The sequence below is a fragment of the Phascolarctos cinereus genome, unplaced genomic scaffold (genome assembly GCF_003287225.1).
Source record: "Phascolarctos cinereus isolate Bilbo 61053 unplaced genomic scaffold, phaCin_HiC Scaffold_4;HRSCAF=312, whole genome shotgun sequence".
Lineage (NCBI taxonomy): Eukaryota > Metazoa > Chordata > Mammalia > Diprotodontia > Phascolarctidae > Phascolarctos > Phascolarctos cinereus.
Window position 1 is genome coordinate 480,688,130 of NW_027555847.1, and position 144,179 is coordinate 480,832,308.

Consider the following 144,179-nt stretch of genomic DNA (forward strand, 5'->3'; position numbering starts at 1 on the left):
TTTCTTTGGATGTGGACAGCATTTTCCATCATGAGACCTTTGGAGATGCCTTAGATCCTTGCATTGCTGAGAAGGGATAAGTTTATCAACGTTAGCCATTGCACAACGTGGCTGTTATTGTGTACAACATTCTCCTGGTTCTGCTCACTTCACTCAGCATCAGACCATACAAGTCTTTCCAGGTTTTTCTGAAGTCAGCCTGTTCATCATTTCTTACAGCACAATAATATTCCATTACATTCATATACCACAACTTGTTCAGCCATTCCCCAATTGATGGGCATCCTCTCAATTTCCAATTCTTTGCCACCACAAAAAGAGCTGCTATGAATATTTTTGTACATGTGGGTCTTTTTCCCATTTGTATGATCTCTTTGGGATATAGCCCTAGAAATGCTATTGCTGGGTCAAAGGGTATGTACATTTTTGTAGCCCTTTGGGCATAGTTCCAAATTGGTCTCCAAAATGGTTGGATAATTTCACAACTCCACCAACAATGCATTAGTGTTCCAATTTTCTCACATCTTTTCCTGTTTTGTCATGTTGGGCAATCTGATAGGTGTGATGTACCTCAGAGTTGTTTTGATTTGCATTTCTCTAATCAATGGTGATTTAGAGTATTTTTCGTATGACTATAGATGGCTTAATTTCTTTATCTGAGAACTGCCTGTTCATAACCTTTGACCATTTATCAATTGGAGAATGACTTATATTATATATTTGACTTAATTCTCTATATATTTTAGAAATGAGGCTCTTATCAGAGAGACTGGTTGTAAAAATTCTTTCCCAATTTTCTACCTTCCTTCTAATCTTAGTTGTACTGGCTTTGTTTGTGCAAAAACTTTTCAATTTAATGTAATCAACGTTATCCATTTTGCTTTTCCTAATGTTCTCTATCTCCTGTTTGGTCATGAATTCTTCTTTCTCCATAAATCTGATAGGTAAACTATTCCTTGCTCGCTTAGCTTGAACAATTAATTTTTCAAAGTGAAGCTATCATCAACAATTTGAAAAAATGCTCTAAATGATTAAGGAAATGCAAATTAAAGCCAACTTTAATGTTCCACCTCACAATCTTCTAACTGGCAAAGATGACAAAAAAGAAAAGAAATATTGGAGGGATGGAAAGAAAACAGGTACACACCACTACACTAGTGGTGGAGCTGTGAACTGATCCATCCATTCTGGAAAGCAATCTGGAATTATGTTCAGAAAATTAGGAAACAGTGCATAACCTTCGATCCAACTAGACTATATCCCTAAACAATCAAAGAAAGAGGAAAGGGATTGATCCATATATACAAAAATATTTAAAGCAGCTTTTCTTTGTGGTAGCCAAAAACTGTAAACTATTAGGGAATGTTTAAACAAATTGTGTTATATGAATGTAATGGAATATTACTATGTGATAATAAATGGACAATTTCTTTTTTTTTTTCTTTTGGTTAGGCAATGGCGTTAAGTGACTTGCCCAGGGTCACACAGCTAGTAAGTGCTATGTGTCTGAGGCTGGATTTGAATTCAGGTCCTCCTGAATCCAGGGCCAGTGTTCTATCCACTGCGCCACCTAGCTGCCCCATAAATGAACAATTTCATTGGAAATCACAGACCTCTATGAATTGACAGTAAAAGGAATAGAACTAGAAGAACAATTTATACACTGACAATGTAATAGAGAAAAACAACTTTGAAAGAATTTACAACTTTCATCAACAAAATGATAAACCAGGAGTCTAAAAGAATGAAGACTAAATGTGTCTCTTACCTCCTGGGAAACAAGTATTGAGCTTAAAATGCAGAAAGACAGAATAATTTGGGATTGTGTTTGCCACACAGTTATGTATGGTGGGCTTTTTATTTTTTTGCTCAGTTGGGGGAAAGGAAGAGGGATGTGTGGTGAGGCAAATTATTTTTTTTAAAAGAACATTTATGCTATGATATACCATATTTACTTCAAAATAACTTATTGCTCTGCATTGGTGTTGCTCTGAATTAAGATTCAGGCACCAAACCCCACTGACAATGGACTGACAGTGTATATACTCTGTATTATCTTGCAACTAAGAAAAAAATGTATTTCAATGCACTGCTGTGTGGACCTGCTATTGATATTATTGTTATCAATATTGAACGGGAAGTATTTATTTTTTAAATGTATTATGTGCATAGGATTTAAAATGGACACCATTTGTATTTTAAATTATTGTATTGTTTAGACATACAAAGACATGTATCCAAGGAAGATTTAAGGGAGGAATAGAACAACCAACCAAAAAAAAGGTTAAAGAATGCTTTAAAAAGCCAGGACATGTATTTATATACTGTCTTCATGTAGTGTCTCCTTCTGCAAAGCCTAAATTTGTTTTAAGTATTTTGGTACTTTGACTGGGCATGCTGGATTTTGCCCAGACTTTTATGTTTGGTCTGAAGAGCTGCCAGTGAGGCTCCCCACAAATGGGTGGGGCTGATGGTGGGATGAGTAAGAAAAGGACTTGCCTAAACCGACTTGTCTAGGGAAATTCTTAACTCCACTCCTGTCCTAACACTTTAAACCTTGAAATGAAGGGACAGGGCTCAAAGGACATGGGTTCAAACATCAGATCCCTTTTTCCATTTTCAAATTAGAAAATTTTTAAAAATTATGGTCCTATGTGGAAACTCCGTCCAATGCCAACAACCTATCTTTATGGAGTTGCTAGAGTATTGAGAGATTGTGTCTTGCTTACAGGAACATGAAGAATAAGTATGTATGCAAAGCAGATATTGAATCAGGTCTTCTGAACTCCAAGACTATCCCTCCATCCGCATTGCCATGGCCTCTCATAATACTCATCCCCGGTATTAATCATTATTTATCTGAAGAAACACAGGTGTACTGACTTATCTGTGCAAATAATGTAAACAATGCCTCATTCATTTTTTGATTCAGTCAGCCTCTGCCAGCTGCTTAAAAACCACCACACCCAAACTTTATTTAGTAACTGAGTCAAAAACAAATCAGGTCAGTTGGCTTGGTTGTCAACAAAACACCCCAGTTATTTTCATAACTTTTGTTTAACCAGCTTGCTAACAATAGTTAATTAATAGTTAATTATTATGTGCTAGGCACTATCCTAAGATACAAAAAGAGGCAGAAAACAATCCTTGCCCTCAGAGTTCATAATCTAATGGGGAAGAAAACAAGCAAACAAATATGTACAAACAAGCTGTTGTTGGGGCAGCTAGGTGATGCAGTGGGCGGGGTGCCAAGCCTGGAGGCAGGAAGACTCATCTTCCTGAGTTCAAATCTGTCCTCAGATTCTTACTAGCTGTGTGACCCTGGGCAAGTCATTTAACAGTGCTTGACTTACTTCCTTCATCTATAAAATTAGCTGGAGAAGGAAATGGCAAACCACTCTAGTATCTCTGCCAAGAAAACTCTAAATAGGGTCACGAAGAGTTGGACACAACTGAAAAATGACTGGTATAAGGTATGCAGAATAAACAGAAAATAAATGAGAAAAGGCACTAGAAAATGACCTGAGCTGAGAGTTTTTGGAAAAGTCAGAAGACCACTATCACTGATTAAATTTAAAGAAGTGTAACAAGACTGGAAAGGTAAGAGGGTGCTAAGTTATGAAGGACTTTGAATGCCAAACACAGCATTTTATATTTTATTCTGGAGGCAACAGGAAGCCACTGGAATTTAGTGCTCTGCATGTAGTATATAATTCAGTGCTCTGCATGTAGTACATAGTAGGTGCTTAATAAATGTTTCATGAATCAATAAATGATTGCTATAATGCTATGAATGCTGCTCACCTTCAAGAGCTCCCAAATTCCAGACAAACTAGATTTATAGAAAGAGTCAGGAGATCTGGGTTCTATAACTGACTCTGCCGTTAACCTTGGGCAAAATCTCCTAACCCACGGAAGGTATGTGGGTATTATAAATGAAGACATTTAGGCCCAGAGAAGTTGTAATTAATTCTTCCTAATATCATATGACAATAAAAGTGACAAAGTTAGAACTAGAATCCAATTCTCTTCACTGCCTGTCTAGTGTTATTTCTACCACTCCATAGTAAAGGCTTTATCTGTGAGAAGCTAATGTTAAAAGAAAAATTTTTGTCACATTCAAGGTAATCTATAAATTCCAACTCTTACCTTTGTTTCTGGGTAGGGGTCTTTGAAGGTATTGACTAAATAAATATAGTTTGTAATTTGAAGCATTTGCTACTAGCAGTGGAAAGTCCTTTTAAATAAATGGCTTCTTTTAAGGTTAAACTACCCCCTAATTTCTTATTAACATTAAACTTTCATGTCATAGTACAATGGCCAGAGCAATATATGAAGAGCCATAGGTTCATTCAGTTGTTCATCTGTTTCAGTCCTGTCCAATTCTACATGACCCCATTTTGGGTTATCTTGGCAAAAATACTTAAGCGTTTGTGATTTCTTTCTCCAATTCATTTTACAGATGAGGAACAAATAGAATTAAGTGAATTGCCCAGGGTCACATAGCTATTAAGTGTCTGAGGCTGGATTTGAACTCAAAGATGAGTCTTCCTGATTCTGAGCCCAGTACTCTATCCACTGAGCAAGAACTCGAGTGCAAATTCCATCACTGCCATTCAAACCCTGTATTACTGTAAGCAAGTCATTTAAATTCTTTTGGCCTCAATTTTCTATAAATTGAAGAGGTTGGACCAAATAACCTTCAAGGTCCCTTCCAACTCTAAATTTTTAACACAATGAAGAACCATCTTCACATACTTCAAAGATTAATTCGTGTAGTGATGATTAAATGGTCATAGACACTGAGTTAATTAGAATTCTAATTCTTCCTAATTTTTTTTTCTCTAACTCCCTAATGTTTTACTAGTAGCTAAAACTCTGAACCCATAGGGTTTAGCAGAAAAAGCTTCTGAGCATTTTCCTTTTGACCAGACTCTTTTTAATTAGGCACAATCATTCCATTAGTCAACAGGGGTTTGTGGATGTCTTCAGCACTGTATATATGACAGAAAGAATAAATAGTACTTTCTTAATGTTTCATGAATCAATTAATGGTTGCTATAAGATTGCAATCACAGAGACAAGTATATTCTGAAAGGTTTGCTTTCAGAAACTGTTCCCACAGTTTTCTAGAGATACTTTTAGGAAGAACTGCCAGATCTCCAGAACATTTCAAGGTGATTTACAAGGTAGCATGTTAAAATATCAAACTTTTTTAATTTTCTGAGTAGAATCATTTTCTAAAATTTACTGAAAGTTTGTTTTCTTTGGTCTGTGTGAAAATTATTCTTGTTTTTGAACGTGTTTGTTGTAAATGAAAATGCACTATTGGCTCTGGAGCCAAGGAACTAACTGGCTTGATGTCCTAGTTCTATCATTTACTGTATGTAGCAATCGTGAGCCATTTAACTTCTTTGAACCTGCTTTCCCATCTGCAAAATGAGTATTCAAATACTTGCTCTACTGACCTCATCAGACTGTGAGGAGAGCACTGGGCTATAGAAAAAAAAGAATTATATAAATAAATTGTTATACTTCTGTTAAAAGGTCATACTTCTAAACTTACCTATATCTCCAATTTCTATTAGGAATGCTTAAACTTTCATCAATTTAGTGCTATATGCATAATTCCTCATCATTTTGTAGAATATTGTAAACCTGTCTGACTGAATAGTCAGTATTTCATGATTGAAAAATGGGTGAAAATTCAAGGGAGTTAATACTGAACACTGTTGTTGTTGCTCCTTCATTCTTTTTTTTTTAAATTCATTTATTTTGATTTATCAACAATCACTTTCATATGCTTTTGAGTTTAAAATTTTTCTCCCCCTTCCTCCCCACCACCCTCTCCAAGATGGTGCACAATCTGATATAAGCTATAATATATACATTATTATTAAGCATTTTCAGATTAGTGATGTTCTAAGTAAATGCTCCTTCATTCTTGAAGAGGCCCAATACCATTATGAGAGCAGTTTTGACTTTAGTGTGAATTGGCTATGAACTCCGAGATGGAAATGTTGAGTGAAAAAAAGTTGTTTCAAATTCAGCAATTCTTTGGGAGATTCCTAACTTTATAACTACATTTGAGTACTTGATTTATGCTGTCAAACTGTCTCTTAATAATCAGTTTTGGTTTCATATCAATATCCTAGCAATCTCTTCAGAAAATATACTCTAGAGTCTCCAGTTCTGCATGTTACTACCTCCCTCCTGCTTTACTAAGAAGATTGTCGTCTCTTAAGCTATGTATCTATGCTTACTGGCTCTTAAACATTTCTCTTCAGAGGAAGATGTATCCTTCCATTTAAAAATCAACCATTCCACACATGTATCTCTGAGGATACTAGCTCCCAAACTAGTCCTCCTAATAGATTAGCACTGGGAAGGATCTTATAGACATCAGATAGTCCAACTTTTGTAGACTGCTTCCCATTTTAGAAGTGAGGAAACTAAGAGGTAACTACTCAGAGGTAAAGAAACTTGTTGAGATGATATTTAACATACACCAATTACATACATATTTTATATACCTACACATGTATGGACATAACTACAATTTTAGCACAATCATTCCTCGCTAAGTACTCAATCTTCATTCTGACCATACCCTCCTTTCCACTTCCTGCCCTCATGCTCTTTTTTTAAAAGTACCTTATCTCAATTATGTCCACATTGTTAGCTACTGTCATCATTCTGGAGTGGGGAAGGAGGAGGCTAATAGACTATTGGAATACGAATGATACAATGAAAGTGTGTAGAAGGGCAGTGGAAACGAAAAGAAAAAGGACAGGTGAAAGGTGTTTTGGTACAGTGGAAAGAGGCCTTTGAAGCCAGGTTCACATCACCCTCCTGCTCCTTACTACCTGTGTGACTTTGGACAATTCACCCTGGATGGACACCCTTTTCCTCTTCTAAAATGACGGGTTCAGACTAGGAGACCTCTAATGAGCGTCAGGAGAATGACCTTGGGATGTACTCCTCAGGGTAAGGCTCCAAGGCCTTATAAAGAAAGGCACTTATGATTTTCTCTCTAGGGATTCTAAATATGAATGCTAACTCAGATTCTATTGGGAAGGGAGAATAAATTTCCAATACATAAAGATCCCTGAAAAGGAAAAAACATCTTCCTAATTAGAGCCGCTTATAAATGTATGCACAAATGTAGTAAGCAGTATCAATTTACTTATAGTTCTTAATGTGAGGAAAGATATTTCAGTTACTAACTTCTGAATAAGCAAACACATCCTTATACATAAAAGGGTAACAGGAACCATATAAGGGACATTATAAAATGAATTAAAGTACAGAAAAATGGACCCAAGGTCTACACAATATCTCAAAAGATAAGTGATTGCTGAATTGAATTGTAAAGACTTAAAGGAAGGCATCCAGTGAGTTGTATAGAAGCCCTCTGGATGATATGGGAGAAGAAAAAATAATAAGATGAGAAGGCATGGATAGATTATGGAAGGGAATATTCTCACAGATAGTCATAGATTTCTTAAAGTACTATATTTGAAGGGTTTTTTTTAAAGTAAACATTTTTCTTAATTTTTAACGTGTATGTTTCATCCCTGTTAGATAGTAAGGCATGGCATGAGTATACTTAACCACACCCAGATTCCCAACCCTGCAAAGAAAGGAGGAAACCACATTTTCTCATTTCTTCTTCAGGGAAAAGTGTAGCCATTGTAATTACATACATTCTTCAGTTTTGATTTTTTTTTAAATTTCTATTAACATTGCTATGAAAACTCAGAGCCTTACTCTGAAGAGTACATCCTAAGTTCTGCATATGGACTTCTTTGTGTTCTATGTTATTCCTTATTAAAATAAAATTGTTATTGAGATCTTGTTTTTACAACTCCCTAAAGCATACTTCTCTCTCCCTCCCAGTCATCTCTTACAAGCATAAAGAGAAAAAAAAATTTAGCAAAACTAACTTAGCAAATTACTACAACACATGCAATGTTGCACCCATTGTCACCCATCTCTGCAAAAAGGCAGGGAAAAGTGGCTTTTCTTATCTTTTCCTGGGGACCAAGTCATCCCAAAAGTTGTTTATAATAGCAGTTTTTATTTTGTTATTTTCACTTACATTTTTATAGTCATGTTTATTACCTTCCTAACACATTACTTCACTTTGCATCTTCAGTTCATACATTTAGGTATGGGATCTTTCAGTCAAAGGGTATGGAAAATTTAGTCACTTTCTTACCATATAATTCCCATTTTTTTTTCCAGAATGGCTGGAACAATTCATAGCTTCACCAACAGTGCATTAGTGTACCCACTTTTCCACACTCCCTTCACCATTGACTATTTGCCTCTATCTTTGGCAATGTGCTGGTGTAAGTTGAAACCTTGAGTTGCTTTGAATTCCATTTCTATTATTAGTGACTTCTTGCCATCTAATGTGATTACTACTGAAATTTGCAATTATTTTGAGAAAATGGTTATGGTTTGATAGTTTATCCTTTGTAGAATGGTTCTTGGTCTTAAATGCTTAATGTCAATTACTTATAAATCTTTACTAGCAATGCTATTTGGTTCAAATATTCTGCACCCCCCCCCCCAATTTTCTCTTATTCTAACCTCTTTATTTTTTTGGTAAAAGCAATAAAAATTGTCAGTTTGGTCCTTTAATTTTTTATTACAAACTAGAAAATCATGAGCAAATATACATATTTCCACACACAAAGGCCAGAAAATGGAGATTGTACTTAAAACTAGTGCATGTACTACATACAGCTTGTCCCTTTAAATATACATTAAACAAAACATGGTGGTACCAGTATTGGCCTGTTTGTCTATATTCCCCTCGAAATCCCACTCTGGCCTCCTATATAAGATGTTTCAACGATCTTCTCCTCCCCCCTTTCCTTTTCTTACATAACTATTATTATACTCTCACATTCTCTCCCCCACCCCTTTGTCATAAAGGCCGTCTCCTGGTAGGTAGGTATGTACAATCATGCATGAGTGGCCCAAGGTTGGGAGAGAAAGAAAAGGAATGGGAAGTTTACTCCTACTGGTGCTTCTTTCTACTGGGTTAACCCCATGGGGTCAGGGAAGGAGGGAAGGGAATAAAAGGAGCCTTCTATAGTATTAAGAAAGTTTGGAGAGAAAAATAATGTCTAACAAGTTGACTTTGAGATGTCTCTGGGGTGTTCTGTTTGAAATATCCAATAGGTATTTGGTGATGGGGGACTGAAACTCTGAGAATGGGACCTGATATACAGACCTGTAGAAAAAACGATAATGAAATCCATGAGGTCACCAAGAGAAAGCAGAGTTAAGAGGAGCCTGTCACAGAGCTCGGGAGAACACACACTTAGGAGACATGAAACAGATAAACGATAAGTTGACAAAGGAGGCAGAGGAGTGGTCAACCAGGCAGGAGACCTAGGAAAGAGTATCAAGGAAGAGAAGGTGGTCAACAATTGTTAAATGCAGTACAGATGTTAAGGATCACATTTTGAAAAACGAAATCATTAGCAACTTTGAAGAGTACAGTATCACTTAAGTGAGGCTGAAAGCTAGATCGCAAAGAGTTGAGGAGTAGAAACAGGAAATGAACACAATGGGTATAGACAACTTTTTTTTAATCTGGAACACAAAGTGGGCTTTTGAGTTAACATAAAATATTTCTGATCTTCCTACAAAGTACCATTAACTTATTAATTCCTACATCTCCAAGGTTTCTACATGTCACGTTGTAGGAAGAGAAATACCTGTTATATAAGCTAGGCTAGTTTCTTCTAGGATTGTTGTTTGTCCTTCATTCTTGACATCAGGAAGGTGATGTCATGACTTGTAAGTGAATTGGATTTAAGTGAGGTAGGGCTGTGCAATTCTCCTTCTGAGCCAAATGGGTCCAGTGGCAAGATATAGATTAGGACAACTAGAGATAGACTTGGATGCAGTGGGAGAACTTGGTCTTTTTAAGGGAAGGTCATTCTCAAGTCTCAGTTTGTCTCAGGCAACACCCATTCAGTGATTAAGGCTAGGTAACAAATGAGGCAAAAAAAACGGCCTCTTTTACCTAGTCGTCCCCCACTCCCCCCAAAAAAAAATTGTTTCTGGCCAAAATGGAAACAACTGCTATTTATATTCACTCAGCCATAAGAACCCAAACAGTGACCACAATAGGCTTGGCCTGGAACCTATTGTTGGCCAATCAGTGAGAGTCAGAATTTGTTTAAGGAATCTCAGAAGAGTGACTACAGTTGGCTGGAAAAGACAGAAAAAGAGCACAGCTTCTATCTTCAAGGAACTTATGAAGGGTGGGAAAGGGAGGTTATAGAATAAAATCTGTAGATACATAAGTGTAGGATGATAGATTTGGAACTGGAAGAGACTTTAAAGCCCATCTAGACTGGATGAAGAAAAAGGTTCAAAGAGAACTACTTACCTATTTCTGTAGGGTGAATAAGTATTTTCTCCTGCTCCAAGTACATTATAGTTTCCACTAAACATTATCTACTTACAGTCAAGAACCAACATCAATGCTATCCTTAAACAAGTCACAATATGTCTATGTCTAGTTTCCTCATTTATAAAATGAGTTACTTGAAGCAGATAGATTTATAAAGTTCCTTCCAGCTCTAATAATCACTGATACTGCTGAAATACTAATGATGATCATTTCCTTAGAAAATAAATTTAATGTAGTCATTGGTTTATGCAGTCCTAAAAGGGCTGTACTCATTTTTATTACAAGCACAATGTTCTATAAAAAACATAATTTATCATCCCTACTGACCTTGCTTATTAGGGCTGTTTTCAGCATGAGCTTGTAATGTCTTTTAGAATTCACTTCATATATGGGCTTTCTAGTTATGTATTTTATATAAACTTAACCTTGAAAGTAGTCATAATTCCCCTAAACGCAATGGAATTTTTAAAAGGATGACACTGCTATAGAAAAGATTGATTCAGTACCAACACACTTGACAAATTTAATAGAGCATTTTAAAATAGTTTATCTTTATTAGATTTAAAAATACTGAAGGCATCTCTCAACTCTGCTAACCATCATTATGCAAACATATAAAGACATGTACACCTCCAAATTTCAAGGCAGTATTTCACTTATCCAATCAAGTACTTGAAATCAACAAATAAATGTAGTGGGGTGGGTTGTATATTCATTACATTTTTCAACCAACTGTGTGATGGCTTGACCTACTGTGGACTATCTCTGAAAGGGTGCCTAATACCTTCATCAAAGATGCTTTGATACATGTGTAGATTATACCTATAAAAAAAGTCACAAGGGGGGCAACTAGGTGGTAAAGTGGATAAGCACTAGCCCTGAAGTCAGGAAGACCCGAGTTCAAATCCAGCCTCAGCCCAAATACTTGACACTTACTAGCTGTGTGACTCTAGGCACATCACTGAACTCCAATTGACTTTAAAAAAAAAAGTCATACATATGGGGAAATAGGCATATTTATTATTGAGCTTCTACCTCACCTATAACTAATGATTTGAAATGTTTAAGATCCAATTGTGGTGGTTTTACTTTCTACAAAAATCTTTGCAGATGTGGGAAAACTTGTAAAAAGAAACAAATCAAAAAAAGGTACAATAACTATGATAATGTAAATATAAAGAAGTATAAAATGAAACTGAACACTGTAATTATTACAACCAAGCTAGGTCCCAGAAAAAAGTTGAGAATATGCACCTTTTCCTGACTCCATTGCAGAGGTAGGGGGCTATGAGTGTGGAATACGGAATACATGTACTGAATGTACTGACAGGTTAGAATGTTGGTTGGTTAACTGACTCACTATTTTTGAAACAAAGTATTCTAAAAGGCTCAGGTGAGGAAGGCATACTTTCCAGGCATGAAGGTCAGATTGTGTGAAGACATGGAGGCAAGAGACACACATAATATGTGCGTCTGCTGTGGGTGGAATAGCAGAGTATAGAGGAGTAAAGTACTATAACAAGATTGGAAAGGTAGGTTGGAGCCAGGTTGTGAAAGGCTTTAAAAGTGAAGCCAAGTACTATACCTTCTACTTCTTTTGTATCCTTCAGTATCCATAATAACGCTATGTGCATAACAGTATCTAAGAAATATGAATGAAACAGAATTGGCACTTTCTTCGTGATGCTTTTTAATGTCTTCAAGAAAAAATTATAAAATGTATAAATAGTTTTTGGAGTACTAGCAAAGGCTGGAGAAGGGATGGGTTCTTTTGGTTAGAGTAAAATTTGATAAAGAAAAATTAAAAATGAGGAGTTTTAAGCATTGTTATGTATTAAAAATTGCAAATGTATAGGAATTGATGATCTATAAATAAGAAGGAAACTGATGTTAAGCATTTACAAACAGTAATGCTTTCACACCTGATTTATGAAGATCCAATTCTTAAGTCTTAAAAAAGGCTAATATAAAGTTAAGCTTTTTCTGCTTATAATTATTCCTGTTAAGTGTCCATATTATTTCAGCAAAGGAAATAGTACGTGTTTATAAAACAGACAAAGACAATACAATTAAATGAAAGTCAGATTTTTAAAAATCAAAATACCAAGAATAGAAGCTAAACAGGTTGAGGGAAAGTAATGATTATAAACTCAGGGGGAAAAAATTACTGTTTGAACCACAGTCCTGTTAGAATGCAAGTACAGATGTTAGTACAAAACTACACTAAATCTCATACTAACACTTCAAAAATTAGGAGGAAATATACCAAAAAAATTAAAGCCTCAATTTGTATTTGTTAAAAAGACTTACTGAGTCTTCATTGTGTTGAGTCCTGTATTAGACACTAGAGTAGTATGTCAAAGAAATAGAACAGCTTACATTTTTATAGTATTTTAAAGTTTTCAAAGTGTGTATGTCCATAATCTTATTTGATCCTTAAAGCAATATCTTGAGATAGGACAGATATTAGATATCCCAGGACACATATCCTGAAAGGATCTGACTTTCTGGAAAGTACTTGATAATACATTATTTGAACTAAAGCAAAATTTTACAAGGCATTTTTAGTATTGAAAAAACATTTCAGTGATAGAACTATGACTACAACCCTCAGTTTATATGTCTGCACTGTTAACTGTATCTACTACTTCATTACTTTTATTAATTTTTAACACCAGTGGCTCCTTACTACTTCCAAGCTGTAATACAAAATCCTCTGTTTGGTATTTAAGGATTTAATTTCTAGTCTTAAGAGTTTACCCCTTTCCATTCTCTGCAGTTCTGCATTACTGGCCTATTTGCTTTTCCTCAAAGCACACATCTCCAGTTTGAGCACCATCAAACGTGCTGTCCTCCATGCTTAGAATGCTTTCCTTCCTCATCTAAATGTTTAGACAGTTCTGGCTCTCTTCAAGGCTCAACTCATATTCCATCTTCAACAGGAAATCTTGGTCATCCTACTTGGCCTCTTGAACCTTCAGTTTTAAAATTGCCCTCCTTCTACTTGTGTATATTGTGTATAGATTTTTATCATATATCCTATAGAAACTGTATTGGTCATTGCATTTAGGCTAAGTTCAGCTGTCTTTTAATGGATACCACATTTTAGGAAGGATATTGCTGAGCTGAAGAATGTCCACAGGAGGGTGATTAGGATGTTCAAGGGCCTAAAGATCATTCTATGTGAGGATGGAATGAAGGAACTGGTGATGCTTATCACGGAGAAGGGAAGGATTAAGGTGTACACAAATAGTTTTCTTCAGGTATTTGAAAACATATCATATCAAAGAGATTCAAATTTTTTGCTCAGCCTCAGAGAGCAGAACTAGAAACAATGGATAGAAATTGTAGAGATGGTTGTTTCTAATTAGAGCTATCCAAAAGTAGATTTGGCTACTTCAGGAAATGTACATTTTCCCTCAATAGAAGTCATAAAGCAAAATACTTGCCTGTTGTTGGTGTTGTAGAAATTTTTATTCAGTTTCATGATGTCCCTGTCCTTCTAAGGTCCCTGTCAACTCTGAGATCCTGTGACTTCTATGAGCCATGAATTTCAATACATTTTGTTTCATGTAAACACTTTGAATAGTTCAGGAAAAAAGTTTGTTCTTGGTGCAAAATATTTAAATGATGCTCCTGAAAATGTCAACTTTGCTAAAAAATCAATTTCAATTAATTAAATGCTTTGACACATTTATTCAAAACTATACGGGTTAGAATTTTTCCAGGAGAGGTAATTGTTTTCATAAAAGCTAAATGAATTCCTTTGTTACAGGATAAGAATACATATTCATTCATCTAGGCTAGCACTAAAAAAAATCTATTAAAAAAATCCAGCCAGCAAAATGATTTTCTAGTCATGTCACTCACCTCCCAGCATATGTCCCCACCCCTCTCTAAGTAAACTCTAGTGGCTTCCTATTGCCTCTAGGAACAAATAAAAATGCTCTGTTTGGCATTCAAATCCTTTCATAACCTACTCCCCTCCTATTTTTTCTAGTCTTTTTACACCATGACACTGACCTACTGGCTGCTCCATGAATAAGACAACTCCATCTCATGGCTCTGAGCATTTTCTCCCCACATCTGGAATGCTTGCCCTGTTCTGCTCCAATTACTTACCTTCCTGACGTCCTTTTAGGTCCCAACCAAAAACTCACCTTCAGGAGGAGCTTTCCTACCCCTCTTAATTCTAGTGCCTTCTTTCTCTTATTGCCAAATATTTATCCTGCATATAACTTGCTCTGTGTGCGCACACAGAGCGTGCATGCACACCTGGGTTTTTGTTTGTGGTTGGTTTTTCTTTTTGGCATGTTGTCTCCCCCATTAGAATGTAAGCTCCTTGAGGGCAGGAACTGTCTTTAGCCTCTTTTTTGCTCTCTGGAGCTTGGCACATAGTAAGCACTTGAAAAATGTATATAATTTTAAACCATATTCATGCTTTGTTATTGTTTACAAATATTAAGGAGACCTAGAGTAAGGAGTTGATCAAAATGGAGAATAAGGCTATAGTGGAATATCACTGAGGTCTAGAAGGAAATAAATTTTTTTTTTGCACTGCCACCAATATAAGTGGATTAAAAGGAATAAGTAGTAGTAACAGAAATAAAGCTAGCCTGGTATACAAAAAGAATGCTGAATTTGGAGACAATAAAGACTTAGGTTTGATGCTACCTGTCTCTCACTAGGTAGCACAAAGAGGTATACTGTGCCATATTTAGAGCTGTAAGAACTTTATTAAGTCATCAGGTTCAAACCCCCATTTTACATGTAAAGAAAGTGAGTCACACTGAGGTTGTGACTAGCTTAGGATCACACACCTATTATCTGAAGTGGTATTTGAACTCTACCTCCAAGGATTTTCACTGGCTGTACCCCATGCCTGGAATGGTCTCCCTCATCTCTGCCTCCTGCCTTTTTTTAAGACCCAGCTAAAATCCCCTCTACAAGTACCCATTCCTGATCCTCCTTAATTCTAGTGCTTTCCTTCTGCTTATTACCTCTAATTTATCTTGTATATAGCTTGTTTGTACAAAGTTGTTTGCATATTGTCAGAACAATCAAGGATTATTCTTTGACTTTCTTTGTATCCCTAGCACTTCAGCATAGTACCTGGCAAATAGTAAGCCCTAATGAACTCTTCCTGATGCCAAGTCCAGTGCCCCAGGCCACAATGCTCATTCTCAAGGCATAGTTGTGAATGAGAAAGACTAGGGTTAGGGGAGAGAATTCTGGGAAGATGGTAGAGTAGGTCAGAAAATTACAAGCTCTTCAGATTTCTTCCACAAACAAAACAAAATAGTGCCTTAGGGTCAATGTAGACCTCAAAAATAAACAAGAGTTGGGGCAGAACAGTAGTCCTCCTGGGACAACTAAAGAAGATTTGAAGAAAGTTCCCAGGAAGGAGGTTCGGCCCAAGTGAAGTGTAAATATCTCCAGGATAGCTCTGCTAAAACTGCAAGGATGAGCCCTGGGGGCAGCTGGGTTGGGAGGTGGCCTCAACTTAGGCCACAGGAATTTTCACTTTCCGGACAGTGTGGGGAGTCAGGCATCTGAGCGGGGTAGATTGAGGAAACCTCTCCTGACAATGGCTGCCAGGCCCAGCTGTGCTGCCCATAAGCAGTCCTGGGCAAGAAGGAACCAGCACACGTGCAGTGAGTGCAGAAGCAGTGGGGTGGGGATGTTGCAGGCTGTGGGCACTTAAGACAGGAGAGCTGAGGTTCTTGGTATTGGTTCTAGGCCAGAGGAGAGAACTGGAGGGTTTTCAGGGAGCAAGAACATTTCTAGCATAGTGTGCCCTAGCTGTGGTTTGGAGGAGGAAAGAAGTACAGAAGTTGGGTCCAGGATAAAACTCAAAAAATAACAGTTAAGAAGGGCCTGAGGCCAGAGGCACCATTCCCCACACCCCAGGATTAGAGATTTTTATAATAAAAAACTGCTAAAAAAGGTTTTTAAAATGAGCAGGCAAAGGAGAAAGAATCCAACCATAGACAATTGCTATGGGAAGAGAGAAGACCAGGGTTTGTCTCTAGAGGAGGATACTGAAGTAAAAAAGCCTATCTTACTCCAAAGAGTAAAGTCAAATGGTCAGCTGCCCAAAAAGAATTCATAGAAGAACTCACAAAAGACTTCAAAAATCAAGAGAGACTGAAGAATGTTTTTTAAAAAGTAAGAACAATACAAGAAAAACAAGATTATGAGAAGAAAGTCAACCAACTAGAAAAGGAGATCCAGAATCTTAAGGAAGAAAATGACTCCTTGAAAATTAGAATTGGGCAAGGGGAAGCCAGTGAAGTTATAAGAGACCAAGAAATAATTTTTAAAAATATATGAAGAATGAAAAAATAGAAGAGAATGTGGAACATCTTATAAGAAAAACAACTGATCTGGAGAACAGATAAGAGAAAACACAAGGATAATCAGACTATCTGAAAACTACAAACAGAAAAACAATCTTGATACAATAATACAGAAATAAAGAAAATTTTCCTGAAGTAAGAAGAGGGAAAAGGAGAAATTAAAAAAAAAATCCACCAATCACCACCTGAAAGAGATCCTTGGAGGAAAACCTACAGGAATATCATTAGCCAAATTCCAAAACCCCCAGGTTAAGGAGAAAATCTTATGAGTAACAAGAAAACAATTTGAAAATGGTGGAGCCACAATTAGAATTACATAAGACCTAGCAGCGGCTACATTAAAAGACCACAGGTCTTGAAACACTATATAACGAAGAGCAAAGAACCGGGGTTACGTCTGAAAATATATCCAGCAAAGTTAAGTATAATCCTGAATGAAATGTATTGAATGTCAATGAATTGATAGGCTTTTGGGATTTTATTGCAAGAAGACCAGAACTAAATAGAAAATTTGACATACAAGATACAATATAAGGCAAACATCAAAGACTAATGACAAGAGACTCAATAAGGACAAATTGTTTACTTTTTCTATGTGGAAATGTAAACTGTATGTCTAAGACTGTCATCAGTAATTGGGTAGTTTGAAAGAAAGAGTGGGGTAAAGCGGAGTATTGATGTGATTCTAAGAAGCAAAAACATGTAGGAAAAGGCATAAAGAGTAATTATCTTATACAAATGAAGTGCGAGAGGAAGAAGTAATACAGAGGAATCAGACCTGGAGAGGAAGGAGGATAGTTCTGGAACCCTACTCACATAGAGAATGGGTTAAAGATGGAACAATACATATCTATCTAAAAGGATAAATTCAGAAAGAAATAAGACAATAAGGGGATAGAGTGGAGGAAGATGATATAGAAAGGATTCTTGTAGGGGGGTTAGGTTAAGGAATAGGAGGGCAAGGTAATGGATAAAAGTTAAGTAGAGGAGTGAGGAGGGTTTGCAATAGGGTGGGAAGGACAGTGACGAAAATAGGAAGGAGGAAGATGTACAATAAGTAATTATAGTTTAGAATGTTAATGGGATTAATTTACCCATAAAATGGAAACTGATAGGAGATTAAAAATTTGAATTGAATAATATGTTGCTTTTAGGAAAAGCTATAAAAATGAGATATGAACATAAAAGTCAGGAGTAGAATTTATTGTGTAAAAAAGCAGGGATAGTAATCATGATCTCAGTGAAAGCTAAAATCAGATTTAATCAAGAGAAAAATAGGGAAACTACACTGTGTCAGCCATATAAAGTTTTAGGCCATATAAAATAGCTAGACAATATTAAAAAATATTAGCTATATAAAATAACTAGGCAGTATTGAAAAAAATATTAGAGTATACCTGCCAAAACAGACATGGGAACTGTATGAACGTAAACACAAAACACCTTTTATACAAATTAAGTCAGATCTAAATAGCTGAAGTAATATTTATCATGCATGGATAAGTAAAGCTAATATAATTTTTAACACGACAATTTTACCTAACTAATCTATTTATGTAACACCATCTCAATTAAATTACTAAAAAATTATCTTACTGAGTTAGAAAAAAATAATATAAATAGGGTTCATTTGGAAGAGCACAGGGTCTGGAATTTCAAGAAAACGAGGAGCAAAAGAAGTGACAGAACTAGATTCAGCAGTATCAGACCTTAAACCATATTATAAGGTGAAAGTAGTGTTGAAGTGTAAAATGGATAATTGTTATTATTTTTCCTGTATAAATAAAACTTATGTAGCCTAGAGGGAATACAGAAAAATTGGGGAAAAAATTCTCATAGACAAATCTCCCAGACAGAATGTGACTGGGTTAGAATATTGTTGTGGCATAGGAAATGATGAGCTGGTAGATTCAGAAAAATATGGAAAGACTTCGACATATAAAGGAAGATGCTATCCACCTACAGGGAAACAGATGACAAGAGGAAATAAGCATAATGAGGTCTTATGTATATATGTTAGTGTATATGTGTATATGTGTTTCTGGATAATTGTGTATATGTCTATATGTACATATATAAATATACCTGCACTTAATTGTAGTCTTCTAGGTGGGGGGAAGAAGGGGAAAAAATAAAGTAAAAAGAGCACAACAGAGGACAAAAGAAAACATACAAGGAAGCAAAGATGGACAGATTTGAAAATAATGTGTAGTATTTATTATATAGGTTTTCTTGAAATGGAAACTTATTACTTTAAGTTGAATCCTTTTTTATGTTCTGTGTACATGGCAATGTTATTTTGTATATAAGTTTAAAATAAATTCAAATATAATGGGAAAAAAAGACTAGGGTTAGAATACCAACCTCACGTACAATAAAAACCCTATTTGCATTATAGAACCCCTCAGCTTGCTTTTCTCTATAAAATAGGTATATCTACACTATTCAACTTACAAAGCTGTTAAAAGGATGACATGCAAACATTTAACAAACCTTAAAGCACATACCAGTAGAATAATCTCTTGACCTTGTTTCCTCATCTGTTTAAACCTGTAGCACCTACCTCACTGGTTTGTTGTGATAAGAGATAATATATACATACATACATATATACACACACACACACACACGTATATATATGTGTATATATAATACATATATATATAGTGTAAATCTTGAAGTGCTTAATTGATATAAGCTGTCACTATAATTAGCTATCATTGCAAATAAAGCAGGAACTAATAAAGGCCACCATAAGATAACCAATTAGTCTGAAGGCAGCAGGGTGGCACAGTGGATAGAGCACCAGGCCTGGAGTTAGGAAGACCTGAGTTCATATCTGGTTCCAGACACTTACTAGCTGTGTGACCCTGGGCAAGTCACTTAACCCTGTTTGCCTCAGTTTCTTCATCTGTAAAATGAGCTGGAGAAGGAAACAGCAAACCACTCCAGTATCTCCGACAAGAAAACATCAAATGGGGTCACAGAGAGTCAGACACAACTGAAAAATGACTGAGCAGAAACAAACCAAAAAACCCTGAAGGTAGAACCATAAATCTGTCTCTAGGAGGCAAAAGGAAGTTTTACATGCCCTGATATTAAGCACTCTCATAGATAAAAAAGAGTGAAATGCCACTTCCTAATGTGATAAAGTATCAGGAAAAAAAATAAAAAGGAATAAACATTTATACAGGGCTTAGTATGTGTCAGGCACTGTGCTAAGAACTTTTTTTTTGACACAACTATTATCACACTTGATCCTCACAACCACCTTGACAGGTAGATTGTTGCTGTGATTATCCTCATTTTAAGTTGTGGAAACTGAGGAAAGTTAAGTAATTTGTCTACTTATGTGTCAACACAATTACTAAGTACCTGAGGCAGAATTTGAACTCAGGTCTTCCTAAAGGCACCACCAATTATCAGAGGAAACTGAGAAATAGGGCTTACATGATTGTTGGTATGGATAATTTTGCCAGATACCAAGTATTTTGTTCAGTGATCTCAGATTATTTAACCACAGGCTGAAAAAATTTCAGGGCTTTGGTGCCTCCTCACCACCTTTCTTAATTTATGAATCACCTTTCTGTTTTAGGGCTACCAAGTATTTGGACTCAGATTAGAGATGTTTTTATGATTTAAAAATCATGTATACACGTCAGCTTTATATAAAGTGCTTGTTTAAACAAGGCATCAACATTTATCACATTTATGGTATGCCTTAACTATGTGCAGAGTTCTAAGTGCTATGTAGGATATATAAAAGAGGATAAAATTCCTTTGAGTTAACAATTTAATCAGAAAAATGCTTAAACAGCTATCCACTATAATTATGCCATAATGTTAGTGTATAAACCTGACAACTCTATATCTCGTTTTTTGAGGGTTGTAGCTTTTTTTTTGAAGTAATGTAACCTAGGTAACATGGTCTTAAAAATATCAAAATGAAAACATGTATGTTTGTTCTGTCTTTAGTTTTGGCATTTACAAAATTAATCCTGCTGATTCTGTACAGAAGTGTTCTTCTGTTTTTCAAGAAGTTAAAAAAAAAGGGGACAGCTAGATGGCACAGTGGATAGAGCTTTGGCCTTGGAGTCAGAAGGACCTGAGCTCAAATCTGACCTCAGACATTTGACACTAGCTGTGTGACCCTGGGCAAGTCCCTTAACCCCATTGCCTAGCCAAAAAGCAACAAACAAAAACAAAACGCATTGCATAAACAATTCTTGAACAATAAACTGCTTGGAATTTAGCATTCATTGGCAACTCACTGGTATCTGTATCTATGAATATGTACCATATAAATGTCCAAGAAATAATTTTAAAACCTTATTTAAAAATTTTTACATGCTAAAAATTTCCCCCATATCCCTCCCCAATTATCTCAGAAAGCCATTCCATATAACAAGTACTATTATAATTAAAAGAAAAAAAAAGAGGAGAGGGGGAGAAATCAGTAAACGTGATCAATACATTGAAAAAATATCTGAGAATGTATATAATCTACATTCATGGTTTGCCTATCTCTGCAAAGGAGAAGGAGGTGTCTTCTCATTTCTCTTTGGGGCCCTGTGTGTTCTTTGTTCACTTCTGATTGTTTCATGGTTGTTCTTTTACATTACTGTAATCACTGTGTATATTGTTTTCTTGGCTCTGCTTACTTTTAACATTAATTCATGTAAAGCCTTTCCATGTTTTTTCTGTAATCTTCCTACCTGTTTCTTACAGCACCTTAATATCCCATTTCATTAATATACCACAACTGTTTAACCCATTTCTTTGATAGATGAGCACTTAACTATGTTTCACAGAACTTTGTTCCACAAAAACAATATGTGAAAGACAATAATGATGAAATAAGGTACTGAAATTTCCAGGATGCAGTTAGTATAATTCTCAGGGGGGGAAATGTATCCCTAAAACCATGCTTTAACAAAATTAGACAAGGAGATTAATAAATTATTTGTATATTTAAAACAATTAAAAACCCAACAGACAAACATGGGAGGAGATACTGAACATTAGGGGAAAGATAATGATTGTGAAATGTTCAAATGGCAAGCTAAGGCATTTATATTTTATCTTCTAGGCAAGTGAGAGTCACTTAACTGAAGGTTTTTGAACAAGTAGGGACATGGCCCAACCTGTATTTTGAGAAGGTTATTTTGGCTGCTATGCAGAGGATGGGTTGGGGTGAGAAAAGTCTAGAAACTGGGATCAATTAGGAGTCTATTTCAGTATACAACAGAAAGAGTAATGAAGATCAGAACTAGAGTGGCGGCTATAAGAGGGGAAAGTGAGGCAACTGTAAGGGATATTGTGAATGCAGATGCAATAAGATTCGACAATTGAGTCGATATGTGGGATGAAGGAGAAAGAATAAAAAGGTGGAATGAAGTTAAGAACCTGGGTGACTAAGGAGATTACCTGGTACCTTTGAAAGAAAAAAAGGAAAGTCTGGAGTTGGGGTAGACTTAAATTATATTTTGAAAGCTTTTATTATTATTCAAAATATCTTCATTTTTATGTTTCTTCTGTCATCTTCCCATAAATTTTATATTCATCCCTCCAAACTGTATTAAACTTGGTGGATGGGAAAATATAGTTCAGCCCTTAGTTTACTTAAATCAATACAAGATCAGATATTCTCAAGGCAGCTGAGAAGTTCTCATACTCATTTTGGAGTTCTCTGGCTTAGTAATACATGCCTTTTATAACTATATACACATAATTATACAGTTTAATACACTTCAAACAAGATCAGAAGTTTTTTTGAAAAATTATTTTTCAATCTAACAGTGACAAATTTTCTAAAAATCCTTTCTTACTTGAAAAAACAATATTTTCATTAATCTTGTTATAACATTAGTATTCTTATTTAGTGGCAGGGCAAGGACAAGAACCTGAACCCAAGTCTTCAGATACATTATGTATTATTGTCTTTGCCTCTGTGGCACAGGGGATAGAGTGCTGGGATCTCAGACACTAATTAACCTTGTAAAATGGAGATAATAATAGCACCTACCTCCCAGGGTTGTTGTGAGGATCAAATGAGATATTTGTATGTCACTTATCACAGTACTTGGCACATAGCAGGCTCTATAAATCCTAGCTCTTATTATCATAAAATACATGTATTACTGTGGACAATTTAATGAGTCCCATTTAGGGGAGCCAAATATTCTTTACTATATAGAGTATGATCATATCTATCCACTCTTAAGAGTACTATATAGTGTTAAGTCTGCTGAAGGGGGATTTTTTTTTTGTGCTACAAAGAATTACTTCTTGGGAACATATCTTATTAAAAGGTTTAGTGATAAAAAACATGTTGTATGAAATTAACAGATTGCAAAAAATTAAATATGTAATAATAGTATATCTTCCTTTTACTTCTTCCAATGAATAAGCGAGAACACCAAAAAAGGACACATGGTATCTCAGTTTACTAGTTAAAATCTTTTAGGAGATTAGTCAACCCAACAATTTTCTTTTTGATAGTGTGACTCTGGAAACAGTGTTGCTTCTTAGCTCAACAGATTCTTTAATACTTTTAATGAGCTTTGAAAATAGTCATTTGTAAGTTGTTATCGTTAATTATAGCTATATATGGCATATATTATGCCAACAAAGTATGGTAGTTGGAAGCTCTGAAACTATTAGCTTAGTGATTTCATTAATGCCATATAGCAACCTCTAAATGACAAGACTACATTTAACAACTTAAAATAGCTGTGAACATTAAAATAGTCACAATACAGCTTTTCTTTCCTAGGAAAAATAAGGAATTTTTATTGATTCTTTGAAGACATATTTATATGACGTGTATTGTTTAAGGATTAGGATAGGAACAGTAAGAAAACTTAAAGATTCTAAGACTGAATGCATATGTCGAAGGAAAGTTCAAACCCAGCAATTGTGCAATTATAGATTGTTTTTTAACATGGTATCCTTATCCTGGGTTTGAAAGGACAAATCTGGCACACTGTATTATTATAATGTTTTGGTTTGCATGAAAATTGCTTATCACTAAATATTAAGTATTAGATTTCACTACTGTGTAATTTTAACACATTGTGTTAAAATTATAACTAAACTTTCTCTCTTTTTTTGGGGGGGGGTGAGACAGTTGGGGTTAAGTGACTTGCCCAGAGTCATACAGCTAGTTAAGTGTTATGTGTCTGAGGCCATATTTGAACTAAAGTACTCCAGGGCCAGTGTTCTATCCATCGCAACATCTAGCTGCCGCTTTCTCTTTTCTTTAAAAACTACAATGGTACTCTTCACACAGTAGGTGCTTAATATTTACTGAATTGAACCATATAATGACACATAATGGTAGAGTATTAGTAAATGTTCACTGGCTTTCCATTATCAGGTTGAAGACTGATCACGTATATAATTCAGCTTGATCCAAGTGTGAATACTGAAGTCAAAGATGTTCCATCACAGTTACTGGGCACTTGTGGAAGGGTTTTGGATGGATCATAGCCCTTGAAAGTACAACACATTTCACAATATACAAAGTGTGCCAGGTCCCAGTATGTCCTTCCCCATTCCCCCCCAAAAGAGCCATCTCTTATAAGAAAAACTAAAAGAGAAAAAAACAGCAAAACTAAGCAACATATCAAGTTTGACATTCTAGACTATGTTCCATATCTAGGCTCTCCCACCTTTGCAAAGAAGGAAGGTGCATTTTTATCTCTTCTTTGGGGCTAAGCTCATTTATGATACTTTCTCAGCATCCAGTTTTGATTGTTTTGCTATTATTTGGAAGCATTATACTGTTACAAGTAAGGCTCAGGAAAAACTATTCCTTAGTGTGGGATGGATAACTTTGTGTCATAATAATCACTGCCACATATAACATTTTAAGGTTTGCACTTTACACACATTATTTAAGCCTCACAATAATTCTGGGAGGGAGGTATTATACCTATTTTATAGGCATGTAAACTGAAACTTAGAAGACAATGAGCCTCTACGGGGGTGGGGTGGGGTGTGTGTGTGTGTGTATACTACATTTTTACTGAATAGGTGCTACTTCAAAGTACTAGTGATCTTCTGCTTACCATTACCATCTCTATCCAGACAACAAGACTTGGTCTGAGTGGTCTGCCACCTATTTCTAAGAAAAATCTCTATTTTCTTCAGATTCTGAGCTAAAGCTTTCTTTTTAATCCTAACCTTCATTTCCAGGTATAGTCTTTTGTAATCTTTCCTTTCTATCTTTTCTTCTGCTTCCAACTGTGCTCTTCTTGACATGTTTGTAGGCACATGACATCTGGAGGCTTTAGTGGCTAGACTGCTAGATCTCAAGTTAGGAAGACCTGAGCTCAAATCCTGCTTGACATTTACTTAGCTGGGGGACTTTGAGCAAATCACTTAACCTGCTTGTAAAAATGGAATAATAGCACCTACAAGGTGTTGTGAGAATTAACCTAGATAATATATGCAAAAAAAATTATATACATACATATATGTATGTCTACATCATAGATGCATATACATTCATAAATATGTATATCTTGCTAGCCAGTGCTAGCTATTATTTGTTATGTAGCTTCACTGATTCACCCAGCTTAATAGTTTTGAACATTATCTCATTTATGAGCGATCTGAAGATGACTATTGATGATAAATACAGACAAATCTTCACTCACTGGGCTTTCCCCTTTTTTGAATTTGATCAGGTAGTCACTTATTTCTATCAAATTAAACATAAAAATTGTTCATTATTGACCTTTCATCCAATGCCTTTTTAAGATACTGGTATAAATTCTCCAACTCCTCACTTGCGTCTTCTTGAGCCTGCCTATTCCTCTGTATATTTCATACACTGCAATAATTTGCAACATCTTCCTTGATGTCTGTTTTATAATTAGCATTGCAATTAAAAGAGAAAAATATCAACTTTTGATAAGGCACATCCCTATCCAGGATCTCTGATTATGTCCTTTGAGAAAGTACAAGTCTACTCTGACATGAGACCAGCTATTTTTAGTAATTCACACACAATGAGAACTAAGTATGAAGGTTATATATAATTGCCTTTAATCATTTTCTGTTATGTTAGTGAGGCTTCAAGAGGTTGAGACATGAGGGTTGGAGACCAGGTTTTTATCTATCAATTTATCAATTAATAGCAGATCAGGTACTTGTCTTGGCCCTGAGAAAGTTATTAAAATAGTTTAAAAAAAAACACCCAAAGCCAAAAAAAGTCATAGCTGAAAATTCTTGCTTTAAAAGCTTGCAGACCCGAAGTTTTGAACTCCAACTTGGACAATCCTAACACTCTGGTGGAAATGAGATACAAGGTAGCTTGTGGAAGCCTAAAATATGTCCCTTTCCACCTACCATTACTGGTTAAGAATAAATGTTTATTAGCTACAAATTTTCTGGAAGATGATCACTATCTTCTACACTTATCAAACCTATATGCCCTACAATTAAATATAAATGCTGCTGGATCACAGAAACACAAACGTAAGAGCTAGAAGATACCTTAATTTTGTTGTACAACCCTCCCACCTTAACAGGTGAGAGAGTTGAGGGCTGGACAAGTTAAAGGACTTATCCAAAGACACACTGGTACTAAATAGAAAAATCTTGGATTGGAACCTAGGTCATCTGATTCTAAATCTGGCTGTTTTTTCCTCTATACCAATACTTATACACGAACCTTGACTGGGTTTTTCTACAAAAGCTGCTCTCCTTGTAGCCAAGCGAACATCTCCACTTGGAGATCACCTTTAAGACAGGACATACTGGGGCAACTAGGTTGTGCAGTGGATAGAGCACAGGCCCTAGAGTCAGGAGGAGCTGAGTTCAAATCCGCCTCAGACACTTGACACTTACTAGCTGTGTGACCCTGGACAAGTCACTTAACCCCATTGCCTAGCCAAAAAAAAAAAAAGACAGGCCATACCTACGTGAGATTAGTACCCTCTTTCAAAAATCCTTCACTTAGCATAGCACCTTAATACTATTTAATAAATGAACTGGAAAGGAACTACTAACAATAAAATTACTTCCTTTAGTTTGAAATAGAATATCCTTAATACCCAATGGATAAAGGTAGTTCATTCACCATTTAATTCATTCATCATTCATCAAGCATTTTATATGTGCAGGGCATTAAGTCTCTCACAAACTCTCTCTCTTTTAAGGTAATAATTAGAACTGCTCCTCTGTAGCCAAGTGAACATCTCCACCTGGAGATCACCATTAAGACAGGTGACACTTAGATGACGTTACCCTATTTCAAAAAGTCTTCGTTTAGTGCTTAGCCTAGCATTTAATTACATTTAATAAGTCAGAAATGAATTTGTCTAAGGATGACTTCGAAAAATAAATTAATTTCCTTTGGTGAAATAGAATATCCCTACAATGCCAAAGAAATAATTATATTTATTCAATAATTATTAATTCTTCAAGCTTTAAACGTGTGCAAGGCAATAAGTAACACACACACACTTTTTAGTCTCCTAACTTCAAGGACTGCTCCACACACATCTCAGTAGCAGTTTTCCCCTTCCCCTCAGCTCCTCAGGCCCGGGCCTTCCTCTCCCCAAGATGCCAAGGATTAGAGGCTTCCCAGGTTAGTCTCAGTCCCGGGCGCTGGAGCTCAGGGAAGGGGCTGCCGGCTGGCAGGGAGGCCGGCAGAGTGATGGGCAGGGAGGCGGAGATCCACGAGTGGGGATCTCTCCCTCACCTAGGGCTGATGCCAAAGCCCGAGGGAACAGGCCCAGACGTCCGTCCCCACCGTGAAGGTCAAATGCACCTGGTAGAAGAGCGACCCCGCCATAGGCGTGGCTCCGGCCCCAGCCGCGAGTCCCAGCGGCAGCGCCCAGGAGGTTGGGGGTGAGGGGAAACCAGCCGCGGCCCGAGCTGCTACGGGCGTTGGGAGGCGGAGTCACCCGGTTTGCGTCAGCTCCGTCGCCTTCCGTCCATGCGCGGTGACACCTCTAACCTCTCTGGGTTTCCGATGCCCGTCTCTATGGTGTTACTCACAACCCCCCTCCCCCTCTCTTAGCCCGATCAGCCCTTTCCCAGCTTGCACCGCGGCGGAAGAGACAGACTCGACAATAACAAACCGAACCCCGGCTGTGGCGGCGACCAGGGCCCTGCGCTGCCGCCGACCCGAGAAGCCGCCTCAGCCGCGGGGCTCGGTGGAGCCCCGACTGCGCTGTCTTTCCGTCGCGCTCGTTCCCGACGAGGAGCCGGGGGGCCTGGCAGCGCACCGCAGGCTGTCCTCAGTGGCCTGAACCCCTCCCCGCCCGGAGCCCGGCGGCGCCGGGAGGGGAGCCGCGGCCGCTCGTGTCGGTTAGCAGTACCGAATGGGCGGTTTGGAGCCGCCGCCGAAGCACTAGGCGGCGGCGGAAGATGGTTCCGGGGGCCGCCGGGGTTGCCCGCGGAGGAGGAGGCGCTGCCGCCGGGTAAGAGGGCGCCTGTGCCGCCGACCGCCTTCCTCCCTTAGCGGGGTAACTGCTGCTGCCGCCGCCGCCGCCGCCGGCGGGGCTGCTGGTCCCTGAAGCGGAGCACGCCGGGGGCCGGGGGAGGGGGCGCACTGGGGCCTCGGGGTCCTCGCCGTGGAGCCCCCCAGGGGGCCAGGATCCCTGGGGCAAGGAGCGGGGGTGCTGCTTGGATCCTCATCTGGCCGATAGGCTTGGGCACCCCGGCCGGGCACTGGCCGCCTTGGAGACAAAAGAGGACAAGTCGTGAATTTGGGAGGAGTTGGGGTTGTCTGATGCCGTGCGGGACAGAGCTGACATTTGGGTTCTCCAAGCTGCCTCGGCTGGGGACTCCCCACCCCCCAACCCTGCCGCTCGGGAGGAGGCAGGCAAAGTTATGGGGAAAAGGAACCGATGGCAGGGGAGACCCTCCCTGGTAGAAGGACCTCCCTCCCCTTCCTCCCTGGGCGGGGAGCGGAGGGAATGGTGTTGTCATCCTGTAGGAAAAGCTAAGTTGATGGGTCCGGGCTGAACGTAGCCCCGGTTGGGCTGTTGGAGAGACAGCCGTGCCTTTGTCCCTTGGAGTGAGAGGGTCGGTATAAAGTTACTTCTAGGAATGACTCAGCCTCTCCGCACATTTCCACCTGCCCCTTCTACTACTGTTTTTCTTTTGAGGGGTGGGGGGAGCTTGGACGGGGTATTAGGTGTTTTCACAACTTGTCTGTTAGATGCAAAGTGTTAAATATGAGAAATGACAGTCTTTTGGGGGTGAAGAATCTCCTTTATTCCAGTTTGCCTATGCAATGTTTGCAGTTTTAAAATTTCGTAATCCGTGTTATTTCCCTTCATGACTCTTACGAGTGCAGTTATGTCATACGAAGTCGGGTAGGCCTAGGTGTCAAAGGAGTAATGAGCCAGCTCTTGATTGTCATGCTGCTTCTCCATAAGCTGCGAATGGGAATGTTTTGTTCAACTTGACTGTCTAGCGTGTGCAGTGATTTCACATGAAAAAGTGGCTGGCTGTCAATAAGTGCTGCTCCTATTTCCTCTTTTCTAGGTTTTTCACCTGTAGCTAACCTTCACATTTTACTTTCATAAGTAGGTACAGAAGACTGATTAATATTGAGATTTAGAAAGTTTTTTAAAATGTAAATTATTCTAAACTTAAAATTGTTAAATGATCAGGAATTTGATAACTGAAACAAGCATTCTAAAAATGACAAGAATCATTTTTGGTGATGCACCAATCCAATAAATGAACCTTTTCCTAAGGATTAGAGACTTTTCCCTCCGCATGTTGTAATGGAATAAACACGAATGGGCAAGTTCTCTTTGTACCATTCCTTTTCTGTATAAACTGATTATTTAAATGGATTTTTTTGGGGGGGGCTTTTGTGTATAATGGAATAGGCTAGGTTTCTCTTAATAAAGATCTTGAGCAAAGCATATAATCAATTCTTGGTTGATTTTTATTAAACATATTAGGGGAAAACAGGATTATGTACTTTCTATTTTAGAGATGTTTGGAATTCAGTATTTGGGGTATTGACTTGAAGACTCCATTTTCAGTAATTTTAGCCAATCTATATTTTAAAATCTACAATAGAATTCATTGTGTTTGGCCCTCCAACTATGTATGTTTAAGCAGTATTTTTTAAAATGTAGCGTGGAGAAAGCTATGTACTACTTTTCTTAGTTGTAAGGCAAACATATTTAAGGGCTTTGCTAAGAAACAAGAGGTCAGAATGCATGACAGCATTTTGAACTTTTGAATCTGATTTTCTAAAAGGGCAAGAAACACAAAACCTGTGTTCCTGAATCCCTAATCCATATCCTAACATGCAAGCTTTGCATAAAGAGCTGGATTTGAAGTCAGGATCCTTACTAGAATTCCCATCCTGACACTTCCAAAGTACCTTTTTGGGCCTCAGTTTCCTTATCTGTAAAATGAGATGGCCCTAAGATTCCTTTTAGGTCTAAATCTCTGATCTTATGAACTTTAACTTGGACTTTTAAAATTTTGCTACAGGAATAAAATAATACTAGCTAGCATTTATATAGTGCTTTAAGGTTGGAAAACACTTATCTCATTCTATCCTCCCAACAACTGTGGGCAGTAGGTGCTATTATTGCCCCCATTTAACAGATAGGGAAACTTAGGCAGGTGGAAGTTAACTGACTTGCCCAGGATCATGAAGCCAATTAGTATCTGAAGTGTGATTTGATCTGGTTCTTTTTCACTCAAGTCTAGTGCTATCTATCCACTGTGCTCCTAGTTCCCTCTATTTAGAAATTTTAATTTTTAGATTGTAACATTTTTTTATTAAAGATTGTCATCTTGGAAGCTTTATTAAAAAAAGTGTAAAAGTTGACCATTCTCAATCATAAATTTTGTTGATTTATAGCAACAAAAGTACTATATGAAAATAAATGGATGGACAAACATTTAGTAAGGGCATACTGTTTGCCAGGCACTTTACTTTTTAGTAAAAACAGCCCCTGCCTTCAAGAAATTTAACTTCTGATGGGGAAGATAATATGTATATAACTAGGTACATAGAAGATGGACTGTAACATTAGGGAGAATGGCAGCTGGGGTGGGGGACGCCGACTGGGAAAGACTTCCTGTATAAAGTGGGATTTGAGCTTTGAAGAAATTAGGAAACCTAAACCAGAAGAGTCAAGGAAGAAGAGCATTTCAGGCATGTTAGAGTTTCCGTGTCTTCAGAAATAGCCCTCCCTACTCCTGATTGTTGCTGTTGCTGTTCAGTTATGTCGAATTCTTAGTTGACCCCATTTGGGATTTTCTTGGCAGAAATACTGTAGTGGTTTGCCATTTCCTTTTCCAGTTCATTTTACAAATGAGGAAACTGAGGCAGACAGGGTTAAATTAAGTGACTTGCCCAGCTAGTAAGTGCTTGAAGCCAGATTTGAACTCAGGAAGATGAGTCTTCCTGACTCTAGGCCTTGTCACTCTGTCCACTGTGCCACCTATTTGCTCATTTCAGGCATAGTCAGTGTAAAGGCAGGGAGATGGCTTATCTGGGAAAATAAGTGTAAATGGATTGTAGAATTCGTGGAGTGAAGAGTAAGGTTTAAGAAGACTGGAAAGGAAGGAAGAGTCCAGTTTGTGAAGAGGAGTTTATGAAAATGAACCTTCAGGTAATAGGGAGCAACTAAGACCCAAAAGTTTTTACAACAATCATTTTGGGCAGCTTAATGAGGGAGGTTAGGGATTGAATTGGGAATAGACTTGAGACAGGGAGACTGACTCATCAGAAGGCTTTTTCCTAGTCCAGCTGGGAAGTTGGCCTGAACTAGGATGGTGGCTACTTGAATTGAGAGTCGGGAACCTATTGAAGAGATTCTGTGAAGGTAGAAACGACAAGGTCTCATAAGTGTGGAGACAATGAGATGTGCTTGGGAGAATGGTAATGCCCTGGGAACTTGAGGGATCTGTTTGGGGTAACAGTTTTGTTTGAGTTTGAGATGCTTTACACATCCTCTTGGTGATTTAGGACTGGAGCTCAGGTGAGATGAGGTCAAGATATTCTAAATAAACTTTTGACACACATTGAGGGGATTGTAGAGTTAAACTGTCAATATTGAAGATTTGCTATGTGCAAGGCAGTTTAGAATTTCCAGAGTTATTTAAGATTAGCTCCATGCCATCCAATAACTTATAATCTAGTAGGGGAATCGACAAAAAATGCTTATTGAGCACCTGTTGCATGCATAGCCCTGTGCTAGGTACTGTAGGAAAGACTAAAGAAGCCCCCCTCCACACTTTGAAGAGGCTGACAAGTTTAATTGGAGAGAAAATCAATTAAATAACCAAAAGTGTTGTTAGAATACAAAAGGATCTCACAATCTGTTGAGGGAGTCAAAAAAGAATATATACAAATAGGTTATATGCAGAATAAGTAGGAAATAATTAGCAAAGGGAAGGCACTAGACTTATGAGGGGCTGGGATAGACTTCCTATTAAAAAATGGGGATTTTAGTTGGGACTTAAAGGAAGCCAGGGAAAACAGTAGATGAAGATGAGGATTGAGCATTTTAGGCATGGAGGACAGCCAGAGAAAATTCCCAGCAAGGAGGCTTTTGAAGAGTACTTGTAAAGGCAGTAAGGTGTAAGAAGATTGGAAGGATAGGAGAGGGTTAGGTTATGAAGGGCCTTGAATTATTATGGGAATTTTTTATTTGTTTTTTGATTATTTGAGACCTAGGGCCATCCTCCTGACCAAAACCTTTCCCATGGGACATGAAAATTTAGAGACTTAAATATTCCTTAGATAAGAAGGCAGAGGAAGAATCTCAGAAGCCCCTGACTCTTTGGCAGTATGTAAAACCTCCTTCTCCACTAGCCTGTTTTCAAGTCTTCTAATGTGTTTTAATCTGTAACTTGACTTAGTTTATCTAAAGAGGTTTTTTGACTAGGTTTGTTTCCTTAGGGGGGATGTGGGAAATTATGACTGTTAAAGTTGGTTCAGCTTTCATTGAAGGAAGTATGGATTATAGATCTATCTTTTCTTTAATTTTTATGGCCTAAGAGGAATATACGAGATTGCAATATGTAAATGAATTATTTCTGTCAGTGACATAATTTTGCCTATAAGAAATCTTGTTAGAATCATAAGATCAGGTTTTCTCTGAGGCCTGAACCTATGCGTGAATATAATAATAAAATAATAAATAATAATAAAACCTATGTTTTCACCTCCACAATTTGTGGTAAATTTAAATAAATTATTTGTTGTGATAAATATATATTTGGCAGCAAGTTAACCATCCATGACCTCAGAGAGAGGGTTCTCCCATAAAAAAATGCTAAGCCTGTGGTTTGGTATTTGATGCTAGACACAATGGGGAGCCACTGGAGTTTTGTTTGTTTCTTTTTGGGGGGTGGGTGAGGACTGGACGGAAGGTGTCCTGACTGGACCTGTGCTTTAGGAAAGTTATTTTAGTAGTTGAGTAGATGATGGATTGGAGTGGGGAGAGATTTGAGGCAGGCTATTAAAATAATCAATATATGAGGTGAGGATCTACACTGGAGTGGTAGCAGTGTCGGGGAAAAAAGGGAGCTTATTTGAGAGATGCTGCAAAGGTGAAACAGGATTTGGTAACAACTTGTATAGGGGAGGGAGTGGTGAGAGACGGTGAAGATTTGAGGTTGACACTCTTTGCATTGTGAGCCTGAGGGACTGGGAGGATGGTGTTGTTCTCTACAGTAATAGGGAAGGTAGGAGAGGGGGGAAGTTTAGGGGGAAATGAGGTCAATTTTGGACATATTGAATTTAAGATATCTACTGGACATCCAGTTTGAGATAAAGGCAGTTGGAGATATGAGATTGGAGGTCAGCCTACAGTTTGTGGCAGGATAGATAGATAATCCTAATCTTTTTGTTTAATTAACCTAAGAAAACAAGTCATTAGAATGAGCATAAGGCATTATGTGATAAATACCTTAATGTTTGAAGTGCTGTTGGATTGCCTTTGAGGGAATTAGGGAAGCTTCGTTTGTGGCCCCTGAGCTATGACTTGAAGAATGGGTTGAATTTTGATTGAGAAGCAGTTATAGAGGACATTGAGATTGAAAGGAATACCACTTTTAAACCCCTTGAGGCTCCTACTCTGGGCAAAACAATGTGTTAGGTGCTGAGGGAGATAAGTTTAAAACCGAATCTCTTCCCTCAGTCTTCTAGGAAGCAGCGCGACTAGAGAGTAATCTAACCTAGTTAGAGCACCAGGTATGTATTGTTGGAAAGGTAGATTGGGGTTCTGTTGCAAGAGGGCCTTGAATGTTAGATTGAGCTCTTTTCTACTTCATCCCAAGGATCAAGTAGTACATTAAAAATATCAAATTGATCTGGGTCAGAGTAAACAGTGATCCCGATTTAATTATTTTAAAATAATTTTTATTTTGTTTTCATGGCACCTACCTACCCAGAAAGACACCCCTTGTACTAAAGAGAGATAGAAAGGAAAAAAAGGAAAACTAACCAAAAAGTCTGATTATATTCAGGGTTTGTCACCTCTGCTCTGAAGGTTGGGTTAGGGTTTGTGGAATGATTTTATCTTCAGGTCAGGCTGGTCATTTATAATTTACAGCACTAAGCTTTTATTGTTTTATTAGTAAAGTCTTGGTTCTTCAATTTTGCATCAGTTCATCTGTCTTTCCATGCTTCTTTGTATTAATCATTCATAATTTTTTACTGTGTATTTGCTTATACTTTGTTTAGCCATTTCCTAATTGATGGGTATATGCTCAAATGAGATAGCCATAAGTTGTTCATTTTTCAGTTGGGTCTGATTTGCTTCTCTTCTAATATTTGTTGTGTGATCTTTATAATATTAAGATTACACATTCATTTGGAACTATTGTGGAATATAGTATTATCTGGGTGCATCTCTATAGGCAGAATACTGAGTATTCTAGACAGCTGTGCTCCAGGGCTTTGATTCCCTTTGATGACTGCCCTGCTTTAAAAGATGTGGGTAAGGAAGTTCAATTAAGTTTTTTTTCAATCATGTCCAACTCTTTGATTTGGGATTTTCTGAGTAAAGATACTGGAATAATTTGCCAATACCTTCTCCAGCCATTTTACAGACAAGGAAACTGAGGCAAAGAGGGTTAAGTTACTTGCCCAGGGTCACACCAGATTTGAACTCAGGGAGATGAGTCTTCCTGATTCCAGGCCAGGCACTCTATTAACTGGGCCACCTAGCTGCCCATATACTATACTGTGTACAATACAGTACAAATTGTGCCAAGTACTGAACTAACCCCTTTTTGAGTTAAACCCTAGGGCTACAAATAAGAAAAAGAAAAACTGAAAAGGGAAAAAGAGGTAATAGATGGTATCGGGGAAGGGGCATGATAATGGTGGACTCAGAAGAGAATCCAAAGAATGCAGCTGGTAAGAAGAAAAGAATTGGCAAGCTTCTGAGCCCTCTTTAAATGGAAGCTTTGGGAGGAGTTTTGTGCTCTGCCCTCTAGCTCTCCAATCAGAGGACCACAGGCACTGTGGGTTCTGATAAGATGAGAGTACCAAAGCTGATCTTAGTATGTTGATGGCAGAATCCAGAGTGAAACTGGTAGGAAATGAAGAGTTGAATGGGCTTCTGAGTCCTTTTAAAATATTAACTATTTCTAGCTTCTATCATTGTTATTATTGTTATTATTTCTATTTATCTGCTACCACAAAAAGCATTTATCTAAATACTTTTGGGTATATAGGGATCTCTTTTTGTCATTGACCTCTTTGAGGTCTATACTAGTAGCAGTGGATTTTCTGGAGCAAGAGTATGGGTAGACTTTTGTCATTCTCTTTGCATAATATTGAATAGCTTTCCAGAATGGTTGGATCAATTTATAATTGCTTCAATGATTCGTTAGTGTGTCTGTCTTTCCAAAACTTATTTTTCCCATTTTATTTGTCATCTTTCCCAATTTGGTGGTTGTAAGATGAAACCTCAGGGTTTGTTTTGATTTTTATTTCTTTTATTATTAGTAACTTGGAGTATTCTTTCCTTTGGGTGCCAGTAGTTCACAAATCTTTTGTGAGCTGGTCATATTGTTTTTTTCATTTAGCAAAAAATCACCTCATCACTACCACCCCTAGCCCCAACTCCTCATCTCTCCCATTCATTTAAGAAAGAAAGAAAAAACAACATCTGGTTTCAAACATAGTCATGCAAAAAAAAAATTCCTCATTGCCCATATTAAAAAAAATATGGTTAGTCATGTTTTTCAAGTCTTTCACATTTATTTGTCTTTATAGTATTATTCTCAATATTACTTATTCTGCTTACTTTACTCCCATACAGATCTTCCCAGGTTTCTCTGAAACACCATCATGTCTTACAGCATAATAGTATTATGTACATCATATGCCCTAACTTATTCATCCATTTCTTAATTAATAGGTACCCCCTCACTTAACAATTCTTTTGCTGATGCAAAAAAGAGTTTTAAATATTTTTGTACAGCCTTAGAGTTTGTTTTACTTAGGACCAATTACTCCTTACCCCTAGTTAAGTCACCTGATGTAGGTGCAAATTAAATAAATGGTCATTCTTAAGTACTGTTTATATCCTAAACGTTAAATTTCTGCAAATCTAATGAAGGATGTAGCTTAAAAAGCAGGAACAACTTTAGGTTTGAAGTACAGACATTACAAGTTAAATACTGACTTAAATACTTAAGTGAATTGGTAAATCATTTAACCTCTCTGAACTACAGTTTCTTCTAAGGTGATTGTAAATCTCAAAGAATTGAAGCTACACAGCTACACAAATCTCTTCGGAGATAGAGTAGGGTAAAGAAGGAATGATGAATTTAGCATCGAAGGATCTTAGTTTGAATTTTGACTCTGCTGTCTTAGACCATGAAAAAAATCTTCAGACTTCCCCTAAACCTTAATTTGAAGGAGTTGCATAGCTCTCTAATGCCCTTGCTAGCTTTAAATCCTTTGAGCTAACAATGAAGATTGATGCCATGTCATCAATGCCCTGGTTATCAAAATTATAGGATGACAAGTTATTCTTAGTGATAGCCAACTTAAGCAATTGACCTGTGAGAACTATTTAGTCTGATATTTTTGTGTATTAAGCTTTTTATACCTTTTCCAACCATTATAAAATATAGTCAGAAATTAGTTCCTCAGAATATCACAAATGTTATAGGAATCAAATCAGTACATTTATCTTTAAAAAAAATAAATTTATTTTTAGGTCTTGAACTTAATAAATGCCAAAGAAATGACCATTTACATACATACAAAGAGGATTGTATATGAAACTGAATATTTCATACCACTTCCTTTTTTTAGAAGTATATAAAAATTCAACAAGTTACTTTGAAAATCATTTTGTTTGAACTTACTATAAAAAAATTTTAATGACTCTCCTTTTTTCTTTTCCTTAATTCCCCCTTTCACCTAGTCAGGTCACACAGATCCACTTAGTGGTCAAAGTTTTAAGTCTAAAAATTTTCATTCATTACCTTGTTTCCTATTTAGTTGTGTTTGAATTTGATACTAAGTACTGTTCTATACATCCTGGGGTTATTTGCTTTGCCACTTCTACCATCTTTGAGGTATAGATGCTTTTGCAAGGGAGTCTTTTGCTCTTGTTGCCTGTAGATACAGAATCTTGAAGCCCTGCAGTCTCTGGCGTATCTATTTAACTGCTGTCTTGTTTGCCTGAATTGGTCCTGTTTTTTCTGCCAGGGCCCCTGACTGACTAATTTTCGGTTCTTGGTTACAAGAAGTCACTTAACTGCAGTTTTTGGATTTTATTATTATTATTCAGCTTAGCTATTTTTTTCCCCTAATGGTTTTTTTGGGAGTAGTTGTGTGGCTGAAGATCTTTAAGTTAGACTAGTTTGGAATATGGAATGCATGAATGGAGTATAATGTGGAATAAATCTGGAAATATATGCCAAAAGTAGATTGTGTAGGGCTTACAAGTTTTCCAGTAGGGTAGTATGAACAGGTCACATTATGTCAGGTCAGGGGAGGCATCCTCCTTGACATGTTCAGGGCCTCCTCTACTCTGGGTCCGTTGTTTCTGGAAAATATGGCAGCTCAGAAAGATAAGTTCAAGGGACTCCTTAATAGTACCCTCAACATTAGTGATATTGTCTGAGCCATGCTTCAAAAATAGATTTTTATTGACTTTTTTTTAACAATTTTATTGTTTTTGTATCACTTGCAAAACCATCCCTTAGTAACAAAGTTTTTGAAGTTTTTTGTTGTTGTTGTTTTAAGAGAAGAGGGGAAAAAGAAAACATGGAAAGTTTTTTTAACATTAATTTTTTTTTTGTATTAAATGTTCCACACCCATAGATTCCAAACTTTGCAAAGGAATGTGGAGAAGTGTCTTCTCATATCTCTTTAGATCATGGTTCCATTTTGCCCTTTTCCTCTCTGTGTGACCTGGAGTAAGTCACTTAAAACTCCCTAGGTTCAATTTCTTCCTTCTTAATATGTTAGGGGTTATAGACTAGATGATCTAAATACCCTTGGAACTATCTGTGATTCGGTGATCCTAAGAAATTTAAGTTGGTCTTGGCTTTGGAAAGGATTCAGGACTGCCTTGGTTATGCTCCCCCCCCCCCCAGTGGAATGTAACATAAACAAAGATTCACAAAAAGGAACTAGGCATATTTGAAAAGTAGATTGGCTTTTGATTGTGAAGGTCAAGAGGTGGGACTTTATCCAGTAAGAACCTTGGAGAGGTGACTGACATTACGAATGGTGAAATTAAATCTGACAGTGATGTTCCAGATGACCTGCATAGGGGAGAGATAGAGTCAGGAAGACGGGAAGGTGATTTTTATTATCTAGACCTGAGTTCATAAAGCCCTGAATTAATATGGCATGGGGAAAGGAAGGAATGGATTTATAAAGGGCAGTTTTATAGGATTTGGTTAGGTGATTTCATGTTTTGAACATTGGGTAATACGGAAAATCCTGGTACCACTGACAAGTCATGAAGTATATGTGGGAGCTTTTGGGGGTAATTTTAATAATAGTTTACTTTAAACAGAGTACTTTCCTATCCATTATCTTGTTGGGTTTTACAACAGAACTCAGGTTTTAGGGCTTTGGGCATGTCCTTAAAAAATCTTTTTTATTATGAATTTAACAAACACCAACAAATAAACATTTCCATATACAAAGAACAGAAAGTGTTGTATATGAAACCACAGATCTATAATGTAAAGCGTATTTTAAAGATTACATTTGAGATTGTTGAGCAACATTGCCCTGCTTAAATGTATTCCCTTTTCAGTGTTCTGTTCATTTAAGAAATGTTTCTTTGACGTTCTCTTATTTTTGTGTCACTGACTACCCCTCCCTCCTAGTGTCTGCTGGTGGCTCGGTGGATGGAGCCCTGGGCTCAGATATTTACTAGATATTTGACTCTGGGCAATTCACTTAATCTCTCTTTGCTTCAGCTTCCTCATCTTCAAAGTGAGAGCACCTAGCTCAAAGAATTGCTATGGGGATCAAATGAAATAATTGTAAAAAGCACTTAGCACAGTACTTGGCACATAATAGGTTCTATATAAATGCTTATTTAACCCTTCCCCTCCTTTCCCTTCCCCTTACAAATAAAAACCCTTCCTTCAGACAAGCAGAATAAATTCATACATTGGCTGTATCTGAAAATAATTTCTTTTTGGTGTCTTGCAATTCAGTACAATTCACCAAGGATTTTTCAGCATCAGTTGGAAGGACCTTAATTGCCAGCTAGTCCTACTTGTACCTTCAAACATGTATTTTCAAACAAACATGAACATTTCAATATACAGAAAATAAAAAATGGATTATTTTGTTAATTTTAATTTGAGTGGTTTGTATCCTCAGTGTTTATGTGTCTTATAGAAATAACATTAGCCCTAACACCTTCTTTTAATTTTGTAAATTTTTATTTCCTCTTAGTTGTGAATGCATCTTGTTCCTTTTTTTGTTTCCGGTTTTGGTAAGAGTAAGTTTGCTTTCTAAGGACAGCCTAATAAAGTTGACTATTTGGTGATGGAACTCTGGCCATGACAACTCATGAAACAAAGAAGAACGTGTAGTACATTTCTATATTTGATTTGCAGTGATAGTTGTAGAATAATGGAAAGGGCATAGAAGGTGATACATAGTTTCTGTACTCTCTATAAACTTTAACTTAGATAAATGTGAGATCTTGTTCTGTCTTGTCTGACACTTAGACCCTATTTGCGGTTTTCTTGGCAAAGATATGGAAGTGGTTTGCCATTTCCTTCTCCAGCTCATGTTACAGATGAGGAAACTGAGGCAAACAAGGTTAAGTGACTTGCCCAGGGTCACAGTGACTCAGGCCAAATTTAAACTCAGGAAGAAGCATCTTCTTTTTTTTTTTTTTTGGCAAGGCAATTGGAGTTGTGACTTGCCCAGAGTCACACAGCTAGTAATTGTTACATGTCTGAAGCTGGATTTGAACTCAGGCCCTCCTGACTCCAGGGCCAGTGCCACCTAGCTGCCCCAAGATGCACCTTCCTGACCTCACACTCCATACACTGTGCAACCTAGCTTTCTTTAGGGAATCTTTATCCATTGACTGATGTGGACATAATGCTGCCATAGGAACTGAATCCTATCAAGCTTGAAAGTCTTAACTCTAAATGAAACTAGAAGAAAAAAGGGATTTACAGCAAAGTGGAACGGTGACACAGATTCTCCTTGGGGTAAAAAAGAGAAAAAGTAAGGTTTTGTGATATTCCATAGTAAACCAAATCTTTGCTATCACAATTGACTTTAGAGAATACAAAGTTCAACTGTTTGTCTTCAAATTTTTCTTCCATGAAGGTATCTTTTTTGTATAAGTCAAAGTTGGTATTTTATCATGTTGATTATGAGGAATTAATGTGAGCAATGTTGAATGGTGAAAACAATAAAACCCAGCAACTGTTTGTCTCTGGGAAGTGAATGAAAAGGAAGAGAATGACTCCTAGGTTAAGAACCTGGGTAATTGGAAGAATGGTCACACCTTGGAGGAAATAAGGAAATTAGGAAAAGGGATGAGTGGGGGGTGGGGAGGAGGAGATACTGAATTGTTTGGATATGTTAAGTTTGAGTTGCCTGTGGGTCACCCAGATAGAGAAGTCTAGGAGGTAGTTGGACTTGTGGGTCTCTAGTTCCGGTGAAGAATGAGGATTTTATATAGAAATCATGGTTGTTGTTGATATCGCAAGGAGAGTGTTTAGGGAAACAGAAGGGCCCAGGACAGAATCCACCTATACATAGGTGATGGGGACAGGGGTGATTAACCTGCAATGGTTGTGCCCAACATGATGGAAATAAACCATGACAGGAGAAACTGAAAATGTGACCTTCCACTGAGCACAGAGTACCTCATCATATTTTTGAAGACCATAATTGACTGCATTGGTAGTTAATTGATGTCTTTCAGTAGTCTTTTGGTTTTTGTTGTTATATCAATACTCCTGTTGATTTTTCTTTTTCATTCTTTGGTTCTCTCCTTTAATTATCATGAAAAATTGATATTTGGGTTCCTTTAAGGTTGTTTTAACCTTAAATTTCTTCACTGAATTCCTAAATGAGTATAGCTTTTCTTGATTTCCTCATCTTAAGTGTCAATTCCATTTCCTTCTTTTGGGGTTAAATAAAAATTAGGTGAAGCCGTGATAGAACCAATGTGATAGTTCTGCTGTTATGTATAATAGAGGAAAATGCTCTTGAAAAGCTGGCAGATTGGTTCCATGTTGTGTTTGTTTGTTGTCTTTCGAGTTTCATACGTAAAGGATCTTGGAGTTATCAGAATTAGCTGATCATGCCAAAGTAAAGTCTCATTTTCCCATCTACTGCTTTTAGCCATGAGGTATTATACTATTTTTTATCTCTGTGTTTTCATTCCTCAAGAAAAAGCACAGCCAGGGTGGTTGTGTACAGTCTTTATCATTGCTGACCTTATTTGCACTTCTATTAGTTTATTCTGAATTTGTGCTCTGTCAGTTTTATGAGACATAAAACATGTCCTTTTCCCAAAAATATCATAAAAGGTAAATTCTAAGAAAGAGTCTATACTTTATTTGATATTTTATGCCTTAGAAATAGTAGTGATACTTGTTTGGACTTTGAATTGAATAAATCACAGTAAGGACAGAAAAATAATTCAGGCCAATACTCGTGGTCCTGTCATGTAGCAAAAATGAGGGACAACAACAAATGGACAACTTAGATACTACAGTGGGGCTGAGAAAATGTTAAAAAAATATATAGCAGAAGAATGTTATGGAAGTTTTATAAAAGAACATGAACAGGAATTGCACAGGATAAGAAATGACACCTAGGTTGTTATCTGATCCATAAAAAAAATATAAGGATCATGAATCCTTGGAAGAATTGAAGTAAATGATTAAGATTACAGAGTTTTATTTATGTTATCTGCATATTGGTTGATAAGAACTTCAGTCTTGAAACCTTGCCAGATTAATAAAAAAGAAGAAAATTAGATAATTGAAAATAGTTCTTTAAGAATAAGCCAGAATATGAATTATGTCTGTTACTGATTAATAAAAAATAATAGCTTGCTGAAGTACGAATGGGGAGGGAAAATGCAAGAGAATTTACAGAAGAGAGCCTATCTATTGTTAGCAGAAAATGCTTCTGACACGAGGGTCAGCTATTTGATGAAGGATTTTAAGAATTCTTAAGACGGAACTAACTAAAAGTGCCATAGGCTGAGGAGGCTGTGGTAAGACAGAGGCTAAGATTTAGAGCAGGCGGGCACAACCTGAGGCCGGTTGTGGCAAAGCAAAGGATTTCTGGTGGCCAAATGTAGAGGAAAACATCCTTTGTATGTAGAGGAAATCTCTTGGCTTGCTGCTAGCAGCCATGCAGGCCTGATTTAAAGGATAATCCTCTCACCCCTACCTCCTGCTGCTGTTAAGGGGTCCTCTGAACTTGTTTTTTTAGTTGCCATATTTTCCAGAAACACTGGACCCAGAGCATGCAGGAGTCACGTGGCCCTGTTGGTCCTCAAGTGTGGCCCTTTGACCAAATCCAAGCTTCTGCGAATTTTGGCTGAACTTGAAGACTTCAACTTTAGGCTGCAGGTTCCCCACCCTGCTCTAGAGGTTCCCAAGGGAAAAGAATGCTGCTTTTGTCATCTCCTTGCTCCTCCCCTTCAGGAGGGGGTTACTACATTTTTCCCTTCTTATACAGTGCCCCTTTCTGTTTTCTCCTTTTGTTGTACTGTCATAAATATGCGAGCTTCTGTTAGGACTCTGAACTCATTGGGTTCCACATGCATGTTCGTTTCTCTTGTAATAAATCTGGTTTTCACTTAAGTCTCCATGCTATGACTTCCTGTTGACACACCTCCCAGTGGGGCTTTGAAATGCACATTCTGCAAAGAAATCACTGTAATTTTGCAGATTCCCCTTCCCAATTCAGGGATCCATGGATGGACCCCCCAGGGTCTTACAGAGACCCTGGGATAGATTAGGTAGAAATTGAAGCACAGGCAACCTTGGGGCTTTTCAGGGGGTCCAGCAGGATAGGAGAAATGACCTAGACAAAGCAGCAAGGGAAGATTACCTCAGGCAGAACCTAAAGTACAGGAGATCTTTAGTTGTGGCTAAAGAGAGACCTCAGGCTCAGCCCAGCAGTCACTTGAAGGAAGACCTAGTCTAGACCATTATATTCTGGACTAGTCAGTCCCCGCCCATGCCATTCAGTTGCAGAGATTAACTAAATCTCTGCTTTTTGTCACCCTCTTTTCTCCTTGTTGTAACCTTAATACTCTGGTGAATGAAATGAGGAAACAGAAAACTCTGTACCTTGAGGAAATACTTCCATTTGAAAGAAGCCCAGAGGGTAAACCTGGAGGATAGTGACTGCAAGTCCTGAAATCTTTGGGGGTAAAAAAATGCCCTGGCCACTGGGATTTGTAGGCGTACCTGGAACAGATGGAAAAAAAAAAGTGAATAATGAAAAAGCTAAGGAGGAAAGAGTGGCAAAGAAAATTGACATCTGAAAACAGACTATGAAAAGCCTTACCAAGAATCAATGACTTGAAAATTAAAATGGACCACTCTCCCTCCACAAAAGAGGTCCTAGATATCAAATTTCTTTTTCATTTTTGGAGGCAGTCAGGGTTAAGTGACTTGCCCAGGTTCACACAATTAAATATCATATTTGAAGAAATCATGAAAGAAAACTATCTGGGCATATTAGAACATTTGAGCAAAGTGAACATATAATCTACTAAACACATCCTGAAAGAAACTTCCACAATGAAAATTCTTAGGAAGTTAGTATATGAATCCAGAGCTTTTATGTTAAAAAAAGAATACTGCAAGCAGCAAGAAAGAAAAAATTCAAGTACCAAGGATTTACATAAAACTTAGGAGCCAAAATGTTAATGTAGAGAACTTGGAATACAATATTTCAAAAGGAGAGTTAAAAGTTTACAAGCAAGGATAACCTACGTGACAAAATTAAATATCATAGATGGAAAGGGTGTGGGGGAGTAGAAATGGATATTTAATGGAGTAGAGGATTTCCAAACATTCCTGTTTAAAAGGCCAGATATTTTGAAAGAATTGTAGGCATCAAGAGAAACACAGAAAGGTTCACATAATCATTTAATTGAAAAAGAACGGGGATAGCTTGTTTACAAATTAATGGCATTCCAGCGGGGAAATAGGTCTTTTCCGAACCCTAATATCTTTGACTCAGGTAAAGCTAAAAATAAGTGTGAGGATGGCTTTTGTTGTGTTTTAATGGTTTTAGAAGAAGATAAAATGGGAGGGGCAAGAGACTGTGTTGTGGAAGGAGAGGAACAGAAATGACTAATAATAGAGGTTCCTATGATGAAGAATATAAAATCATAGGGGAAGGGGGGGGTTGTGTCCGCCATGTTCCTCACTGTCACCTGACTTGGAAAAAGGAAAACTGAACATACTTACTTCCCACCTTCTACCCCCTCAAAGATAGATTTTAATATAGCAATATATCAAAATTGAAAAGGAAATGAGAGGACAAGGGAGGAATAGAGGGGAGAGATTCTAACAGAGAGGACAAGATAAGTAGGGGAATAATTGTAACCAAAGCAAACTCAGAACTTGGAGAGAGTAATTAGGGTGAGGATGAGAGAAAAATAACACAGAAGATTGCTTACCTAGTACTGATCTAATTCGAATATTTAGAGGCAGCTAGGTGGCACAGTGGATAGAGTGCCTGGTCTGGAATCAGGAAGACCCTGAGTTCAACTCTGGCCTCAGATGCTTAGTCACTTAACTTCTTTCCCTCAATTTCCTTATCTGTAAAATGCATTGGAGAAGGAAATGTCAAATTATTCCAATATATTTGCCAAGAACACCCCAAATGTGGTCCTGGAGAGTCAGACGTGACTGTATGAAGGATAAGAAATGTTTATTAACCACCTACTATGTCCCAGGCACTGTGTTAAGCCCTGGAGATACAATTAAGAATGGAGGAAGAAAATTCACAAAAGGAAGCTTAAAAGCTGAGGGGTGAGGTACCCATTAGGATGTATCGTTTTTCCCTTGAGTTCAAACCAAGCAGAGGTGAAGATGGAAAGTGGAGAGTTATCTGGAGAGTCCAGATTCAGCCCTCTATGAAGGAGAGCTTTAGGAGGAGTTCTCCATCCCTCCAGAGAGGAGAGGAGGCTGAGGCAGTTGGGAAAGTATTTAGTATATCCATAGCAGAGTTAAACAACATGATGATGAGATTTCAGATGATCCGCTTATCCTGAGTTCAAACCAAGCAGAGCTGTAGATGGAAAGTGGAGAGTTAAATTTTTATTGAAATTCCCTTTCTTTTACCACTTCTTTTTAAGGGTGGGGATAAAAGAGAAAAAAGTACAGGAGGATAGGATGGAGGAAAATTCATAGTCATAACTGTATGTTAATGGGATGAATTCATACATTATTAAATAGAAGAGGGTAGCAGAATGTATTAAAAAGAAGAATCCAACAATCCATTTATAAGAAACAAATGAACAAAGATTCAAATAAATTTATTAAGCATTTGATAATTTAGATAAGAGCATTAATGGGGAGCATTAATATATCCTCTTTAAAATCTAGACAAATCTAAGCAAAAGACGAACAACAAAGAAGTTAAGAACCTGAATTTAACAACGTTAGAGATGATAACTCTAATTACTGAATGAGAATAAAAAGCCCATCCCCTCTCAGCCATGCATGGCACTTTTATGAAAACAGACCATATGTGAGGGGCTAAAAGATCTCATGAAAAAGTAGAAAAGCAAAAATACTAATTACATTTCTTGATCACAGTGCAATAAAATTGTATAACTTGTTTTTTGATCCATGCTACTTAGCCTTCAATTACTTTATTTCTTTAAGGGCATTTTATTGAAGGCAGTTAGGTGGCATAGAGGATAGAGAAATAGACTTGAAGTCAGGAAGACCCGAGTTCAAATTCTACCACAGATACTCACTAGCTGTGGTACCTTGCTCTTCTCTCAGCCCTAGTTTCCACATATGTAAAATGGAGATGATAATAGCCTGAGGTTGTTAAGGATCAAGAGATAATATTTGTCAAGTTCCCTGCAAAATAATGAGTAAAATAAAAATAGCTAATCTGATTTTAAAAAGAAAACCAAATTGCTTCAAAGATTAAAAAACCTCACAATATTTGGAGAGGAAATAAAGAACATTATTAGAAACTCTTTTGCCCAATTATGTTAACAAAACTGATACCTTAGAGGAAGTAGATGAATACTTTTTTTTTGTTCATCCCATTTACATTGCCATGTGTTGTATATATGTTATTTTCTTTGCTTTGTAATTGGTCCATTTAAACCTTCTCAGTGTTCATCATAATTGTCATTTCTTATGGTATTACAATGTTCTATTTCATTCAAGTATCACAATTTGTTTATACATTCTCCAGTCAATGGATTTCTACTTTATTTTCATTTCTTTGCTACCACAAAAATTGTTGTTCTATAAATATTTTTGTATTTGAAGCCTTTCTATTTGGAAAAGTCATTTAACCACTGCTTCAGCTTTCTGGAATATAAAATGGGTTTCATAACACCTACCTCCCAGAACTGTTGTGAGGATCAAATGAGATAATATTTGTAAAGTGGTATATCTACATAAAATGCTAGCTTCTGTTGTGGTTGTTATTATTAATGACAGACCAGATCACTTTGGCAGCTGAGTGATGGAGGGACTAAAGTGGGGAGAGACTTGTGCCAGGGAGACCAACTAGCAAGCAAGCTTTTATAATAGTCCCAAGTGTGAGGTGATGACCTGTATCAGGGAGGTGACAGTGTCAGAGGAAAGAGAGAATTATGCTACAGATGTTATGAAGGTAAAATTGACAGGCTTTGGCAGCATATTAGAAACGGAGGTGCAGGGGTATGGTCTGAGTAAGGAGACTGGGGTAATGGTGTGAACATCAAAGAATATCAAAGATGTTAATGAGTGATAGTGATATAAAAGGAGAGTCTAGAGGTGGCAGATTGGAATCAAGTAGTATTCTTACTACCCCAGAACCATTGTAGTCAAAGGGATATGAGTTCTGAAAAAGGTGACTAGAGATACTGTGTCTTTAGGTGGAGCCAGTGTTACTAAGAACTAGAAGATGGGACGAGTGGACAGGTTTTTTTTGTATTATTTCTTGCATTAGGGTGTTCATATTTTGGGAGACCTATAATTCTTATATTGCTAATGCAGCCTGTCTTCAAGATTAATATGTATGCTTGCATAGAAATCATATTTTTTAAAATTATTTTTTGCTTCTCATTTAGTATTACCCCTCACTTTTGTGTATTTGCAATTCCAGTCACTTGTTCTTTCCCCCCCCCCCCCCCTTTGAAGAGATTTGCCACTGTGGACTCAAGTTTTTCTCTTTATGCTGTGCATGCCATGAATTCTGCTTCGGTTCTCTGCATCATCAGGTGTTGATTTATTTTTATAATATTTATTCAGATGTTTGGACTCATGTAATTGGTCTGAAGTTAGTATTGCCTTTTATTATTATGGTCTTCCCTATTGTTTTATCAACTTGTGCTCAAGATTTTTCACTTGAGTTTTCTTCCTCCTGAGAACTTTGGTAATTAAACTCTTTCCCCTTTTTTCCTTTATTTTTCCCGTGTTACTCATTTTCTCACTTTTTCTTTGATGATGGCTCTCCTGTGTTGAACTAAGAAGCTGTCTCAAATGCCACTAGTGATAGAGAATTCACTTTTCACCTGCCTAGTCTCTTCCCCAAGTGACTTCTGGGAGGACAGAACGGGTCTCAGCTGGATTCTGGTCCCCTTTCCTTCAGGCTTGGTGGAGCTACATACATACATACCTTTCCCCAGTTGCCTCTGTTTCTTAGGTGTCTGACAGAAGACTGCTTGTAGAGTAGCACACTTGTTGCCTCCAGGGAGAACATACTTCTTTTGCTTTCCTATACTTCTGCATCCTCATGGTAAAAAGGGTTGAGCAGAGTTGAGTTCTGTTACTTGTTGCCAGAGGATAGTGGGGTGAGAGCAAGAGTAGCAGATTTGCTAACATAGACTATATAGCAGCAGCAAAGAAATTGGTGAATGAATTCCAGAAATTGCCCTACTCTGCCAGAGGGTGGCAGCTTATTGTTGATCGGGTGCTGAGTGATTGCATTAGGGCTTATTGAGTTCTTGCCTCATTAAGGTTCTTGGTGTCTTAGACTATGGATATAGTTGCAATTGCTTAACTCTTGCCCATAGAGATGTTTGAGAGGTCATGAGGGTCAGAGAAAATGTTTAGTCTTCCTTGTTTGTCATGTGACTTGGAAGGCTCTGGTGACTTACAGGTATTGTAGGTGTCTTTGCCTAAAATAGTAACTGGAAGATTCTTAAAAACTGATTTACATTAAGGAACTACGATGATTAACCTGCCCCCTAGAATCTTCTCCAAAGATATGGGCTTTGGGCATATGTGGTATTTCTTAATAAATGAACCAAAAATATTTTCATTTCTAGGTCACCAGATTTCATTTTGAACAGTAATGTCGTTCTGTTGCCAATATCAAGCAAAGGAAGCATATACCAGTTTTTAGTCTCTTACAGTTAAGAAAAGTGGTAGCCCCTTTAACAGTGCCTGAAGGTAAGTCTAAATCTTACTTTTAAACAGTATAGTGTTTGGTTGGCATATAAATAAATTTTTGTTTATCTTGACTTGGAAACCTTTATGATAGACTAATTCAATGAGGGCAGGAACTGCTTTTAACAGCTACAAGAAAACTTTATTTTTTTAAAAATAAATATTTGTGGAAATCTTTAGATTTTACCTTGACCTACATTTCCCACTGTTATGCCCCTTTATTTCCTCTTGAAACCCAAGGGGATGACAAAAACTGATCTATATACTTCAATCAGTCAGCATGTGTTTACTAAGCACTTAATATGTGCCAATGAAAATACTAAATTCTGGGGATATTTTTAAAAAATGGTAGTTAAACACAGTTCCTTCCCTCAAGGAGCTTATGTTCAAATTGGGGAGACCACATGTAAATAACCTGATAAATACAAGATCTATGCAGAGTAATTGGCAGTCTTTGAAAAGACACTAGCAATAGGATGTGAGAGGGTAGACTTTTGTAACATATGGGACTCGAACGATGATTTGAAGGGACACCAGGAGATCGAAGTGAGGAAACAGCATTCCAGAGAAGGGAAAATGAACAGAGACCTATGTGGTATCCCAATATGGGCACTGCAGGTAGGCCAGTGCAGTAGTATCACAGAATGTTTGGAGGAAAGATGGGAAGGGTTAAGGTTATAAGGAGCTTTAAATGCCAGAGTGATGAGATTTTATTTGATCATAAAGGTAATAGACAACTACTAGAGCCCACTGAACAGGAGTGTTTGTGTATGTGTTATGTAGTGACTTTTGTCTTTCTTAAAGTGAAAAATCTGGCTAATGTGACATGTGACAGTTTGCCTCTCTGACTACATGAGTGATATGTTCTAAACATTTGTGTCATCTTCTATATGAAAGCTGACTACCTAGGTGTGTGTAGGTGTGCTCTAATAATAAGATGATTTTTCTTAATGAATGTGCTATATATTAAAAATTGTTCCATTTCTGAATTCTTTTTAGTTCTTAAATGACCATATCAGAGTGAGAGACATAAACTCCCAGAATCCAGAGAAATCATCATGAAGTTATATGTATTTTTGGTCAACACTGGAACTACCCTAACATTTGACACTGAACTTGCAGTGCAAACGTGAGAATATTTTATTGACAGAAGTGTGTACGCGCATGTGTGTGTGTGTGTGTGTGTGTGTGTATGTAAAGAAAATGCATCTTGTTACAGGAGTTTATATATAAATGCTTATTTGCTTCTTTTTCCTTTCCCTCAAATCTTTTGTCCCCACCCTGTTCTTAAGTAAGATTGTGCTTTGCAGATATGAAACTATTCCCTTTTTTTACCCAAATATGTTCAGCAAATCACATTTTGGTCAAGTATGATAAGTTTTGCTTATGATTTGTGAATACTTTATTTTAATTCTTCAAAAATTGTAATTTAATTACAATCCTCAAAACTTTAGAAGACAGCTTCATGAGTTGCTGCAATGGCCAAAAATTTTTTAGCAGCTGCTTCCCAACATTGTGGTCATTAGTGTACTGTATCTAACTAGCATAGTCTTTGTAAAGTTGGTGTTCAGTTTATTATTGGGCCCATGTACAGTTTCTATCTTGGGCAGATCTATAAGTGCCTGTTTGTAGGTACTTCAAGAACTCATTGCCACAATGATTCCAAAAAGAGTTGAGTTCACTAAAAGGAAAGATATGATCCAGTAGCCCAAAATTCTATGGAGGAAGTTAGTGCAGGAGGAATGTCACCAGAAGGAAATTCTGAAGACACTAGAAGAAGTTTCTGGTGAGGAAAAAGGAGAGAGTTGTATCAAGAGACTATTGTGGAGGGTCAGCTAGGTGGTACAGTGGATAGAACACTAGCCCTGGAGTCAGGAGGACCTGAGTTCAAATGTGACCTCAGAGACTTGATACTTTACTAGTGTGTGACCCTGGGCAAGTCACTTAACCCCAGTTGCCTTGGTCAAAAAAAAAAATTAAAAGGAGCCTCTTGTGGATATATAGGAAACCAACCAACTTAAATTTTAAAAAGAGTCGTACTGAAGGTAGAAATAGTAGTAGGCATTGGAAGATGAGTACAAAAAGTGAAATGGTCCTAATGGTCAGAACTGTGAGACGAGCTGATGATGACAAGGAAAGCTAAGAGACTGCCAAAGCATTTTTTAAAAGCTGTACTAGGAGAACTAGGAGGACCAGAGAAGGATTGAAATTGAGATGTCTGGGACAGTCAAAGGGTCCATACAGAGCAGAGCTACTCAATAGTTAAACTATCCTAATTTGAATTCTGGCATAAACATCTTTAAATTTTGTGTATTTTATCTGTGAAAAATAAACCTCTCATTGAGGCAACTATGAAATAATGTAGTTATCTTTTCTCTTAGTGTGGCAGACCTTAAGCATGCAATCCAAAGCAAATATAAGATTGCAATTCACCAGCAGGTACTGGTAGTAAATGGAGGAGAATGTATGGCCTCAGATCGAAGAGTATGCACTTACAGTGCTGGGACAGTAAGTATACACCTGTGTTTTATTATACATTTTAGCTGAGGAGGGAACACATTAGAAACTCAAAATTCTCAGGCTTACATCCTAGATTATTTAGAAAACAGAAGGTTTTGTTTTGGTTTTGGGGTCTTGTTTTTTTTTTTCATTTTGTTTTGTTTTTGTGGCAGTGAAGTAAGTTTGGAAGAAGTATAAATAACCAAAAGAAATATTTTATGGAGTATCCATATGCTAGTAAACTATTTTGTTATTAGTCATACAATCCTAATTTTTGAAGTTGGGAAGGACTGTGAATAATGTATAATTTAATTTTAAAATTATAATTCTTTTAAATACAGGACACAAATCCAATTTTTCTGTTTAACAAAGAAATGATCTTATGTGATCGACCACCTGCTATTCCCAAAACGACATTTTCAGCAGAAAACGACATGGAATTAAAAGTTGAAGAATCTCTTATGATGCCTGCAGTTTTTCATACTGTAGCTTCAAGGACACAGCTTGCTGTGGTAAGTTGTACACAAATGACTTTTGAGCTTCCCAAATAATTTTTACTTCTTGTATCCAGTAAAATTTTTTTTTGAAGTATCATTAAAATATTTTGTTTCTACATCACTCAGATTTCTCCCTATACCTTTGTCCCTCTTATAGAGCCATCCCATTTAACAAAGATTTTTGTTTAAGAAAAGAAAAAAGAAGGAAAAAATCAGCAAAACTGATCAATACACCAAAAAAACCTGAAAATACATGCAGTGTTCCACACTCATGTACCTCCTACCTCTGCAGAAAAGTAGGCCCCAAGTTTCTCTTATCTCCTTTTTGGGGCCATACTTATCCTTTGCAGTTTTACATCATTTGCTTTTGATTGTTTTGTAGTAGTTGTTTTCATGTGTATTATTGTAGTCATTATGTATATATAGATTTCTTGTTATGCTTCATTTTGCATCAGTTCTTTCTTTCCATGCTTCTCTGTATTTATCATATATTCATCTTTTTTTTATAGCCCAGTAATATTCTATTACATTCATGTAACATAATTAGTCATTCCCTAATTAATGGACACTGCCTTGTTTCTAGTTCTTTTGCTACCACAAAAAGTGCTGCTATAAATGTAATAATGGATATGAGTATTTTCTTTTTATCCCAGTCACTTGTTCTCTGTTTTGGATGGATTTGCTACAGAAAGAGTCAAGACTTCGTTTGCTGATAATTATTTCTGCTGTGCAGGACAAATTCTACTATTTTGTCCCCTTTTAACTTCTTTTGGGATTTTGATTTCTTTCTTAAACCATTTGGGAAAATTTGCTGATATTCAGTTCTCTCTTGAGAATCAGAAGGGTTCTCTGTTTCATCAGAAGTGGGTTTAATTTCCTTTATTTTGCATTTTTTATTTAGAGATGTTTGCAGTCATTTAAATGTCTTGGGAGCCATTTTCACTTATGTTTTAATATTTTCCCTGTTGATTTTATCTCTTTGTGCTCTAGGTTTTTAACAGAGCTGTCTTCATGAGATCTTTGGTTTGTTTTGGTCTTTTTTTTTTTTTTGTGAGTCAGTTGGGGTTAAGTGACTTGCCCAGGGTCACACAGTTAGTAAGTGTCTGAGGCCGGATTTTGGTTTAGGCTTTTTTCCCTTATATTCCCCTATTTTTCTTTCCTAACTCCTTTCTCTTTGATGGAGGGTCCCCCAAAAGTTGTACTAGACATGTGTCTGATCATTCTCCCACATTGGGTATATATTTTGTACCAGCCTCAGTCTGTGCCCCAAGTGTCTCCTAGGGGAATAGGACTAGCTTCATCTCAGTTTTAAGTCAGTTCTTTTTCCTTTATGCTTAGTACACAGTGGTGTCTTGACCTAGTTCTCTTTGTTCATAATTGCTGGCTAAGCACTGCTGCTGCAGGCAGAACATGCTTTTGCCTTCTACTACCTCCCCCTCTTCTGAAAGTGGGTGGTAGAGTTCAGATCTACTGTGTCTTGTCATAGAATGGTAGAGTGAGGGCAGAGACAGATTTGTGCTGGCAGGGCCTATAGCAGGCAGGAAAATTAGTGAGTATATCCCAGAGCATAAGCTGGTGGGTCAGGTTATACATCTTGCCAGAGTATGTGGGCTCATGACATCACCACTGTAGGCTTTTGGTATTTTGACCTGTAAAGATAGTTGCAATTGCTCATAAATTGCAAAATTTTTTCTTTGGGGAGTTTTTAAGAATTAATTTGAGAATTGTAAAAGATATCTAATGTTACATCTTATTTGTCTTGTAGACTTTCTTTTTCATCAACAACTTTCTTGGGGTATATGCCTGTACTAAGTCAAAGGGTGTAGTCATTTTAGCCACTTTACTTGAATAACTACAAATTGCTTCCCCAAGTAGTTGAACCAGTTCACAGCTCCACCAACAATGCATTTGTGCCTGTGTCTCCACAACTCCTCAAACACTGATTATTCTTATCTTTTGTCATTTTTGTCAGCTTCTTGGTATGAAGTGAAATCTCAGTGTTCTTTTGATTTGCATTTTTCTTTACAACTTTCCCCACTTCTTTGTACAAACTTATAAACTTGATTTCTTCCATTTCTAATGATACATTGCAACTACTGAAAACCTTTTATCTGCCAGCTCTTTTAGGTAGGCCTTAAAAACGTCATTCTTTTTTTTTTTTTTTTTTTGGCTAGGCAATGGGGTTAAGTGACTTGCTCAGGGTCATACAGCTACTAAGTGTTAAGTGTCTGAGGCCAGATTTGAACTCAGGTCTTCCTGAATCCAGGGCACATGCCCTATCTACTACACCACTTAGCTGCCCCTAAAAACCTCATTTTTGCTTGTCATTAAAGTTGATGTCTAGGAGTCTTCTTGACTATCCTCATTATAACCTTTACATCCAAATCATACATCCAAACTGTTATGTTTTGTTTATCCTTTAGTATAATTGTATTCCGTTGTTGATAGTAACCACAGATAAATTATAATGCCATTGTAGACCACAAACAGGCACACACATATCCTCTCTTTCCAACACACGCACAGCAGCCCTCATGTCACAGTGACTGAAGGGGAAGCTTTGTAGTTATGAATATCTGGGTATAAGTCCTGACTCTGACACACATTAGCTTTGTGAATAAGAACAAATAAGCTGAAATGCCACAGTGGTTAAAACATAGGGCTGGAAATCAGAAAATCCTGAGTTCAGATCTTGCCTAAGATAGTTAATTACTGACTATGTGATCTCATGAAGGCAGTTAACTTCTATCAGCCTCGATTTCCTTATCTATAAAATAGAGATAAAACAGCACCTACCTCAAGATATGACAGTATTTGTAAAGAACTTTGCAAACCTTAAAGCATGATATAAGTGTTATTTATTATTCTTGCATAGCTATTATTAAATCAGTTAACTGCTAATTAACCCAGACCACTGTCCTAGGAGTAAAATATAGAATTTTGTTCTACTAGATAAAGGGCTGAATTTAGACCTTGGTTCATAGCACTGTTCTGCCACTTACTGCCTTGTATAAGTCACTTAACATTTCTAGGCCATAGTTGCTTAACTGTAAAATGAGGGGGCTGAACTAGTTGACCTCTAAGGTTAACATCAAATCCCTAATTATCTGATACTGTAAGTTAGAGAGTCTTAACCTGGGATTTTGCTTTTTAATAATTTGATAATTGTATTTCAATATAATTTGTTTGCTTTGTAATCTTATGTGTTTTATCTTAAGTATTTAAAAATATTTTTTTTCTGAGAAAGACTCCATGGGCTTCACCAAACTACCAAAAGGGATCTGTGATACAAAAGGAGCTAAGAATACCTATTAAAAGTTGCCAAACTATTTATATTGAAAGAAGTTTTTACACCTGGAGTTCCTTTCACTGATGAAATGAAATCACAGGTCCAAAGCCTTATCTCTCATTCTCGTATGTATGTATGTATGTATGTATGTATGTATGTATGTATGTATGTATGTATGTATGTATGTATGTATGTATGTATGTATATGCATATGCATATGTATGTGCATGTGTATATATGTTTATGTATGTATATGTAAATGTATCTATATATACAGAGATACACATACGTATACATAAGCATACACATGGCCCTTATGCTTCAGTATATTAATAGTTTCTCATGTGGGCTCATAGTAATTTTTAAATGAAGATAATTTGTGAAGAATTATAGTTAATGTTAATCTATGCAAACATGCTTTACTAAAAGAAAAATAATTACAATGAATATGGTATTTTGCTTTTGTGGATCTGGAGTTACTTGCTTTTTGTAGTCCTGAGGGCTAAGACAGTATTCTAGGATTGTGAAATGTATGAATGAGTGAAGCATTAGTAAGCTCTTAACTGTGTGCAAAGTGCTGTTTTCAGTGCTAAGGATACAAATAGAAAGGTAAGACAGTCTTTGTTTTTAAGGAGCTCACATTCTAATAAGGCAAGTAGCACTTGGAAGGTTTCAGAGGTAAGTCATAGGGAAAAGTCCTTTGGTCGTCTGTAGGATATACTAGTAAAGCAGATATTAATGCCTCACATCATTTCTACTGATAAAATGATAACAGTTTGTGGTGTTGAACCATTTGACAGTGCCAGGGACTTTGGTAAAAAGTTGTTGTATCTTCAGTAGCTGTGGCTGTATCACCTGCACCAACAATTGCCAGGCTGAATATCTATAGGGTTTTAATGACTGAAGGCACTAGGCTAAACGTATTGCTATTCTTAAGGTGGATTCAGATTACTAAGCTGTCTTCATCAGAATCCTAGGGTTCACATATCTAGAGAAGGAAGGAACATCAGAGGCCATAGAGGCCCAACACTCTCCTTTTACAGTTGTGGAAACTGAGACCCAGGGAAGTTAAATGACTTACCCAAGATGGCACAAGTAGCAAACGTTAAAGGTGAAATTTGAGTTTATCTCCTATGACTCCTGACGCTAGTGCTCTTTCCAAAACTGTAATGACATTTAGCTTCAGTGTATATTTTTTGTTGCAGCTGTCTTTTAAAAATTTTTATCTTTTTTTTTTTATAAAGAATTACAGCTTTTAAGAAGTTTGTTTTAACTTACCTTAGCCATTCTGAAATCTCAAGAGAAACATATTCACAACTCATGTTGTAGTTGCCATAAGGGAAATGACGACCATTGATTCTTGCCTCCATTTCCTTATGTGCTTGGATAGTTTTAGGTCATTTCTAAATCCGATTTGATGGAATATTTTTATTCATTTTTTTTCCATGTAGGAAATGCATGAGGTTGCCAAGAAGCTTTGTTCTTTTTGTGAAGGTCTGGTCCATGATGAACATCTTCAACATCAAGGCTGGGCTGCAATAATGGCCAATTTAGAGGATTGTACATTATCCTACCAAAAACTGCTTTCCAAGTTTGAAAGTGCTTATTCAAATTATCTACAGTCCATAGAAGATATCAAGTTGAAGCTTACACAGTATGTCTACTACTAATACCTGTAGAATTGAACTAAAATAGAGTTTTTGTCTTATAATTTTTATAGTTAAATTTAATTACTGAATTCGTTCTTGAATTGTCAGTTCTTGTAACAAGTAAAGTTTCTTGGGTCATTAAATATCTAGATGGTCTTTTTTTGGATTTTAAGGAACATATACTACAGACATCCTGAGAAATAAAAATACAATAATTGAATAATATGTACATTTAAAAAGTTGATGATTACTTATATGTGTCACATACTTCTTTTCCTTTCCATTTTCCCTGTCAACTGAAAGGAAGAAAAAGCTTAATAAAAAGAAGCACTTCTTCCCCATTGATTCTTCAGTATGTAGAAATATATCAAAATTTTAAGTTAAAATTTTCCTGATAGTTTAAAAAGCAAGATTTTTTTTCCCCTCTAAGTAGTTCTACCACAAGAAAATTTGAAGCCTGATAATAACACGTCAATAGCATATTAGTCTGTGCTATATCAACACATAATAGTCTGTACTACATACGTAATTATATGGCAGTTTTATGTAAGTAGAAATTTTCCAAGTGAAATAATATTTTACTTTTCTTTTCTTTTTTTTTTTTGGCTAGGCAGTGGGGTTAAGTGACTTGTCCAGGGTCACACAGCTAGTAACTGTTATGTGTCTGAGGCTGGATTTGAACTCAGGTCCTCCTGAATCCAGGGCCAGTGCTCCATCCACTTTGCCACCTAGCTGCCCGAAATAGTATTTTAAATAGCTTGAAGAGGCTGCTACTTAAGAGATTCTGTAGTGAATCTTATCTAAAATAACTCCTGGGCAGACTAGGTGGCACAGTGAATGGAGCTCTGACCTTGGAGTCAGGAGTATCGGAGTCCAAATCTAGTTGTGACACTTACTAGCTGTGTGACCCAAGGCAAGTCACTTAACCCCTATTGCCTCACCAAAAAAAAAAAAGGAAATAAAAAAATAAAATAACTCCTACTTTATTTTTTGGATGGGTTGTTAATCTGGATTTTTATACAATAGATTTTCTTAATATCAGATTTACTTAGTGTGGTACACAGATAATAAGAACCCACATTTGTATAATATTTTAACATTAGCAGGATCTTTTTACCACTTCGGCTCGTTGCAGATTGCATAATATTTGTGCGTGTTATTATTATCCCCATTTTACAGATGAGCAAATTATCACGTGATTGTACAACTTAGGTAGTGTTATAACTTGAACAAAAATTAAGTCAAAACCAAGTTGTGACTTCAAATCTACTGTTGTTTCTACTTTACCATATTGTACTGATTATTTTTCCATTTACCGAATCAGAATGTCTATTGCATAGATGTATGTGACTTTAAAGTCATCTGTAATACATATTTTTTAGTGTATTCACTTAGGAGTTCTCCCCAGTTACTTTGAATTAGTGCATTTTTGTGTATTTTCTTGTTACTGACAGTTCACTTATATTTTAAGTTTAGGAACTGCGGTTTCAGTAATGGCCAAGATTCCACTTTTGGAGTGCCTAACAAGACATAGCTACAGGGAATGTTTGGGAAGACTTGATTCTTCTCCTGAACATGAAGGGAAAGAAACAGAGAACAATGAGACTGAAAAATCAGAATTGGTGCTTTATCCTGATATGCCTCAGATGACTAACAAATCATTGTTAGCCTCATATTGCAAATCAGTGGAACATTCAGCCCTGGACAACACAGATCCTGAAAGTGGCAAAGAAATTAGGGAATCTCGTCAGAGCACTATCCAGGAGGAAGAAATTGCAGAACCTAAAGAGAGTGATTTGCCTTCTTTCAATGTTTCTTTGTTAGACTGGATAAATGTTCAAGATAGACCTAATGATGTGGAATCTTTGGTTAGGAAGTGCTTTGATTCTATGAACAGGGTAAGTAATCATTTTGTTGACTGTGCGTAGTAAAATTGTTGTTGCTAATTGAAATCCTACTGCTTGGTTCCAAATATTCCAAATAAATGAACACAGTTGCATCAAGTGAGGAAAGCTTATTTGGACAGTCCAGATATGTTTGGTTTTTTTACGTTGTGATTGGTGCTAATGTGAATTAGTGGGTTGGATCGGCTAGCCTTCCTGTGGTTTGTTTAATCTATGACTGTCGATATGGATTTTTGTCTAGAATGCTGAACCTGTAGTCAGAACTAATTTAAATCTTTGCTGTAATAATTTATTAATTATTTGGCCTTTTAGTAGTTACTTAGCCTCTTTGAGCATCAATTTACTTATTTGTAAAATTGTTATCGTAATGATTGTATGGGGAACATAATTTTGTAAAGTTCAACGCACCAGGGTACTGGCTGTTAACAATGAATATTGTTTTACTTTGTTTGGAGGGAGAATCGTCAGACCACTGCTCTCATACTGATGTCACACTCTTGTCTTCAAAAGACTATGGAGAGTTGAAACTCTAATCAAATGGCTCTTTCCCCATCCTATGACTGGTAAATTCTCATTTTCTGCTTCTCTTATCCCTGTGATAAGAGTAGTGAGGCAAAACTCCCACTTGCTATCTTCCGGTACTCTCATTCTTATTCTCAGTCGTTCTCCACAGTACAACTTTTTCCATCCTCTTTATCCGTTCTGTTTCTTGATTCCCCCTCCTCTATTGTTAACAGAATCCCCTTCAATCTTTGTCTTATATCTTTTCCGTCTTCTTAGCACTTGTGGAAACTTTGATCTCTCTTGGAATTATAAATACCCTTTGGTTACCCTAATACACACAGTAGGTCAGGAAGAGGTTTTGGCTGGCTGTTTCTTACTTACTCCCACTTACAAACCTCTTCTCCCTTTAAGTTCACTTACATCTTTTTGTATTATCTCTTCCAGATCCTTTTGGCTATAATATATTCATCTACAGTTTACCTTTCCTGCTTTCTCGAAGTTAAGTAATTGGTTCACAGTTTTCCTCTCTGTCTCGTCTCTTTCTTGAATCCCTTTCCCTCAACACACACTGGCATCAGCGTTGACATCCTGTCATTTCCAGAAGATTGATTTACTCTTCTGCCTGCCCCCTACCCATTGCTTCTACTCCTTTGTTGTTGAATACCACTGATGAAAATTTCTTTTTTTTTTTTAATTTTTAAATTTTTTAAAAAAATGTTTAGGCAATTGGGGTTAAGTGACTTGCCCAGGGTCACACAGCTAGTAAGTGTCAAGTGTTTGGTGTGAGACCAGATTTGAACTCAAGTCCTCCTGACTTCAGCGCTGGTGCTCTATCCACTGCGCTACCTGGCTGCCCCTACTGATGAAGATTTCTCACCTGGACACATGTTGCATGGTGGTTATTTTATTCCTCACAGATTGACTGGTTACCATATTCCCCAAAAGAATCATTCCAAAATGTTTCTCTCTCCATGCCTACCAGGCTTTGCCTTATGCTCTCTACTGCCTCCTCAACTTATAAATTCACCTCTTACTTTATTGAGAAAGTCAAAGTCATTGAACTTCCCTCCCTCCTACTTCTTCCCTCGAATTTACACCCCCTGCCTTCCAATTTTAGAATCACAATCAAATCAGTACTGCCATTGGTGCTTGAAAGAGTGTGTCTAGACTCATTATCCCCATGGTTTCCCAAGTCATAATTTCCTTGCCAGGCCATAAATATTTCATCTTTCCCATTTAAACTTCTTGAGCATAGAAATTGTTTCACTTTGTAACTTAGGTACTTTACAGGTAGCAGGCATTTAAATGTCTTTTCATTCAGTTCATTCAGCACCATATGACAAGAAATGTAAAGAATTGGGGCAGCTAGGTGGTGCCGTGGAAAGAAGACTGACCCTGGAGACAGGAGGAGCTGAGTTCAAATGTGGCCTTAGACACATAACACTCACTAGCTGTGTGACTCTGGGCAAATCACTTAACCCCAAGTGCCTCACCAAAAAAAGGAAAAGAAAAGTAAAGAATGAAAAATTTTTTAAAACTTACTTTGAGCAAAAAGAGAATCGAAAAGGGATAGGATCTCTGAATATGGTGAATGTAGTGATGAAGGCTGACAACTGAGGGAAGATAGAAGTACTTTTTTTCTCTATGAATTCCCTGTTCCCAGACCATTTGGCAAAGGACCTGAGTCATTTGTTGTGACTTACTTCTTATCCCCTACTTTTCTTTTTTTAATCCCCTACTCTTTAAGAATTCCACTGATATTCCCTGAAGCGACTGACCACTGACCACTTTCTCCTTGGACCTTCACATTATGCCCACTGTGCAAGTCAGCTGCTACTTCCATGTCCCACTAATAGAGGGCTGTCTTGAGTGCTGTCATTGCTCCTTTGTGCCAGGGCAGGCAACTCTCAGTAATGGGGCTTGGGCTGTACTCTCTTGTGCTGGGCAAAGCATTGACCCTTCTATACCTGATTCTGCTCCTCTGTGTAGAATGCTTCTGCTGCCCTGTTCTGTCACTGTCTCCTGTGCTTGTCAGCAGCACTTGGATACTGCTCCTGCCGTGGCTAGACTCTGCCCTTCTGTGCTAGGAGCCAGAATGGTGAAATCCATAGAATCACTGTCTCTGCCTGGTCCATCATATAGTTAAAGAGGTCAAGAACTGCCATGTAGAATGGTTCATACCAGAGTTTGTATTCCCATTGATATCAGTGGTTATCTTCTTCAATGCGAGATATTCTTACTGCCAATTGACACCTACTAGATGGACCCAGAAACTCCTGGAATGTCAAACTCACAAAGCTGCTACTAAGACTAGAAATGTCCAGATTTGTAATCTCTCATCCTTCACCTTAAAAATAATTGATATATTTTATTTTTACATCACAGAAATTTCTCCCAGTATTTCTTCTCTCTCCCATAACTATGCCATATAGCAACAACAAAAAAAGTTTTAAAAAGAAAAGGTTAAAAAGAAAAAGAAAGAAGAAATTCAACAAATCTGACCACTGCCTTGAAAAAGTCTAAAAATTTATAGCCTGTTCTATACCTGTGGTCCTCCCCCCTCTGCAAAGGAGTGGGTGGGGCAACTCTGTCTTTCTAGTCATTGTCAATTCTACCTTTGAGAGAGAGAGAGACACACACACACACACATATACACATACACATGCTCACACACACACATATACATACATATCTATTCGACTCTACCTCCTTTCTTTGTGCAATCCACAGAACTTTCAAAATGTTATTCGTGTCCTTTATCATGTCGTCTTTCTCCTTAATAAACTCCATTGGCTTTTTATTACTTCTAGGACCAAATACAAACTCTTCTGCCATTTAAAAGCACTTGTTGTTCTTTACATGTTCGTTTATCACTTCCATGCTTTTGTACCATCTCTTCCTTATGCTCAGAATGTGTTCCTGTGTTGTTATATTTCTTTGAAGGCTTAGTTCCTTTCAGATTGCAGCTTTAGTGTCACCACCTATATGAGACTTTTTCTTGTTTGCCTCTACCCTGATAACACCTTGCATTTAATTTGTATTTTTTTTTTTTGCCTATCTCCTACCAACCCCAACTCCCACCCCATTTGAAAGACTGTTGAAAAGAAGGAAAGTACCTCAGACCTAGAGATGGGCAAATCTCTCCTTAAGAAAGGGAAGAGATGGAATCTACAGACTCTAAACCAATGAGCTTGACTTCTGATTACTGGCAAAAAAGTTTTAAAATTTATTGAAGAAATGGTTAATAAGTACGTAGAAAAGGAAGCAGTGATCACTAAGAGCCAACATGTCATTCTTAACAATTCATCATGACCAACGAAGCTCATTTCACTTTTTGACAACCATTCTAAATTGGAGAAATTCTGTACATAAGTTTTCCTATACTTTAGCAAAGCATTTAATAAAGTATTTTTTTGCCATCTTTTATGGTAGAAAAAGAATAGATATTGGCCAGAAAATGATGATTTGGAACTGGATAAATGGCTATATTCATAAATTGTTTATCAGTTTGGAGGAGGTATCCTGTAGGTGTCTGTTTAGCCACGTTTTGGTTGAATGTTTTTGTCAGTGATTTAGATAGAGCCACTGGTTGCGTGCTTAATTAAATTTGTAGATGATGTTAAGAGGTAGAACTAGATGACAAGATTCAGAAAGATTTAGGATACAATGTTCTGTTGAGTCTAACAAGATGGAATTGAATAGATTTAGTTGTGAAGTCTTAGATTTAGTTGTGAAGTCTTAAACTTGGGTTGAAAAAAATCTACTTCCCAGGTATAAGGTAGCAGAGGTATAGTCAATAAATTGTCTGAAAAAGAGTTTATTATTTTAGTTCCCTGAAAGCTCAATACAAGTTCACTGTGTGTTACAGCAGCCTAAAAGGCCAGTGCTGTCTTGAGCAAGATTAAGAGAAAGAGAGTAGTTTACACAAGGACTTTACGGCCCCCTTTCACACTATAGTTGTCTAACAATACTTGAAGCATTGTTTGATTCTTGATATCATGATTGAGCAAGGATATCGACAGGCTTCCTGGTTATGTTTAAAGCTGCCCTTTGGCAGCCTGTGTCCCCCACCAATATGCTTGTAGTATCCAGGATAAATGGGGGGAAAAAAGCCTTTCCTCACCCTTTTCTCACCCTCGCTCCCCTCCATATTGGGTACATCCCCTATGGTTACCTTATATTATGAGACGACAGTGCTTAGATAGGTTGCATTTCGTATCTTTGAAAGTAATATACACATTAAGGGCATCACAAGTCTCTGAGTATTTGAATAAGGAAAACTTTCTTAAAGTTATCTTAAAGTTAAATGTTTCTATCCAGGACATTATCATCCACTCAGTGACTCAGGTTTGGAATATTAAAGTCATTTTTGACTACTCACTTTCTACCCCACATAGCCAATCAGTTGCTAGATTTTGTATATCCTACTAGGGTCTTGGAGTTTCTAGTTGGCTTAGTGGATAAGGTACTGGACTTGGAGTCGGTAAGACCAGAGTTCAGATCCAGCCTCAGACACTTAGATGTGTGACCCTGGGAAAGTTACTTAATCTCTGTCTGGCTAAGTTTTCTCATCTGTAAAATGGAGATAATAATAGCACCTACTTCCCAGAGTTGTATCAAGTAGAAAATGAGATATTTGTAAAGTGTCTTGCAAACTTAGAGGTGCTATATAATAACTGATACCATTATTATCAACATCATTCATCCATTTCTTTCCACTCATGACTAAATCTTTGTTCAAGCCCTTATCACTTCTCATCTGTGCTATTGCAGTTGCCTCCTAATTGGTCTTCCTGCCACAAATCTCTCCCCTCTCCAATCCATTCTGTACAAGCTACTTATGTGGTTTTTTTAAAGCATTGTCCTGCCCATATTACTTCCCTGTTCAATATGTTCTAGTGTCTCCTTAATACCTTTAGAATCAAATACAATCTCTAATTGGCGTTTTATTTCATTAACATTTTGTTAACATTTAAAAATGAACATTTATTTTCTCTTCTTCCGTCCTCTCCCTTATTAAAAAACCTTATGACAAATATCTGTAGTCAAGCAAAACAAATTCTCACATTGGCCATGTCCAAAAATCTGTGCCTCATTTTGCAGATTGAGTACATCTACCTTTCTGTCAGAGAGTGGGTAGCATTTCTCATCATCTGTCCAGTGAAATCAGTTGATTACTAAGTTGATAAGTTACTTCATCATGGATAGTGAACAAATTATGATATATTAACATATTAGAATATTCTTGTGCATTAAGAAATAATGAAGGAGATGGTCTAAAGAACAAGATTTTTATGGCTTATGCCAGTTGAAAATTTATAATATATCTGTATCTCTATATCTAGAGAGAGAGAGAGAGAGAAAGTGCATATGGCATTTAAGGCATTTAAAACCTTTTACTATCAAATTCTAGTCTACCTTTTCATCCTTATTTTAAGTTACTCCTCTTCATACCTCTCTAGTCCAGCCAAACTGGTCTTTCTCCTATCTTTGCAGTTGTACATTCTGCCCCATTTCTTGGTCTAGACTCCAATGTCTTCAGCATCTCCTTTTAGAAACTCTAGTTTCGTTCAGATCTCAGTTTAAATATATTTTCCTGCATGAGGCCTTTTATATTTCTCATAATTCCCCTACCCCCCCAAAATTATCTTGAATATACTTCGTATATGCTTACTTTGTGTGTGCTAATATACACCCTCTTTCCCTTAGTAGAATATAAGGTACTGAAAGGCAAGGATTTTTTTGTTTCCCTGATATTTATCACTCTCCTAGAACATGGTAGTTGGCCAATAATAAAAAATGCTTGTTGATTGATTTCTTTGTTTGTATAGATTAAATAGCATAATGAAGAGATTTTAAATTGTAAAACTTTAATTTGATAAATTTTTTTATGTTTAGTTTCTTATACATTTTTTATACTTACTACGTAGTTTTCAGTAAAGTAAAAGTTTTAATGACATTGCTACTGATTTAAAAATGATCATGGTTCTTAAGAGTAATATTTTTGACATCACAGATTAGTGGGTTTTTTTTTTCATATTGGGATACAGTACTGTAGGGACCCTAAAAGGTAGAATGCCTCTGAATATTAATGATTATTTGCCACAATCCAACTCTGTGTTTTTGTTGTGAATGGTACATCTTTAAATGTCTATCTGTAGCTACTTAGTTTCATTGATTATAACATAGTTTACCCAAGATTCCTTTCTTAATAAAACCAGAGACTGTATTTCTAGTTTTCTGGGTAGATCACTCTAAATCAATTTCCACTACTTGAAATAATTCTTAAAATGCTTCCTTACTCTGTGTGTGTGTGTGTGTGTGTGTGTGTGTGTGATGTACACATTAAACTATCTATGTTCCAGGTACTAGGCTAAATACTAGGGATATAAAAAGAATCAAAAGACAGTCCCTGCCGTAAAGGAACTCAGAATCTAAGGGGGAGACAACATGTAAACATATATATAAAAAAGCTATATAGATGGTAAATAGGAAGTATTTATCTGTATTTCTCATTAATAAAGAGAAGACACTAGATTTTCGGGTGGTGGGGGAGAGTGAGAAAGGCATTCTGTAAAAAATAGGGTTTTAGTTGAGACTGAAAGGAAGCCAGTAGGCAGAGTTGAGCAGAAAGAGAGATCCAGGCATTGGGGACGGCCAGAGAAAATGTCAAAATAGAGTGTCTCATTTGTGTAACAGCAAGGAAGTCTGTGTCACTGGATTGAAGAGTATGTGCCAAGGCTTAAGGTACAAGAAGACTAGAAAAGTAGGAGGAAGCTATGTTCTGAAGGGCTTTGAATGCCAAGCAGAACATTTTGTATTTGATCCTAGAGGTAATAGGGAGTTTGAGTAGCAGGGTGACACGGTTGGACCTGCCCTAAAGATGGAGAATGGATTGGAGTTGGGAGAAACTTCTGAGGCAGGCTGACTCACCAGCAGGCTAATGCCGTAGTCCAGGTGTGAGGTGATAAATGCCTGAACTAGAATGATAGTAGGGTCTGAGGGGACAGGGGTGGTGTACCTAAAGAGATGTTATAAACGTGAAATCAACTGGGTCTGTTAACGGATTGGATTTAGGGGAGGAAGGAGTGAAAGATGGTGAGGAATTTAAGATTAACTCCTATGTTGCTAGTCTGAGGGACTGGGAGGATGGCATTGCCCTCTGCCCAAATGGAGAAGGTAGGAGGGAGGGGGAGGATTTAAGGAGAAAGATAATGAGTTCTATTTTGGACCTGTCAAGTTTAAAATATCTACTAGACATCCAGTTCAAAATGTCTGAAAGGCAGTTGAAGAAGTAAAGAGGGAGAAGAGGGCCCAGGACAGAACTCTGTGGAATATACATACATACATACATACATACCTATCTACCAACATACATACATGCCTACACAGAGAGGAGTCATCTTTTAAATAGGGAATATTTATTGATCAGTTTTAGAAGCGTAATACTTTTTCTCTTACTTTTTAACAGTAAAAATATTTTGTGTAATTCTTTACCTCCATTATTTTTTTCCATAATTTTTTTCAACTAATAATGCATTCTTTCCATTGACCATTTAAAGTTTCTACATTTGAAGAAAAACCTGTTTTGATTTATTTTTATCCTGTTGATGACTTGGACTAATCTTTGTTGTTAGAAAAAATAATTTTTAACCATAATTTATATTGATATCTTTTTGTTTTTGTTATCCTCATTTCATAATTTATCTGTTCCTACTCCCTACCCCACAGAGAGCCATGTGTTGTAATAAAGAATAAAATTAAAAGAGTTAGAGAGTAGGGAAGCAATTGGATAAAGCTAATATATCATAAAGGTCTGAGAATATATGCCGTAATCCACACTTCTCTGTAAAGAATGTAGATGTGTCTTCTCATACTGATTTTCTGGGGCTATTCTTCATAGTTATAATTATGCATGTAACAGCATTTAGTTTTTAATTTTACTTTTCATTTACCTTATTGCCTTGTTTAAATTGTTTTTCTGGTTCTTTTGCATCAGTTCATATAAGTCATGCTACTCTGTATTATTGATTATTTCTTATAGTGTGGTAATACCCCATTATATTCATGGACCATAATCCATTTAGCCATTACCCAGTTAATGATATGTTTGTTGTGTGCTACTTCAAAAAGTAGTAATATAAATATTCTCTGTATTATACTTTTCTTTCTTTTACCCTGAGCTATAGTCCTAACAAGCATACTCTCTAGGTCAAAATAGATACTTTTAAGTAAAGTTAATTTATAGTTGCAAAATAATGTTTTAAAATTTAATTAAAGATGTTGTAATCATTGTGTTTTTTATCTGTTTTAATGAGCTCCAGAAGGTTCTAGGGATGTATTGCAATTCTGTAACTTAATTATAAAATTTAGAAATTTCTTGAGACATCACATTTAATTTTTAAGTGAAGTTTCTCCCCTCACACCACTTTTAGAGCTGCGTAAGTATAACTGTTGTTTGAAAATTTGTCACTTTTAATTCTTGTGATAACATATTTAGATATCAGCTCTCAAATAATAAGTGACGATATTTTGGTGACAGAGGGGGAGCAGTTATCCTTACAAGCAGGTTTACTTTTTAGATGCCTCAGCTTTTGTGTTATACCCAGGCAATTTATTATTCAGACATTGTTTTGAACTTATGGTGCGTTGCTGCTTTTAATCCTTTGTAATAATTTCTGATGTATTTTAAAGTTTAATTTGAACTTAATATTTTAGATTAGACTTGGTTTAAATAAGCAAACTTTAAGCAGCAAGCCTGTAGCACAGCATCTTGGGTCTATATTAATTGCATTTTGATGGTATATAGTAAAATATTGATTATTTGTCCTTAATGATGAGTGTGTTGTTAGAGAAAATGCCCCTATAGTGGAAATGATTGTGAAATAATTTCTTTATGGCCTAAGAATGTCTTGATACTTAATTTAAAAATGTTTATTCAATTTTCTGGGGCATTACAGTATTTCAAATCAATTATTAAAGACCCAGCTACTACACTACTCATATTTTGGTGATTGCCCCTTACTGCTGCCTCTTAAAATAAGCTACAGTGGTCTTAACAATTTCAATTTTTGATTTATCACCTTTCCAGTTACTTTATTGAAGCCTTCTACTCTTCATCAGGGTTCATAGAAACTGGGTTACCTACCGTGCTTCTAATAAGAATTTGAAAGTAGCATTTTCTGTAGGGTATTGGGTTTACTGAATTATGGCACATGGACTTTTCTTCCTATGTTGTTAATGACATAGCGTTGACAGAGTAGATGCATTGACTCTGTGGCCTTACATATATGTATATGTGTGTGTATGTGTATTTGCATTTAATTGTAGCTTTGGGGGAGGGGGAAGAAAAATAAAAAGTGCACAGCAGAGAACAAAAGAAAATGTAGAAGGAAGCACAGAAAAGTGCTTAAAAGCAGTGTGTAGGATTTGTTACATAGGTTTTTATGAAATGAAAATTTGTTACTTTATATTGAATCCTCTCTTAATGTTCTACTGTGTACATGGAAATGTTCTTTTTTTCTCATTTTGTATTTAAGTTCAAAATTAATTTAAAAAAATTTTAAATAGTGTAAATATCATTTTGGGGTACATGTGAATTACTTTCTTAAAAAAAATACTTCAGAAAGTCATCGAAGCATTTCATTGCTCTTGTCTTTTAGCTTGATCCAAGGTTCATTCAGCCTTTTTTGGTAGAGTGTCGACAAACTGTTGCCAAACTGGATAATCAGAACATGAAAGCCATTAAAGGACTTGAAGACAGGCTTTATGCACTGGACCAGATGATAGCTAGCTGCAGCCGATTGGTAAATGAACAAAAAGAACTTGCTCAGGTAATTAATTACATCCCTCATACTAGAAAAGAAAACTTGTAATTGTTCTGTGTAACATCCATGCACCATCATCAAAGAACATTCCTTATATCAATTTGTGATTATATATTACTGTATCTTTTTAATGATGGATTAAAGATGTAATATAACTTTGAAAACTAATGTAAGATCAATATAAAAATGAGGTAATTTAAAAACTAATTGCAAATAAGGATATTCACATTAACCAGTGGATATATTTGTTGAAAAAAGCTAGGATAGGTTTTGTTATATATTGTTTGTTAAGTAGTGGCTTAAATATTATTAGAATTTCACGATTAGATTGGTAATGGAAAGCTATTTGACTTTAAGGTAATCAGTCATTTTTTGTAATGTTGCCAGCTGTGTTTGAGATCAGTCATTTCATAAGCCTTTAGAAAATTTTTAAAAGCTGGGAAAAAAAAACACATGGTTTGAAGTATTGGAGGTGTTGATTGATCATACTTTAAATGCAGTCCTATTTTATTACATTCAGTTCTGGGTATCATATTTTAGAAAGGACATTGACAGACTGAAAGGCAGCTTGGCATGGTGAATATAGTGTTGGCCTTAGAGTCAGAAAGGCCTTGAATTGAGACCTGCCCCTGACACTTAGAGACTGTATAATCCCAGAGCAAGTCAGTGCTCTAAGATTCTAAATTACAGATGAACTGATGAGCTGCATTGGTGGAGAGAGTTTTTACACTAGGATATGATGAAATCATGCTTTTAGATCCGAGGGAAGAAAAGATAGACAGTAGTAGTCCAGGAGAAGGCAACTAGATTGATAAGCCATGTCCTGATGAACGGTTTCAGGAACTAAATGTTTAACTCTGACTATCTCTAAATATTTGAAGAGGTAATATTTGAACTAGGAAGTTCTAGAAGTTCATTTCTAACTTTAAAATTAATCTGATTTAGTCAGTACTCATACCATGCCTAAAGTTTTATTGAGTGTCATATTTGTGTGTTTTTAAATTGTATTTGTGGGTATATTATGTGTATTTTTCTTTGGCCAAAAATAAGAAAAGATTTTGTATTAAGGATATGGAAATCTTGCATCTAAAAAAAGATCCACATCAATTCATGAATGTAGGAGAATATAAGCTCCTTGAGGGTAGGGACTGGTTTGTCTTTTCATTCTCAACACCTAACAAAGAGCCTAATAAAATATAGAACTTAATAAGTACTTGCTGAATTAAATAAAATTCTGTTCTAATAAAATGTTTTAGTTGAAATACTTATTTTAATTATTAAAATATAAATAATTTAAATTTTAAAGTTTTGTTTTGAAATTTACTTAATAGTTGAGTATTTGTTCACTGGTATTTGTCCAGTGAACAAATTTGTCCAGTTTATAATTTATATATATGTACATCTAAAAGAAACATTTTATTTTTAAAGGGATTTTTAGCTAATCAGAAGAGAGCTGAAAACTTGAAAGATACTTCTGTGCTACCTGATTTGTGCCTGAGTCATGCAAATCAGTTGATGATTATGTTGAATAATCATAGAAAACTATTGGATATTAAACAAAAATGTACCACTGCCAAACAAGAACTTGCAAATAATCTACAAGTCAGATTGAAGTAAGTGATTTCTAGTATATTTCTAATTACAAAATTTTATTTTTATGCAGCTCGAGTTTAAAACTTCCTGATAAAAAGGTTTAACAAATTTTTGTCAATGATGCATTGTCATACAAGTTGATTAACCTGGAACACAAATGAAGTTGGGTTTTCTCAGATACTGAGCTAGATGAGCTACCATTTTTATGTCTATTCCTAAATTTAATCAGAAACTAACAATGGATAGCAAATGTTTTGCGGCTTTTAAAAAACCTGTCATATACTCACATTTACAATTTATCCACAGGTGGTGTTGCTTTGTTATGCTTCATGCTGACAAAGAGGGAGAGAAGCTACAAGCTTTGCTCCGCCTTGTAACAGAGCTGCTAGAACGAGTTAAGATTGTGGAAGCTCTTAGTACAGTACCACAGATGTACTGCTTAGCTGTTGTTGAAGTTGTAAGAAGAAAAATGTTCATAAAACACTACAGGGAGGTAAGCAGGTTAGATTTTGTGTGTGTGTGTGTGTGTGTGTGTGTGTGTGTGTGTGTGTGTGTGTGTGTGTGTGTGTGAGAGAGTGACTTGAGGAATTGTTGGACTACATTAATGTGTATGTATTGCCTTTTATAGTGGGCTGGTGCTTTAATCAGTGATGGAAAACATTTATATGAAGCTGAAAAGTCAAAAAGGGAATCTTTTGGAAAACTGTTTAGTAAGTATTCTTTAAACTTAACCCATGTTACTTTTATGAGTTTCATATGTTCAGTCCACAAGGTTTACAAAATAAAGTGTTGGTATTTGGATGTTTGCTTCCCAGAGAGCATTTGAAATTAAACTCACTGGAAACTATTGCATAAAATGTACATTTACAAAATTTTATGATTCATTCCTTTTAGCATATATAATTAGATCTGTGATTCATCTAAACAAATATTCCTTTAAAGATCATTTTAAAAGTAGGAACTTTTTTATTAGCAGTGTTTTTGGGTAGCAGGACTAATGTTGCCTGTATAGCATGATAATTAAAAGGAAGGGTATTTATGTAGTTCATGCCTTTCACCAGTATATAACATTGCTAAAAAGCATTCATCAGCTTTGGGGTAGACGCTTGTAGAGGTAGGGATCTTAATTAACAAGACTCTTTATTCCTTTCTTAAAAATTTATCTGAAATTTGCTTTCCCTTTAGTTTTGTCATTATACATGTTAATCTTTCTCTTCCTTACTAAAGCCAAGCAGAAGTATAATCCCTCTCTTACCCAGCTGCTAGCCCTTCAAGTATTTGAAGAGACTTCTCAAGCTTTTTCTCTCATTGTCACCCGTAGCTCAGGACTCTTTTCCGTGCTTATCTTTTCTGTACTTATAGAAGTTTAGAGCTGTCAGGAACTGGGCTCTCCCTCCAAAAATTCTATTCTTCCCTAATTTCTTCATTTTCTCACTGTCTCTCTTCCTCTCTCTCCCAACTTTTCAAAACCTTCTTATTTCTTCGTAAGCCTCTTGCAGCACCCCCTACTTTTCACTCCCTCAATTGAGGACCAGTTACATCACACTAAATCACAATCCAGTAAATAGCACATTCATCAAGTGCTCTCCCTTCTCATCTATCCTATCTCATACCATTCACTCTCAGAAAAGGGGCCCCTTCTATTTGTCAAAGCAATTACCCATTACCCTTCTATATGCACTCTTGATCCCATCTTCTCCAGCAGATTGCCTCAACTATCATCCCCACTTTTTTGCATTTATTGTCTCCCTGTCAGCTTCTTCTTGACTACAAACAAACAAGCCCTGTATATTTAAAAAATCATTTACATGATCTTACCATCCCTGCTATCTATTATCTTATATCTTTCCTCCTCTTCATGGCTAAACTCCTTGAGAAAGCTATCTGTAGTTAGTGTCTCCATTTCCTCTCCTTTTACTCAATTCTGAACTTTCTGGAATCTGGATTCTGACTTTATTCTTCATCTGAAATTGCTTTCTCTAAAGTTACCATGGATTTCATTATTGCTGAACCTTTTTTCAGTGCTTCAGTTTTGTCCTTCTTGAACTCTCTGTAGCATTTGATACAGTTGCTCACCTCCTTGTGAATACTCTTTCCTCTTTGGGTTTTTGTGAAACTGCTCTTTTCTGGGTTTGTCATTGTGACTTTCCCTTTTTCAGACTATTTTGCTGGTTCTGTGTCTGTATTTGAACTACTAACCTTGAGTGTCCACCCCCCTCAAGGGTCCATCTTGGTCCTTCTTCCTTTTCTGCTGGCTAAGATTTCATTTGGTGATTTCATTAACTCCCTTAAATTAGATAGAACCATTCATTTTTCTAGCCCTAGACTTGTCTCCTCAACTTTAGCCTTACAAAACCATTTGCTTTCTCAAACACTCAGAACAGAGCAGAACTCATCATCTTTCTCCCTCATACCTTCCCCTTTTCCAAACTTTCCTGTTACTGTCAAGGGTATTATCTTTCTTCCCATCATCCTGGGATCATCCTTGATTTCTCATTCAGACTTACTTTATATATCCAGTCTGTTGCCACATCTTGTTTCTGCGTTTACAACATCTGTGGATTTCATTTCCCTCTCTTCACTCACACAAAATATAAACATAATTCAGTCCCTCATCACTACATGAACTTTTGCAATAATCTTCTAACTGGTCTCTGGGCCTCAGATCTCTCCCTACACCAGTCTACCCTCCATTCAGCTTCCAATGTGATTTTTCTAGAATATACATCTGACTGCCCGTACCCCTCTTCTTCCTCTCCATTCCTCTTGCCTACTTAACAGTTTTGTGTACTCATCTTCTATCTGTCCTCCATTCCTGGAATGCACCTCTTAACGTCTTGGCTTCCTTTAAGACTCAGCTCAAATTCCACTTTTGTTAGGAAGTCATCCTGGAAGTGCTAACACTTTTTCCTCCCAAATTGTTTTCTATCTACTCTGTATATATCTTGCATTATTTTATGTATTATTTCCCCCATTAGTATATAATTTTCTTGAGAGTAAAGACTACTTTTTTTCTTTTTATTTTATTTAATAGATAAGGAAACTGAATCCAAGAGGGCCCCATTAGTTGTATATGATCACAAAGCCAGGTGCAGAACTCTGGTTTCTTTTTCTTAGTTGTATGCTTTCTGCTTATCTGCCTCCATATTATCTTATCAGCCTTCATCTTCCTCCCTCGTCTTCTATATCAGAATCATTAGGCACTGATTATTGGCCTAAGCAAGCTGTAGTGGAGTTCTAGAATGGGGTCACAAGATTCTTTCTAATACATCAGGCATTTATTTCACATAACTTTTGTGTGTTTAAAAGAATATAGTTTATGCTGTTGTATATGTAAGTTCATAAAACAGCAAGCTAGATTATAACAGGCATCTATTCCTTTCAGCCTTTATCATTTGGCATGCAGCAGATAGTAGATTGCAGATAGACTAATAAACTGATAAGAATTTGACCTTTTTAATGTAAAATTTATAGTTATTTTCACTTTGAAGGAGACTTTGATTTATGCTTTTAAAAATTGATTGATGTCAGTACATTGTTACTCTATTAGAAAAACCTGGATTTGCCTGCATTTCTAAAATAAAAGAATAAAATAGGTAACTTGGTAGTCAAAGGTTTCATTTATCATGATTGTGTCTAATGTTCTTGAACACTGCAAACTAGTTTTAATAATTTGTTTTGAAAAACAGGATTTTTCCCCTTATAGAATAAGCAAAAAATATAGAATCTTGACTCTTAGAATTAGAAAGGATTTCAGAGGTCACTTCATCTAATAGTCTTTTATTTTGCCTTTTAAATTTCCTTTTAAGAATTAATTTTTCATTTTTAATAAATTTTTATTAACATCTTGTTTTTTACATAACTATAGCTTTTCCTGCTGGCCTTTCCCCATCCCTTCCCAGAATGCCTTCTGTATAACAGTGTTTTTTAAAAACAAAAGAAAAAGGAAGAAGAAAAAAATCAGCATAACTGCTCAGTACATTACAAAAGTCTGAAAATACGTGCACTACGTAACATTTGTGTCCCGTCTTGTCCCCGCATTTATTCCCCTCCCATAAAGGGGTAGCAGTGTCTTTACATCACTTCTTTTGAGCTATGCTTCTTGTTTATAATTGGGCAGCATTCACTTTTGTGTGTGTGTTTTATTTACATTGTTGTAGTTAAGTGAGTAGATTGTTTTCTCAGCTTTGCTTTGCTCTGTATCAGTTATACATATAGTTCTTTTCATTCTTCACATCCATCATTTCTTATAGCACAATAATATGTGTGTGTGTGTGTGTGTGTGTATGTATTCTATTACATTCATGTACCACAGTTTGTCTAGCCATTCCCAAATTGATTGATATCTATTTTGTTTCCAATTTCTTTGATATCACCAAAAGTGCTGCTATAAATATTTTGGTGTCTAGGTGCTTTCTTCTTATCAGCTAACTTCTAATATCATGGGCAGGTGAATCAAAAGGTGTTTTTCTCTTAACAGAACTAATGCTGACACTCAAATAAAGATCTATTGGTACTGAATTCTTAGTTTTAAATGGACATATGGAAGTTTTACAATTTCATCTTCCAACATACTGCTTATAGATCCTTCCTGTTGGCATAAGTGGGCTGCTCAGAGATTTGGGAGGGCAGATTGCAGAGAAGGACTATATTTATTTTGTGAGGCAGTTGGGGTTAAGTGTCTTGTCCAGAGTCACACAGCCAGTAAGTGTTATGTGTCTGAGTCTGAATTTGAACTCAGGTCCTCATGAATCCCGGGCCAGTGCTCTCTCCACTGAGCCACCTAACTGCCCTCCCCTCCCCTTTTTTTAACAAGGACTATTTGTAAAGATAGTGATAGCATTCATTTAGCATCAGCTACATACAAAGCACTGTGGATCTGAGTAAATAAAGATAAAATATAAAAAACCATCCCTACCTTCAGGGAGTTAACATTAAAAGAGGGAATACAATATTTACACAGATAAGTAAATAAAATAGAATTTGTGCATAGAAAAAGCACTAAGGCTTCCTAAAGGAAGTGGGTCAATGAAATCTATTAGAGTATGTCTTTTGAAGGCTTAAGAGTTGAATATAAAATTTTTAAGGGAGTAATTATTTTAAAATTTTTTAGTTTTTTCACAGATGGCATAATTTTTGCCTTTCATTTATTTCTTCTGTTGTAATCATATTGTTAATCTCTTCACACAGGGAAATCTTTTTTAAGAAATCGTCTGTTTAGGGGACTCGACTCCTGGCCCCCTTCTTTTTGTGTATGTATGCATTTTCTTACACATTAAATTCTACAATTTTGAACATATTTGGCATTAGGGAAGAACCTGATGTGGAAACTCTCAATAAAATTATGTGGCAGATTTTAAAATAGTCGCTATATGCATAATGAACTTTGTGCTTAAAGGCATTTTTTAATTTAGCTCTTTAAAAGAGTCAACTGATACAAGTCTTAAATTTTTTTCATAATACTATTATCAGGATTTTTCTTGGTATTAGAGGGTATCTGGTTATGGTCTTTTGGAAAATTAAGGAAACTATATACCCTAAATAATGCTGTAATATGTGTATGTATCTATATATATTTGTATGTCTATAGATACACACACATTTAATATAGGAATGTATGTGAGTTATAAAAATAAGATAAACAAGACAAGTGAATTGACAAAATACAGGTTGTATGATCTCTAATAGATAATAGCACCATTATGTTGATTAGATAGTGCTTCAGAATCCTTTGTCACCATATATCACTGATAAGGCCTTTTTAAAATACTGTACTATAAGATCAAAATTAACTGAGACTTATGGTGAGTCTTAGCAATTTCTATTCAGAAGAATAACAGAAAATTGAACTCTTCAATAGAAAGATTTAGTGTCTAACAACTTAATTTGATTACATTGAAACCCATCATATGTATTGATTTCTGCTTTTTAATTATGTTTTTGTCATTGTTCTATGCCCGTATTACATTTCTATGTAAATTGTCTTGTCCTCAGACTCGAAAGCCTCGGAAATTTGATGGTGAACTTCCAGATATTTCCTTAACTGATCTGAAGTTTCTGCAGTCTTTCTGTCCTTCAGAAGTACAACCATTACTCAGGTAAATAGCATCACTGTGCTTGATTTTATGTATTCATTTTAATGTTTAAATGTTCATTTGTTTACCATACTGAATTCTGGGTTGTAGTTAGTGAAATTATTAGGAAGATAATTGTAGAAAAAACAAAATACTGCTTCAAGATCTTCTTTAGTGGAGTCCCATGGATTTCACTGGAGGAATACCAAGTTAATTAGGCAGAAATGTAGCTCAGTATGAGAAATAAAACCAACTATCAGATCAGTGGTCTACCCTTAAAGAGCTTTTACACTCAGAAGATAAGTGTTCTAAGTATACCTACTTAGCTGTGCTTTAGTACTTTACCTTGATATTTTTAAAAGATTCCTGATACTTTAAAAAAGAAGGTTTTAATGATCTAATTTATCACGTGTTTTTAGTATTTCATTGTCATCGTCATAGAAATTTATAGAAATTTAAAATAAGAACTCTTCTTCTTCTCAGGGTTCCATTACTTTGTGACTTTGAACCTCTACACCAGCATGTACTTGCGCTACATAATTTAGTGAAAGCAGCACAAAGTTTGGATGAAATGTCACAGACCATTACAGACCTACTGAGTGAACAAAAGGTAAGGGTTTTTTTATTTGGCTTATTTGTGGATAAACATTAAGAATATGTTTTTTTAATTGAATTCTGTTTTTGTTTTCCTTTTTTACCTCTAGGCTTCCATGAGTCAGACGTCCCCACAATCAGTTACTACACCAAGGATGGAAAGTACAACAGGAATTACAACTACTACCTCACCTAGAACTCCTCCTCCACTCACTATTCAGGATCCCCTGTGTCCTCCAGTGTGTCCATTAGAAGAATTGTCTCCAGATAGCATTGATGCGCATACATTTGATTTTGAGACAATTCCTCATCCAAATATAGAACAAACCCTTCACCAAGAATCTTTAGATTTAGACTCTTTAGCTGAAAGCCCTGAATCTGATTTTATGTCAGCAGTGAATGAGTTTGTAATAGAAGAAAATCTAGCATCTCCTAATCCCATAAGTGACCCACAAAGTCCAGAAATGATGGTAGAATCACTCTATTCTTCAGTTATCAATGCAATAGACAGCAGACGCATGCAGGATACAAATATGTGTGGTAAAGAAGATTCAGGAGACCATGCTTCTCTAAATGTTCAAATGGAAAAATGTAGAGCTGTTGCCCAAGAGTCCCAGTTCAATTTACAAAACATAAAAGAAGACCTGTGTCACTTCAGAACACTTGTGCAGAAAGAACAGTATGATTTCTCTAATTCTTTAAAATGTGCAGCTGTAGAAATACGAAATATCATTGAAAGAGTAAAATGTTCCCTGGAGATAACACTAAAAGAAAAACATCAGAAAGAACTGCAGTCTTTAAAAAATGAGTATGAAGGTAAGCTCAATGCGTTAATAAAAGATAGTGAAGAAAGTGAAAAAAAGATTAAAAAATTAAAAGGAGATTTAGTAGGTCTTGAAGAGGTTTTACAAAATAAAGATAATGAGTTTGCTTTGGTTAAGAATGAAAAAGAAGCTGTCCTGTGCTTGCAAAATGAAAAAGATCAGAAGCTGCTAGAGATGGAGCATGCAATGAAGAACCAAAATTTTGAAATTAAAGAACTGAAGCAATCACGAGAAATTGTGTTGGAAGACTTAAAAAAGCTCCACGTTGAGAATGAAGAAAAGTTACATATCCTTAGGGCAGAGCTTCAGAGTTTGGAGCAGAGTCACCTGAAGGAACTAGAAGATACCCTTCAAGACAAGCACACGCAGGAATTTGAAAAAGTTTTGAATGACCACAAGGTTTCTTTAGAGAAATTAAAAAAGGAAAATCAACAAAGACTTGATCAAATGCAAGAATCCCATGCAATAGTTGTCCAGGAAAAGGAACAACAGTTACAGGAGTTAAAACTTAAAGTTTCTGATTTGTCCGACCTGAGATGCAAGTTAGAGGTTGAGCTTGCTTTGAAAGAAGCAGAAACTGATGAAATGAAAATATTATTAGAAGAAAACAAAGCCCAACAGCAAGAAACCTTAAAGGTCCTCATTGAAAAAGAAACAGAAAACTTGAGATCAGAGATAAGCAAGTTAAACCAGAAGATTCTGGATAATAGTGAGGACTACCAAATAGGTTTAGCAGAGCTGAAAACGCTAATGACCATTGAAAAAGATCAGTGCATTTCAGAGTTGGTTGGTAGACACGAAGAAGAATCAAATTTGCTGAGGGCTGAACTAAACAAGGTAACATCTTTACATCAACAAACTTTTGAAATTGAAACTAAATTGAAAGAACAAATAGTGGAATTGCAGAGTAAGTTGGAGTTGGAATTGAGTATCCTTGAAAAACAAAGCAATGAAAGAATGGCCCAGCAAGCAGAAAAATATGAAGCTATTATCCACAAACTTGAGGAAGACAAAGAGAAAATAGTTATGAATCAAGAGCAAGACAGAGAACGACTCGTTCAGAAGCTTAATTGTGAAAAAGAGGAAGCTGTTCAAGTTGCCCTTAAAGAGTTTGAGTTACAGAGAGATGCTGTTGAAAAAGAACTGTTGGAAAAAATTAAACATCTTGAGAGTCAAATAGCCAAAAGGTAAGAATTTAGTTTCCTGAAAGTGTTTATAATTGAAGCTAATAGATTTATATCTCACTTTCTCTTATACTTATGGTTTTTATATGATCATATGCCCTAAATGTATATGTTAATCTTATAAAATTTCGGTGTGTGTTTTAACACTGTTAAATAATCAGTTATTTGGGCTGATGTTTCGAATCATTCTGTGTAATATCCTTTTAAAATTAAGAGGATAGACTGAATGAAAAGTACTTTGTGTGTGCACATGTGTGTGTGACTGAAATCACAAATTTCAAAATATTTTAATTTCAGAAATGTAGTTTTTTAAAGTCTGCATTTCTGATTATGTGTATGTTGTAGTTTTCCAGGTTTTTTTTCTCAGTTTACTGTAGGAAAATGTTGGGAAGAGTCATTTGGTTGTATAGGTCAAAATTTGTGTTTTAACTGGTATATATATACTACTGTCTAGTCATTAAAGGAGTTTATAATTTTAAACAATAATGTAATGAACATTTAGGAAGTATCAGTGTCAGTATCAGGGTCAGTTCTCAAGCTTCATGTAACACCAAAAATAGCTAATATTTATATAGTTATATTAAGGTTTTCAAAGGGCTTTACATAACATTCATTATTTGGTCTCTTGAATCTTTGACATGCAGCCTGCTGTGGTGTAGCTCTTTTTGTTAAATATAATTTCATTTGTGAACCCAGTGTTTCACAACTGTGTGTACTCCTAGATTATAGTATTAAATGTATTATTTTAGTGTTTTAGGATTCATCCTAAATATAGTATATAGAGAGAATTTCTGGTGGCTCTATTATGAGGCTTTACATGTGCAAGTTAAAAGTGCCCAAAACCTTAGGTCACCTAAAGACTATGGATTTTCCTTTTTTGTATGTTCTGTCTCGTATATATACCAAATACAGTGTATATTTCTCTGAAATAACTGTCAGTATGCGCCATTTAACATTGCCTTGACCAATATCATTTTGCAGTAAAGTCATAAGTAATTCTAATCACACCCCTTTATAATTTAACAATCTTATCTTCGCTTTTTTCTATTTACAACCCATTTCCATGAAACCAACTATATCTTGTAATATGTTTTGCCTAATGTCATGTTTTTAGGGAACCAGTTAATGATGTTAGTTAAGCAGGGCATGCCTTTACTTTGGAACTTTACTTTGAAATACCATTGTCATGTGACAATCATGATATAATTACACTGTCAAAATCATAGCTGTAAGAAACATATGAAAAATTTATAGCACATCTATTCATTATTATATGTGTGCAGTATATAGATGTTTGTACTTAATAGAATTAATAAATCATCTGTATATAAAGGAATTGTATCATACACAACAGCAAGTTAAGAGCTTCTCATGTCTTCAAAGCCATATGTTTAAGGAATGTGTTCTTCATTTGCCATAGTGTACAGCTAATATTGTTCCGTGTTCATTCACTTATTTCTTCATTGTCTTTCATCCTGCTCATCACCCAAATTCAGCGTTTTTGTTTCTAAATGCCAAAACTTTACTTCTGGTGCTAGAAAATAAGGTCTAAACAATCAAGGAAAATAACATCATCCTCTTTTTAAACATTGACAAAGTGGTTTGAGAAAAAAGATGGTTCACTTTTCTGTCCAATATGTCCTCTTCACAAATGAATGCTCATTTTAAAATTTGTACCTGTAAGATATTGTATCAATCCTAAAAGTTACTATTTCTGTTTTGAGTGTTGTTAATAAACCATAAAATTCACATTTTTCTTACAAACTTGTGAACTTGTGATTATAAAAGGCTAATTAGATTCTTCATTGTAATTTTATTTCAGGCTGAAACCTAATTATTTACCAAAGGAAAATATCTCCATTTTTTTAAAACTGAAAGTTAGTGGGGAAGATAGCATTTGACATGCAGAAATTTCATTTTCATCCTTAGAAAATGTGCATTTTTCAAAGTTGAGGTGCGCATGTGTATAGAATTGATTCAGAATTTGTAGCTACATAGTATACATTCAAAATGTATAGCCAATATACATTTGTGTCAGCATCTTTCAGAAATGAATTTTAGAAGCCATATTATTTAGAGAATTTTGAGACTATCATAGAAGCTAGAATTTTCTTTTTTTCTTTTTGTATCCCCAGTGCTTAATTAACAAAGTACCTGGCACATAGTACTCACGATAAACTTTTATCAACTGAATAATAAAATATTTAGAATAGAGCTATAGTTTTGTTTGTAACATATAAACAAAATAGTGTTGAAAGTGAAAGCACTCTGAATTCCAGTTAGATTATGACAAGGGTCCTCAACCAGTAGGCTTTTAGCATATTACTTAAGATCTTAAAATCTTACATAGTTGTCTAAAAATAATGGCTCCCATTTTATGTAGTCTTTTGAGGTGATTTCCTCAACCACCATGAAGAGTATTATACCTGTCTTGTAGATGAAGAAACTGAAATTTATGTAGGGTTAAATGAATCCAAAATCATGCCTACTTCCACTGTACTACTTTGCCACTTCAGTCTCCAAGCAAATGCCATTTCCTTACCTTATTTTCCATATATTACTTGGATTGCCGTTAGGGAGGGGGAGCATAGTTAGTAGCAATAGTAGCAGTGGAGACTTCACTATTAGAATGTTACAACATTATTTTTTTCCTGCTTAGAAGCATTGCTAGAGTACCCCTCCGTGCCTTCCTTTCCCATTCTACCAGCCTCCCCCCACTGATGAAGTCTTCTGGGAAATAAAAAGCCAGTCTTAAACAGTTAAGAATCTGAACAGGGTAAAGGTACAGTTTGGGTCTATACATTGTTTCTTAGATCCAATCAGGTATTATGTACTAGTACAAAAATAGCCAAAGACAGGCAGATTTTTTGTTTTTGTTTCTTAGAAGAACATTCAAGGAATGGTATAACTGGAAGGAACTAAACAGAACCATTGGTCAAACCTTCTCATTTTATAGTGGAGAAGCTAGGGGTTTGAAAGATTGAAGGGCAATTTTCCTAAGGAATGAAAGCAAAACCAGTGAAGGAGATTGTGAAAAGTGCACAACATAGGCTTGAATGGGCTAACATAGGCTTATAGGCTAAAATCATCTTGATTTTATTACAAACTAAATTAAATTATACCATGCATAGATTGGTCCATTTTTTGGAGCTTACGTGAAACCATAGTCTCTTTCATAAATGATTTATCAAAGAGATTCCCCCACCCAACTTTATTGAATTTGAAGGTAGTGTCCCTTCTGCCCCTCTTTTCTCTAAAGGAAGGACATTGAAGTGTCAAGGGATTTTGATAGAATAGTAGTTCTCAACCAGGGATCTGGAATTGTTCTTAAATTTTTTTAGCGTTTAAATGTAATTTATTTCCTTTGTAATGATACATATTTTATACATTTAAAACTTTCTGAAGATGGTTCTGTAGGCCTCATATGTTTCCAGAGGGATTCATGACACAAAAATTTGAAAGGTTGAAAGCCTTTGTGCAAGCAAGAGGTGTTTGAAAAGAGCATTCACTGAATATTTACTGATGCCTGCTTTGTTCAAGACAGCACCCTTACCTACTGAAGAGAATACAAAGAAGAAGATACTTGAACAACCAATTTTACTACAATAAATTTGAAAATACCCTTCATTCCTATGGCTCTTAAACTCTAGCTGCATGGTTATGGAATCCTTGAATTTGAAAGATGGAAGGGACCTCAGCACCCATCTAGTCCAGCCCATACAAGAAGGCTATCCCACTGTCATCTCCAGGCTCTGCTTAAAATACCTCCAAGGAGGAATAATCTACCCTGTCTTGACACAAGCCATTGCCCCTTTGGGGCAACATTAAGTGTTAGGAAGTTTGGGGTTTTTTAAATTTTTTTCCCTGACATCAAACCTGACTTGATCTGGAGTCAGTAAAACCTGAGTTCAAAACTGGCTTCATCTTACTGGCCTTATCTGCATGAACTTGGGCAAGTCATTTACCTCTGCATCAGTTTGCTCATCTGTAAAAATAAGATAATGGCACCTACCTCCCAGGGTTTTTGTGAGGAAAAAATGAAATAATATTTATAAGGTACTTTATAAACTTCAGATTATTATTATTTCTCCAATGGTAAAATAGTGATAGTAGTATGTTGAAAATCGACAATAAAAATAGGAAGCTTTTCTCTGTATCTAAAAGATGCAGTGGAATTTGATCATGGGATCATCACTTATTGGTGAGGGCATTTTCTTGGATTAATATGATTACTTATCAGATCATGATGTTTCTGTTTGGCTTAACCTCTAGGACAGAACTTTGACAACGGTAAGTAGAAGTAGCAAGGTAGACAGATTTTGGCAAAACCAGAGTTCATATCATTAGAGCTTCCTAAAACTGGAATGGCTACTTTGTGAAGTAATGAGTTCACTTTCAAAGGAAGTCTTAAGGCATAGCCTAGATAACTACTAGCTGAGCATGTTCTGAAAAACATGTTTCAGAATGGAGAGTAACTTTGAACGTTTTTTAGTCTGTCTTTCTGTGATTTGAATATGCCACAAACTATACCCTCTTAGCTATGGTGACATTGCTGTATTACTCATATAATGTCCTTGCAATTGCTTTTTCTGTAATATAGGAAGCCAAACTTCATATTGATATGTTCTTACTCAGGCATTCCTATGTTTGAGGGGAAAAATTATCATATATTATCACTCTTATTCTAAACCTATTGAGTTTCTAAGCTACATTAAGATCATTGAAGTATTTAAGAAGTCAGTTCATTAATTTAATAGCCTGTTTTCAATATTATATTCACTTTTAAGTCCTCCCATTGAGCATACCAGTGAAGATTCATCAAGTTTAGTTGCTGAACTTCAAGAAAAACTTCAAGAAGAAAAGGCCAAGTTTTTAGAGCAACTTGAAGAACAAGAAAAAAGAAAGAATGAAGAAATGCAAAATGTTCGAACATCTTTGATTGCAGAACAACAGGTAAATTTGTCTTTCTTTTCTTGACAGTTTGTAGGGGGTAAACAGCAGCAGGATTTGCTGTGTTTGTATTGTGTGTAATGTGTAGTATTTGCCTGTGGAGCCTACATTATTAGCCTTGTCCTCTTAAGACTTGGAAATGATAATGATAATATTCAAGAGGTCTAACTGAGGAAGTCTTTAGACTGTGTTAGGACAGTGATGCAGGAAGTTCTCGAAAGATCTAGTAGAAAAATTGATTTCAATTTAGGAAATGATAGGACAAGATCAGAAATCATAAACATACCAAAAAGCATGCTAATAACTTAATTTGCTGGTGAATAATTTTGAAGGTATTGTTTTCACATAAATTGAATCTATTAGATTGTTATTGATCAGGATTAACTATTTATTGAGTACCCTCATGACCCTCATGAGTGTACTCACATATGGAACACTGTCCTGGGTACAATGAAATTCTTTGTGATCTTCCTGGAAATATGTCATACTTTGAGTATTTATTATTTCATTCTTTGTACATGTATCCCTAGTGTCTAACAAAATGCCTAGCACATAGTAGTTCTTAATAGATAGTTGCTGACTCTTTGAGCCCTGATTAAAACATTGGCCTGGAGTTATGCAATTCAGCAACTTATTTAAACTCTCTGGGTTTGTAAAAGATGGGTTTTGACTAAGTGATTTCTTAAGGTCCCAGCCAATTCTAAAATTCTAAATAAGTTGGCAGTTTTCCTTTTAAATTTCCACTACTTTTATAAGTATTTTGGGGGAGAGATTGAGGTGGGTGATGAAGTAAAGGTAAAGTGATATTTAGCTTCACTCATAACTACAGTTATCCCTTCCACATTGTGGGGTTAAGTGCGTGGTGCCCTCCGTGATCTGGAAAATCCTCATAAAATTTTTTGGCTCTCCCTTCATACCAGAGAAGAAGTCTGAAATTTTTTTTTCTTTTATGGGGTATTTACAGTAAGTACCACATTGTAAAGTTTGGGTGGGTTGCCATAATACTATACATATATTTTATGCATTTTTGAATTTCTAAAATTTTTCTGTCTTCTGCTGGCCTTCACATGTTATCTGTGGGTTCTGCAAAACTCCCCCCAAAATTACCATTTAATTTTTTATGCTGACCCGACCTGAAATATATTGAAACTAAGATGGGGAAGGGATAACTGTTCTCTACTTTGGTAGAAAGTGCACTGGATCTAATTTTATGTCCTACAAATATGACTTATTGTGTAAGAGTGACATGTACCAAAAGTTCCCCAGGATTTTCTAAGCAAAGTGTGCTTAGTAAACTTTAAAGCACCATGTACATTTAAGCTGTTGATTAATGTCTGAATTTGCATAAATGTAGTAGTCTTTACTATAACAATAATAACTAACATTTATGTAGTGCTTACTATATAACGGACTTTATGCTAAGTGCTTTAGTCATTCACCATTTTCTTTCCCATATCAGATGTTTTAACCTTTCTTAAGGACAGACCTTTCCTGTTGGAAAAAAAAAGTCTGATTTTTATAATTGGAATAGGACACTCACATTTGTATCATAATTTCTACAACTTTAATAAGTTTCAAAAGGAAACTGGCATTTTTATTTGATGTTAATTTCTAAATAAGAAAACTCTCAAATGGATCTGGGATCTCATTGCTTTGGTTAATTCCTCCAGGAATGAACATCACAGCCCGTTAGTCCCTACTGCATTCTCTGTACCTCTTTTCCATATTCTCCCATATCCCCCACAGGGGTTGGAGTTCATCCTTGTTGGAGGCCTTCCCTGCTTTCTCATGGAGCGCTTGAACTGTGTATTTGTCATTCCTTTGCCTTACTATGTAATTAGCCCATCATCTGTTGCAGTCATTTCCCTGATATCTTTATTTCTGTTCTTTGCAGTTTTTCGGTGGTTATAATTTGCAACCTGAATACACCCACAATGTGCATTTCCATTGCTCTCTCTAGTACTTATTTCCTGTCCTTCGAAGAATGGTGTTCCATAGCTTTCAGCCATGCATCAGTAGAATATTGTTATTAAAGTGTACCTTTCTTTCTAAGAGAAGCTTAGTTTTCTGAAGGGAATCCAGCTCACTCTCCTTCTGAAACTCTAGGCCCAACTTGTTCTTCTGTAAAATCTATCCCAGATGTACATACTAATTGACGACAAACATTCTTTGTCCAAATTTGATTTTTCCTGTGTTGATCATCAGGCCAAACTCTTTTGAGTAGTTTTGAATCTTTTCCAGGACTTTCTGCAATCTCCCAAGGCATTATGGAACCAGTACACTGTTAGCTGCAAACTAACTATCTGGAGTACCTTATTCTCCATAGGGGAACCCTTTTACAGTTTGTACTCTGCATTGTATAATAACCTTCATCACAGTGGTGAAAATCTTGGGGAAGCATTTATCTCGCTTTTTCATGTCTTGCTTTATATGAACTGAAGGCTATTAAATAGTGTCGTTTCTATTGTTGTATCTTAGGAATTTTAAATGATTTTGATGTATGAGTGGGATATACTTTATTGGAAGAGAGCCTTTTGTTTTCAGATTTTTCATTTTTATTTTAATTTTTCATAATTATAAACAAGCATCTTGGAGCCTATACATCTTTCAGTTGCAAAATGGCAAAGATATGTTCTATTGTAAATTATTATTTATAAAAGCCAGTTTGTTTTCTATTAATAACATCATTGAAGATGCCCTCAATTCATGTGTAAATGAGTCTTATAAGGATTTTATATATATGTCAAAGTAAGGCATGTAGCTTGGTAGTTAGATAGCTTAGTCACCTTTTCTTAGTATTAATGAAGTGTGATATTTTTTTACAATGCTGTGGTATCTTCCTCTGAAGATACCTTGTGAATTGATTCTTAACATCCTCACAGTTTGGTCATCTCCAATTTGGATTTTATCTGTATAAATTTGGTCCAGTCCAACTGCTTTTCTTATCTATTTTTTTCTCTTTTTGCCTTTTTTACATCCTGTGATAATTATACTTGATTGTGGAAACAATTTTTTAAAATCTTTATAGATCTTTCCCTTTTTCCTTCTGTTTGTTGTGTTGCCATTGTCATTCTTGAACACCCAATAGATAACTTTGCTTACTATTTCCAAGTTTTCTTTAAACTGCTTTTATGCTCCACTGTTTTGGTATGAATGAATACAGATGCATGAAAAGCATTTATCAAGCGCTATGTGCTACTTGCTATACTAAGCACAAGGGATCTGATACCTACCTTCCAGGAGCTTATATTCTAATAAGAGAGATGACATAGTGGTAGCCGGGGAAGGGAATTATTGTCTGGGAAATTGCAGAGATAGTGAGTGGAACCACAGGGTGTTCCATTGACAGGCCTTTTCCAAAGGCAATAGTAGGGTTGATTTGATGATAGGAGTAAGAGATGAAAGGGTAGCAGGCATGTGGTTATAGTGACAGGGCAGAATATGGCCAGATGAAGAGGAGGAAACTTGGTTCCAGGGAGTGCCAAGGAGAGTAAGCTATTAATGCAGATGATCATTCATTATCCTGTTTTGCAACATTTTACAAGTGAGTTTATATTCCAAATTAGTATTCCTTTGGCCACCATTTCTCTATTTTTAGCAAGTTAAGTCAGATATTTGCCAACTAAGGTGCTTTTTAGGTTCTTTTTGTTTCCTTGTTATTTCAGTTGATTTAAAGATTGAACTTAGGTAAACAATTATTATGGTTAATGTCAGTGTAATAAGTCTTCTTATTATTGTTAATTATAATTATATAATTAATTATATAATTTAATTGTAATTACTTGTTAAAATAGTTCAATGTTGTATTGTTTCAGTTATATGACTTTTTTTTTCTTATTCTTCCAGCATTTTGTTAATTGTGATCTTGGCTCTGACAAGTCAGTGACCTAACTGTATACAAATGGGCTGATTCGGGGATGTCTCCCACATCAGTTAAATTTTTCTTGTGTGCTAAAATATAATCAGTTTTATTTTTGAGTGTGGCCACAGCAGCAAACTTGAGTCTGCTTTCTGAGAACCAAAGTAGTTTAGTATGCAGAGGCTTATCACTGGTAGGTAGGCTAGCCGATGCCCACTTTTGCTTCTTCAGTGATGGTAGCATAATTGTGGAAAAGAGGGCAGAGGATGCTAGGAATTACCAAATATTTTGAAGTATAATTAACAACAAATTTAAGACACCATTGGATTAAGTTTCTCACATTTATTTTTCCGGGTACTTTTTTGTAAAGTTAATTTGCAACTTTTAAAAAAAATTATGTTTTCTGTCTTTGTGTCTAGACTTAATTTCAAGTCATTATCATTTTTTTAATCCTAGACTAATTTTAACACTGTTCTAACAAGAGAAAAAATGAAGAAAGAAAATATAATAAATGATCTTAGTGACAAATTGAAAAATACAATGCAGCAACAAGAACGAGATAAAGGTTAGTCACATTTATTCTAATATAATATTTCAGATCACTACTGTAGTGATCTTTTGGTTAAATTTAGAGCATTTTTTGAAATGCAGTAAGTGTTAGTTTATTGATTGACTGTTTTTATTCTTTTTATTCAGATTTAATTGAATCCCTTTCTGAAGATCGAGCTCGTTTACTTGAGGAGAAGAAAAAACTTGAAGAAGAAGTAAATAAATTACGTAGTAGCAGTTTTGTTCCTCCACCGTATTTAGCTACAGCCCCTGAATTTTCTGGTGCTTGTGCACCTGAACTCCCTGCTGAAGCAGACAGATTAGCCTCAGAAATAGCAGATGAAGGAAGAACAGATTCGGCAATGGAAACAAGCATGATGTCTGTACAGTGAGTATTCGTGTGTGTGTCTATGTCCTCCAACATAGCTAAACTCTTGTCACCAACCAAATCTTTGCAGAGAGTTATCTTAGAACACAGAGCATAACAAGGAGAGAATTTTGTAAGCTATAAAGAAAAGAAGGCCATATTTTAGCTCATGATACTGACAGGATACAATGAAGACTTCAAAAATAATTACAAGCCCAGTGTAGTTGAATGTTTTGGTGGCTTGTTTCAATACAGGAGACACAAAAGGATTAATATTAATACAGTAAGACACACTTTAGAGTTAACTAGGACTGGAGATATTACTTAATATTAAGCTACCATCTTATTCTTTGTTGGCTTTCATTCATTCAGCACTATACTGTACACAAAATATGTTTAAGCTATAAAAGCTTGTTCTTAAAGGAAATTTTTAAAAGGACATAATTGTGTAAAGCAAAGAGCCATTTTGTCATGTGAAAATAATAACATGTTATTTATATGGTACTTGAAAGATTACAAAGCCCTTTGCTCATAACAGCCCTGTTAGGTAATAATCCAGCTATTATTATTCCTATTTTAAAGATAAAAAAATCCAAAGCTCAAAGAGGTTGAGTGACTAGGCTTTCATTAGACAACTGGAGGCTGTGTCCTCAGCATCTCTATTGATATTGTTCCTATGTTACAGCTGTTTTCTGTTCTGTCAAGTTTGGTACATAATTATTGTCTCTCTTGCTTTTCAGTTTAAATCACATTTGTTTAAATTTGCAAGAATTCGGACAAAAACTCTTTTTGCCACCTCTGATACAGTGTGTTCCAGCCCTGGCAAAAAGGCTGTCTTACCTCACCTACTATTCAATTGACAGTCCAGAAATACAAATCTTGTTCTCAGATATCATTCTCTTAATCAGTTGTTCACCTCTGAAATTTTCTTCTCTCAAAGCATCCATGCCTATCTTCATAAACAGAAGTGATGAAAATTTCCCCTTCATCTCTAAGGACTTCATTTTCTTGATAAAATCTTTTATTTATAAGTGGTGCTTTCTGGGTTTCTGATGGCAGTATATAAATTTTTTCCCAACTAATTACCTAAAAAGCCTAGTAGACATGTGTTGGGAGATTTCTCACTCTGTCTGGGATCTTTAGCCCAAGAAGACAGCAGATCTCATTATTAATGGTAGCTAAATAAATTGACATCTCCTTATGCCTCAGTAGGGAGTTTGTCTGGGTTATGGTTCTGCATTTGTTGTTGAGGATTATTCAGAGATCAGACAGGGGCTCAAAGAAACAGTCCTTTTACTAAAAAGCATGTTCTGGTACCCTCAGGAAAAGTAGTTCTCAAGAAAGTTAAAAACAGTTCAGAAAAATAAAAGCAGATAAAAGATATCTTTCACGTAGGTTAAAAGCAGTTGGCAAGATTCCCCGGGTTTCAAGAGCTCTCTGCCAAAGTCTTAAAAACTGCCTTTATATACTTGTCCAAAGTACTGAGGTCGGTCTGCCTAGGATCATGGTTAACCCAGAGTATCCAGGGTCTGCAGTACAACTTCCTTTCTTGAAATTATGTTCCATGGTGGTGTGGGAACTTGGCTTACCTCATACCTCCCCAGTTCTACCAGTATCCTGATCCACAATGGAGTCTACATTCACCATATCACTTCCCATCTTTTTTGGAGTCTTACTGTTTGGATGATTTCTTTTCTGACAGCATCTGTGGATACACATCATGAATGTTTGGAAGATAATACAACTGCTTACTCCTAAAAAGATCAAGGTCTCCCTTCACAGGTCTATTCCTTAGCTTCAAGAATTCAGTGATCATCCTTCTTCCTTTACCACTTGCTTTACATTCTTGTGTCTTCCATCCTCACACAAGTTGAGCTTTCTGTCTTATCTTCAGATACTTCTGTTGTTGTTGTTGTTTTTACCCTTCCACAAGAAAGATTTCATTCTGCATGATGACTTGGAGAGTAAAAAGGTATTCCTTAGAGCTTTTGCCTTCTCTTCTTGACTGGGGGCTAATCTATACTTAGAGAAGGGTTTCTTAGCCTTGGATCTGTGAACTTCTTTCTTTTTTTTAAAAAAAATACCATGAAAATTGTACCATGTAATTAGTTTCCTTTTATTTTTTAACTTTATGCTTATGTGTTTTACAATATTATGAGAAGGCATTCATAGGCTTTACCAGAATACCTAGGGAGTCTGTGACACACAAAAAGGTTAAGAATCCTCTAGCTAGAACCTAGATAGCAGGTATTTGGCAGTGGCAAAAAAATAAACATACAAAACTTTCTCGGACTTCCATGCTTGTTTGATTTAGAGTCAAGAAGAAACCTTGGTTTGAAAACCACAATATTCATTAGTTGTATAACTTTGGGCATATTATTCTTAATGTTTCTTCATCTATAAAATAGAATAATAATATCTGTACAGATTGTTGTAAATGCCAAATGAGATAATGTATGAAAATGTTTAAAAATTCAAGTGCTAGATAAATGTTATCGTGATTATCATCTCAGTTCTCTGTCATTCTTTTTGGTGGCTCTTATTGCCAACATCATTTCCAAAATTGCCTTGGTAAGCTTCCTTTCAGCATACTTTCAGGGCCGTAAATAAAGCCCTTTTTTTTTGTTCATAGTGCCTTTCTGCCATTTTTCCTTTGATGATGCTGGCTTGCCTTTCATGTGCAATTAACAGCTTCCTGCCAAAGGCTCAAAATATGCAACATAATGAGAGCACAGATGTACCAAAATTGGTTTTCTTGTGCTTGTTAATCATTATTTCATGTATTTGGTTCTTTTATCTTTTAATAATTTTTGGCAGATCTTTTGGGTTACTGGTTTTCAAGTTATTCTTTATAGCATTCTGTGTTTCTTATGCCATGGATGCAGGAGTTTCACTATTCTAGTTGTTCTCCCTTGGATACTCCCCAGATTATTCTTGTCTTTCTCCAGCCATGGTGCCAAGCCCAGTACTCCATACTCCAGTTGAGGTCTAACAAAATACGAAGGACAATCACTTTCTTATTGCTTCTCAATCCAGATCAGGATCACATTCACTGTTTTGGCTCTACTGAAAACTGCTGACCCACTGAGCTTGCCACACTTGAATACTTTCAGTTCTTTTTCAGACCAAACTGATGACTCCTAATCCTCTCTTTTGTACCTGTGAAGTTGATTTTTTTTAAACAAATAGAAGACTTTATTGAATTTTCATCTTATTAGATTCAATGCAAAACCCTAGCCTGTCAGAGTCATTTTGGATCCTAAACTTTGTATCTCAGTATGTGAGCTTTCACTCCTGACTTGATGTTTAGTCTGTAAATTTGATGAGCATGCTTTCTCTGCCTTTATCCAGGTCGTTAATAAAAATAATAAAGATGGTCAGTCAGCTAGCATTTATTAAGCACCTCCTATGTGCCAGGTACTGTGCTAAGCGCCTAGGGTACAAATAAAGGCAAAAGACAGTCTATGCTCAAGGAGCTCACAGTATAATGGGGGAGACAAATGTTAACAACTATGGGGAAGGCACTAAGGTTAAGGAGGACTAGGAAAGGCTCTTTGCAGTAGTTATGACTTTAGTTGAGATTTGAAGGAAGCAAAGGAAGCCAAGAAGTAGTGACAAGAAGGGAGAGAATTTCAGGCATAAACCCTGTTTGGTATTCAGAGCACTTCATATTCTAGCGTCCCCCAAATGCCACCTTTCCACTCTTTGATCTGAAGACACTGGCCTTCTTGCTTCATCTCCTGAATCTGTGGGTTTTTCACAGGTTGTCTCCGAGGCCTGGAATGCTCTCCTTCTTCATCTCTTCCCTCTGACTTCTTTCAGATCCCTGCTGAAATCCCATCTTTTACCAGAAGCCTTTCTTGATCCCCCTTGATCCTGCCCTTTGTTGATTATTTCTGATTTAAAAGTGATTTCCTTAAAAAGCAGGGACTGTCTTTTTCTTTCTTTTTTTTTTGCCCTTCTTTGTATCATCAGTGTGTTAACATTGTAACTGCTTAAAAAATGTATATTGACTGACTGATTTGTATCCTTAGTGCCTAGCACATAGTAGGAGCTCAGTATTTGTTGATTAATTGATATACTTTATCACATTCTTAATTAAAATCTTGTTAAACTAGATTTTAAACAAGAAAGGATTCTAGAAGCCACCTATTCTGTTACAGAAGAATTGAAACCTCAAAGGATTAAATGACATGCCAGTAGTCAAATTTGAATGCAAGAAATATATTTAGTCTTACATGAACTGATAAAGTCATCCCAACTCTTTGTAATAACCACTCATCTTTATGGATAGTCATCAGCCGTCTTTTTATTGATCTTTTCATTTGTTTCTTCTCATGGAAGCTTCAGTGGGTGTTCTTGTTTAGCTCACCTGCTAATCATCATCTAGCTAGCACTATTACTGACCCGGCCACACTAGGGAAATATACATACGTTCATACATACACATACACATCTTTCCATGTATATACATAGAGATCACTAGAATACTACAATTGTTAAAACTTAAACAGTTGAATTCTGGCTTTATACACCAGACATGTTCATTCATTCAAAAGGAAAATTAAAATGAGATAAATGCTATCAAGGTATTTAAATAATATTAAGATCTAGCCCCTTAAATTTCAGGGGGAAATAGTCTTCATTTTGTCATTAAATTTTAAGCTGTAAATATAGGTAGCATATTCCCAGAACAGGATATATGATAGGGAAGGTAAACATTCCAAATGTAATAACAAATTCATGATTTATTGATCACTGCATAAGTTTGTCATGAACACCAAAACTCTTCAGGATTTGGGAAAGTATTTAATATCCTTGTTCTTCTCCACTTGTGTCTTGAGTTTAAGTGGCAAATCTTAAGCTCTTCTGCATTTTTAATTTAAAAATCTTCTTTTGAAAGTTGATATATTAAGAAACTAAAAGAATTTTAGAGATGGCAGTTGAAGATAGCACTTAACTTTGAAATAGTAGAATTATTTCTTCATAAATTCTCTTTTTTTCCCTTAGTGAAAACATTCACATGTTGTCCGAAGAAAAACAAAGGATAATGTTGTTAGAAAGAGTAAGTAACTTTTTTTTTTAATTCTGAAACTCATTATGTTCACTTTGAGACATGCCTGGGTATTCATTAACAGGTTTTATTCCATAAATACATTTTCATTTTAAAGAATCTATCCATATTATTTGCATTTAAAATTTAATTGTATTTGTTCTGTTTTTTTTAAGGGTCTAGTTAACATTTTGAGGAATCCAGTCTTTTTACTAAAAAAGAATAAAAGACTTAGTGACTCAGATAATCTTTATGATTTTGAATGCCAGTTAATGAAGGTGCATATCAGAGAACAAGATCTGAAATCTTTACACATTTCTTACTTAATGGCAGTCCTCTGTTAACAATTTTATAAAATAGAACAAACACTACATATTTGTTTTAAATGTTAAATTATATTTATCTTAGTTGGACTAAAAATACAAAAAGAGAATAGCAGTTAATTCTGATAACAATTATACAACTAATGTTTCTCAGATAGGAATAAATTTGAATGTCTGAATAGCATCTTGAAGTTTGGCAGCTCTTTTCCACTTTCAGTTATGATCAAGGCATTAGGTGTATTTGTTTCTCATATTGTATAGTTTTATAATCAGACAAGCACATGTCTAACTTTTGTAACATAGGTAGGGAAATTCTTTGTCTGTAGACCATCGCTCCTTAATTCGGTAAATATCTTTTTCCATCTGTTGAGTTGACCATCTAATGAAATTCTAGAAATAAAACTGGTAAATATTTTCAAATAGAGCTTAAACAGGTATGTTTTATTTCAAGCCAAGTTCAGAGCATTTTGAATTGATTTCTTTTGGAAAACATCAGAAGGCGTATAGAGCTATTCTAAAGAAAAATTTTTGGACTTTACCTTTCTCAAAGATATGTTATTTGGCTTCCAAGTATTTTATCATTTGGATTGATTGTAAGTTCAGAAAATAAATTGTCATTTGTTCTGCAGACTTTGCAGTTAAAAGAAGAAGAAAACAAGCGGTTAAATCAGAGACTAGTAAGTATTTATTACTTGGCATGTTGATAGCTCTAAAGGTGTCATTATTTTTTGTGCTCTTTTTTTATTACACGAAGGCCACAATCAGTAGTGCCTCTGCTTTTGAGTGCCTTGTTTCCAGTAGTTATATAATGGTTTTTATTTTATTTTATTTTATTCTTTGGTGAGGCAGTTGGGCTCTATGACTTGTCTGGGGTCACACAGTTAGTAGGTGTCAAGTGTCTGGTCTGAGACAAGATATGAATTGAGGTCTTCCTGACCCCAGGACCAGTGCTCTATCCACTGTGCCACCTAGCTGCCCTTAGTTTTTATATTTCTTTGCAATAAATATCTCTCAGTTCAGCAGTACCTACTACATTCAAGTATTCTACTAGTCAGTTGTGATTAGAAATACTATATTATTGAGGATGGGGAAGGGTCAAATATAGGCACAACTAAGTATAATCAATGAATTAGTAAAAAAAATTGAAGTTTTTATACTAAGCAATATTCTCAGTGCTGGGACTACAAGTACAAAAGCAAAAACAATCTCTTGATTATATTATAGCTTATATTTTAAAAACATTTTTATTTTGTTAAATATTTCCCAATTACACAAAAACATTCATTTTTAAAAATTTTGATTTTCAAATTCTCTCCAGTATGATATTGATTATACATGTGAAGTCATGCAAAACATTTCCATATTAGTCATGTTGCAAAAGAAAACACACACACACAGAAAAAGAAAGTAAAGTATGCTTTAGTCTGCTTCAAAGTTCATCAGTTCTCTCTCTGAAAGTAGATACCAGTTTTCATCTTGAATTCTTTGAAATTGACTTGCATGTTGTCTTGATCAGACTAACTTAAGTCTTTCACAGTTGATCATCCTTACAATATTGCTGTTGCTGTGTACAGTGTTCTTCTGGCTTCCCAGGTTTTTCTGAAACCATCCTGCTTGTCATTTCTTATAGCACAGTAGTATTCCATCACAATCCTATACTACAATTTATCCAGCCATTCCCCAGTTGATGGGCATCTTCTACAAATAGATGTTTTTTCCCTTTTCTTTGATCTCTTTGAGAAACAGAACTAGTAGTGGTGTTTCTTTGTCAAAGGGTATGCACAATTTTATAGCTCATGGACCTCTGTTCCTCTTTGCAAATTGTTTTCCAGAATCATTAGACTAGAAGAAACCTACATTCTAATAGAAACAACATGTAGTAGAGTGGTAGCCAGGACTAAACATTTTGGTTGGAAAAGTTGTAGAGATAGTGAGTCAAGCTATAGGCAGAATAAATTATATACCCTTTCCAGTAGTAATGACAGTTGATTTAATTATGCTTCCAGACCTGGAAAAAAAGGAGAAGGTTGAGGGTTCATGGCAGCCAACAGGCAAATGGCCAGGGAATGAAGTAAAGTGTGGCTAGAGTTAGACCTAAATAGAGTATTCTACCAAGGCAACTACTTATCAGGATAATGAGGTCCAAGAGCCGGGATGGGAAGATTAAGTCCTTTTGGGAAGTGTTTCTTGTCCAGGAAGTGTGGTGAGAAAATGACTGGGGAGTGATTTAATGTAGTAATCAATGTCAAAAGGAAAGAATTTGCGTCTGGAGGATACTTAAGTCTTCCTGGAGGAGGAGGCATACCAGCTGGGTTTTAAAAGAAAGTAATATCGACAGAATTGTAGAGAGAATGTGTTCTAAGCATTGAAAATAACATACTTGAGTGCAAGGAAGTTGGAGAACACGTGATAAAATCAAGGAAAAGTCAGTAGTCCAGTTTTCTTAAAAATTTTGGAAGGATTGTGATATGCATTGGTGGAATAAGATAGCCATCTAAGTGAATCCTGGGCCCTTAAAGTATTGAAATGTTGTTGTCATATATGTATAACCATCCTGGACAGGAGGATATAAAATTGACACTATTATATACATTCTTACATAACACATACATACATACATACATACATACATACATACATACATACATACATACATACATGTGAGTGTGTGTGTGTGTGTGTGTGTGTAATTTTTATCAGACCCACAATTTGTTTTACCTAAAGCATTGTACCTGGTAGTAGACTATATACATACACACACACACACACAAACTGTATATAATCAGTATCAATATTTTATAGAGAAATTCATGTGCTCCTCATTCCCTCATTTAAAAAATTTAGTCATTTAACTGTTTGTATGTGTGTATGTATATAATTTCAAAGCTTTTTAAAAAATGTATATTAAGTAATTTCCAATAGAATACTGCTTCTGACTAATATTGAATAGAGAAACATTTAAGTCTTATATGATAATCACTGTGCTAAGCACTGAGGATACAAATACAAAATAATTTCAGTTATAAATGATATAGGTCATCTACAGATAAGAAAAGTGAAGCCCAGAAAAGCTAAGTAATCATATAGGTGAGGAAATCAAATGTATACAGATAGAAAGAACTACAGAATCTGAGATGAAAGGGATATTACCAGCATCTAGTACAACCCAGGGAATGTGAGCTGCTTAAGAGCAGGTTCTTATCTTAGTTCTATTTCTAGCTCCAGTGCTTAGCACAGTGCTTGACTCGTAGTAATCACTTAATTTTGTCCATCGTGGAAAAGGTCCTGTCAACAAGAGAAATGTGAATTATAAAATGTTTCTCCCAAAATAACAATTTTATTCCTTGAATGTATGCTTAATATACTGTTTTCAATTGTTTCTGAGTAGAAGTTCTTTTGCTATTGGTAAGAACACTTTATAGGATCATAGATCTAGACCTGGAAAGTAGGCACTCTCTACTCTTAATTCCATAATTTTATAGATAAGGAAACTGAGGTCCAGGGTGGTTTGCCACCCTGATTTGCCAGCATGATGCATATAGTAAGCAAGAGAGCTGGTATTTGAACCCAGATTCTTTGATTAGAGCCAGTATTTTTTCACCATTCATACAGCCCATTTCTAAAATGCTTGAAATTTTTTCTTTTCTTCAACATTACAGTTTCTTTAGAAAGCATTTTTATGATTTAAAGTGAAATTTAAGCTCAGTTTCCGTTTAAGCTTTTACAAATTCCAAATTGAAAGGATCTCAAGGGTAGAATATCTTTCATATATGGTATCCCAAAAGTCTTAGCATATTTTTAATCGATTAGAGCTGTTAAAGCATAAAACATCACAAGACTTTCACAGTGCCCTATACAGCACACAAATTTTTCCAAGTGCTTTTTGTATGTTATCTTATTTGAGCCTGACAGCCCAGTGGGGTAGGAACTATTACTATCCTCATTTTATTTCATGAGAAAACAGAAGCCAGGGAAGGTTAAGTGACTTGCCCAGGACCACATAATTAAAAAGTGTCTGAAGCAACATTTAAACTGAGGTTTTCCTGATTCCAAATCCAGTGTCCTGCCCACTGTGATATTCCAGGGTTTAATGTACTTATAATGACAATATCCAAATTGTTAATATTTTAAAGCCCCAGATCTTGAAGCTCACTAAATTGGAGTTTATTTACAAAGGGTGTCAGTGAGGGCCATTAGGGATCATCTAATCGTCTTTATTTTACAGATAAGGAAGCTGATGTCCAGAGAGATAAATTGATTTCCCCATTGTCACAAAGCATTTCTTACTCTGTCAACACTGAACAAGAAAAAAACTAAAAATACCCATGTTTGATAAAGGCAGGGAGCACTATGGCATTAATTCATGACCTTTGTAAACCTACACTACAGTGTCACCAGTATGTATATTCCTAAGACATATATCTATTTTTCTGCATTTATATTATGTGTGCACATCAGTACATGTTTTGATTTAATGAAAATTGATCATTAGACTAGGTGAAGTAGAACATTTTCAGATTTGTAGGTTAACAACACACAAGTCTGTCTTACCTAACAAACTTTGTTAGCTGAATTCCACAATTTCTACATACATTCCCTCCTCAATCCCACCTTGCAGAATTTGTAGGTCCTTTGCTTCCACCATTTGGAATTCCTTCCTTGCCAAGGCTAACCCCTCTACATGTCTGCATAAACTTAGATATGTTTAACACAAATGAAAGAGTAAACTAAATATAGTTTTATATTTATATTTGTATTTAGTTTTCAGTCCAGCCATATTTAAATAAAAATAAGTTTAACACCAGTGAAAACTAAGGGAAATAGATGAAGGTAATTGTACTAACATACTCAGTGGCCAAGAAGAGTAATTTGAATATTTCACCAAGCAGTAGTCATGCTTTTGAATGACTCTTGAGTTGTCAAGAACTTTTAGATAAATGTAATTGTTTAGTCAATATTAAAAATGTTTTAGGTTTTTTAATCTAAAATTTATTCTGTTTAGGTACATAATAAACTATTTAAGGATAATAAACTATTTGAGGATAATCTTATTTTATGTGCTTTATTACTTGCTTAATTTTTTTCTTCCAGATGTCTCAAAGCATGTCTTCAGTTTCTTCAAGGCATTCTGAAAAAATAGCTATTAGAGAGTAAGTATTTGATTTTGGGAGCTTCTTTTCTGTATGTAACCAGTTAGCAGGTAAAGTCTCTTAGAAGTGCTAAGTTGTTAGAGAAATCATAGAATTTCAGATTAGTAGGGACTTGAAAAGCTATTTAGTCCAACTTACACTTGAAGAATTATTGCCTCTGCTATTCAAAACGTGGGTTTGAATAGCATCATTGCTTGAAAAATACCACCAGTGAAAAGAGACCTGCAGCCTCCAAAGGCATGCCAGAGATGTTAATCCATAAACAGATATTTCATTGTCCTGTGTTATACCATTACAAACCAGTGCTCCATTGAGGCTAGTTTTTAGATTCATTAGTGTGTGTGTGTGTGTGTGTCTGTATATGTATTTATGTATGTGTGTGTATATCAGGCTAATACATGATATGATATATGATAAAACGGATATATGGTAAGAAGCAGTTGCCCTTAATGATGTCAGTCTCAAAATGTTAAGAATGTGTGCTGAAACATCATAGCTTACTTCAGTAGTATTTCTTGAATATATCCAAAATCCTTCTTAAATCTTGATATAAATAAAGCTGGTATTATAGTCCATAACTGCCTGTTGTTTAAAGTTATTTGTTCTCAATTTACCTTAAGAAGCTTATTCTGATCTCTAGCTGTCATCTTCACCAGAGTCCCAAATGTTATTTTAAAGATTTTTAGAGTTTTAAATTTGGGTACCATTAATATGAAAGTATAATTCTTTCCCAGCTTTTTTTGTCTAATCTGTATTTCTTTCTGATTTCAGTTGCAATAGGAAATAAAAGAGCTCAAAATGGTTCTTTAGTTATAGCCAGAAGTTCTGGATAAAGACAGAGAGATGGTTACTGTCATCTCTGTCCCTTTCAAACCCAAGATTCTATATTATGGTTTTGAGGTTTTGTTTTTTGGGGGTTTTTTTGCTGTTCTGTTTTAGGGGGAAAAGAGAAGGGTTCCTGAAACAGTGATTCTCTACTTTTACTGTGAAATGTCTTAAGCATTCCCAGTGATCTAAGAAACTTAATAATTCCTTTAATCAGCTTAATTTTATTTAAAAATAAAAACAAAGAAACAACCAAAAAAAAAAAACCAGGCCACATAGCACATTTAGCACTGTGTTGGGTCACAACAAGCAATGCTATGAACCAAAACTCAAAAACATTGCAAATCACTATTCTTGAAGCTCATTGGTTATTGTTGTTGTTATTAAGTTGGGGAAAGTTACCAAAAGATCCCCTTCTTTAGGCCCCTGGGGGCAGGGGGTGGCAAGTCACCCAACATAGATAGTAAGTCATCCTTCCTTCCACTTCTTTTCCTAAGCAACACTTTTTATACCTGGATTATATCACTTTGAACAATTTGTGTCATTTATGACTTCTGTTCCTTCCTTACCATTTTCGTAGACCTAGAATGAAATATTTTAAAAGAGTAGAGAGGCGTTTTACTGGCACTTTGCTTTATGTAAGTGTCAAATTATAGTGAACTGCTAATGGTACCATAATAATCATTAAAACGGCCAAACACTTTTAAAAGTTGATTTTAAAAATATCATGTTTACTTATAAATAAATAACTATGGTAAAATATCATAAAAATGTTTGTAAAATCAAATTAGTTTATTTTCTCATAATCAGATATTTATTGAATACATAACTATGTCTCTGGCCTAGTGCTAGTTTTCTTAGATAACAAAGAACTTTCGGGGCATGTGGACATGTAGACTTAAATGGGATTTTGAGGAAATATTTAGTCATATTTAATGAGATAATGTGATATGATGGAAAGAATACTAAGTTTGTGAGTTCCTCTCTCTCTCTCACTCACTCTCTCTCTCTCTCTCTCTCTCTTCTCTCTCTCTCTCTCTCTCTCTCTCTCTGTCTCTATCTCTCTTTTTTAAAGGCAATTGGGGTTAAGTGACTTGCTTAGGGTCACACAGCTGGTAACGTGACAAATGTTTGGTCTGAGGCCAGATTTGAACTCAGGTCCTCCTGACTTCAGGGCCAGTGCTCTATTCACTGTGCCACCTAGCTGCCCCTGAGTTCCTGTCTTTACTGCCTTTAGTGACGATGTGGTATTAAACAAGTCAGTTCACCTCTGTAGTTTCCTCTTTGCTCATCTCTTAAATGTGGGAGTTAAATAGATGATATCAGAGATCCCTTTCAGATTTATAGCTTATAATTTTATCTTAGGGTAGCTAGGTGGCTTAGTGGATAGAGCACTGGCCCTGAAGTCAGGAGGACCTGAGTTCAAATCCAGTCTCAGATACTTATAGGATATCTGACCTATGGAAAAGTCCCTTCACATCTGTTTGCTTTAATCCACTGGAGAAGGAAATGGCAAACCACTCCAGTATTCTTGCCAAGAAATCCCATGGACATTATGGTCCACAGAATCACAAAGAGTCAGGAACAGCTGAACAACAACAATTTTATCTTAAAATCTAAAGTTTAGTTAAGCTTTTAAGAATGTAGTTGTAATAATACCACCAAGTATAGTAAAACTCTATTACTGTTACTTAGTTTTCAGGTTGGAGACTTGGTTCTCATTATATTAGATGAACGTCATGACAATTATGTGTTATTTACTGTTAGCCCAACTTTATACTTCCTGCATTCAGAGTCTCTTGCTGCATTGGACCTCAAACCAGGTGAGTGTGGTAAGTGTCTCATTTTTAACTAAAATATGATGCTCAGTAATCATCAATTTTTATTTAAATGATACCCACTTTTTTTCCCCCAGACTTGTTGGAGCTCTAAAAGTCTCAGAATTTAGCATACTAATTCACTGTAGTATAAATATTTACAAGAAAAGAATGTCTTGCATAATAATCTTTGTTCAAATTAAATAATTGATATTTCTTAAATGGGTACTCTGTCCAAGGCACTGACAAGCACTGAGATGTCCTTTAGGGAGCTGTCAAATCCGAAAACATATTTTAAGTCATCTAAGAAAATTTTGAAGTAGAAATTAGGAGTCAGAAGTCATGAATTCTTGTCGTAGCCTGCATTCTGTGTGATCCTGAGCATGTTACTTAACTTTTCCGGGCATGATTTTCCTTAGCTATAAAATAAGAAAGTGGTCTGGAGTTCCATCTAATTAGCAGTATATGAACAACTATTACAGCTGTTTAGGATAATTTAGTGTATTCTGTTTGTTAATTCTCAGCAGTGTAATGTTATATTTGGTAACTGTTAACAAGAATATTTAATTAACTGAAACATCATATTCAACTTCAGTGCTTTATCTTAGTATAGAGGTGACTAGATTCTTAAACTGTGCCAGTCAGGCTTGGTTCTACCAAGTGAGAGTGGCCTCAAGTGCAGGCTTATTGAGTCTGTTGCCTGATAATAAGCCTGTCCAAGTTCAGAGAGGCTCATCACCCGAAAGTTGGCTGGTAGAGATGGATTGTTTTGTCCATAGCAATTCAGTGCAAATCATCTAAATTGTTGTGTCTACCTTGGTTAAGATACTAACCAATTGATGAAATCATTACTCTTCTCAAGTATTTAAATACTCTACTCCATGATGAAGAAAATTCTTTATTGTATTAGATGTCATCATTTAGTCTAGGGTTATCCCATTCACCCTGTACATACATATAAATTAGTATAGCTTTATAAATTGCAGGTTCTCCACTCCCCCTCTGCCTTTTTTTCCTGAATTTATCAGACACTAAATAAATGAGCATTTCCATATACATAATAGAATGGAAAAATTGATTATTCATGAAACTGCAAATTTCTATTATATATAACTTGGTTTTAAATAAATATATAAAATAATTCTAACATAACTTGCAAAGGTATCCTGGTTGTTTTCCTCTGTCTTTGAAAGGGAAAAGTATGTCAAAATGTAAAAATCATGTAACTTTGTCTTTTCCTAGACAGTAAAATAGAGAAAAAGTAGTCATTACATTCCTCGTATTCATAGCCTTCTATCTAGCTACTCAGAAATCCTCTGGTAATTTTTGTAGTCCTTAACTTCTCTATTTTAAGGACTTCAAAGTTCATCCTAATGGTAGGGAAGATTCCCAGGCCACTGGGAAAGAGGCTCTGTAGTATCATGGATAGAGATCTGGACTGTACTTGTAGTCTGGTAGGTAGAAGACTAGAGAGGAAGACTTGAATTCAAGTTCTTCCCAGTGACTACATTGCTTTACTCAAGTTAAAATCTGATCTAAAAGCTCAGTGTGCCTAGAAGTACTGTTTATTTTCCTTCTCAGCTCTTTGGTGGACAGCTCAGTGGTATAAGGGCTCTTTGAATCTTCCTCTGTGGCAATTTACCAACTTGAGTTACACTACAACTACTTGCTTGGGCAAGTCGAGCTGAGAAGGTGTTGACTTGCACTGATACATTCTTCACTTGGTTTTTATACCAATGAAATCACAGATGCATTCTCTAGCCTTATGCTAGGCCATTACTCTCAGCTTCCCTGCAGCACAACTCAAGTTGGTGGATAGCCACGAAGGTCAATCTAGAGAGCTCCCTTTGAACAGAGTAGAGCAAAGAAGATTAGAGAAACAAAGGAAACTTGGTAGTACTTCTGAATGCACTGGGCTTTTAGCCTGGATTTTAACTTCTTCAGTTTAACTTTCAGGCACGGACCAAAGGAGACCTGGGGCGTTAGCAAGGGGGGATCTAGCTGCTAGCTATACGCAAGTAACTTTACTTTGTAGGGCCTCTGTGCCTTCATCTGTAAAATGAAAGACTTAAGACTAAATGATCTCTAAGGCCTTTCTTGCTCTAGAATTGAAGAGCAGAAATTCGGTCTAGAATTTTTTTTAAATATAGTTAACCTCTTTTCCCAGCTAGCAGAATTGAAGCTGTTTAGATGAAACTCCCAAGGTTGTTATCTTAACCTGGTATACATTTCCCAGATAAAATATGAAGAGATAAGTTTAATTTTAAGTATCTCTTCTCTGGGTTAATGGATCAACTGATGAATTACTGTCATGGGGATTCATTGTTGTCTTGAGGTCACTAGTTGTGAAAAGGAAAAAAAAGCTATTTCTTAATTTATAATATGACAGTATCTATTCTTCTGTTTCTAATACTTCAAAGATGGCAGGGAAGGGCATCCCATATTTAGGTTCGATTGGGTGGAGTGGTGACACCAGAACCTTGTGCACTCACAGAATCATAAAATTTCACAGGATTTGAGAGTTGAAAGGGAACTCAGTAGCCATCTGGTCCAACTCATATACAGGAAAGGAAAAATTTCCACCATAACATACCCAGCAGGTGTTCAGCCTCTGTATGAAGACCTCCATGGAGGGGGACCTCCCCATCATTCTAGGTAGTCCATTCTGCTTTGGGCCAGCTTTTTAATTTTCAGGAAGTTTTACCTGAAATCAAGCTTAAACTGGCCTCTTGGCAACTTCCGTCCATTGTTTCTTGTTCTGCTCTCCAAGGCCAAATGGGGAAGATCTAATTATTCTATGTGACAACACTTCATAATAATGCTCACTGTCCCTAACGTTATTCATTCATCTTAAAAGTTTGAAAACAGCTTCGCCTAATAAGTTAGTGTCCTGTCACTGTTATCCAACACTTATTCAAGAAAGTGGCAGCTTTGAGAGTTGGAAAGAGTTTTTCTTTTTTTTTTTTTTCCATTTCCTTTCAAACACATTCTGCCCTTCTCTACTTACTTTGGACCTTTTATTTGCTGCACCTGGTAATCTGGCTCTTGTCTATTTTTTTGTTTTCTTCGCATAAAATCATCTTGGTTAGTACAGTAGGTGGCACTCTTGTGCCATTGTGATGTTATTAGATGTAGGTTTGCAGTGCCTTTTATATTGACTTTAATTTGTTCCATAATCCGTTCAAGTTATGCCTTAAGTTAACTAAAGTTCACTGAAGTTAATCCATTCAAGTTAACTAAAGGGGAGAGATGGTAGTAATAAAAGTGTTGTTCACAAGTATTTAAGATTTTCCTTTTTCATGTTATGAATTCATATTTTATCAAAAGTATTCTATTTCTTTTTTCAAGTGTTAAAAGAACTTTATAGGAAGTTTTGTTTTTAAAATGAAATTAATGCTATAACTTATTAGCTTCAGGTACATCTAGAAGACCTTGGGTACTTGGAAAAGTAATGGAAAAGGAATATTGTCAAGCCAAAAAGGTAAAACAAAATATAGGATGTGCTAGCATACAAAGCATAGAATGAGTAAAGAAAACTTACAGTGCTTTATGTAGAAATTAGTAATGGTCACTTTCTATCCAGTTAGAGCATATGTTCCCAAAGTGGGCAGTACTTACCCCCCCCCCCCAGTGCAGTAGTAGCTTCAGGTGCAGTTGAGGGACATTAAATAAAAATAAAGGTTAACCTAACTTAGGGGGGAGGGGAGGGGCGCTGAGTAATTTTTTTTAGAAATGGGGATGGTAAGCCAAATAAATTTGGGAACCTCTGAGTTAGAGCATGATTCCAGTGAAACCCAAGAAGGTAACCCTTTTGACTGTAATCTTGATTAATCCTAGCAAATAATCTTAATTGGATACATGCCATTTGCCATAAGTGGGATAGACAGATAAGCAGTTCGGTTATCTGTTGAAAGATTAATTCTTGCTTTACTCCTGCTGAGTCAGTAGTGTGTTCTTATATGAAGGGTAGCTCCATAAATTAATGGTAATCAGAAGGGAGCTCTGTTTTGACATAGAAATATTTTCCTGTTTGTCTATCAAACCTTGAGTGAAGATGCAAAAGAATTATTTCATGGTTTAAAAATAACAGGTTTAGTGTCAATAACTACATACTATTTATACAGTAATAAGTACGTACATGTCTTATTTTTAATGGCATTCATTCTATTGAGTCACCACTAAAGACTCATTCTAATTCTCTGTAATTACTGCAGGACTATTTTTTATATCAAGTAGTATTATTATGAAGTCCTTCAATTATTATGAAGTCCTAGCAGTAGTAACTCTCTTAGATAATGTCTTTCTTACCTTAGCTTGAATTTCACATGCAACAAGTAACATGATGAAAGTACTTGTATATTTGGTGTGGTTATTTAAAGAAATAATTTCCCCACTCTCTCTCTCTCTCTCTCTCTCTCTCTCTCTCTCTCCCTCTTAGGCACAAAACAGATTTAAAGTTCCTCTGGGTACCAAATTTTACCGAGTAAAAGCTGTGCCGTGGAACAAGAAAGTATAACCCTCACAGGAAATTCATTTCATTTTGTCATATTTTTTCTGCCTTGTCCTACAGTGTTCATCCATCACTCCAAAAATAGAAGGCCATCTTTTTTATACAGAAGTCAATATGACAATATACTTCATTAATGTACAACATTTATTTTTTAACAAATTACATTTTAGAAACAAGAAATTCATCAAATCCCTTGGCTGAATTACGGTTTTTTACCCAGATGACTCTAGAAATGCGGACCAAATTAGTTCATTTTCTCAAAGGGCATACCCTATATATTGTGGCTTATAAATTAGCCATATTAATTGCCTGTTAAATATACATTAGCTGGAACTTAGACGTTAAATGTTAGTTACCATTATTACCAGCATTTGTCCTTTTGTGAAATTGTTATCAGGATACTTGCTCTCTTTAACACATTCTTTATAATATGTATAAATTCTTCAAAACTATTTAAAGAGGAGTGTCATTGCATGCAGATAATCATATAATTTTCTTAAACATGAGTTTGCCTCTGTAGATAACTACCACAACTTGTTTCATTTTTTTTAAATGCCCTTTGATGTGTCAAGGAAGAAAAAAAAAGGAACCCTACAATTGGATTGACTGATTTTAAGATCAGCCATAGGTAATCAGCAATCTTCAAAGCACTTTCGATAGATTGATCATATAGATTCTGAAGGGAAGAATCTGTGCCATTGACAGTTTTAAATGTAAGCACATGAACCTTCCCAATAACACAGAAGTCTTGTATTAATCTATTTAGAAAAATCATATTGATGAAATTGTAATTCATGGTTGAGTTTCAGGAGAAAAAAAACACTCATTGTACATTAACCATATAAAAGTCATTTAAGTAACAAATTATTGTATTGTAAAAGACATGTAGAATTTTAAAACAATAAAGATTTGAACCTGTAAATGTGTGTGCCTTTTAAAGAAAATGGTAAGTTTTTTAATAAATTTGAGTGAATGCTGAAGAGCGTGATAAGATTATTCTGTATCATTACAGCACAGAGAAACATCTGTATTACAGAAATGGTATTCTTTAATTTATATTACAGGGTAAAGAAGTGTTTTCCTAAGAAGTAGAAATGAATCGTGGCAAACTCCCTTTGCTTATAGAAGCAACCGTTAAGCAAAGACATTTCAATGAGTTATCGGATTAGACAGGATAGTGTTTCAGTTATGTTGCTATAGGACAATAATGAAATTATTCATTTGCATAAAATATTTAACAGTATTCATGAAAGAGTTAAATGTGTTTTTTAAAGATGTGTATCTATTAGAACAGAAAGCAAAATGGAATAAACACAACAGTGTAAAAAATTCCTGAGTTTGACAACATATTAATAAATGAATGAATGATTTAAAATGTTTCTATTCAATCTGTCCTTGACTTCTTGGTACAAAAAAATTACCAACAGACTTTTTGTATTGCATCTTTCTTCATCTGAGAAGTAAAACTTTGGTGAAGATTTTTCCCTCTTAAGCCAAAGGAAAACACAGACGTAGACTAAATTTGATTGTATTTGTGAAAAGTTACCAGACAGGTGGTTGTTGCAGTGTCATATAGACACGTCCTGAAGAATAAGATATTCATAGATTTAAATCTGTGGCACCAAAATGTGCTAGTTAAGTATGACAAGCAGATCCATCCCTAATATTAGTGAGTTGACCTTTTAATGTTTTATTTCTTTCCAGTTAACAACAGAGAACTGTTATCTAAGTTTATCAGTTTTGCTGATGTCAGTCACAGTTTAGGTCCTGAAAATTTTTTACTTCAAAACACATTATTTAAAGTTACAAAGCAAAATTTTATTTGAAGGATCTTAACCATCCTAGATGTATTAGGTTGGTTTCACTTAATTTCTGAAAACATATCTTTAATATTCTGTTAAGAGTTTAGCGAAGACAACATGGAGTATTACAGTTAAATATTTGTTAATTTCTGTTTGCAAGTAAGTGTAAGAAAGCATTCATTTCTGCAGTGTAAGTCAAAATTTGTTAGCCTAGGAAGGACTTTGAGGTCATTATTTTATGAAGGTAAAAAAATATTGGTCAGTGTGACTTCTGTATATTTCATATTGAGATGTACAGAGAGATCCTCTGTTCCAGCCTCCATGTTTTACAAATAAAGGAAATATCTTAGGTGGAGTGTCTCACCCAAGGCAAAACAAGTTAACATACAAACCCAGTACCTTATTCTTCCTCCAACCCCAGAACTGCCACATCAGGCTGCCTCTGAGCTAAGGCCTAAAACCTCCAGCAGTGAAGCTAAATGACTTCTTTAGTTGCCAACAGTTTAAGAGAGAGAGGAATGGAGAAATAGAAATGAAATGGGGAAAAGAAGAAAGGAAATAGGCTGGAAAATGATTCAATTATTACCACCAACTGCAACTTCATAGTACTCAAGTGTACTAATTTGCTGTGATTTGACCTGAAATATATACAACGTTTGAAGTTCTTCAAAATTAGCCTGTAATGGCAGGAGTTGTAAATCAATTTTTAAACCTGTATTTGTGTGAGAGAAAAATAACCATATATAACATTATTCTCTGAACATGAAGGATTTATATGAGTACCGGAAGGATCTATGATTTTGGCAGCATAGGGGAATCTGGACGTGAAGGATTTTTCCACCAGGGCAATCCAAAAGGATGTAGCAGATAAGATGGAAATGCGAGTCACATAAAGATTAAATAACTTGTCCAGGGACACAATGGATTTCAGATGAGACATATCCAAGTTATCCAGAATCCAAGGCCAGCACTCAGACTGCCTCCATAGAAACTCAAGTTCAGGTCAGAGGGCTCCAAAAGATTTGGAATAAAATAAGCATTTGTATGGCACCTGTTCTGTGCCAGGCACATTTTGCAAATATCTCATTTGATCCTCAAAACAACCCTGCAAACTAGGCGCTGTTATCCCTACATTACAGTTAGGGAAATTGAGGCAGACAGATTTAAGGTACTTGCCCAGGACACAAATAGTGTCTGAGGCTGAATTTGAACTCGGTACTTCCTAACTACTGGTCCAGCTCTCTCCACTGTGCCAGCTAGACTAATCTGCTTCAGCATAATTAATGGCAGTTTAGAGGACATGCTTTCATATGCCAAATTCAACAAAGATCAAACTTTTGGTATTACTGTAGAGTTATTTTATGATTCACACACACACACACACACACACACACACACACACTTTTAGGAAACCTTAACATTGGCTAATGTGAAATTCTCTTTAGAAATTGTAGCTAATTTTCCTAAAATAGATGTAGATTTTTTTTCTACTGATGTATATTTCAATGTTAGCATGACAAACAATACCTCACTAAGTTGCTTCCCAAAGCCCTCTGGAACTTTTGTTTCTTCTTAAAATTATTGTAGTTGTGCTGGATTTGGAGTTAGATCCATGCTTTCCCCAATTCATATTTGTGAAGCTGGTTTTTTTTGTACCCAAGTATATGACTTTTACATTTGTCTTTATTGTTTCTTATAGACCAGTGCTCTAACCTTTCAGGATCCCTTTGGATCCTAATTTTGTCATCCATTAACCTTTCCATCCCAGCATTGTGCCATTTGCAAATTAGTGAGCATATATACCATCTATACCTTTATCCAAATCACTAATAAAAATACTGATTGGCACAGGGCCACGTATAGGTCTATATGGGGCACTCCATATTTTCCTCATCTAGTTTAGGAATCCTGTTAACAAAAGAAATTGGGTTAGACTGACACGATTTGATCTTGATGGAGCCATGCTGGCTCCCTGTAATTGCTACTTTCTAGATATTCATCAGCTGTCCCATAAGTAATCTGTTCTAGTATTGCCCCAGTAATTGGAGTCCAGCTCACTGACCTATTGTTATAAACTCAATTCTCTTCCCTTTTTTAAAAAACAAGATGTCTATCCTTTCCCAGGATCTTTCAAGTATCAGTGACAGTAGTGTCAATTCTTTCAGTTCTCAAGAATGTGGTTGATCTGGGCCAAGTTACTTGAATTTATCCAGGGAAGCTAGGTGTTCTTCTTACTTGAATATCAACTCCCTGTTATTAATTTTCTCTCTTTCATAGTGTAAAAAGGCCATTTTTACAGAGAAGACAAATATAACAAAGATTATGCATCTTTACCTTCTCTCTGTTGTCAGTTTTCATTGCTCCATGTACCTTAAACAAGGTCCTGCCCCTTCTTTGATACTCTTTCCTCTCTTAAACAAAAGTCCTTGGCTTCCTTCTCTAGCTTCAGCTTATTCTAAGCATTAGCATTTGTAGCATTATTTTTTACGGAAGGCTATGTCACATTCTTACATTTATCTTCTTTGACCTGGCTCTGCTTCCAATTTCTGTACGTTTCTTTTAAAAACCTAGGTTGGTAAGTTCCCTGGGTGTCCATGTCTATTTTCCTTCCTTATTGGAATTTTTTTCTCTTTGCATCTTTTCAATTTCATTCCTTACCATCCATCTTTCTCCTGATACCTTTGAGAGTTACTTTCCTAAAATGTAGGGTTCATCTCAAAGTATGCCCAAGATTTCTTCTCTTCAATCATAACACTCTGGTTTGGGTGTCACTTCACACTGAGATTCCTATCATTCCACCCTCAGCAACCAATTCCTGTCCATTAATGAGAATGGGATGCAGAATAAAATTTGCCATTCCTTCACTTTTTGAAGGATAAAATATCATTACGGTAAATAAATAACTAAGCTTATTGCTTGATGCCTTACTTTTGGTAAAGAGAGAGATTAAGTTCAAGTGGAGAAGATGTCTGGATAATTGAAATCCTCTTGTTCCGGACTTGTGTTCTGTTCCAAATTCTTCAACTATTCATTTTTTGTACAGGTGGTGTGTATTATAGTCAGATGACATCACTTCTGTCCCCCCTTACATTAACTTAAGTGGAATAATCTCCATCATGCTCTGCTTCTCTGGTTTCAGGATTTCATCATATGTGGAATACTTTCTAAAATTATTATTATTGGAGATAATCGGGGTTAAGTGACTTGCCCAGAGTCACACAGCTAGCTAGTATCAGGCCAGATTTGAACTCGGGGCTTTTTGACTCCAGGGCCGGTGCTCTTTCCACTGCACCACACAACTGCCCCTTTATGTGTATACTTTTTAAATGTGTGATACCTATAACACCTCCCACCCCTTTTACCCTACTATATTTCTTGGAATGAGGTATATCTATCCAAAACCATGGTCTACTGTTGGATTTTATTTCACTAAATCTCAGAGATACCTTTGAAATATAATCTGCATTCTTGCTTCTAGACCTCTAGTTCCTTATTTCCCCCCCTAAACTTTAGACATTTGCGTATAGACGCTTGAGTTTACTACTGGTTCTTTCCCTGAATTTTGTCTGCTGTGAATTTCCTAGTGTTTTAGGTGCTATTCTTCCTTGTTGTTATAATAACTAACTTGTGGGACATACATAGGCCATCTTACTCCTCCCCTATTTTTTTTTTAGTTCAAATTCCTTTAATTAGAATTGAAAGACAACTGTGAAATACATGCTTACCAACCTCTGTTCGTTGTCCAAGAATCAGTCATCCCAATATTTTAAGTAACCATTTGTATCCTCCTTAACTCTTCTTGATTCTGCTTCTTTTTAAAGCAGAAAGTAGAATCCAGATCAGAGCCTGGACCTGGAAATCGTTCTTCAAACTTTCTTCAATTTCTACCATTTTTTTTTCAAATTTCTTCTCATATTTAACCTCTGACCTACTTCACTAATCCAAAACCCTCCAGCTTACTCAATTCCTTTCTTTATGTTGGACACAAATTCCTTCTTCTTTTTCTGGTTCTACAGAAGTTGAAAGGGAAAAAAAATCAGCTACCCTATTCATGGAGTGGTCAGTTCAGACTTAATTAAAAGCCCAATAAACAAAATGAATTCTGAGATCCCTGAACCAGCAGCCCTGCTGGCCATACGTTTAGGGCCGTGACTCAATTTTGTGATTACTGGAAAACACAGCAAGCCCTGTTAATCAACTCTCAGTATCATTGTCCTATCCTTAAATGAACTCACAACTCTTCCCTAAGAGGTGGAAAAATACTAATGCAGCAGTATATTTCAGAGACCAATTCCTACAGGATAGAGGAGTACATCTGAACCTGTGACTCTGGTTGGGGCCTTCATCACAGCTTCAAGATGAATTTTTTCCTAGTTAGCTTTGCATAAGGCATAAACAAAAAGCAAGGAGACAGAAGATGAGGAAAGCTGATTCCAGGGAAACAGACACTTAAAAAAGAGAGAAAACTACACTAAACAGGGACTAAAACAGCAAAACATTACTGACAGGAGCACCGCTATCCTCCAGTTCCTCAGGCTTGCAACCTGGGTGCCATCGACTCCTAACTCTCTCACCAACATATCTAATCTGTTGCCAAGACCTTTGTAACATCTCAGTATGTTCCCTTCTCTCTGATATTACCACTGCTTTGGTGCAGCCCCTCATTTCCTCATGCCTAGACTTTTGTAATGGCCTGCTGGTTGGTCTGCTTGCCAAAGGTCTCTCCCTACTCCAGACCATCTACCATTTAGCCACCAGTGATTTTTTTTTCTTCTTAGGCAATTGGGGTTAAGTGACTTGCCCAGGGTCACATAGCTAGTAAGTGTTAAGTGTTTGGTCTGAGGCCAAACTTGAACTCAGATCCTCCTGACTTCAGGGCCGGTGCTCTACCCACTGTGCCACCTAGCTGCCCCACCACCAGTGATTTTCTTAAAGCACAAGTATGAACATGTCACTCTTCTATTAAATAAACTCCTGTGGCTCCCTATCACCTCCAGGATCAAATAAAAAATCCTCTATTTGACATTTCTAGTCTTATACCTTACACCACTCACCATCTACCACAAACTCATAGATCCAATGATACTAGCCTCATTGTTTCTTAAACAAGACACCCTGTCTCCATTTTGGACATTTCACTGGTTGTCCCTCATATGTGGAATGTTTTCTCCTTATCTCTACCTCTTGGAACCTCTAGTTGCCTTCAACCCCCAGCTAAAATCTCATCTTCTATCAGAAGCCTTTCCCCATCTCTCTTTTAATTCTACCTCCTTCCCTCTGTTGAATATTTCCTAGTTGTCCTATATATTGATTGTTCATACATAATTTTCTACCCATTAGACTGTGAGCTTCTCCACAGGCAGGGACTGTCTTTTTGTTAGTATACCCAGTGCTTAGAACAGTGCCTGACTAACTTAACTGATCAAAGTCTATGATGCTCACATAGGCAAACATGCAATCAGGATAGGATCTGGACCTTTTAAGCTAATTGACAGACTGAAAATAACAATACTATTTCCCACATTATTCAAAAGTGAAATGGGCTACATCCAGAAAAGGTGGATTCTCTGTCTCTGTCAGTGATGTTTTGATGTAGAGGGGACTCCTGTATAGATATAGATTAGATTAGATGCTAGTCTGACATTCCTTTCAACCTGAGGCTCTTTTATCTTGGGAATAAATGATAGTGATAATAATAATAATAATAGTAACTATAAGATTACAGGTCAGCTGGTAAAATGCCAAGAGCAACAAAAAAGGTCTCTCTCTCTCTCTTTCTCTCTCTCTCTCTCTCTCTCTCTCTCTCTCTTCTCTCTCTCTCTCTCTGTATATAGATATAGATATTGATATAAAACTAAAGTTATATCAGGAGAGAAAGGAGGATGTTTATGAGTTGGAGAGTATCCAGAAGAGAGCGACCAGAATGGTGGAGGGCCTTCAGATTATAACATAAGAAGTTGAAGTAATTAGGCATGTTCAGCCAGGAGAAAGGGGCAGCTAGGTGGTACTGGATAGAGTGCTGGGTCTGGAGTCAGGAAGACTCCTCTTCCTGAGTTCAAATCCATCCTCAGCTGTGTGACCCTGGGCAAGTCACTTCATCCTGTTTGCCTTAGTTTCCTCAGCAGCAAAATAAGCTGGAGAAGGAAATGGCAAACAGCTCCGATATCTTTGCTAAGAAAATCCCAAATGGGGTCATAGAGTTGCACACTACTGGAAACGGAACAACAACAATAAAAGCCAGGAGAAAAGGAGACTCAGAAACGGCAGTAACAGCTGGGTCAAAGTAAGAATTTGCCACTTAGAAAGAATTGCCACTAGAAAAAGGATGGATATGTTTTGTTTGGCTATGGAAGGGAGAACCAAAGCAATGGCCGTAAGTTGAGAAGAGGCCAACTTGACGTCAAGAAAGACTTCAGAACAATTAGAGCTGTTCAAAAGCAGCCTGACGTAACTGTAGAGAGGGTGGGTTCTGCCTCCTTGAATATCTCCAAGAAGGGGCTGGTCTACTTGTCCAGGTAGATTATAGTGGAGATATGGATCGGACTAGATGGTTGTTAAGGCCCCCTCCAACGAATGGTATACTGGCAAATGTTTAACGACTGGCTTTCTGTGTGTTTGTGGAGAAGGGAAGATGTATTCATGACAGACTTTTAAGTTTAATATGCATTAACATTTCTTCCTTCATTTTCTTAAGTCTAGCCAATCACGAACAAGAACAAAAATCAAGCCCTGACTTGTAGCAATTGCCAGATTTCCAAGGTGTAAATGCTCACGCTGAGAATTTAACAATTGGCTCTCATTTACTGGCATGAGCTGTCTCCAGCACATCTCTGTTTCCTAACTGTCAAATCCAGTGAGTCTGTGTCTTACCCATGGGCATACAACTAGGAAGTTTCAGAAGAGATATTCAAACGTAAGTCCCTCAGTCCAAAACCAGTGTTCTTTCCATGACACCTTGTCATCCTCACCTTAAAATCTACCAAATATCTTTATTTTACTGTTGCTACAAGTCTTACCTGGAAACATTCTGCTTTACAGAAAAACCTGAAAAGACTTATATGAATTGATGCAGAGTGAAGTGAGCAGAACCAGAACATTGCACACAGTAATAGCAAGATTGTACAACGAACGGTTATGAAAGATTTAACTGTTTTTGTCAATACAATGATCTAAGACAATCCCAAAGGGCTCATGATGTAAAATCTTATCCGCCTCCCGAGTAAGAAGTGATGAAGTCTAAATGTAGAATGAAGCAGGCTATTTTTCACTTTTTTTTTGTTTGTTTGTTTGAGTTTTCTTACATAAAATATGGAACTCTATTTTACATCATGACACACGTATAACATTTATCAGATTGCTTACTGCCTCAGGGAAGGGGGAGGAAAGGGAGAGAAAGAATTTGGAACTCAAATTTTTAAAAAATGAATGTTAAAAATTGTTTTTACGTGTAATTGGGGAAAAATAAAATATTATTAAAAAGGGAAAAAAGAAACATTCTGCTTTTGCCAAAATTAAAAAAAAATAAAACTTGTCATGCACACTATAATCTTGATGTATATATAAAATGGAGATTCTTTCAAACAAATTCTTAACATGGTGATAATGAGTCTGAACACTCAGCTTTAAACTATGTTGTTTGCATACTTGTTAGACAGCTCAGACATACTGATGGGAAATGTGTGGACTAAACTCCACCTCTTTGTTTCATACACTTCCCAAAATAAAAAAGTCATAGTTATTATGACTTTAGAAGTAGCATGGATAGGTAAGAAGAACCTCAATCTTGAGTCCGAAGGCCTGGGTTCCAGTTCTAACTGTACCACTAACTGTTTGACCCAGCAAATGCCATAAGCTCATTTGTCAGATAAGGATAACCATGCTTGCAGCATCGATCCTATGGGGCATTTAAGAATGTTCTTTGTAAACCTTCAAGTCCTTTATAAAGATGAAATCATTCTTATAAACAGCCTTAATATAAGAGGAAGCAAGTTAGGACAAGTCTCAGTTTGTCAGCATACCAGATAAATCCTCATAAAAATCTCCTGACTCTATGATAACATCAAGTCCTTCCTTTAGATCTCCTAGTAAGATCTCACTGTATCCCAATTCCACTCCCTATATTCTTTAATTATTGTTAGCAAAGAAACTCGACACATTTACCACTCAAGTTCTGAATGGTATTCAAGTGATGAGATTAAAAAATATTTTATTAATGTTCTTTTTTAAAAAAAATCATTATCACTTCCCAATGATTCCTTACTCTCTCCCTCCACACCCAAGAGATCCCTACCTTGTTAAAAAAAAAGTACAATTAAGTAAAACAAAGCAACATATTGCCCATGTCTGACAATATATGCCTCCATTTGTACCTGTAGTCCACCATGTCTCAAATGAAAAGTGGGAAACATGCTTCACTTGACTGAAGTTACAATTGGTCATTGCATTGATTAGACTCTTGAAGTTCTTCGATATGCTCAAGGGCTGTTTTCTATATCATCGGTATCACTTCAGAATGATCTTTCCAGTCCAATTCAACTACTGATCAGTAGTGCCTCTTATAAATACTCAATTCCATAATCTTTGAAGTATAATGCCCTTATGCCATTCAGTCTCCTCAAAGCATGACGACAAAAATCATAGCAGTGATTAACTTATGTTGTATTCACTGTGGTACTCATGCTGCATGGTTAGCGAAGTTCCAATCCCTTTGAAATTCTGTTGTAATATTGGTGTGAAGAGAAATTTGACTAACCATCCCAAGCTTAGAATAAAAACCCAGGTACTCACATTTTAGTCCATAAACTTATTTTACTTAAAAAAGGGTAAAGACTTTATTGACTATCACATGAGTAACTTATTCCTGCAATCTATCAGTAGTTAGCTGAACCATCTGAAACTTCTATGTAATGCTGTCATTGAGTGGCAACTCATCAGTTTTTCAGCTATTACTACATATATTGAGATCCCAGTTACAATTCAGTGCATTCATATATCTTTAAAAAAACTATTGCTTTGACTAATTAGAAAGGATATTCTAGATATGTAAGAGACTAGCACATAGCCATTAACTTACTCATTTACAACAACACATTTATATAGCAGCTGTGAGCCCTTTTTACCTTCCATGAACAGCTGAATTTTGTAAACACTTCCAATTCAGTGTTATTTTTTGAATCATCTTTTCCTATGCATAGATGGATAGGGAATGATTAGTCTTTTTTTCCCCCTTTTATGGGAGTTTTTGGCATGTCTAATATCTCCTTTTATAGTACTTTCTATGTGTGAACATATTCATTTAAATAAATGAAATTACTCAATGTCTGAATTTGGAGACATCTTGGGTACAAGTATTATATATGTGTTTTTAAAACATTTCTTTCAGTTTTCTAGTCTTAAAAATACCAGCACCAATAATTTACACACATACACACTCCACCCCCATCACTTCCCTGGTGTTGTGAAAAGAACATTCAATTTAGAATGGGAAAGACATAGATTCTCACCATCGCTCTGACCTTGGGCAAGTAAGGCCCTTGTTTTCAGTTTCCTCTCTATTAAATGAGAGGGTTGAACTAGGAAAATCCCTATGGGTCCTTCCAGCTTGCCAACTTCCTATCACACATTTTGAACTTGATGTCATCTCATGGAAATATCAAACTCAACATTTCCAAAACAGAATTCATTATTTTTCCTCCCTAACCCACATTTCCTCAACTTCCTTATTTTTTGAGAGCACCACCATCCTATCAGTCACATTTATTCATAACCTCAGAGTCCTCATCAACTCCCCAATCTCCCTCATTTGCAAACAATTTCCAAGTTTTTCTGATTCTACCATCATAACACTTCTTGAAAATATTTTCTCCTACTCACAGGGCCATCTCCCTAGTTTGAGCCCTCGTCATAATATTTTATCATTTTCTTTCTCTACGTCATGCAATGGTTTTTTTTTTCTAACCATGTTTTTCATCCTCATTATGACTTCCATTTCATCCACTCTTTCCCATTACCACTGCACTGGTTGGACTTTCTTCACTCTTATTTTTCAACTTCTTGGGGAAAAAAGCTGAATTCCACACTATCTTCCACTCTGGAATCCCTTGGCCCCTTGTCCTATCATCAGTCATGCTTAGCTAAATCCCAATGCTTTATTACTCTCACCATCTGCTTCTTTTGATTCTATTCACGTGTCAGTGAAAGGAGCTGAAGAAAAATCACCAAACTGCTTACTAGTTCAACTACCAATTGAAGTTACCTAATCTCAGTTGGGTCCCCATTGCAGCAAGTCAATCATTCTATTCCTCCCTAATTAATTGATTATCCCACTCCCCACAGCAACAGTTCTAAACCTCTGCTCAAGCTTCCTTTGGCACTCAGCCAAAGACCTTGCTTCATACTTCACCAAAAAAAAAAAAAGAGGCTGTTTGTCAAGAGTTCCTCCTTCTCCCCCTCTTCCTCATCTCTCTTTCATCTCATTCAGACATCTTTCCTTATTTTAGTCTTAAATAAAGAGATGGCCATTTTCCTTGCCAAAACCAACCCCTCTACATGTGCCTCCACCCCTTCGCAACTTCTCCAGTAGATCACTCCCACCATTATACCCACACAATCTTCAATCTATCATTGTCTCCTGCCTGCTTCCTTGTTGCCTACACAGGTGTCCATATATACCCCATCCTTAAAGAAAACCCCTCATCTGATCATTCATCTATGCTAATTATTACCCTGTATCTCTCTTTTCCTTAACATGACCTCAAAAAAGCTGTCTATACTAGGTGCTTCTATTTCTTTTCCTTTCACTATCTTCTAAATTCTTTGTAATTTGGCTTCAGATTCAGTCATTTAACTGAAATACCTCTCTTCAAAACTGCCAATGATCTCTTAATTTCTAAATCTAAAGGCTTTTGCTCAAGCCTGATCCCTCTTGACATCTCTGCAGCTCTTGACAATTCTGAACCCTGTCTTGGATAATCTGTCTTCATCAGGTTTTCATGACACTGCATTGTCCTGGTTCTTTCTTCTGTCTGACTTCTACTTGTCCATGTCATGTTCACTAATTGGGGAATATTCCTCAAGGATTGTACTGGATCTTCTTCTCACTTTATTTAGCCCTTGACTCTCTCCTGAGTTTCAGTCTCACATCACTAACTGCTTTTTGGATATCTCGAAATGGATGTGCCATAGGAATTTCAAACTCAATATGCCCAAAATAGAAATCATTATCTTTTCCCCAAAACCATCCCCTTTTCCAAAGTTGAGGACTACCTCTAAAACACCCAATTCCTTTGCTGTCTTCAACTCCTCAGTCTCTCTTAATTTATAATCTAATTTGTAGCTAAACCTTATTATTATTTCTACCTGCGTAACATCTCTGGAATTTTCCTCTTCTCTCTATTCACACAGGCACAATCCTCGTTCAGGCCTACATCACTCTTTTTTTGTTTGTTTGTTGGCTAGGCAATGGGGTTAAGTGACTTTCCCAGGGTCACACAGCTAGTAAATATTATATATTTGAGACCGGATTTGAACTCAGGGCCTTTTGAATCCAGGGCCGGTGCTCTAACGCACATCACTTTTTGAAAAACTATTGCAATAGCATCCTAACTGGTATCCCTGCATCAAGCTTCTTCCACTCCAATCCATTCTATGCTTAGGTGTCAAGATAAACTTAAAAAACAAAAAAAAAACCAGATCTGTCCATGTCACCTCCCCCTCCCTTCTTGGCTCAATGATTTCTAGTGGCTCTCTATTACTTACAGAATAATTATAAAATCCTGTCAATATTTAAAGCTCTTTATAACTTGGTCCCTTCTTACCTTTCCAGTTTTCTTCCGCTTTACTTTCCTTCATGAATTCCATCTTTTCCAGTAGCTATGGACTCCAAAATTGACTACCCCGTGGCAAGTATTCTGGTGATTAGTCTCTTTGAACTTAATTAAACCGGTTTTTTAATAAGAGGCACATAGCTCAAGACAGGGCTTTTGAGTCATTTATTGCATGGTACTATCAGTGACATCCTTCCAGGCATTTGGGGTATGTAAGGATATGCGCTCCTATATCACTAGGACTCGGACTACTAGGTTTATATAGCAGTTTAGTTGGCTTTTTTTTCTTGACTCAATATTTCCTCTCACTGAGTGTTTGCTGTATATTTGTTCCTCCTGATGCCCTTTTTTTCTACATTCAGCATTTAGCCAATAAGATACCCAGAAAATCTGAATATCTATAAATATCTAAATGTCCCTCTGAAAGGTTCTATACCACACATTGTCCTCCAGGTTAAAACAATAGTTTTTGAGATAACATGCGAGGATATGGTGACAACTGTTTTGCTTATTATTGAGACACATCTTTTTATTTTCCAGTTCCTGTTTACTTACAATGTTCACTATGGTGTAAGTTGCCGAGGAGTGATCTCAGTATAAACAAGGGGCTCCTTACCAGGTAAGGCGTCATAATGAAGGTTGACACATGACCAGGTAACTTAGGGTGGTATCACCTACAAGCAGACCCTGGGGACCTGCTTTGGGACTGTAGCATACATAAAAATTCTGCATTGAGCTGCTACATGGAACTAAACAGCTTTTTTTCAATTGGATTTGTAACCAGAACTGTCTGAATCTTTTAAAACTGCCTAACAAGGATGCTTTATGCTTTTTTCCAAAAGGTAAAGGACTTCATTCATAGCAGATGACACTAAGTAGTAAGGGGGAAGGGCATTACAGCTTCTCTTCTAGCCCCTATCCCCAGCCATGTGGCTCTGAAAAAGGAGCTTCAGGGGTTTTGACATTTTCCTTTTTCCTTTTCTGTTCTAGGTATAGGGAGTAGATCCTACTATCCTGAAACTTAAGGCATGGGGATCCAGAAGTACAGAAATTCAGACTGGGTATTACATCCAAACATGCAGTGAAGCCATGGGGAGCAAGGATTGGGGTTGCTGGCCTAGCAGGGCTTTGAACTTGAACTTAGTGGGATCAATACTACTAGATAATGAGTTACACTATGAACCTAATTGATCTCCTCCAACCTTCCCCAGAGGCTGAGGTAATGTGTGTGGGAATTATGGTCCGAAGGGATTGGCCGGGGGGGGGTGGGTGGGTGGTGGTGGTGGGGGGGTGGTGTTTGTTTTTGTTATATCATGGAAGTAAATACTGATCGGATGTTACTTGTTTAAGTGGTCCTGGGTGCTACAGAACTGGAGAGGGGGGGTGGGGAAGGTAAAATGTAACAGGTCTGGCACTTAGACAGTGGGGCCAGACAACTGTTATACATCCATTATTATGAATATTTATAAACAGATACGTTTGAGATTGTTTTATGTGTATATACCCTGAGTCCAACTGAAACAAGGACATGTCCCTGGTAGAGATATTCCTTAGTATGACATTAATTTATTATGAGATAGAAGTAAACACAATGGAAAGCATTACTACGCTATTCACTGTGTTTCTCTGGGGACTCAGAACTTAATAAATACGTGTCATAAAAAGGAATGAAAATAATCTATCCTAAAAGCTCTTTAGGTAGCAACACTCTGATTTAACAAGGAATAAACTTCCCCATTTTTCCTAAACACCCAGCCATTAAGGAATCTGTGTCTAAGATAAATGGCTGTTGTTAACATGAACGCTTGGGGCCCTGCATTACAAAGGCATGATGTAATAACTAATTAAAAAAAAAAAGAGAATTGGACAAAACATTCAAAGCAGTGAACATATTGAAAAAAATTTAGACTAAACAAGTAACTCTTCTTTTCTGCTAGATAAAGGTACAGGAATATAAGCAGAGCAGCTAACAAAATTTATCAGGTGTTACTTGTGTTATTTGATATAATCAAACCATATTGTGATTCCTCTATACATTTCACAAGTATTTTCTCCAGTTGGTTATGTCTGGCATAGTACAATTACAAGAAAGTTCTTAGAGCAATAAATTTCAGGATGTACATTCTATTCTTTCCAAAATTTACATAAGGCTATTAACAGATGCACAGTTTTTGTTTTGTTTGTTTTGTTTTTTTGGCTAGGCAATGGGGTTAAGTGACTTGTCCAGGTTCACACAGCTAGTAAATGTTATGTGTCTGAGGCCAGATTTGAACTCAGGTCCTCCTGAATGCAGGGCTACTGCACTATCCACTTTGCCACCTAGCTGCCCCAGAAGCCCAGTTAAGGTTGATACCTGGTAATCAAATTTTAAAAATTCATCCCTGGGATGAGGAGTTCATGAACATAGTGATCTAATATTAAGAGAGGGTAGCTGAGTTCACAAAAGTTGCACAAGCCAAATTGACAAGGGATGAGGAATATGAGGACAGGAAGTAGTGGTGACAAGGTTAGGCAGTTTTTTTCTAAGAGGTAAAGAAAAAGCACTGACTATATTGGCTGTCTGAAGCCTAGCTTAACTCAATATGGAAAGGCTTGTCAACAGAAGATTGGCCAATAATTGATTGTGTGTGTGTGTATGTGTGTGTGTTGTGTGTGTGTGTGTTGGCAGGGGGTATGTTAATCTATTAAACAGGTGGAAATATAGTATGGTTCTTAATTCTAATTTTGTAGTGATTGTAGTGATTGTAGTGAAATGGCATAGAAGGAGACAGAAAGTGTTAATTTACTAATCTTCATCAGTGACTTGCAAAAAGGCAAAGATGGCATGCTTTCTATATTTCCAGATAACACAATGCTGGAATTTGGCAGGGTTAAATGTAATTTCTCATTGGGTTTAAAAATTAACTTCTCTAGACCAAGAATAAGAAATGGGTCTACAAAGCAGTTCACCTGAAAAAAAAAAGATATAAGGATTTAAATGTATTGCAAGTGCAATGTAACTTAACAGTGCCATATACAGTTGCCAAAAAAGCCAATGTAGTTAGGCAGCACTAATAGAGACATAATATCCAAAGGTAAATAGCAATTGTTTCTGTTCTGGCCAGAAATTCTGAGGGTCTTCCCCACACAGACTGATTCTTTTGGGAAGTCAAACTAGGCCATCTTTTGCCTCAATTCTTGCCTAGCTTTTAATCACTGAATAGATATTGTTTCAGACAAACTCCTTTGAGAACTGGGACTTTTTCCTCTTTTGGTATCCCTAGCACTTAGCACAGTGCCTGGCACATAGCAGATGCTTAATAAGTGTTTACTCATTGACTGATTTTGAAAAGCATTATTACTAGGAAATCCTTTTTTTTCTTTTTCTTTTTTTTTTTTTGGGTGGTGGTGGTGGGTGGAGAGAGATATGTGTGGAACTATGAGCAACATCTTCTATTAATAAGGTACTTCACAAACATGTCCAAGGATGCTAGGCTGTATGGTATATAGAGCCTGGGCCTAGAATTAGGAAGACTTGAATTCAGATCCAGCCTCAAACACTTACTAGCTGTATGACCCTGGACAAATCACTTAACAGCTGTCTGCCTCAGTTTCCCAACTGTAAAATGAAGATATTAATAGTACTTACTTCATAGCCTTGTTATGAGGATCAAATAAGATGTTTATAAAGCACTTAGTATAGTTCATGGCACATAGTAGATTTATATATATATATATATATATATGTATATATATATACACACACACACACACACACACACACACACACACACACACATATATATATATATACATGCACACACACTTATACATGTGTATTTAAATCATACACATATATTATTTATAGCTAAGTGGTACAATGGATAGAGCACTGTACCTGAAGTCACAGAAGGATTTTTTTTTGGGGGGGGGGGCTAGGCAATGGGGTTAAGTGACTTACCCAGGGTGTCTGAGGTCACATTTGAACTCAGGTCCTCCTGAATCCAGGGCCGGTGCTCTATCCACTGCACCACCTAGCTGCCCCGACTGTACCTGAAGTCAAGAAGACCTGAGTTCAAATCCAGCCTCAGGTCCTTACTAGCTGTGTGACCCTAGGCAAGTCACTTAACCTCTGTCTGGCTCAGTGTCCTAATATACAAAATGGGTATAATTATAGCACCTATCTCCCAGGGTTGTTGTGAGGATTAAATGAGATAATAATTATAAAGCACTTAGCACAGTGCCTGGAACATAATAGGTACTATATAAGTGTTAGCTATTACTAATATTGTTGATTAATTCCTGAAAAGTATATGTCATACTAGTACATCATATCCTATTATCTGCACATTACTTTAGAAGTGCCTTATCTTTTGTAGCATATAACCTTAGTATCAGAAGACCTTGGTTTATCTTATTTCTAGGGAATGATACTTAAGTACTAAGCAAAATAGAGCTTAATTCATGATATTTCATATTTTAAAATTGTCACCTTTTAAAAAAATACGTCAACAAAAATAGGAATAGTTTTCCCATCCATTCACTCCTAAATTTGAATATATCTAACCACAAGTTTCTTCCTGAAATAAGAGCTGCCTTTTTAATGCCAGTGCTCTTCTGGAGATGACATATAATTATGAAGTATAGAATGTCAGCATCTCTGAGGAATCCGAATTTCAGACCACCCAACGGCCAATGGGGAAACATGGGGTGAGATGAGAAAGTGGCTTGTAGCTTACTGCCAGCAATGCCATATTCAATAAGTGGAGCAATGGGATGTGTGCTGACTCTGGCATCTGAAGACTTGGGTTCAAATCCTTCCTTCACTACTTAGCACCAGTGTGATCTTACTTAAGGCATTTTAGCTCTCTCGGCTTTGATCACCTCATGTGTAGATGAGCTCTGAGGTCCCACCCTGCATTAAATTTATGATAGCTTGTACGATGACTTTCTCTTCAGGGAGCACAGGGAGAAATCTCTATGCCATCCCTATAAATATTAAGAACGGATTTCTTTGTTTGATTATTACTACTCCTTTAATGAGGATTTTAAAAAAAGGTCTTTTTTTCTGTCACCATGAAATTGCCTTACTGGGCTTAAATTATTTCTTTCTAGATGCATAGGTAGATTTAAGAGATGAGGTTCAGTAATCTTCAGAAAACATTTAGTGGTCAGAGTGACCATTGGAGAATTATATCACGTATTCATTTAATACCAGTTCCACCAAACGAGTTAGGGAAAAGGTGACTAATACTTACATCAGGAGACTTTTTATACTTGTCAGTTTGTGAACAAGATATTGATGGAATTTCCACCCATAAAAACATCATGACCAAGCATATATGAATATTTCCACTAATAGCTAATGTTTCCATTGCATTCCATTCTAAACTGTGCTTCCCAAATTAAGGTTATTGAAAAATTATATACGACATAAAAAATTCATATGTAGGTATATAGCTATTTACACATGCAAAAGGTATGTATGTACATATGCATGTGTACATAGACATACGTATGCATATATACACTCATATATTCATGCATGTAAATATTTACATGCATGCATAAACACATATAAATTACATATAAATTAAAATAACTTAGTAACAGATGTAAAGGAGGCAAATCACAGTGACTATACAGTTTCCTAGGAGCACAAATGAATTGATAGGTATAGTCTAATTAGTATTCACATTCACAGACAATGACACAGAAAGGAAAACTTGGATAACGTTAAATAGAAGCTTCTTATAGCTTTTATATATAAAAGTTTGTATTTCACTCTCTTGTGGATTTTAGGTTTGGGATGTCTTGGATTTCATTTGGCCATTTTAAGACCTAAACTCAGTTCTTTGTATAGGATTTTGAGGATTTAAGCTCAGTCTTGAAGGAAGCCATGGAAACTAAGAGGCTGAGGCAAGAGGAGCAGAGCATTCCAGATGTGGGGGACAGCTGGGGCAAAGGCTTGGAGATTGAAGATGGAGTGTTGTGTTTGAGGAACTACCAATTGTTCATGGGTAATCACTAGGATTGGTGATCCAGTCAGTCTGCAAAAACCCACCATAATGTTATCATAAGATTTAGAGCTGTGGGAGACCTCCTACAGAACTTCCTCATTTTACAAATGAAGAAAATGAGACTGAGAAAGATAAAATAACTAGCCTAAAATTTCAAAGGCTGTTAAGTATCAGAATGGGAATCCAAATGTGTCCTCTGACTCCAGATCCATCATTCTTTCCTCTCCCCCATGCTGCTATTCCTATATAAATAGTAGGCTGGGAAAACAAAATGTATTTGTCAAAATCTTCCTCCCTTCCTTCCTCCATTCCTTCCTCATGCAAATATTAGGTTCCTTCCTACTGTGTACATCACACTGTGTGAGGCACTGGAGAATATACAACATTTAAATAAGACATGGTCCTTGCTTTCATGGGGCTCATATTTCATTGTGGAGGAGAGGAGAATAATAACTACAATATGCAATATAACATGGTAAATGCATTAGAGTGTTGCAAAACCAATTTCTATGTGAAGAGGAAGGTCATTATTGAGTAGGGAAATCAGAGGAGGCTTTGTAGAGAAAGTGACATTTAATTTGAACTTTAAAGGAGTGGTAAAATTCAAAACAGGAAAACTATGACAAATACTAATAATAAACAATATGAAGAAAGGCAAAGAGATAGGAAAACCCAGTTCTGTGTTCAGTGGCCAGAGGACATCCTTTAGCTTGGCTAGACCATAAAGTATGTGGGAAGCAATAAGATGAGCTAAAGTTGTTGATACTGATGGCACCAAGTTTTGGGAGGCCTTGAATGCTGGGCAAGTGAATTTGAATGGTACTTGGTAAGGACAAAATAATTGACTGGAAGTAGAGTGACAGGAAATGTTTTGGAGATACCCAAGCATTGCATTTTCTATCTGCTTCTGTGACTATAGGTAAAATTATCATCTGAATCCTATGGGTAGAAGAATTGAAAATTATATTAGTAGATATGTTATAAACATTATTTCTATTACATCTGTAATTTACATTTCAATGTTCAAGAGCTGAAAAACTACACAATAGATTGATGAAGCCTGCATAAATGTTACACATTTTTGTTCATTGGCATATCCATCAGTACAGGCATACCCTTCTTTCCCCCAGGATAAGTTAAAGAGTAGAGAATACTTCTTAAGTATTTCCCCATAGTACTTAGGTTAGTGTTTTGTACGCGTTTGTAATTCAACTTATTTTTCTCTAACATCATCTGCAGATGGCTCCATTCACCCCCACTCACTTGGAGTTGGTCCTATCTTCCTCCTGCACTTCAGAGATACTCCACAAAGTGGCACCAACAGAGTGTTTAGCAAGCACGTTGCTTTATCTGGTGGAGGCACATGTTGAAGCTATCTTTTTGTACTTTTGCTTTCTCTCTTTTTAAAGTAAAATAAAACAAAACAAAAACCTTAAAGAGACGTCTTTGATAATGCTAAAGAGAGGATCATTTCTACATTGCATGAGGAAAGTAAGTTCTTTAAAATGTAGTTACTCAGCCTTGCTAATGTATTTGCATTTTAGCCTCAGTGATTTCCATCAGATGTAAAATATAAATTCTGGGTTTCTCTCCTAGAGATGCAGCAGAATGCTCCACTTTGTATGTTGCCCACATAGACTTAGGTATTTAATTGAATTGCCCCTAGCCCCTTTCTGCATAAGTGAGATAGCACAATTAGGTGGATACTGAACTGGCTGAAAAAAAAACAACTTTTTTTGTTTGTTTTTTATCAATGACTTGGATACAAGGATAGAAGTCATATTTCATGCTTTGCTTGTGGAAATTATACAGAGACATGGGGCTCACTTGTAGTACAATTAGATAAATTTAGAGTTTGTTGAACAGCTGGACTCAAAGAACAGTCATTAATTTTTGATGCCAATTTGGAAGGAGGTCATCAGTGGAGTCCATGCAATAGGGGGTGCAAAAGGGGTGTTGCATCTGTACCGATTAAGCATTTTCATCAACAACTTAGATGTGAGCTTAGATGGCCTGCTTATCAAATTGACATATGATAGAAAGTTTGGAGGGATAGCCTACATACTAATACATAGCATTATAGGAGCCAAAAAAATCTTGCTGGGCTAGAACATTCGGTTGAATCTAATTAAATGCAATAAATTGCAAGGAGAAAAATGTAAATTTATACCTGCTTCAGGAAACCCTCTATATAACTACGAGGTGGGGGAGTCTCAATTAGTGATTTATTTGAAAAAGAGCTGGGAGGAAGGGGGTTTAGTATATTGAATACTCCTTATTAGTTTAGAGAGTGATATGGCAGTCATCAACGGTGCCCTTGAGGCATTTAAGATAGGCAAACCTCTCTTAAAGGTGAGAGTTCCATTGTTCTTTGTAACTGATTGGATCACATCTGGAGTAGTGTGTGTAGTTCTTCGTGGCACATTGTTAGGAAGAACACTGATAAGTTGGAAAGTGTCAGAAAGAGAAAAAAATATATAAGAAGGACTTTAAATCCATGTCACACGAGATCAGTTGAAAGTACTTGGGATAATTAGCTTGGAGAAGAGAAGAAAAACAGATTCCCTAGTAATTGTCAGGTTCTTAAAGAGATGGGGACAGCTGGGCGACACAGTGAATAGAGTGCCCAGCCTGGAGTCAGGAAGACTCATCTTTTTTTTTTTTTTTAAGGCAATTGGGCTTAAGTGACTTGCCCCGGGTCACACAGCTAGTACATGCCAAGTGTTTGGTCTGAGGTCGGATTTGAAATCAGGTCCTCCTGACTTCAGAGATGGTGCTCTATTCACTGAACCACCTAGCTGCCCTTAGGAAGACTCATCTTCATGAGTTTGAATCTGGCCTCAGACATTTAAGAGCTGAGTGATCCTGGGCAAGTAACGTAACCCTATTTGCCTCAGTTTCCTCATCTGTAAAATGAGCTGGAGAAGGAAATGGCAAATCACTCCAGTGTCTTTGCCAAGAAAACCTCAAATGGGGTCACAGAGTCTGACATGACTGAAATGAATGAACAAAGACATTTGAAGAGCTATTATTTGGAAGAGGGGTTAAACTAATTCTTTTTGTCCCCGGAGGACAGAAACAGGAACAATGAGTAAAAGCTTCAAAGAGGTCCATTTAGGCTTGACACCAGGAAAAACTTCTTAATAATTAGAGACAACAGTGAAATGGGTGGTCTTAGGAGTGAGTTAGATTCCTCTTTTTGGAAGTCTTCAGGTAAAAGTTAGATGACCGCTTACTGGGTATGTTGTAATTGGGATCTTTTTTGGATGTGGGTTGGAGTAGACTACTCCTGAGATCCCTTCAAATTCTGAAATTGTGTGATTACTTTAATTTTATGTAAGAAACATGCCTTGTAAAATATTGGAAGGGATTAATAAAGGAGGTTGAGGAGGCCTTTTAAAACAATAGTCCTTTACTATTGATAGTGATTTGGGCATGTCTAGCTACTATAATTTGACTTTTGCTTACTAAATTTTGAATAAAAATCCAGATGATTCAGACTGTGTCTACATGTACATTTGTTTTGGTCAATTTGAAGGATCAGTAAATTCAAATTGGGGGAAAAATATTTGAACTAACCTACCTCAAGTCCCCAGGACTTCCCTGAATTCTTCCTTTAATTACTCCAGACCACATGGATTTTTTCCCCTTCTCTTAATCCTGTTGTATTATACAAATGGGCACCTTTGTCTTTCAGAGCAGCTTGCTCAATAAGCATCAGGGTTTGTGTTCTTCTGAATTACCCATGCTGTCCAGTCACGAGAGTGTAATTCTGGGATTATGTGTTCTTTAAGGGGATACTTGTTGGTTTATTTAAATAAGTTGACAGATCAATATGACATCTTTCTTTAGTAGCTTCCTTTCAAATACCATTTATCCAATGTTGCTGTTGCCTCAGGATTAAAATGAGCCAGGACCTTCTGGAGGGTGTTCAGAGAAGTTATTTGGTGATGGGCACAGCACGGTAAAAGATTTGGAGTCAGGGACTTGGGTTAGAATCTGGTTCTGACATTTAATACATGTGAGACCTTGGGCAAGGTACTTAACTTCTCTTTAACTCACTTTCTTCAAAGGTAGAATGAAGAGATTGGACTAGATGACCTTTAAGGTCACTTCTAGCTCAAAACCTATATCTATGATTCTATATCCCCCAACCTGATAGGCAAGAAAGGAGAGACAGCTTCACTAGTCAAAATACTGGCCAATTAAGTTTTCTGTTAGCCAGGAAATGGGAGAGGACTCTTTCTTAGTCAAATATCCAGATACTGATTTTCTGTTAACTTTTTCTAGGACCAAAAAGACCATACACGAAAATGAAAGAAAGGAGAAATCTATGGTTAGTTCCACACTTGCTCTGCTAATAATTATAGTGCAAAGATAATTTTTTTTTCTATTTGAAAATCATAAACACTGGAAAATATTTCCAAGAATAAAACTTGGTCATGCATTTTGTATTTGTAGAAAATTCCAGGCATATGAAACAATGGCAGATCCCAGGAAGTGTCAGATGTATGAAATAGTGACAGGAATAGCACAATGAATGTGCGTAATGCTAAAAAACTGTGGTGTTGGGTGAAGTATATCATGACCTCTTAATCTAAAATCAAAGTAGCATTTATAAAACCAGCTTGATGGTTGGTGTATATATTGTTGTGATAAATTGAAAATTTCCTCCAAACTTGGCCTCTGCTTTCCAACCCCCATCTTTTTGCTCACATTATTCCCTACTCTTGGTACACTATTCTTTTTCTCCTTCTTCTGCTCCCCTTCCTTTTCTGAAGAATATTTGAAGGAAATGGGGTGTTTCAACTGGAGAAGAGAAAACTAAGGAGGATAATGAGTATTCAAATAATGGAGAGTTTGTTTTGTAGGAGAAACTTAGATAGACTTCTGGGTAGCTAGTTCCAAAGTGTTGAACTAGGACTAACGATTCTCAAACCCTGGGAGATTTTTTTTTTAATGATCTTTTATTTTGTCAGTGTAGGGAATTCCCACTAATGAAAAGGTTCCCTCTACCCATGCAAATCAGCGTATGCTCTGCAATTTATAATTTTAGAGAGTTGCTTGGGACATTATCTAATTTCTAGAGGAGATTATAAGGAAGCAGATTTGGGATTAAGAAAAGAAGGAATTTTCTATATAAACTGTCTCAAAATGTTTTGTTACATAGTAAGTTTCCTGTCTCTGGAGATAATCACCCAGAAGACTCTGTGAAGCCTTTATGGATTTTGTAGGATACTTCAGAGGAGATTCACACAACAGGTTATGGATTTGGCTTGATGATTCATGGGGTGGCTTCCAACTTCAAGATGTAGATTTATATCATCATCCCTTAACTGTTCCCTGCCTCAGGCTCCAAGATCTCTCACTGTGTTTTGGTTTGGTAAGTGGCTTGGAATTTAGGACATTTGAGGTGAGGAGTGAGCTTTAAAGGATATTTGCTGCCTGACTGAGGAGTCTCCTGAAGTGTTAAAGGCGAAGATTTGCTCGTTGGGAAGAGTTTTGTCCTGTTTTGCTGTGTTTTTTTTTCTTTAAGCATCTGTAGTTTTCCATAAAATAAGGGGATTGGACTAGACAATTTATTTTTAATAAGTTTTTATTGATATATTCTTTTTCTTACATCACCATAGTTTTCCCAAGTATCTCCCCTTCCCAGAGAGCCATCCCATATGACATATAGTATTTTCTTCTGAGAAGTAAAAAATAGGCAGTACAACTTATTAATACATTGAAAAAGTCTGGAAACATGTACAATGTATAACACTTGTAGACCTCCCACTACCACAAAGGGGTGAGGTTAAGGATGTCTTCTTGTATGTCCTCATTTGAGCCTTGCTTGATCTTTATAACTTTGTTACATTTACTTTTGATTTTTTTTTTTTGGTGAGGCAATTGTGGTTAAGTGACTTGCCCAGGGTCATACACCTAGTAAATATCTAGTGTCTGAGGCCACATTTGAACTCAGGTCCTCCCAACTCCAGGGCTGGTGCTCTATCCACTATGCCACCTGGCTGCCCCTACTTTTGGCTTTTTTTATGTGTAGTTGTTCTTTCCATTTGTATTGTTGTAGCTGTAAATATTGTTGTCTTGGCTCTACTTACTTCACTTTGTATTAGTTCATATAGCTCTTGCCATGCTTCTCTGTATTTATCACATGCATTATTTCTTATAGCACAGTAATATTCATTTCATTCATGTACCACAATTTGTTCATCCATTCCCTGATCCATGGCTGTCTGCTTTGTTTCCAATTCTTAGCTATCACAAAAAAGTGAAGTTATAAATATTTTGGAGTATATGTAGATGTTTTTCTTATTAATGGCTTCCTTAGCGGTAGAAACACAGCAATGGAGCAGGTGGTTCATATGGTATAGGCATTTAATCACTTTATTTGTGTGATTTCATATTACTTTCCAAAATGGTTGTACCATTTCACAGCTCCACGAACAATATATTAGTGCCTGTCCTTTCACAACTCTTCTAGCATGGAGTGTTACCATTTTTTGGTCATTTTTGCCAATTTGCAGGGTGTGGAGTGAAATGTCAAGATTGTTTTGATTTGCATTTCTCTTAAAATTAGTGATCTGGAACATTTTTTCATATGGCTGTAAATACTTTGCAGGGTTTTTTGTCTTGTTTTGTTTTTTGAGGACTATTCCTTTGTATCCTTTGACAATTTATCTACTGGGGATTGGCTATTAGTCTCATGTATATTTATTGATTATTTATATGTTTGGATTCCAAACTCTTATCAGAGAAATTTGATACAAAGAATCCCCCCCATTTGACCACTTCACTTCTTATTTTATATACATTAATGATGTCTTTTCAGTTTCAAATAATCAAAGTTATCTAATTTATCTTTCATAATTGTCTCTATCTCTTGTTTGATTAGGAATACGTCTCCCACCCACAGCTGTGGACTAGATGATTTATAAAGTCTATATTTAAATCCCATGAGCCTCTGAAAGGAAGCATATGCAGGCAAATTCTAATCTATCTTTACTGTTGTAGGTGAAGCTCGAGATTTTCATTACTGTGCTATTTCTCTCTCTCCCAAATCAGAACAGTTATAGCATGCAAAGAAGGTCAGGTAGAATTTATGTAAGGGAATATCATTATGGCTTTTGTAAATCCCCAAGATATTGTTAATCAGCTCAGCAGATGTCACAAAATTATTAAAACAGAAAGCAAGTCATTTTAATTTTAAAATACAATACTTTGGGGGTAGGCAGGAAGGTATCTATTAAAAAATCAAATGTTCCAAAAATATTAATGTAACCCCCTGCCCATGCTATTCTAATGCGACAGGGGACAAAAGGGAACTTAAGGATTAGAAAGAGAAATAGCAGCTGTAAGAGGTGAAGGAATCATCTCCATGTTCTAGCCTGCTCTTGACTCTACTCTCCAGTTCCCCTAGTAATGAGCAAGTTGCAAGGAGTGACTGGGGTCCATTTAGACCAGCCAACGAACCAGCTGTGCTGGGAAGCAGTCAGAGGCTAGCATCACACGTCCCAGCCAGTGACAATGCTTAACACAGTGTCTGTACATTGTTGCTGTTGTTGTTTAGTCATTTCTGACTTTCTGTGATCCCATGGACTTTTTGCTCGTAAGGTTTTCTTGGCAAAGATATTACAGTGGTTTACTATTGACTCTAGGTTTGGTGCTCTGTCCGCCACCTAGCTGTTGCACATATTAAGTGTTTAATGAATGCTTACTGATTGAGTAACAGAGTAATAAGTGAGAAGGGATCATTGCCCCAGGTCCTGAAGTCCCTTGGAGGCTGTGAGTTGAATAGCACTGGAAACATCTGCTAGTGACTGGTGGTAGTGATTGATGGAAGAATCTGTGTCTGAGCACCTAAACAAATATTTTGGATTGGTCTTGACTAAGGGTAGTATTCTGGTAGCTTATATTTGATATGGGAATAAATGAAACATTTGTGGATCATTCAGCAGTTAACAAAGACATCTGATTGGTATACTAGATAGAACACTAGGCCTGGAGTCAGGAAGACCTGAGTTTAAATCCAGCCTCAGACACTTACTAGCTATGTGACCCGGCAAGTTATCTAATCTTTGTTTGCCTCAGTTTTCTCAACTGTAAAATGTGGATAATGATAGCACTGACCTTTCAGGATGGTTGTGAGGGACAATGAGTTAATATTTATAAAGTGCTTAGCACAGTGTCTGGCACATAGAAGGCACTCTATAAATGCTAGTTGGTGATGTTATTATTACTAAAAAAAGAGATATTATTGCAAAAGGATAGACTTACCAGCAGAAGGATATTGAATAAGGATATGCATTGAGTGTACCCCAAATTAATTCAGCCCAGCTTGTTTCAGCTAAACGAAACTCAGCCTGAGTTGCTGCCCATCATGTTCCACCAGCTACACATCAGAGTGAGTGTCTGGAGCTCTTCATGGAAGTTTTATACTCAGTTGACCAGGAAGAGATGTCAATAGCCTGAGCCTTTAGTCCCCTGAGCCAGTCAGGTCTTAAGGATGCTTTCAATACCCTTTTAAGGAAAATTATCCCAACTTGCATGGGGCAGGGATTAGGATATTTCTCCTACAACAGTTCTAGGAACTTAATAACTTCCTTGCTTCTTAGAGAAGTTGATGGGCTATAGTCTGAATAGTAGTTGTCTTAATATATTTTCTTCCTTTTGCTCCTGTGATTATGAGTAAAGGGCTGTATACAGCTATCTCATGCATGATTTGGCAATTTGGTTATACTATGAAACTCATCACAAAAGGAAGAGGGTGTTTGGGGGCTCTGTCAAGAGGCTAATTATATAAATCCACATAAACGCAACCCTATACTAGTGAAACATCCACAAAATATTCACAGGGAAGGAATTGAGCTAGGGGATAGAAGCAGTTCTCTGAGAACAATAGTTTGTCTTTTTCACTGAGCACTTTTCTGGAGTTAGATGGAGGATCGATATGACTGTGGTCAGCATGGGTTTGCCAGTGGCTAGGCTTTACTATTGAACATGTAAGGACCACGTAAGTGCTTATTTCTCTTTCTGGTGTATATGTGTATATGTGTGTGTATGTATGTATTGTGTATGTGTGTATCTATATGTAGGTATATACATATATATGTGTATATATATATACATATATATATATATATGGAGAGAGAGAGAATATATGTGTCTGTATGTGTGTGTGTGTGTGTGTGTGTATACACACACACACACAGAGCTTAATGGGCGTATACTCCACTGAAATCTCTTTGTACTGTGTAAATCAAAATATTAATTACAAAGAGAAAAACATAACCCCAGACTCTAGAAATAACATTTAAATAAATTGTGTTACATTAATTCATTGGAAGAAGCAAGAGATTTTAGAAATTGAGGTAAACATTAGAAGACTAGTATGAACTGATACAGAATAAAGAAAGCAGAATCAGGAGAACAATGAACATCACTATAAAAGGTAAAGAAAACAGCACTAAAAGTTAGCCAAACAAAGATGAAATGCCATGACCAATCTTGCTTCTGAAGGACAGATTACAAAATAATAATAGTTAATATTTGTATAGGACTTACTATGTGCCAGGCAAGTGCTAAGTGCTTTACAATTATTATTTCACTTGATTCTGGGGAGAGAAGGATAAAGAGGAGGAGGAGGAGGAGAGTATATATACATATGTATAAAACAGTTGAATCCAACCATTCACCCCTTTTTAAAATTTGGACCTGTGATACCACCAGTATGTGGAGCTTCCAATATGTAAACTCCTTCTACTATTGCAATGGATGACTTGAATTAATTTAAAGTCTTAGAAAGTTCTTTTGGGCCCCTGAGAGGTTAAAAGAATTGTCCATGATCACACACTTAGTGGATGTCGAAGGCATAGCCTGAACCCAGGTCTTCCCAACTCTAAGGCTAGCTATAGTTATCCACTACAGTTATCATCACTGGGGATAGGGATAGGGACTGGATTTGGGATTTCACTCACTTAAGAAACTCCCAAGAGAGGAAATAATAATGATGATGATGATGATGATGATAATAATAATAATAATAATAATAATGATAATTAGCATTTACATAGTGTTTTAAGTTTTACAAAATGCTTTATGAACATTGCTTCATTTCATCCTCACAACAATCTTGTTAAGTAGGTACTATTATTATTCCTATGTACAGATGAAGAAACTGAGACTCAGAGAGGTTAAATGATTTGCTCATTGTCACACAGCTAGTAAATGTCGACCTCATGTCTTCCTGATTCTAGGTCCAGAGCTCTATTCCCTACCTGTTTGATACCTTCTTTGCAAATTTTAGTCTTAGTTGTCTAGATTCTAGAGCGTTGAGAAATTAAATAAGTTGCCTAGGGTCACATGACCATCATGAGTCAGAGAAGGGACTTGAATCAAGATTTTCCTGATTTTGAAGTCAGTTCTCCTATGCCATTCTTTTTCTCCACCTTTAAAAGGACTTAATTTTCCTTTATTTCCTCTTCCAGAAGTTGACGATGAAATACTTTTTCTTTCAGTTCCCATCAAGTTCCTCTTACCATAATATCGTTATAGTTCTACTTACAACTTGCACACCATTAATAATTTATGTAGAACATTCTTTTCATTTGAGTCTCCAACCTGCCTTCATTAAAAGTTTCCTCTGAACTCCTGCTCAAACCTTTCCTCTATTCCTACTCTGCACTTACTGTGACTATTACCTATTGACGAAATATAAAAACTGTTGGTATGACCCAATCAGGCTGCCCTTTGGAAATCTCACAATTCCAAGACTTATTTGTATCTCTCTACATTCCCATTGAAAGAGCACAGAGACATAGCTTGGCAAATTCAATACTTTTTCTAGGATCTAGTGAAATCTAGATCAGTCTGGGCTGATTGTTAGGTCATAGTCATTTAAGAGTTTCAGGAAACCCTTTTTTTTTTTTTTAACAAGCATCAAGTTCTCTTTCAAAAGCTTAAAGTACCAGCACTTAGGCAGACCTTACACAGAGGGGTTTGAGCAAATGATTTACATTCCATGCGTGTTAAGCAGTGTCTTAAGAATGCTGGCTGACTCTATCCTAACTGAGATGTTAGGGCTGTCTCATTTGTTTTCTATCTTTGGAAATCTCATGTTGTGCATTTGCTTTCAAGGCTCCTCCTGTCTCATTGAATCCCTGTTTTAAATTGGCTGCCACCTTCTCCACAGAACTATCTTCAGGGGGGAAAAAAGTTGATCTGGTTTGTGTCTCTGGATTGCAAATGTCATATGTCATAACAGAAAGGAGTCTGAGAAAATGGAAGTTATGGTTCTAGAGATAAATTCCAGGGTGGCCTACTGTTTGATCTTGGATAGTGAAGGCATCCTTTTTCCCCATTAACAGTCACATTAGTATGGTAGGTCAATTTGCAAATGGCTTTCACAATTATTATCTCATTTGATGCTAATGACAACTCTGTGTGGGTGGTAAAGGCAAGAATTATCTTCATTTTACCAATAAAAAATTGAGAGGCAGAGGGTTAAGTTACTCATTTATGGTCACACAGATAACATACAGCAGACTTGGGACTAAACCCAGTACTTCTAGTTATGAGTCCTTTTCATAAGTCTCTAAATGATGCATTCTTTATGAATTTAGACCATAAAGATATATACTGTCGGAGAAAAAGGGTTATTGATAAACGCATTTGTTTTACATTTTAATTGAATCCCCAAGGTGCAAATTGATGTCCTAAACACTTCGTAGTTTGTATCTTCTGTATTTTTTTTTAAAAAGCATGTGGTAACACATTACAGCCAGCATTAAAATACCTCCTTTCTTTCTACACTAGAACAACAGAATAATGGACACTTCCTAGAGGCACCCTTCAGGGTACAATTGTAATATTTATCTCAATGCTGGGCCAATATTTGTGCCTTTAATTCTGGTCACATGGCAGGGGATTCTTTTTCATTCTAATAGCTTTGTGATATCTGACATAGTTAGGGCAGCTAGGTGGCACAGTCGATAGAGCACTGACCCTGGAATCAGGAGGAATCAGGAGTTCAAATCTGGCTTCACACACACACTAGCAGCTGTGTGACTCTGGGCATGTCACTTAACCCTGATTTCCTTGCCAAATAACAATAATAGCTAACATCTATATAAGGCTTTAGGGTTTATTAAATGGTTTACAAATATCTTATTTTATCTTCTCAAATACCCTGCCAGATAGGTGCTATAATCATCCCCATTTTACAGATGGGGAAACTGAGGTAGACAGATATTAAGTGACTTGCCTAGGGTGAGATAGCTGGTAAGTGTCTGAGGTTGGATTTGAACTCAGGATTTCTTGACTCCAGGTACAATGCTCTTCCACTGTGCCATCTAGCTGCCTCCCAGTTCACCAGTTCCATAAGAATTGAGAAGCTATTTCTTTAGCACATTCACACTAAGGTTTATTACCCACTAGGACTGCAGCCTGGCTGTACTTGAAAGAGGGTACTACTGAGAGCCCATTACTTCAAATGCAGAAGATATGGTCTTCAAGGGATGATCGTGGATGAGCCCTCAAATTGTCATCCTTGTGTTAGACAGTCTCATGACACTGAGAGGCCTAGAAAAGTGCTGGGGAATTTTTTGACTTTCTGGGCCCATAGCCTCAGCCGAGGAAAGATATGACATTGTGGAAATGGTACCTAGTGTGGTTCATCTACTAGTATACAAGATCAGATGCCCCTTTTCAAACACTTAGTTCACAGAGGAGAATTTCAGTCAATGCTCAAAGAAAACAAAAGAGGGCTTCCAGCAGAACTTTTGGAAAATAAAGACACCTTCCAACAGGCAACCCTTCACCTAAGACACTGAATGAATTAACATATGTAAAGCACTTTGCAAACCTTAAAGCACTATATAAACATGAGTTATCATTATGCTTTATGTTTGTATTTTAGTCAATTGAAGTCATAATTAGGTAGGGCTCTGTGCAAGTGCCATTTCTTTTAGGTTTTCAGTGCTCAGATGAAGGAACTATTCAGTCTTCAACTCCTGGCCTTCTTTAAGTTTCAGCTAAAATCCCACCTTTTTCCAGAAGCCTTTTCCAGAGCCTTTTAATGCTAGTGCGTTCCATCTGAGAATGTTTTTAATTTATCCTGTATATATCTCCTCCATACATAGTTATTTGCATGTTGTCTCCCCCATTAGAGTGTAAGCTCTTTGAAGGCAGAAACTAGCTTGACCTTTCTTTGTATCCCTAGTGATTTAGTGCAGAGCGTGGCATGTTTTGTCATTGTTCATTTATTTCGGAATGTCCAACTCTTTGTGATCCCATTTGGGTTCTCTTGGCAAAAATGCTGGATTGGTTTGCCATTTCCTTCTCCAGCTCCCTTTATAGATAAGCAACTGAGACAAAAAGAGTTAAGTGACTTGCCTAGGGTCACACAGCTAGTAAGTGTGTGAGACTGGATTTGAACTTAGGTCTTTCTGACTGTCACCTAGGCCCAACACTCTATCCACTGTACCACCTAACTGCCCTCCTGGCATATATGCTTCTTGATTTCACTACTCTGCCTGCTGACCAGCCCCATAGCTTGCTCATAGGATATAGTCTTACTACTCTCCATATCTTAGTGTCCCAATCCCTGACACCAGGTTCAGATGTAATGTCTACAAAATTGAACATACGTTCTCCCTCAGGCATCTGGGAAAGGGTACTCCCTGCTCCCTCACAACCCTCTGAAAGAGACCACTCCTCATTTTTCAGGAACCAATAAAGCACTCTTGATTTCTCCCTAATTATCTCTCTTAAATTTTAAACAATTTCTGTAGAAGCTGGGTTAGTTAATAAATTCAACCTACATGATTATCAATCACATCTCAAGTGGGAGAGTTATGTCTGGGAAGCTATATGTTTTCCAGAGCTTCCTGTATGGATTCCCTAGGGAGTGGGGGTGGGATGGGGTGGTACAGGGTGGTGGGATTAGGGAATGGGGTGGGGGAAAAAAGAACAGACTCCATTAACCAGCTATATATAATACAAATTTCTGCCTCTTCTTCTTTGCTTTAAGGGAGAAAGTTGTTAGTTTACTTAATTTAGTAATTTCTGGACCTCAGCTCCGTGTGTGGGTATGTGTGTGTGTGTGTGTGTGTGTGAGATTCAATGCCGTACTACCTCTACTGGATAGCTGGAGAAAGCACATTAGGCTTTGGTCATGGCTCTGGTCACTGTGAAGGAACAGACCATCTTGAATGGATATAGATTTCAAGAGGTCCACGGACCTGGATGGGAAAAAAAAATCACATCTTTATTTAAAAAAAAATGGTTTCCTTTGCAATCCTGTGCATTATATTTTATGCATTTTGAAATACTATTCTGAGAAGGAATCCTTAGGGTTCTGCCCAGAGACTCCAAGACACATAAAAGATGAAGAATCCCTTGTTCTGGATTGTAATTTCCTGGAAGGCAGGGATCTGATGTGCTACTCACTTTTCTCTCTTCCCAAGTACTTAAGAGAGTGTCTTGCAAAGAAAAGTGTTAATTGAATTGAAATAAAAACTATCAAGTTAGCTGGTCTCCTTTTAGGTCTGATCAAAAGCCCAGATCTTTAATTATACATCTCTGTTAGCAACACCAACTAGAAAAAAAAAGATGAAAGACTAAAGCCATATAACAAATTTCATAGAACCCAATTCAAGGTTTCGTGCAATTGGTCTGATAATGTTGGAAAAAGAATTCAGACCTTGGTTTTTTTCTTTTGTTGTTGTTGTGGTTGTTGTTTTACTTTAGTTTTGGTCATACAACATGGTCTTGAAAACCAGAGAAGCTTAAATTAATTTTAATAAGCTCAGGAACCAGCGGCAACTGCACATTTTTCTTATGTCAGTGTTAGGGAACCTCAAAATTCTTATTTTTGTAGTACTCTGCAAAACAAATGGAAAAGCATTTAGCCTTTAATTGATCTACTTGGGAATAACAGATTATCACTGCCCATCTGCTCACCTAATGTATGTCTGGATATGTTTCCTAGTGGCAGAAGGTGAGACTAGGCAAAAATCTCACCATTTCCCTTGTATGGTCCCAATGAAGACAATCATAATTGTCTTACTAAAGTAATGGTGGGGATTCAATCATTGGTAATCGAGTTTATGATATTCTACTTTATTTCTTCGACTTAACACTCAGGATCAGAGGTAATGAAAACTGTAATTGCTTTAATTATTATGAGCCAAAAAAACAAGAAAGCTTGTTTCCTCAAGATTATATAATTGTTGTTATATTTACATAGGGATCCTGAGTCCCTCCCCCAAACACACTCTGCCATCTCTTCTCTCCATACTAAGGAAGAACTACTTAAAACACACACATACACACACACATTACCCCCCCCAAGACGGTGACATTAAGTATCCTGAATCATCCAGATTCTAATCATATTATCAATATTACATATAACATGTGATCAATTATCTAGTTGTACAATGAATAGATTTTCCATTTGTAACAATTGAAAGATTTTCAAATTTACAAATGATTTATATTGAAAAATTAAGACTTTTTCATAAAAGTGCCAAGTCATGTTAATAATACATTATTTAATCCATCCTCATAACCTCTTTAAAAATATTGTTCATTTAATTAAACAAAAAGCTGTATGAGTCATGGTAGACTAGCTATCAAAATGGATTTTGTACCCCCACCTAAGGAGTTGATATCTTGCAGCCTTCTAGAAGCTGATTTGAGGTAATAATAATGATAACTAGGATTTAAATAATGTTTTAAGGTTTGCATAACATTTTGTATCTGTTATCACCAGGATCCTCATAATAACTCGATGAGATATTACAATTATACTACTATTATTTTTACACATAAGGAAGATGAGACTGGGTGAGATGAAGTGATTTATCCAGGGTCACATAGTATCTGAGGCAGAATTCAAACTTAGGTCTTCCTAACTCCTACTCTGGAATTCTATTCACTATACCACCTGGCTACCAGACTCAGTAATGTGAGCGGAAACATTTCATTTGTCCTCTTATCCTCAGTTAAATTCTGGAAAGGTATCAATAGAAGTTGTCTAGCTAATTTGCCGTAAGGATGTGTTGAGAAATAGGTGATTTCTCAGTGAATTGCTTAATGCTTTACTCATCAATTTAAAACAGAATTGAATCTAAATGCTTAGTAGAGCCAAAAACACGGGCATGATGCTCTCTGAACAAGTTATGATTTGTGATATCAAGTGGACTGCTGTGGTTAGGACATGACCAATTTTAGAGTCAAGTGGAATGGGGCTTCAGATGTCTTTCGCAAACATGCAAAAGCTTGTTAATGACTATCCCTGTAAGCTATAATTCTACATCTCTCCTCCCTTTCTCTGCTAACCTGCTTGAAAAAGTTGTCTATACTCATCACCTCTTTCCTCTAATTCAGTTCTCAGCATTTTGTAATCTGGTTTTCACCACCGTAACTCAACTAAAACTGCTGTATATATGAACTTATCAATGATTTCTCAACCAATTTTAATGGTCTTTTCTTAGTTCTCTTCCTTCTTGACCTCTCTGCAATAATTGACACTGTTGACTACCTTCTCTTATTTCTGGGTTTTCATGACAATGTTTTCTCTTGGTCCTCCTATTTGTCTAACTATTCTAAGTCTCATTTGCTGCATTATCATTCATGTAATGCCACCTAACTATGGGTATATCTCAAGGTTCTGTCCTGGGTTCTCTTCTCTTTTCACTCAATACTCACTCATTTAGCAACCTTCTCTCCTGGGTCTAATCATTAGTTTTATAAAGATGAACTCTATATCTATCTATTTATCTATCCATCCAATTTTAAACTCAAGCTTGAGTTCCAGTCCTGCATTATCCCACCTATTGACCTGGATGTTCCAAAGGCATCTCAAATTCAATGTGTCAGAAACAGAATTTATTTTTTCTTCCAAACTCACCACTTTCCCAAACTTCCCAATTTCGTTTGAGGGTATCACCATCTTTCCCATCATCTAGATACAAAACCTCAGGGTCATCACTTTTGATATTTGAGCCCAAATATCCAATCAATTGCCAAATCCTGTCACTTTCACCTTTATAACATCTTCCAGATATGTCCCTTTTTTCTACTCATACAGACACCATCCTGGTACAGGCTCTTGTTGCCTCATGCCTGGACTACTACAATAGCCTCAGTTCCTTCCACACTTGAAGCTATCCTCCACATAGCCACCAAAATGATTTTTCTAAAGCACATGCCCTGCTCAAAAAGCTCCACTGGCTCCCTATTACTTCTAGGATCAAATGTTAACTCACTGTTTGACATTTAAAACAGTTTTCAACTTGACTCCGTCCTACCTTTATAACCTCAGTAGAAATCACCTTCCTTTTTGAACTCTCTCTTCCATCCATACGTGCTTTCTTGCTGTCACTCACACACAACACTCTATCTCCCATCTTCATGCTTTTGTAGTGTTTGTCCCCCATCCATACCTGGAGTGTACTGGCTTCTCACTACTGTCTCTAAGAATCCATAATTTTCTTGAATACTCAGTTTAAGCTCTGCTTTCTACATGAAATTTTTCTGCTGCTACTGCTTATGCTCCCAAGATTACCTTGCATAGTACTTGTTTTGTTTTTGTTTTGCCTACATCTATATGTTGTTATTCAGTTATTTTTTAGTTGTCCGACTCTTCAAACACCATTTGGGGTTTTCTTGGCAAAGATATTGGAGTGGTTTGCTATTTCCTTCTCCAGGTCACTTTACAGTTGAGGAAACGGAGGCAAACAGGGTTAAGTGACTTGTCCAGCTAATAAGTTTCTGAGGCCCAATTTGAACTCAAAAGATGAGTCTTTCTGATTCCAGG

General features: G+C 36.4%; 2 protein-coding genes across 3 annotated transcripts; both read left to right on the forward strand.

The window, feature by feature from the left end:
- Nucleotides 1-25,424: 25,424 nt before the first annotated feature.
- Nucleotides 25,425-48,858, forward strand: LOC144456564 (uncharacterized). Its single transcript, XM_078151777.1, has 4 exons — nt 25,425-25,493; nt 27,591-27,758; nt 27,836-28,238; nt 48,768-48,858. The coding sequence occupies exons 1-4, from the start codon at nt 25,425-25,427 to the stop codon at nt 48,785-48,787; spliced, it is 660 nt and encodes a 219-aa protein (XP_078007903.1). The 3' UTR covers nt 48,788-48,858.
- RB1CC1 (RB1 inducible coiled-coil 1) lies at nt 48,802-108,108 on the forward strand. 2 transcript variants are annotated; one of them, XM_021005897.2, is made up of 23 exons: nt 48,802-48,891; nt 49,888-50,017; nt 51,270-51,396; nt 51,729-51,899; nt 56,625-56,827; nt 58,294-58,720; nt 68,893-69,063; nt 70,486-70,670; nt 70,957-71,143; nt 71,279-71,360; nt 75,841-75,902; nt 76,645-76,748; nt 77,208-77,334; nt 77,429-79,329; nt 84,114-84,279; nt 88,592-88,700; nt 88,832-89,072; nt 94,062-94,116; nt 95,057-95,104; nt 99,519-99,577; nt 102,098-102,234; nt 105,630-105,700; nt 106,658-108,108. In XM_021005897.2, the coding sequence occupies exons 2-23, from the start codon at nt 49,947-49,949 to the stop codon at nt 106,733-106,735; spliced, it is 4,782 nt and encodes a 1,593-aa protein (XP_020861556.1). In that variant the 5' UTR covers nt 48,802-48,891; nt 49,888-49,946; the 3' UTR covers nt 106,736-108,108. The 2 variants fall into 2 exon arrangements, with proteins under 2 accessions (XP_020861556.1, XP_020861557.1); XM_021005898.2 differs by having other exon boundaries at nt 102,098-102,225.
- Nucleotides 108,109-144,179: the final 36,071 nt, after the last annotated feature.

What these genes read in the sequence shown, in the direction of transcription:
- LOC144456564 (XM_078151777.1), top strand. Translation starts at nt 25,425, where the DNA reads ATGACTATTGATGATAAATACAGACAAATCTTCACTCACTGGGCTTTC. An exon ending in CCTTTTTTGAATTTGATCAG is followed by an intron (nt 25,494 to 27,590) that starts GTAGTCACTTAT and finishes TGCACCTGGTAG; the next exon opens with AAGAGCGACCCCGCCATAGG. An exon ending in GGAGGAGGCGCTGCCGCCGG is followed by an intron (nt 28,239 to 48,767) that starts GTAAGAGGGCGC and finishes TTTCATTTCTAG; the next exon opens with GTCACCAGATTTCATTTTGA.
- RB1CC1 (XM_021005897.2), top strand. Translation starts at nt 49,947, where the DNA reads ATGAAGTTATATGTATTTTTGGTCAACACTGGAACTACCCTAACATTT. An exon ending in ATCTTTTGGAAAACTGTTTA is followed by an intron (nt 71,361 to 75,840) that starts GTAAGTATTCTT and finishes CTCTTCACACAG; the next exon opens with GGAAATCTTTTTTAAGAAAT. An exon ending in CCTGGCCCCCTTCTTTTTGT is followed by an intron (nt 75,903 to 76,644) that starts GTATGTATGCAT and finishes TCTTGTCCTCAG; the next exon opens with ACTCGAAAGCCTCGGAAATT.